The 121,896-nt window shown below is 44.2% G+C and overlaps 6 protein-coding genes and 2 pseudogenes across 16 annotated transcripts in view; 4 read left to right on the top strand and 4 right to left on the bottom strand.

Annotated features, from left to right (window-relative positions):
• The first annotated feature begins 271 nt into the window (after positions 1 to 271).
• Positions 272 to 17,900, top strand: NOXRED1 (NADP dependent oxidoreductase domain containing 1). The gene is made up of 6 exons (XM_036084313.2): positions 272 to 426; positions 2,125 to 2,321; positions 4,375 to 4,555; positions 5,170 to 5,321; positions 6,201 to 6,423; positions 17,397 to 17,900. The coding sequence occupies exons 1-6, from the start codon at positions 272 to 274 to the stop codon at positions 17,572 to 17,574; spliced, it is 1,086 nt and encodes a 361-aa protein (XP_035940206.1). The 3' UTR covers positions 17,575 to 17,900.
• A 1,819-nt stretch (positions 17,901 to 19,719) lies between these two features.
• Positions 19,720 to 32,578, bottom strand: SAMD15 (sterile alpha motif domain containing 15). The gene is made up of 3 exons (XM_036084336.2): positions 30,477 to 32,578; positions 29,194 to 29,292; positions 19,720 to 20,707 (listed from the first exon to the last, which is right to left on the bottom strand). The coding sequence occupies exons 1-3, from the start codon at positions 32,496 to 32,498 to the stop codon at positions 20,471 to 20,473; spliced, it is 2,358 nt and encodes a 785-aa protein (XP_035940229.2). The 5' UTR covers positions 32,499 to 32,578; the 3' UTR covers positions 19,720 to 20,470.
• Positions 32,579 to 32,780: 202 nt separating this feature from the next.
• On the top strand, positions 32,781 to 74,787 carry TMED8 (transmembrane p24 trafficking protein family member 8). The gene is made up of 6 exons (XM_036084338.2): positions 32,781 to 32,947; positions 57,459 to 57,540; positions 62,511 to 62,640; positions 64,221 to 64,347; positions 64,782 to 65,087; positions 67,267 to 74,787. Exons 1-6 carry the CDS (start codon positions 32,863 to 32,865, stop codon positions 67,482 to 67,484), a joined length of 948 nt encoding a protein of 315 aa, XP_035940231.1. The 5' UTR covers positions 32,781 to 32,862; the 3' UTR covers positions 67,485 to 74,787.
• Positions 43,027 to 59,723, bottom strand: LOC118530721 (large ribosomal subunit protein eL37-like). 2 transcript variants are annotated; one of them, XM_036084339.2, is made up of 3 exons: positions 59,646 to 59,723; positions 44,316 to 44,534; positions 43,027 to 43,389 (listed from the first exon to the last, which is right to left on the bottom strand). In XM_036084339.2, exon 3 carries the CDS (start codon positions 43,366 to 43,368, stop codon positions 43,060 to 43,062), a length of 309 nt encoding a protein of 102 aa, XP_035940232.1. In that variant the 5' UTR covers positions 43,369 to 43,389; positions 44,316 to 44,534; positions 59,646 to 59,723; the 3' UTR covers positions 43,027 to 43,059. The 2 variants fall into 2 exon arrangements, with proteins under 2 accessions (XP_035940232.1, XP_077910141.1); XM_078054015.1 differs by lacking the exon at positions 59,646 to 59,723 and having other exon boundaries at positions 44,316 to 44,606.
• LOC118530718 (glyceraldehyde-3-phosphate dehydrogenase pseudogene) lies at positions 44,699 to 45,910 on the top strand (annotated as a pseudogene).
• A 4,954-nt stretch (positions 74,788 to 79,741) lies between the features above and the next one.
• On the bottom strand, positions 79,742 to 89,246 carry GSTZ1 (glutathione S-transferase zeta 1). 7 transcript variants are annotated; one of them, XM_078054014.1, is made up of 9 exons: positions 89,114 to 89,246; positions 86,324 to 86,375; positions 84,522 to 84,637; positions 83,931 to 84,011; positions 83,464 to 83,589; positions 82,212 to 82,290; positions 81,614 to 81,666; positions 81,101 to 81,150; positions 79,742 to 80,297 (listed from the first exon to the last, which is right to left on the bottom strand). In XM_078054014.1, the coding sequence occupies exons 1-9, from the start codon at positions 89,126 to 89,128 to the stop codon at positions 80,171 to 80,173; spliced, it is 699 nt and encodes a 232-aa protein (XP_077910140.1). In that variant the 5' UTR covers positions 89,129 to 89,246; the 3' UTR covers positions 79,742 to 80,170. The 7 variants fall into 7 exon arrangements, with proteins under 7 accessions (XP_077910140.1, XP_035940250.1, XP_077910137.1 ...); XM_036084357.2 differs by having other exon boundaries at positions 84,522 to 84,589; XM_078054011.1 differs by lacking the exon at positions 89,114 to 89,246 and adding an exon at positions 86,630 to 86,757 and having other exon boundaries at positions 83,512 to 83,589.
• Positions 89,247 to 89,398: 152 nt separating this feature from the next.
• The window catches only part of POMT2 (protein O-mannosyltransferase 2), a 43,833-nt gene continuing 11,335 nt past the window's right edge, over positions 89,399 to 121,896 (top strand). For all 4 annotated transcript variants that reach the window (XR_013440791.1, XM_036084352.2, XM_078054008.1 and 1 more), the window contains exons 1-11: positions 89,399 to 89,856; positions 96,190 to 96,274; positions 102,022 to 102,126; positions 104,116 to 104,224; positions 105,939 to 106,047; positions 107,614 to 107,773; positions 109,117 to 109,223; positions 109,895 to 109,977; positions 112,467 to 112,576; positions 117,271 to 117,337; positions 120,358 to 120,427. Coding sequence is in view for 3 of the 4 variants with exons in the window: in XM_036084352.2 (XP_035940245.2) it covers positions 89,399 to 89,856; positions 96,190 to 96,274; positions 102,022 to 102,126; positions 104,116 to 104,224; positions 105,939 to 106,047; positions 107,614 to 107,773; positions 109,117 to 109,223; positions 109,895 to 109,977; positions 112,467 to 112,576; positions 117,271 to 117,337; positions 120,358 to 120,427 (1,463 nt within the window). In the remaining variant the exon portion in view is untranslated. The remainder of the gene's footprint in view (positions 89,857 to 96,189; positions 96,275 to 102,021; positions 102,127 to 104,115; positions 104,225 to 105,938; positions 106,048 to 107,613; positions 107,774 to 109,116; positions 109,224 to 109,894; positions 109,978 to 112,466; positions 112,577 to 117,270; positions 117,338 to 120,357; positions 120,428 to 121,896) is intronic.
• On the bottom strand, positions 98,233 to 98,715 carry LOC118530730 (large ribosomal subunit protein eL31 pseudogene; annotated as a pseudogene).

The raw sequence follows: 121,896 nt of genomic DNA, 5'->3' as shown, positions 1-121,896 counted from the left end.
ATCTCTTGAAAAAAGTGCATGTAGCCTATGTGGAGGAGCGTTACTTTGGATTTTTGTTCAGGTTTTTTGTGAATCCAGGTATTCCTGATCCTTGGGCAGTCAGTGCATAGGAATCCTCCAGGACTCACACTGCAAGTACAGAATGTGGGAGGAGAGAGGTGCTGAAGCCCACCATCACAAGAGCCTGTGACTTGAACACACACTCCCTGTCTTCCAAGACAGGGAGCCAAACTGATTGGCATCTGTCACTGCAGGAGATGGTGGCTTGGAAATGGACATGCTAGGGGACCTTGAATCCCTGCAGTTTGAGTATGGGATTCAAGAGGAAGATCGCAGCTGGCTGTATTTGCAGGGCCGTTCTCGAGGGCTGATGATCAAGGCCTGTGCCCATGCAACCTTCTTCTGCAAGCTACTCTGTAATTTGAGGTAAGCTAGGTCTCCAAGGTAGGGCAGATGGAGAAGAATCTCACTGTGGAGTATCCAAATGACTTAAACTTTCTATATTGGAGGATACCTTTGGCAGGGGGAGTGTCTTCCTACCTTTTCCAACCCACAGTCAATCACTGTGGTCTGAAGGCACTGGGAAATGCATACCAGAGTCCGTTGGCTGTGGTTGCATAACAAAGCACAGCTTGTGGTGATTTCCTTTTGGTGGGTGGATTGATTAAATGATCATTCATTCACCCATTCACTCACTCACTGGGACCACCAGCTTGTCTTCCACAGCTACCAATGACTAGCTATCCTGTGGCTGTTGGCTGAAAATGAGGTTGGTTCTTCCTTTCTGGGCTAAGCTAATAGTGGAATTCTCCGTAACAGGAAAGCCACCTGAAACTCTGGGGGTCCTTTTGGTCAGGTGACTTGCATGAAACCCAAGGATACTGATTTGCAAAGAAGCTCAGTCTAGTCCTGACCTCTGGTGTCTTTGTACAATATGGCTTCGGACACTTAAACAGGTAGTGTGTGAGAGCCAGGTACCTAAGCCCAGGCTCCTGCATTCTATAAGCTACTCCTGGAACATTGGTAATGCCCCCCACCCCCAGACTACTTTTTTCTGAAATTAGATCAACTCCTGGATGGTGGGACCAGATCTGAATTGAACATGTTACGGATATAGCAGATACACAAAGAGGCAGGCTGCTTTATGAGTCTGCTGATTGGTTGACTGATAAGAATACATAAACCTTCTGGTTGCATCCCAGATGAGTGGTGAGAAACCAAAATGTGAAATTTCTGGGAGGCATTTTATATTTGGGAGGATCAGGCACAGAGTAAATGCTTTCCTTTCAACCTAGAGAGAAGCCTTAAATAGAATGTGGCTTGTGATGTTTATATGGAAACTCCAGAGCTTAAGTCTAATTTTAACAGAAAGAGAACAAATATAAGATTGTCATATAACAACAGAAAACAATGCCTTATGTATTCAGAGGTCAGACTTTGTTCACCTTGGGCCAAGGAAACACATCCAGAACCAACAGTTAAGTGAGCCTCTGGAAAGAGTGGCCTCAAACCTTTGATCCTCAATTTCTCAGGTTTGTTTTCCCCTATATACCACTTATTTTTATAAATCATATGTTTGAAAAAAGCTAAGTTACCTGGTTACCCAGATGTATGCAAAACCAAAATAGCAAAGCAGAAAGAGTAGGTATGTGGTAGGAGAGGGATATGCTTATCATGATGGCAATGAAAACTGACAACCGTCTACACAGGAAGCAAGGAAGGAACTGGCCCACAGTGTTCCAGGGTGCTGCATAAGCAGCAGTTCACAATGATAGTTCTGAGTCAAACAGTTAAATATTCAGACCTTGTGTTTAAGAAGGCAGGGAAATTCACGGTACATGTAACAACAACAAAATATGTTCATTTAAAAATGTTTTAAACAAGTTTCGGTCCTTTGAAGTGGGATGCTTTACTTTGTGGAAAATTTGCTCAGGGGGAACATTTCATTCCCCAGCAATGCTGGGTAAGTGGCGCCTAATTGGAATGCCTTATCTCTGGAGTACTTCAGGGGCCACCAGGCTGCCACATGAGGAACTTAAAGCAGAGAACATCAGAGGTTGACAGTTAAGAAGAGCTACAGGGTTCATGTGTATTTATTTATGTGTCTGTGTGTTCATTCTCCAGAGAATCATTCCATGAGAAGCAGACTTCCAGCTGTCCCTTGACTGGATTGCTTACTGGCATTCCCGATGATGATGAGTTAAAGGTGGGCATCATTGGAGGTGGCCACCTTGGGAAGCAGCTGGCTCGTGTACTGCTTCAGCTTGTCCCCATCCCTGCTGAGAACCTGAGGATCTCCACTCGGAGGCCAGAGGCCCTGGGTGAGGAACAGTGTGTGGCCGAGAGGGACTTGGGTGTTGACGAGGCCATTTTGAAAGCGTCCCTTGGATAAGGAATCCCTGCACACAGCATACTGAGTTCTCTGCTTGCTAGCCCTGAAGGAAGCTAGAAAGATGTTTATGTGTGTGTTTAAAGATTTATTTATTTATTTATTTATTTGTATATTTATTTGAGAGAGATCACGTGTGTGCGAGTTGGGGAGGGGCAGAGGGCGAGGGAGAGAGAGAGAATCTCAGGCAGACTTCCCGCTGAGCACGGAGCCTGAAGCAGGGCTCCATCTCCTAATCCTGAGATCATGACCTGAGCCGAAATCAAGAGTCAGACGCTCAACCTACTGAGCCACCCAGGTGCCCCTTAATCACCATTTTAATATACCTTTTAAATTTTTCTTGTTTTAATATATTCTTTACTGATCACTAGAAGAACTGAATATGTTTTATAGCTTTATTACTAGTTCCTTTTTTTGAGTTCTTTTTGTCCAGTTCTTCTGTTGGAGTGCCTGACTGATTTTTTCTTATTAATTTGCAAGCATTCTTTCTATATTAAACTTAAAAAAAATCTTACCATGTGGGGCACCTGGGTGGCTTAGTCGTTAGGCATCTGCCTTTGGCTCAGTTCACGGTCCCGGGGTCCTGGGATCAAGCCCCGCATCGGGCTTCCTGCTCCACAGGAAGCCTGCTTCTCCCTCTCCCACTCCCCCTGCTTGTGTTCCCTCTCTCACTGTGTCTCTCTCTGTCAAATAAATAAATAAAATCTTAAAAAAAAAAAATCCTATCACATAAAACAAATTTCTCTGATTTCATCAATAGGACTAGTATATATGTTTCAATAAGGTGTATATATTCTTTGGAAAGCACTATATTTATTAATAATAAAATTACAGTTTTAGAACATCCCTGCATGTTGTGTAAGGAAGAAAGAATTCAAAATGCTTAGCATCAGATTTTTTTTTTTTTTAAGATTTTGTTTATTTATTTGACAGAGAGAGAGAGAAGAGAGCATGAGCTGGGGTGGGGGAGGGAGAGGGAGAAGCAGATTGCCTAGTCAGCAGGGAGCCCAAAGCAGGGATCATGACCAGAGCCAAAGGCAGAGGCTTAACCGACTGAGCACCCAGGCGTCCCTTAGCATCAGATTCTGTACACTTTCGAGAACAACCTGTGAAAGAAGTATGGACGTGCATGTTTTCTAAACTTCCTCTTGGTCCCATCCGTCTTCCAGGTTTACGGTGCCCAGATAACATCAGCGTCAAGTGTTATCATATACCCTTGGTGGTTAAGATAAGAACTCACTTCTCCAATGTCTGTAATATTCTGTTTTCCAACAACCCTTAAAACATACTACCTTATGTGAGTTTACATTTTTACTTTTGAAATCCATATCGAATAAGTACAAGTGATTAACTGCCGGTGACTGAATGCAAATACATGAGTCATCACATTTCTCTCAATGTTTAAAACTATCTTGTTAAAACAACAGTAAGTTGCATATACTTTACTGAAACTGTAAGTATATCTTTCCAAACTCCTCCCAGCCTCTGCCCTATGTTCTTCCACTCTCTTAGCCTTTCCCACCAGCTCAAGCCAAGTGATTTCTCTAAACCTCAGTTTCCTCATCTATAATATAGGAATAATACTAGTCTCAGAAGGTCCTGTGGGGACTGACTTAGATAATGTATGTAGAGTACTTTGTACGCTACCTGGCACATGATAAATCATCATTAAATTAGAGCAAGGAGGCTTCTTCCAGATTTTTTTCTTCCTAACAAACCAACCAACCAACCTGAAAAATTCTAGCATTTGGTCTAAAAGTAAGAGAGGATGAATTATAATCTCCAGCACGGCTGCAGTGACACTAGCTTTTTTGATGATGGGGTTGGGGCATGGCCCATGTCTTTTAGAAGACGTGTGGAGGGGGTCTCTCTGATTCACATGGAGAGAGGACTTGAGAAAAAGTCATTGTCATCCTCTCCCCACAGTTGATGTTTAGGTCAAACTCCTTTGTAATGTGATCTCTTTCTTCCTTTATCCCTCCCAGATGAGTTCCAGAAACTGGGAATCCAGTGTTTTTACCATAACCCTTATCTGGTAGACTGGGCCAACGTGCTGTTCCTCTGCTGCCTGCCCTCTCAGCTGCCTAATATCTGCCTAGAAATTCAAACCCGCCTGGAGAAAGGTTGCATCGTGTACAGCTTCGTGGCTGCCGTCCCAATAGCCAGGTAGCCTGTTAGAGTGAGCGGGAAGCTGGCAGAACTGCTCCATCTGCTCCTATCTGGCTCCTCCCCCCACCTCCACCCCAGCCCCCTGCTTCCCCCTTGGGGTAGGTCATTCCCAGTAATAAGGTAGAAGAGCAGCTTCATCTGCAACACCCAGCCAGCCTTTCTAATTGTGTCTTCCCCACTTCTCCATAAACAGCCCTTGTGGGTGGACTGTTTCCTTTGGTGGGCAAACGGTTAGAACTGCAATGGAGCATTGCTTCCCACCACTTGAACCTGACTCGTGTTCCCCTTGTGCATCAGTGGGAAGGGAAACTGTCAGTCAACACCATGAAAAGTGATTGACAGCATGTGTCAAATATTATTTTTGTACCCCTGCTGTCTAGCCTAGTGCCTGGCAAGAGACCACATTCACTAAGCGTCAGGTAGGCTGCTGAACAATCCAACGGATAAGTAGTGCCCCAGTGCTGCCTGCACCCTGGCTGCCTCTGAGCGGCGCTGTGCAGGGCAGGAAGTCGGGGGTGGGGGGGGTTGGATGCGATCCAACGCAGTGGGTCATGGGTTGGTTTATGGGAGTACTGACTCTGCACTCCCTGTCTTGGGGGCTTTCCTTTCAGGTTGAAACTCCTACTGAACCACACCAATATCTTGCGGCCTCAGTATCAATGTGTTGAAGATTTTGTCAACATCTGGGGGGCCGACAAGGACATCACAGCTGCCCTCCAAGATCCTGTGATTCTTCAGGCTACCTGCCCCTACAGTCCTGCTGGTAATGGCTTGCCATGTTTTTGGCACTCTTTTGAAAGTTACTTCCCTCTTGGCCTGGTGCTATTTTATAATCCCAGTGTGTGTGTGTGTGTGTGTGTGTGTGTGTGTGTGTGTGTATGTGTGTGTGTGTTGTGTCTTGGGTATGTGTGCAGGGGGCGTACAGGCTAGACACACTCTCAGCTATTTAGGTTTTTTGTTTTGTTTTTAAAGATCTTATTTATTTATTTAAGAGAGAGAGCGCACACACGAGCAGGGGGAGCAGCTGAGGGAGAGGGAGAAGCAGGCTCCCTACCAAGCAGGGAACCCGAGTGGGGGTTTGATCCCAGGACCCCGGGATCATGACCTGAGCCAAAGGCAGACACTCAACCAACTGACTCACCCAGGCACCCCTAGCTATTTAGGTTTTGAATGGGAGCCGTTTTGGTGGCAAAAAGCCAGCCTTCTTTAGGGAAAGCAGAGAAGTCTGAGCGCTCAGACCTGTTAAGGCTGAACTAGAAACAGCCAGAGGTAAGAGCCTATTTAAACAGGAGGATGTGATATCTCGCACTACATGGTGTTTCCCTGCTCTAATCTTATATTTTTCCCTAGTCTCTTCTCCTTATTGGAAGGATCATTCTAGAGATTTCTAGGATGCTTTTGCCATTAGCAATGTCTACATTAGTCATACCTGTCCTTCTAGGGTAGGGTAACACACAATTTGTTATAAAGGGCACAATTAGGGCTCTTGGCTTACGAAGAGGAGTGTTTGTTTATCTTCAGGTTCTTACGACCAACCTATCTTGGAAAAAAGGTGGCTGTTCACTGTCTGGGGTTTGTCCTATATTCTAGGCAAACCCTTTTGGTGGTGCTAACTGGTATTTCCCTCCCCATTAATGTGTAGGGGGAATAATCCTCAATATCAAGTGGTTGGAGGGAGTGTTATACGCAGTCCTAAACATCTGCACCGCAAGGGACATGCCTCACTTACAAGCGCTGCAGCTTCTGAATGAACTGTTACTCTCTGTGCACTTTGAAGACTGTGAGAAAGATGGAGCATCTTGCCCCAAATTTCAGTTACATGATTTTGTCAGCCAAATCTATAGCAAGAACCTATCTCAGCAAAGGTAAGGCATCAGACAGCTGGCTATTCTAATTTCTCCCACACTGTTGTTTTAGCAGGTGCTTTTTCTCTCTTTTTTTCCTTTCATGTAATCTTAAAATTTTATAAAAATAATACATTCTTGGTTTTTTTTTTTAAAGATTTTATTTATTTCTTTGACAGAGAGAGACATAGCGAGAGAGGGAACACAAGCGGGGAGAGCAGGAGAAGGAGAAGCAGGCTTCCCGTGGAGTAGGGAGCCCTGACGCAGGGCTCGATCCCAGGACTCTGGGATCATGACCTGAGCCGAAGGCAGACGCCTAATGACTGAACCACCCAGGTGCCCCACATTCTTGGTTTTTTAAAAAGATTTTATTGATTTGAGGGAGAAAGAGAGCGAGAGGGGGAGAGAGAGAGAGTGCGCATGAGCAGGGGGGAGGGTAGAGGGAGAGGGAGAAGCAGGCTCCCCGCAGAGCAGGGAACCCGATGTGGGGCTTGATCCCAGGACCCTGAGATCATGACTTGAGCCAAAGGCAGTTGCTTAACCAACTGAGCCACCCAGGTGCCCCCAAAATAATACATTCTTGTAAAACATCCAACTAGTGGAAAAGTGAAAGCCCTCCTTTGTCCCCCAAACACCATTTCATATGGTTTTTATATTTTATCTTTTTATCTATGCATTTGCAAACATATATTTATATAGTTATGGTATGTAATGTGTATGCCTATCTATACCTATACATTTTAGAAACATGCAGACTATGTATACTGATTTTTCACTTGTTATGTTATAGACACCGTTCTAAGTCAGTACATTCATATCTACTTCATTTATGAGCAACTGCATAGGTGTCTGTTGGATACATTCATTATTTCATTAAATTTATTCATCTTATTTCTTCTTGATGGTGTTGTAGTTCTCCCATGCCCCAAATTCTGAATACGGGGCTGCAACTGAACATTCTCGTACTTACTTTGCACACTGTACCAATATTTCTGTCGGATGAACATCTAGAAGAATATTCTAGAAGAATATTTCTGGGTCAGGGGTTATATATATTTTGTGTTTGATAGGTATTCCCAAATTGCTTATCGAAAACGTGGTGCTCATTTACATTTCCACCAGTAGTGCATGAGTGCACCATTTCTCTATAGCTTGATTACTTGATCAATCTTTTTAACCTTTGGTGATCTAATAGGGAAAAATCGTTGCCCTTGTTACCATGTTACCAGTGATTTCCATGCCACAAAATTCACTGGACACATTTTATTTTATTCTATTTATTTTAAGATTTTATTTTATTTTATTTTGAGAGAGCGCGCACCAGTGAGGGAAGGAGCAAAGGGACAGGGACAGAGAGAATCCCAAGCAGACTCCCCACTGAGTGTGGAGCCCGATGTGGGGCTCAATCTCAGGACCCTGGGATCATGACCTGAGCCGAAATCAAGAGTTGGACGTTCAACTGACAGAGGCCCCCAGGTGCCCCCACTGGATACTTTTTAATCCTTTTCTTCCTTGGCTATTGAACATTCCATCCTTCTTGAAGCAATCTCTTCTCTTCACTTTCCTGATACTCTCACATTCTCCTCATTTTATTCCTGTCTCTCTAGCCCCTCCTTTGCCAGCAGCTTTTCTTTGCCTCATCCGATGTCTGGGAGTTTTCAGGGCTCTGTCCTAGGCCTTCTTTGCTTGCCGCTCTACACTGTGTTCATGGCTGTGCTTTTCCACTTTGGGGACTTTGGTTGCTATCATTACACCAACAGTGCATGACTCTGTATCTCTAGTCCAGATGTCAGCTTGAAACCCAGGGAAGTTGTGGTCACCATCTCCCCTCAAACTCAACCAGTCCAGAAGCATACCTGCTCTCCTACCTGCTCTGCTGGTGTTTCTGACCTAATTACATGCTCTTCTGCCAAGTTGTCAAGCCAGAACTAGGGAAGTAATCCTTGATTCTCTCTTACCTTTTGTATTCTAATTAATCACCCATGGCCTGTGAAGCACTTTCTGTTTGGGGATTTTCCTTCCCCCTTAGCCTGCGATTCCTTTCTCTCTCGAATGTTGGATCTCTTTTTCCTGGCTCCCTCTTCCTCTGGCATGGTTTTTTCTTTCATACTGGTGGATCATATCCTCCTCCAGTAGCTTCCTTAGGAAAGAATGCATAGGAAGTAACTTAAAGAGACTATGTCTGAAAATGTTTTTATTTTAACCTAATATTTTATTGAGAACATAGCCAGGTATAGAATTCTAGGTTAGAAGTGATTTTCCCTCAGAATTTTAAAGGCATTGCTTCATTGTCTTACAGACAGAGTTGCTATTGAGAGGTACAGTGCCATTCTAACTCTTGAATTCATCCTTTGAAATCTGTTTCTTTTCTCTCTGGAAGCTTATAGGATCTTTTGACCTTAGTCAAAATTTTATGATATGTCATGATGTGTGTCTATTTTATTTTATTTTATATTATTTTATTTATTTTTCATGTGGGTCTGTTTTAACTCACTGTGTTGGGCACAGGGTGAGCCTTTCCTTCCCCCCCCTTAATTTAAAAAATTTTGTGAAATATAACACATACACAGAAAAGTACATATCTCATAAATACATAAATATCCAGTTTAATAAACTATTGTAAAGGAAATACCCATGTAACTGATATCCATAAAAGAAACAGAACATTCAGTAGTCCTTTTTAATCTGAATGTCAAGTTCTCCAATTTTCTCCAATTATGTCTTTGATAATTTTGTCTCCTTGCCTGTTTTCTTTCTTCTTTTTCTAAATATTTTATTAGTCCAGTGTTGGACCTCCTGGACTGGTACTCTGATTTTCTTTATCTTTCCTACTTTTTAAAAAAAGGTTTTATTTATTTGAGAGAGAGAGCACAAGCGATGGGGAGGGGCAAAGGAAGAGGGAGAAGCAAACTCCCCACTGAGCAGGGAGCCAACACAGGGCTCAGTCCCACAACCCCAAGACTATGACCCAAGCTGAAACCAAGAGTCAGATGCCCAACTGACTGAGCCACCCAGGTGCCCCTATTTTGAATATTTTCTTTTCTTTTTTTTTAAAGATTTTATTTATTTATTTGAGAGAGAGCAAAAGTGTGAGAGGTCACAGAGGAAGAGGGAGAACTTGCCGCTGAGCGCGAGATTCCGGGCTCTAGGACCCTGAGATCATGACCTGAGCCGAAGGCAGACGCTTAAGCGTTTACTGGACTGAGCCACCCAGGGGCCCCTATTTTGAATATTTTCAAAGATTTTTTAAGAGTCTCCAAATATTCCTTTTTTATGTAGCATCCTGTTGTCATTTCATTGTGCAATACCATCTCTTATCCCTTTGAGAATGTAAATGAGAGAATTTTTTTTCTTCTTTGAGAAGTCTGTTTCCTTCAGGTTGTTTTCTGATCATTTGTTTTGGTCTCTATCATTCATTTGAGAAGCTTTATTCAAGTATATGGACTTTGCTCATATTTAAGATCCCAGTACTAGAAAGTTGCTTGGAAACTCTGCAGTCAAATGTTCTCCGCCTGAGGTATACCCCCTTTTGGAAACTCTGTTTGCGCTACTGTGGTCTTCGCTACAGAGTGATTTGATCGGCTGTTTCCTTGGAAAACCTTGAATATTGATATCTTTAAGTCTTTGGGACCCAACTTGGGGAAAGAAAGCTGTGTATGTATGTAAGAGGAGGGGTGGGTCTTATCACTAGGTTTTTTTTTTTTTTTTTTTTACTTTCTTCCCCCTCTATTCAACAAATCCTTTCCTTCAACAGTGCCTGTTGTTCCCCTGTCCAGAGACCCCCTGTTTAACCCTTCCAGAGAATAAATAAATGGGGAGGAGGAGGGACAGTGTCCTGACTGTACAGCATTGGGTAGGGTGCTGTGAGGGTCTCTCTCCCTTTTAAGATTTTCAACCCATCATCCTATTTTTAGTCCCATCAGGCTTCCACTTCCTGATGTGCTTCCTGAGTCTTTTGCAGGTTCTATGATGTAAATGGACTGTGTCTTGGTTTTCCCTATTGCTGACTTCAGATTCAGCTCAGTGTTATCATTTGTCCATATTTTTTCCAGCTTCCAACTTGTTGCTCTTGTGTTCTCTCTTATTCTCATTTTAAATTATTTGCCTATTTTTCTTTTGGATTGTTTGCTTTTATTTATTGTTTTATAAAAGGTTTTTAGGGGCACCTGGGTGGCTCAGTTGTTAAGCATCTGCCTTCGGCTCAGGTCCTGATCCCAGGGTCCTGGGATCGAGCCCCACATCAGGCTCCCTGCTCCGCGGGAAGCCTGCTTCTCACTCTCCCACTCCCCCTGCTTGTGTTCCCTCTCTCGCTGTGTCTCTCTCTGTCAAATAAATAAAATCTTTAAAAAAAAAAGAAAAAGAAAAAAGTTTTTAGTATGAATATGTTATGTATATTGGAAATAATGTTTATTTCTCTTTTTGATAACTTTTGCTGTTCAGGGATTCTAATTTTTGTAGTCAAAATTGTCAAATTACTTCTCTATGGCTTTAGGGTTTCAAGTCATACTTATTTAGAACCTCTTCATCTGGGGCGCCTGGGTGGCGCCTGGGATCTAGCCCCACATCTAGCCCCACATCGAGCCCCGCATTGAGCCCTGCATCGGGCTCCAGGAAGCTTGCTTCTCTCTCTCCCACTCCCCCTGCTTGTGTTCCCTCTCTCTCTGTGTCTCTCTCTGTCAAATAAATAAAAATAAGATCTTAAAAAAAAAGAACCTCTTCATCTTAAGATATTCTGTATTTTCTTCTAGTAATTTATTTTTTAAATATTTAAATCTTTAATCAGTTTGGGATTTTTAATTGTTTTTAATTTAATTAAATTTAATTAAAATTTAAATTTTTAATTTTAAAAGATATAATTTAATTATATCTTCTATTCATTTTGGAAAGCCAGTTGTCCTAACATTTATAGAGTAGCCATTTCTTTTCCTACCAATTTGAAATAAGATTTTTACCATTTGCTAAACTGCAAGATATTCATGGGTATATTTTTGGACTGTATTCTGAACTGTGGACCTATTTTTCTATTCCCATACTATGGTTAATTACTATAATGTGTATCTATATTTTGGTATCTGGTAGACCGAGTCCTCTTTAATATTATTTTCCAGAATCTTAATCATTCTTACACATTTATTCTTCATGTGAATTTTTTTAAAAAGATTTTATTTAAAATCCAGAGCATGGGGGGGAGGGGCAGAGGGAGAGGGACAAGCAGGCTCCCCACTGAGCATGGAGCCTGACTTGGGGCTAGATCCCAGGACCCCAAGATCATGACCTGAGCCGAAGTCAGACACTTAACTGACTGAGTCACCCAGCTGCCCCCTTCATGTGAATTTTTTAAAAAATGACCTGAAAAATTAGAAAAGTAACAAATGTTTGTAGTAAATAGGGTATCAGCTAAAATGTACCAAACAGAAAATGAAGGTACCGCCCTCCAATCCCCTTCTCCAGAGGTAACTACTATTAATATATGCTGTGACAAATGAACTTGAAAATAGGCTATGTTTTTAATGTTAAATCACTGAGTAGGATGTTTGCTCTTGGCTTCTGGCGCTATTTATCAAGTTGAAAATGAAGAAGGAGTGATAGAATATCATCATTTTGTGACCTCTAATGAAATAATGAATCTAGGCAACATTAGGTGAAAAGTTGATGGGGGAACTTCATAATGAATAGATCAGACTGAATCTATTAATCAGTCTTAACACTGAAGAAGGAGAGACAATGTGTTTCTGGATAAAAATAGACACAAATTAAAAAAAATAGAAACAGATGAGATATTCCTATAGAAAAAAAGTCAAACCTGAATTTGATCAAATCTATAGATATAAATTCAAGAGACAGGAAAGTGTTAAATGACCATGAGATATAATCAGCAAAATCCAGAATATGGGAAAGTTTAGAGGATAAACAACGCAATTTCTTCAACAAATAAACTGCAAGAGAAAAAAAAGAGGAAGGGGAACTTACAGATTAAAAAAAAGACTTTAAGGGGAGCCTGGGTGGCTCAGTCTTTAAGCGTCTGCCTTCGGCTCAGGTCATGATTCCAGGGTCCTGGGATTGAGCCCCACATTGGGCTCCCTGCTTGGCAGGAAGCCTGCTTCTCCCTCTCCCACTCCCCCTGCTTGTGTTCCCTCTCTCGCTGTGTCTCTCTCTGTCAAATAAATAAATAAAATCTTAAAAAAAAAAAAGACTTAAAAGTCACATTAACCAGGTGCCTGGGTGGCTCAGTTGGTTAAGCGTCTGCCTTTGGCTCAGGTCATGGTCTCGGGGTCCTTGGATCTAGCCCCGCATTGGGCTTCCTGCTCAGCAGAGAGTCTGCTTCTTCCTCTGCCTCTCCCCGCACTCCCCCTGCTTGTGTACGCATGCTCTCTCTCTCTCAAATAAATAAATAAAATCTTTAAAAAAGAAAAGTCACATTAAGCAAAATGTATGTGTAGACTGGGTTTCATATCTCTCTCTTCCTTTAATTAATGTTGTAAACAACATAGATTTCCTAATATTAAGCTTTCATTGCATTCTTAAACTCTACTTAATAATACACTTCCAGATCTGTTTTGCTTGTATTTTATTTATGACATGTACATCATACTCAAAATTGGTCTGTAGTTTTCAAATTTGGTATCAATATTGTGTTAATGTTATAGAATTAGGAAGTCTTTGTGTTCTGGAACAGAACAGAGGAATTATAGATTTCTTGAAGATCTGACAGAACTTTACTGTAGATCTCTCTGGTCCAAATATCTTGCAGGGGAAGTTGCAATTTGACTCTCTTTTCAGTTTTTCCAGTTTATGATCTGTTCAGGTTTACTACTTCTTGAGTCAACTTTGGTAACTGGTATTTTTCTAGCAAAAGTATTTCATTTTTATCTGGATTTCAAATTTGATGGCCTATGATTATACTTGTATTTTAAAAATCTCATCAGATTATATCTCATTTTGCATTTCTAAGAATGTATATGTGTTTTAATTTTTTTTCTTGGTTAAATTTGATAGCAGCTTGTCTATTTTATCGATCTTTTAAAAATAATCATTTTATAGTTTTATTAATTCTACTGGCCAACTTTTTAATTCAAGTATTTCTACTTTTTAATAATTAGTTCCTTCCTCTTTTCTTTTGCATTATTTTGTAGCTCTTTTTCTTAGCTTCTTGAATTGAATATTTATGGCTCATTTAATTTCAATCACATTATTAACATAAAAATAGTAAGAGCTAAGAATGCTCATCTAACCTCTTTAGCTATGTGCTATTGGTCTTTAAAATAACGATTACCTTGTTGGGCACAAAGTTCCTGTGTTATTCAAATCCACTATATCCTTGCTACTCAGACTCGCTGGGATCCTTGCCATCATCTGGGAATTTGTTTAGAAACACAGAATCTGGGGCCTCACTGCAGTTATATGGAATCAGGATCTGCATTTTTACAAAAGCCCAAGTGATAACCACATTAAAGTTGGAAAAGTGCTGTTCTACATTCTTTTTCATCAGATCATTTGTTAGAGTGAGAGGCATGACATATTAGTATTTCCACTCTGATTGTAGTTTCTCACATTCTCTTTATATTTTTAATAATCTTTGCAAAGTTTGAAGCCATATCATCAGCCCCATCCCCACTCTTTTAAAAAAACAACTTTTAAAAAAAGATTTATTTATTGCGGTGCCTGGGTAGTTCAGTCAGTTAAGCCTCTGCCTTCAGATCCCAGGGTCCTGGGATTGAGCCCTGCATTGGGTTCCCTGCTCAGCAGGGAGTCTGCTTCTCCCTCTCTCTCTGATGTTCCTCCTGCTTGTGCTCTCTGGCTCTCTCTCTCTCTCTCTCAAACAAACAAATAAATAAATAAAATCTTTAAAAAATAAATAAGTAAAAGATTTATTCATTTATTTTAGAGAGCAGGGGAAGGGGCAGAAGGAGAGGGAGAGAGAGAATCCTCATGCAGACTCTGCACTGAATGCAGAGCCCGACTCAGGGCTCCATCCCAGGACCCAGAAATCATGACCTGAGCAGAAAGCAAGAGTCGACTGCTCAACTGACTGAGCCATCCAGGCACTCCCCAAAAAACTTATATTTTGAGATAATTGTAGATTCACATGCAGTTTTTTTTTTATTAGTTTAAGAGGTAGAATTTAGTGATTCATCAGTTGCATATAACACCCAGTGCTCATTACATCAAGTGCCCTCCTTAATGCCCATCACCTAATTATCCCTTCCCCCCACCCACCACCCCTCCAGCAATCCTGTTTGTTTCCTAGAGTTTATTGTCTCTTATGGTTTGCCTCCCTCTCAATTTTCATCTTATTTTATTTTTCGCTTTCCCTATATTCATTTTGTTTCTTAAATTCCACATATGAGTGAAATCATTCACATGCAGTTTTTAAAAATAATACAAAGAAATTCCATGTACCCATTTATCTACTTTCCTCCAATGGTACAAATTTTAGTACAAATATCTCTACATGGATATGATAAAACTATAATAGAATACTACAACCAGGATAATGCCACTGATATAGTCAAGATCTAGAACGGACCTATCACTGAGTGATCCTTCATATTGGCCATCTCCTCAACTTGGCAATTGTTAATCTGTTTTCCATTTCCATATTTTGTCATTTCCAGAATGTTATATAAATGGAATTATAGAGTATGTAACCTTTTGGGATTAGCTTTTTTCATTCAGCATAATTCTCTGGAGATTCATCCAAGTTGCTGTGTATATTAATAGTTTATCCCTTCTTATTGCTGAGTAGTATTCGTAGCATGGATGTACCATACTTTAATTATTCATCTGTTGAAGGACTCCTGAGTGGTTTCCAGTTTTTGGCTGTTTTGTTTTTGTTTTTGTTTTTCAGTTTTTGGCTATTATGAACAGAGTGCTATGAACATTCATGTACAGGTTTTTTGTGAACATAAATTTTCATTTCTCTGGGACAAATGCTCATGATTACAATTCCTAGGTCATTTGGTAGTTGTATGCTTTTTGTTTTGTTTTGTTTTTTTAAGACATTGACAAAGTGTTTTTCAGAGTGGTTGTACTGTTATACATTATCACTAGCAATGTATAATCCAGTTTCTCTGCATCCTCACCAGCATTTGGTGTTGTAATTAATTTTTATCTTACCATTACATCTGTAGATCAATTTGTGGAGAATTGACATCGTTATTATGTTGAGTTTTCCCATCCATGAACACAGTATGTCTCTCCATTTATTTAGATCTTCTTTATTTCATCAGCATTTTGTAGTTTTCAGTCTATAAGTCTTTTTTTTTTTTTGTGGTAAAGGTTCATTTATTTATTTGAGAAAGAGAGCATGAGCATGAGCTGGAGGGGTAAGGGGAAGGGAGAGAGAATCTCAAGCAGACTCTGTCTTGAGCACAGAGCTGGATGCCAGGCTCAATCTCACGACCCCCAGGTCATGACCTGAGCCAAAACCAAGAGTTGGTCACTTAACCAACTGTGCCACCCAGGTGCCCCAGTATGCAAGTCTTATACATGTTTTGTTAGATTTACATCCAAGTATTCCTTTTGTATGTGTGTGAATGCAATTGCATTTTTAATTTTAGTGCCCAAGAGTTCATTGCCTATATATATATATATATATATATATATATAAATAGAATTGGTTTTTGTATTGTTTCCTGTGACTTTGCTGAACTCATTAGTTCTGGGACATTCTTTTTGTAGATTCCTTGGGATTTTCTACATAAACAATCATGTCATGTATAAATAGGGACAGATTCATTTTGTCTTTCCAATCTGTATGCTTTTATTCCCCTTTCTTGCATTATTGCATTGTCTACAACTTCCAGGACTATGTTAAATAAGGAGGGTGAGAACAGATATCCTTGCTTTTACTCTGATCTTTTTAACACTGTAACAATCCTATGTCTTAATACTTTTTAACTTGAATCGACTTGAGTAATACTTAACATTGCTCTGTTTTTATTTGCATATTAACTTCTACTTCTTTCCCTATACAACTGAAGAGGATATCTTAAAAGAAATGAGATCTTTTCTTTTTTTTTTTTAAGTTTTATTTATTTATTTGACAGAGAGAGAGATAGAGAGTGCAGGAACACAAGCAGGGGGAGTGGGAAAGGGAGAAGCAGGCTTCCCACCGAGCAGGGAGCTCAATGTGGGGCTCAATCCCAGGGTTCTGGGATCATGACCTGAGCCAAAGGCAGAAGCTTAATGACTGAGCCACCCAGGAGCCCCAGATCTTTTCTATTTTTTTTTTTTAAGATTTATTTATTTTAGAGAGAGAGCACGCACTGGGGGAGGGGCAGAGGGAGAGGAAGAGAATCCCAGTCAGACTCCCCACTGGGCATGGAGCCCGATATAGGGCTCAATCTCATGACCCTGAGATCACAACCTGAGCGGAAACCAAGAGTCAGACACTTAACTGACTGCGCCACTCAGGCTTTCCAGATCTTTTCTATTCCTAATGTCCATGATCCTCTTATGTATGCTATTTTCTTTCTTTTCTTTTTTTTTTTTTTAAAGAGAGAGAGTCCGCACACAAGCAGGGGGGAGGGGCAGAGGGAGAGAAAGAATCTTAAGCAGGCTCCACACCCAGCACAGTGCCCGACAGAGGGCTTGAGCTCATGACCCTTAGATCATGACCTGAGCCGAAATCAAGAGTCCATTGCTTAACCTGCTGAGCCATCCAGGTGCCCCTATGTATTCTATTTCTAAATTCAAGGGAAATATACTGAAAAGGATGTCAATGTCATTATTATAATCATTCTTTAATTATGAATTCCCTCCCAAATGCACTTAGAAAAATGCACATTTGTGCAAAACGCATCACAAGTACAATTAAATCTGCATAGTGAATAGTTGTAGCTGAATGTTGATGAATTTTAATTAGTTTGATATAGAAAATACCCTTATTTCCAAGTGTTGGAAAACTTTCTTTAAAGGAAATGTTCAACAGCCAAATCAGATGTATTAGACAGACATAAAAAAGTAACAGAATTTTTTTTTCCCCACCCCAGGCCTTTCCCCTGGTTTGATCTGACTGCTGTGCAACTCAAGGAAACACCCTTTAGTCAGCATCTCTCAGCCAGTACTGCTCTCCAGGACCACCTTACCTATCGATACTGTGATTCATTTGGTATCTCCCTACCCCAAGAACAGCAGCCAGGGGTTTCCACAGGCTCTGCCACTCAATAAGAGAAGAGACCTCAGGAATCAGGATTTTTTTCCCTCCACAATGCTTGTACCCTGATTATCACAATTGACACTGGGTATCATGTGAGTGTACTGTGTTTGCCACATGTTTGGGCATTAAGGAATTAGAAAATTGTACTGTCTTTAACATATAGAATAAAACAAGAGGTCTTTTACATCAGTGTATTTGGGTATGTCTGGCTTTTTGGAAATAACCAAATGAAACTGTATAACCTGACACACTTAAGTAAGCTGCTTCCCGAGGAAAGCCATGTTAATATAAATTATCTTTCTTCTAAAAGCTAAATTCAAGAAGTTATGTCATTATTAGACAGTACATACTGCAGCTTGTTTTCCTATAGCAGTGTGTAGCTGACAAATGATACAGCTTGATTTTCCTACCATTTTGGATAAAGAAATAAAATGTAAACAATGTTAATTATGACTCATTTCATGTTTATTTCAGCTATATATGACTGTCCTGGAACTATCTTATTTAAAGCTGTTCCCATTTAAACCATTTTTATTTTTATTTTAAATAGGTAAGAAAGTATTTCTTGACAAAGAAAAAAATAGCTCATCTCAAATTGTTGGACACTTGGAGAGTCAGGATCCTTTCTTCTGAGGTCTCTTTAAGCAATTTACATAGAAATGCTTCCCAATGGTACCCTAGCTGCCCCTCACCCATTTAAACCATTTTATTTTATTTTATTTTAAGATTTTAGTTATTTGACAGAGAGAGAGACAGCGAGAGAGGGAACACAAGCATGGGGAGTGGGAGAGGGAGAAGCAGGCTTCCCGCTGAGCAGGGAGCCCGATGCGGGGCTCAATCCCAGGACCCTGGGATCATGACCTGAGCCAAAGGCAGATGCTTAACAACTGAGCCACCCAGGCGCCCCCATTTAAACCATTTTAAACCATAAAACCATTTTTACAAATAGCTGGCATTTGTATTAAATGGCTAAAAATAATTTTGCAAAATATGGATCTTCCTACACTGCAAAGTTCTTTCCTTTATGTTTTGCAAATACTTTATGTCAGTGATATAGAGTAGAAAACAACAGAAGGGAAGAGACCATCAGGTTGAGGAGGAGGACACTGACTATGCTCTGTCATTGCACTAAATGTTTGCTAAATGTGAAGTGCTTTTGAACAAAACCATTCACTATACATGTAAACCACCATGGTGTTAGGTTAATCATTTACATTTTTCTTTTTTGCATAATTGTGAGCCAGGCAAACTCAATGGTATGGTGTAGAATGGTCTGAGATGAAATTTCATTGGTCCAATTTGGGAAAAAAGTAGGTTCATCATCAGATACTAACGTTTGGTATGAATGCTAATTTGAGGTACTGTTCCTTTTCTCAGAAAAAAAAAGAATTGGGATTCCTTTGACTATTCATTTGGTGTAGGGAACTGGGCAGGGTACATCATTGTCCTTCTGGATTATGGTAGTCCTTTAGTGGCTCTTAGGGTTAAGAAGTGAGGCTGGGAAGAGAAAGAGCAGTTAAGTCTATAAAACTAGAGGGGAACTGGAGTCATTCAAGCAAGAAGTATTTTGTCATTTCTTTTGAGCAGTCCAGTCATGGGTAGACTCTAGCCTAAATTTCTTTCTTTCTTCCTTCTTTCCTCCCTCCCTCCCTCCCTCCCTCCCTCCCTCCTCCCTCCCTCCCTCCCTTCCTCCCTTCCCTTGTAAACCCTACTCCCAATGTGGGGCTCAAACTCACAACCCCAAGATCAAGAGCGCATTCTCTACTGACAGAGCCAGCCAGGCACCCCCTGAATTTCATTTTATAAAGGTCTGGAAGGTACCACATAAAAGAGTCATGTAAACAAACCCCAGTCTCTATTCCATAGTCAGTGGCACTTCTATAAGCCACATTGTTTGTAAGGATAAATATAAATTTTTAAAAATACTAAAATTTTTTGGGGGGGCACCTGGGTGGCTCAGTCATTAAGCGTCTGCCTTCGTTCGGCTCAGGTCATGATCCCGGGGTCCTGGGATCGAGCCCTGCATTGGGCTCCCTGCTCCGCGGGGAAGCCTGCTTCTCCCTCTCCACTCCCCCTGCTTGTGTTCCCTCTCACGCTGTCTCTCTGTGTCAAATAAATAAATAAAATCTTTAAAAAAAATAATTTTTTTTCTCTGATGTAAAAAAAGAACTCCCCTCCTCCCTTTTCTTAAAACATTTCCTTTAGAAAACATGTAATTTAAATCCTTTTTCTGTTTTTGAAATGTATGTAAATCCTCTAACAAGTTGAAGAAGTCACCTGCCAGTTTTACAGCCCAAGACTGTCTGTTTGAAATGGGAGCAATGAGGAGGATGGCACCCTCTCTCCCTGGCCTAAGTGCCTGGCTCCACATAGTAACTTCCTGTTTATCATAAAGATATGAGAAGTTTCATTTTTCCTTTGGATACAGACAGTTAACATGTAAGTAATGGGTTCTATCTGCCTGGTTATCTAAAAGGGTGGGATTTCCTTGACTTCGTAATCTTTAGCAGCTTGCCTGTGATGTCCATCACTGTCTGATTTAGTGCTGATTCAATAATACAACTGTTTCTTTTTCTGCATTTGTGGAGAACCTCATTTGGGTTGGCAGGAGATTTTACTTTTAATTCCATTTCCTTAACATGTTCCTACTACCAGATGCATTACTAGAATTTATCAGGAATCCTTACAGTTACCCAGAAAGAGAACTATTGCTCTGTTTAAACACGGGGCTAAATTGCAACACAAATGAAGGGAAGATGCTTAGAGGTGGTGATAGAACTAGGAGTGGAGCCAGCAGTTCTAATTCCAATCCTTAATGAAGAAGAGAAGAAGAGAACCTAAAAGAACACACTTCTTTCCCCCAAGTAGTTTAGTTTGATCTTTCAAGGTAAGTGAAACAGCTTTTCCCTATGGTTCAGTGTAATGCAATGCTTCATTCTCTTCAGGGGCGGTTGTTTTTGGAGCATAATCCTGTAATCCTGCCGCTTGCACAAATTCAGAGAAGGTCAAGGAATCAGATTTTACCCCACTATGACCTTTTTGCTCTAAAAATAAACCAATATTGTCCCTGTAGGGCAGGGCGATGGTGCGACTGAACAATGGCTCTTCAATTCCCAGGAGCACCCGTGTATGCCGAGAAATTGCCTGCAATACAAGGATAATTTTTTAATGAAAAATTTACTGAAAATATAACTAAATCAAAGTATTTTCCTAGGTCTCTTGAATGCTAACTCAAGTGCTCAATTTTCTATGGGAAAATAAAATAATGAAATAACACATGGAAAGTCTTAGTAGCCAGGTCCTTACCAAAATAAAGTTCTAAAGAAAAACACCAAGTAATTTATTATCTTTTTATAAGTTCCATTTAAAGATGTTTCTAGGCCCTTGCATCAGCTTCCCACAGATGGGTTCATTTCTTTCTTTGGGCTGAGCAATCTGATCAACCATATGAGCAGATAACATGTTTAGATTAAGAGCCATGACTATCTCTGGGAAGGTTAATAAATAAGTGGTCTATAAGGGGCTCTGATAACTTGCAATTAAGAAAAAAAGGTCATTACTCAAATGGTTATTCAATTTGTTTGACTAAAAACAAATCTCAATGACTAAAAAGCAGATATTAAAGTTCCAGCTGTTTTATTAGTACCTATACTTGTATATTCTTTACAGTATTCTTTGCCACAGTGTTCAGTGTCTCTAAAACATATTTTGTATTCATTGAGCACCATGCCACTTGATATCCTAGATTAAACTGTCATTGCGTTTTCAAATTCTAGCTTTAGTCATAGGCCTGCTATAACACTGCTATCTGAATTCACATTCTGCATCTGGATGAGAATGTAGTCCATGAAATTTCTGCTAGAACACCGCCAAAAGGGTGAGTGGAGTTTTTTCCTTTTCTTTCCTTTCCTTTTCTTTTTTTTAGTTTAAAACTACTGGCCATAGTTACAAGGTTGTAAAATGCATTCATGCTACAGTTCTTAACCTGATGCAAAACTGTCCATTAGTAATGCATTTTAGATAGCTAAGATACAGGGCACCTGGGTCGCTCAGTTGGTTAAGTGTCCAACTCTTGGTTTTGGCTTGGGTCATGACCTTGTGGTAGTGAGATCGAGCCCTGTGTTGGGCTCCATGCTGAGTGTGGAGCCTGCTTAAGATTTAAGATTCTCTCTTTCTCTCCCTCTGCTTCCTCCCTGCTCCCTCCCTGCTCATGAGTGTGAGTGTTCTCTCTCTAAAAAAACAAAAATCCAAAACTATTTAAAAAAATAGATAGGGGCGCCTGGGTGGCACAGCCGTTAAGCATCTGCCTTCAGTTCAGCTCATGATCCCAGGGTCATGGGATCATGCCCTGCATCGGGCTCCCTGCTCAGTGGGAAGCCTGCTTCTCCCTCTCCCACTCCCCCTGCTTGTGTTCCCTCTCTCGCTGTGTCTCTCTCTGTCAAATAAATAAATAAAATCTTTAAAAAAAATAAAAAAATAAAAAAATAGACAAGGGATACCTGGGGGGCTCAGCCAGTTAAGTGGCTGACTTCGGCTCAGGTCATGGATTCTAAGGTCCTGGAATCAAGTCCTGCATTGGGCTCCATGCTCAGCGGGGAGCCTGCTTCTCTCTCTGCCTGCCACTCCTCCTGCTTGTGCTCACTCTCTCTCTCTCTGATTAAAAAATAAATAAATAAAAAATAGGTAGACAAGATACCTTTTTCTCAAATCTTACTTGAATTGGTTTTATTTAGAGTCTAGAGATGATTTGTGGGTAAGAGAGTCTACACAGTTGCCTTGTACCCAGTGGGAATACAATTGAACTTTTAGATCCAAATTACCACCCCTTAAGAATTCTCATTTGTAATTGATGCTGCTACACTGAGCACCTTCTTTGGTCAGGAACTCACCCTGAATGCCCCTTACCAGAGCAGATTATTTCACAAATTCACTGAGGTTTACAGATGGTGTCCCCAGGAGGGACCCTGTAGTCATAAACAAATGTATTCACAATTAACTAAAAGAGCTATATGCCTACTGTAGGCTGAGAAAGTCCAGTACTGTTTAATATTCTAATGCAGAAATTAAAAGTGTTACAAAGCTACTGGTTACATGTGGAATCAGGAAATATAATCTGACCATCTCTTGCAAAGGACTAAGAGGGTCCTTTGATGGGCTATAAATTAATCTAAAACTGTGAGTTCTTTCTTTAGTTCTGATGAATAACAAGCAACAGATTTTATTTTTGCCTAAGACTTAGAGCAACTTACTAGTAACTTGAGTTAGTAAGGATTATTAAATATAGGTATTCATGAAGACTATTAGGATTTCCTAAGGATTCTTAATTCCACATTCTAAGATGGTGGCCCATGCTCAATGCCTGACATCACTGCAGAGCACCTACTTCACATGGTCTTAAGCAGATATTTTAACGCCTATAGTTTTCAAGAGGATTCTATTATTACTATATCATCATTGTATCTTGTGTTGATTAAGGTTTTTAAAGGCTGCTATTCTTTTTTTTTTTTTAAGTTGGCTCCACACCCAGTGTGGAGCCCAGTATGGGCCTTGAACTCAGGGCCCTGAGATCAAGACCTAAGCTGAGATCAAGAATTGGATGCTTAACTGAGTGAGCCAACCAGGCGCCCCCAAAGGCTGCTATTCTTTTATTTGTAAGCTACTGATGGTTTTGCTTCATCATTACCGATTTAGTTATTCTGTTTGGTTACCTTATAATGTAACTATGCACATTTGCATAATTGGAAGCTATAATTTAATTAAACCTAAAGATATCTTGTTATGGTTCAAATATGAATCATCTACACCACCATTATTAAAGCAGATGTATAGTCTCCTTAAAATCTGCCTGTCAATTCATATAGCAATGTGGATTAATCTTAAATGCATTTTGCTAAGGGAAAGAAGCCTGACTCAAAGGCTACATATTATTTGATTCCATTTATGTGACATTCTGGAAAAGGCAAAACTATAGCGACAAGAAACAGATTAGTGGTTGTCAGGGCTTGGGGTGGAGTGATAGGCTGACTACCAAGGGGACACAAGGAAAATTTTAGGGTGACAGAATTGTTCTGTATGGTTCTATGTGGTGGATACCTGATCCTGTGCGTCTGCCAAAACTCACAGAACTGTCCACTGCAAAGAGTGACTTTACTGTATGCAAATTTTTAAAAAGCCAGGATGTCTCAGGAACCCATGATAGAATATAGGCTGTGGACAATGAATCTAATTGTATTACAAAGTAAGACATAATCTCACTGAAGGGGTAGGGAAGAAAGGAGCTGACCTAAATAACTAACTTTGAAAAACAGTGTTTTGTCTAGGTAGTGTAAGCCTGAAGACAAAAAGAACGGTAGACAAACACTATACTCTATTGGTAAATTTGTTTTTCATAGGCATACATATTTATAGATAAGGAGAGCCAGGTTTCTCCTGTCAGAGAAGGAAATTATCAAGAAGCCAGGTGGGTAGGGAATAGGAAGGATGGGAAGGCTAGAATGAAGCCAGTGCTGGGCTAGAGGCAGAGATAACAGTAGGAACTCATGCTAACAGAAAGAAGAAATCTGTGTATACATGGGATTTGTATCTATACATATATTTCCTACATCTTTCTGCTCAGAGTGCCTAGAAGCCGTGACACCCCCACAGCAACAAGCACAACTAGTGCCACACCTTGGTTTCTAAGAATCCGATAAAAGCAACCAGGGCTCCTTGGAGATGGTCTGAAGTAACATGTAATGCTCTGGCTGGAGTACTAGTACTAGAAAAAAATAAGGGGAGCATGTTAGGAGGACACAGGGGCCAAACTGAAAGTGTTCCCAAATGGTGGAGAAGGGACAATTAAACACAGAATTCCTTACAAAGGGTTCCAATTAAACATGGAAGAAATGAGGAAAATAGAAAATCCCCATTAGAACACCACAGTAATAACTGCTGCAGGCAAGATCCACTGATGGATGCTAAGATTAGTAGGCCAAATTTTAAGGAGAAACTGGATATTTGCATAGCCTCAAACTATCTTCTCCAATATATTTATTACTGTGATAGTTTTACTATATGTCCATAAACTCTGGTACTCCTCCCTCCAGGAGGTGGATCTTAATTCCCCTCTCTCTGAGTGTGGGCTGGACCTACTAACTCACTTCTAATAAACAGAATCTGAAAAGGGAACATAGTAACTTTATAGTGAAGAAACCTGGCAGACACCACTTTAACCAGGTGATCGATCAAGGTTCACATCTCCAGTAAAAAATCACATTGATATCATGTACTCCCTGATGAGATGAGATGAAAAGGGCTCATCACCTCTGTGATAGTCTCCCCCAAAATGCGTATCTTCATGGGAAACATGAGACAAACTAAAATTGAGGGAAATCTTCAAAAAAACTTGACTACTGCTTTTCAAAGTGTCATGAAAGACAAAGATCAGGAAACTGTCACATATTGGAGGAGACCAAGAAAACAATGACAGCTAAAGGCAAAGTAGTATCCCTGATTGGATTCTGGAATAAAAAAAGGACATCAGTTGAAAAATTGCAGAAATCTGAATAAAGTCTGTAATTTGCTTAATGGTATTGTACCAATGTTAATTTTTTTTTTTTTTTTTAAGGGCAGGAGAGAGGGGTGGAGGGGCAGAGGGAGAGGGAGAGAGAGAATCTTAATCAGACCATGCCCAGCGCAGAGCCTGAGGTGGTGCTCAATCTCACGACCCTGAGATTAAGACCTGAGCCAAAATGAAGAGTCACACACTTAACTGACTGAGCCACCCAGGCACCCCAATTTGTTTTGATAAATGTCCCATGGTTACATAGGATGTTAACATTAGGGGATGCTGGGTTAAGAGTATATAGGAACTTTGTACTATCTTTGTAACTCTTCTGTAAAACTAAAATAATTCGGAAATTTAAAGTTGAAAAAAGAAAAATATTTTTGTCTAGTGATAATTTGCTCACATGTTATGAATCTGTGCTATTCAAATAGTTTGCATCAAGGCAAGTGTAGTAAAATTGCTGGGATATAAAGCTTATGAGGCTACATTTTGTAATAGAAAATCATGCATACAAAAGGAATAAGCAATTCACCTATATTATTCTTCAAATATTTATCACAGAATTCTTTTCTTCACTTGATGGAGTTAACAGTTAAAAATATTTTAAGAATTATTTTTCTAAGAGACAAAGCTGAAGCAGGTATAATGCTATTTTGTCTGGCTTATCCCTAGAATAACTAAGATTGACTTCCTCTCCCCTTTTTACCAAGCTAATGCATCTCTACAAATTGGAATAACAGGATAGTAGCTTCAAGAGCTCCCTTGGCCAGGTTCAAAGAATTAGTGTTTCTTTCCTTCTATACTCCCCATCAGTCTCACCCACACAGTTAGCTCTCCTCTTGTCTTCTCAGTATATTGGAGGAAGGGCAAAGGGAATAGTAAGTTCTTTCTGCAGGGTAAGCATGGATAATTGCAAAATTAAGGAAGTAAAAGGAAGCTGAAAGGAACAGAAACTGGCCATACATTAACTGCAAAGCTTGTAAATGGGATGCGCAGTCCAAATGTGGTTCAGTTTCTTAGCAGCATGCCTGGAATTCTGAACTCTCAAGCCACCTGCTCTTTCCCCAGTCCTGCCACTCTGCCAAAGCCCATGAATGATGATGCAGGACAGGTTTTTGTTTTTGTTTTTTTAAGATTTATTTATTTGATAGAGTGAGTGAGCAAGTGAGGGGAGGGGCAGAGGGAGAGAATCTTAAAGCAGACTCCCCTCTGAGCACAGAGCCTAATGTGGGGCTTGATCTCACGACCCATGAGATCATGACCCATGAGATCATGACCTGAGCCGAAACCAAGAGTTGGACACTTGACTGAGGCACCCAAGCATCCCAGATGATGTGGGAGAGTTAGCATGAAAAAGAGTACTACACTGTGTAAGTGTTGTTATGGGATAAATTGTGGATATACTAGTTGCTGTAATTACAATGGTGGGATTAAAAATGCTTATATATCAGTAAGAAAGGGAACTACAGCATACTCAAGTGTTGGGGAATGTGATAAAAAAGATATGACTGCCGATTGACCCATGAGCTGGACCCAGGCACTCAGAGGTTCCTCACCCCCTCCCCTGTCCTTGGAATGTGGGTTCCACTTGCCTTTCCCATTCCCAGAGGCTGCTTTAAGGACATGGCCTTGAGAGGGTGATATGGTGTTGAAAACACTTGCACAGTATATGTTACTGAACCAGTTAGAGCCTCTTTATAAACTTTTGAGATTTAAAGGCCAGGTGTGGAGATCCATTCATCTTGCTGCCATCCAAGACAAACCTCGTATGTAAATTCCCTTTGTTATTATTAAAACTGCCACCTACCAACCTGGAGTGGCCTGCCTCTTTCTTCAGTCTCTCCCTGCCCTCTGAGCACAGGGGCCAGTTTCAGACTACACAAGGAAAGCTCCCAAGAGAACTACGAACCGACATTAAGCTCATGTATGATCTCTAAAAAGTTACCTCTGTCACTGTGTATAATTAGCTTTCTTATGTGGACCTAAGTGTCAAGCAAACTTTTCTAAGATACCTTTAAACGTCTTGATCTTTATTACTCTAGTGACTTCAAGGAGAGGCCACATTTGTCTGGTGACTTTGATAAGTATTCCCAAGTTTGCTTATTCAAAGTTCTTGGGGTATAAGGATAGACCACTGGATACATCATTTACTCATGAGGATTTCAGAAGAGTTTTAAGACCTCTTATTTCTTGCAAGGCCTGAAAAAGCATAATTACAATTTTTCTTATTGCATTGTTGATATTGTATTTTTAGAATCAGAATGTCAAAGAAACAAAATGAATTGGCAGACTCTGAAAAATGCTTTCTCATAAGCAGCTAAAATTGTTGGTACTTAAAACATTTCAGGAATTTGTATTACAGGTTACTATTTTGCTAATTCTATTCCTTATTTTTATTTAGAAAATCCAAAACACTATAAACATAAGTAGAAATTAGAGCTCATAAACACAGTCATATCATCTTTGAACATAAAAAGAGTTAAGATATTTTATCTGGTGGTACTTGGTAGCTATGTGAAGGTATGGTTGGAAATACCAATTTGTAATGAGTGGTCCTTTTCCACATTACGTATGTAGTGGTTCATGGTTACAAAATTGTTCATTTAGAGAGGCAATAAGTATAGTGGTTTAAATAGAGCATGGAAGTCATACAGAATGGATCTGAATTCTGGCTCTTAAACTTACTCTCTGAATAATCTTGTGTAAGTTGCTTCATCTTTCTGGGCCTCAGTTTTCTCTTCTATAAAATGGGGATTAAGTGAAATAATATATGTATGGTGCCCAACACATGGTAAGCACTCAGAAGATGGCTATAGTAGAGTTCAAAAGATTAAATGTTCACTTAGGACTACGTTTAATAATTTAAAGGATTTCTTTATATCTTGTTGCCAGGAAAAGGACTTAGGTATTAACAAGTATAACTTTATTTTCTAAATCATATGACTTATGGAATTACATGGTTTTAATGCCTGATCAAGAGTCACGTAGGGAGCAAATTCCAGGGCCTACCCCAGACCTAATGAATCAAAATCTCTGGAGCATGAATCCTAGGAATTAAAAAAAAAAATCTCATCTGATTCCGAAGACTATTCAAATTTGAGAACCACTGAGGCAGAGCTTATGTTCAAGAGTGTACTGAATGAACACTGATATGTTGGAGTGGGGGGTATTAAAGGCAAGGTTATAAATGTGATTATGTGTGTGAAGCTTTGTCAACTATAAAGCACTATAAATGAAGGGTAGTGTTATACAAAGAAGCATAATCATAGACTGCTGGTGCTGGAGAGATCTTAGGAAATTGAGGTCCAGTGAGGTTAATGTAACTTGCTGCAAAGTTGGGCAGCAAAGCAGCCAAACACATATGGCGTTATAAAAGTACCAAATGGGTGTTAGAGACATACAATATCTGAGAGCTCGGGGGGAGAGCTTATTGGGGTTGGGGAGGTCAGGAAAGATTTCATGGGGAGATGAGAACTGAGCTGGGTCGTGAAGGATGATTAAGGTTCATGTTAGTCATACAGGGGGAGGGGGACTGAGCAGAGATGCAGAGGGAGGAATGTACAAGGCAGGAGTTCAAGGGTGTGAATCAGACCGCGTGAGATTGAGCAGGAAACTCCTGTAGAGACGTAGGGGAAAGAGTGGTGGCTGGAGAAAACTTGTGGAGTGCCTCAAGTCCTAAGCTAAAGAACTGAAACTCTCTTGCAAGCACAGGGGATCCAAAGGTTTCTGACTGGTCTAAATACTTGGATGGTGAAAGTCTAATAGCTGGGCTTTGGATCCAAAGGGCCTATGGACAGAGACTAAAAGCAGGAGGCTACTGGAATATTCTAGGAATGAGGCAAGAGAGGTCTGAACAAATGAGAATGGAAAAAGCCAGATGCTATATAGGGAACTGACAGTTCTTGGGATCTTTGTGGGGATCAAAGGAGACAGAGGAAGAAACCACTGTGTGTGGGAGGGTGGGGATAGGGGGGATGGGACTGGGATTATGGTCACATCACTGACAGAAATAGGAGGCCAGGTTGAAAGAAAAGGAGGTTGGTCTGAGACAGTGCTCTGTAGGGAAACATTAAACACAACTCACCTTCATATCCTCAAAATCAGTTATCCCCATCTGAGGGAGGTTTGAACAGTTTACGTAAATGAGCTTTCGACCACAGATGAAGTTTGTGGTAAAACATTCCTGTTAGAACAACAAGAATATCATTCAAATGATTATGGTAAATAGAAGGAAGAAAAGAAAGAAAAGAAAGGAAGAAAGAAAGGAGGGATGGAGGGAAGGAGAAGAAAGGGTTGGGGGAAGAGAAGGGAGGGAGAGATAAATCAGGTTTGTTTCTGGTTCTGTATAGGGAAAATTTTTTAATTCAGTTTTAAATTAAATTCAAATTTAAAGTAATCCTAATAATCCCACATATTTTCCATCTAAGCTTTCCATTAAATTTCATACTGTTACTTAATGTTTTTTTTTCTGGCATGATACACCTAGTGCTCCTTTCATGCCTCAATTACATTTTTAAGTAGTACAAAAGATTTCAGACCTTGTGTTTTTTTTTGTGGTAGCCTAAGAACATAGTTGGCATCAATGAAATAAGAGGATTCACCCTATCTTTTTTTTCGGTTTCCTCTGTTTTTTATTGACATATAGTTGACATTCACTCTACCTTTTTTTTATTTTTTTAAAACTTTAAAAAAAAATTATTTATTTATTTGACAGAGAGAGAGATAGCGAGAGCAGGAACACAAGCAGGGGGCGTGGGAGAGGGAGAAGCAGGCTTCCCGTGGAGCAGGGAGCCCAATGCGGGGCTCGATCCCAGGACCCTGGGATCAGGACCTGAGCCAAAGGCAGACGGCCAACAACTGAGCCACCCAGGCGCCCCTTACTCTGTCTTTTTAATAAAACTACTCTTGGTGAGTTGGCTATTTAAATTAATACTGTTAGGTGCTCATGATACACATGACATATTTGGGGCAGACAATTAATTAATAGTACAAGTTAAGGCAGCTGCCACTAAAACAACTTGACAAAGTACCAAAAAGTCTACCTTGGTCATAATCTGTTAAAAAAAAAAAAAGTTTCCTGTGAAAAGAGGCCTATATAAATTTCTTAGTCTTTACTCAAGAGTTGCAGAGAAGTATACTTATTGTGATAAATAATGAAAACAAACAACTGTGACCCTCCCTTCCTCTATCAAAACACAAAATACATCAGTGGAAAGGACAAACTTTAAATCCAAGTTACCTCTATAATAGTCCAGGACTTCCCTATACTCCTTATAGTGAAGAAGAGGCAAGAGCTCAGGTAAGGGTAAGAAGATTAAGAGGTAGAATAACAGAATGTGATTTTTAAAAATGTTAACTTTTGTATACCTTGTATTGAGGGAATCCTAGCTCACTAATCCACTCTGCAACTTTCTCTGGGCTCCATTTAAGATACTCAAATTGTAGCTCAGCACTTTCTTTTGGCTGGGTTTCTTCATCTTTGTGTACCTGTTTCAACTCTGGGGACAAATCTACAACTTTTTCACTAAAAGACTCTCTCAAATCCCTCTGAGAGTCTGAGAGGTAAGGGTATAAATCATCATTGATATCGGTAACCTCAAACAGTCCTTTAAAATCCTTAGGAAACTCATAACTTACACTCATTGAGTCTACTTCACTTATTGTGAGAGACCCGAACATAGACTCTCTTTTAGCTTTCTTGGTTTCTTTTACTGACCACTTTCTCGTTTGATAGTCAGAGTGTTCTAGCTCATCCTTGTCTAGGGAATACTTAAATTTGACTGGTTTTGGCCTATCTTCCTTGAAAAATTCTGTATGTGACACTATTCTTAGTGGTAGTTGGGCTTTATCTGGTAATTCTAGATCTTTCTCTTTAGTTTCCTCTATTTGTGTCTTCTCTTGGACCTCTGGTTTGGTCTTCTGTGGTGGCATTTGACCTGTTTCCTCAGTTGTTTTTCTTGGTTCTTTCTTTGGAAACTTTGGCTCTAGACCTTTCTCTTCTGTTGAGTCTCTTACTGTCTCCTCTGATTTGGACTTCTGTGGTGGTGCCAGTCCTGTCTCCTCAGTTGATTTTCTTTGCTTATCTTTTTGCTCTGATGATCGAGTGTCCTCTAGTGGTTCTAAAACTTTCTTCACAGTTGACTCTTTGTGGGTCTCCTCTTCAACTTCTGGTTTGGTCTTTTCTGATGGCTCTAGACCTGTTTCCTCAATTGATTTTCTTGATTTTTCCTCAGGAAATTCTGATTTAGTTTCTTCGAGTGGCTCTGGAACTTTCTCCTCAGTTGACTTTCTTCCTGTCTCTTCACTAGACTTAGTTGGTTTCTGATCTGGAAACTCTGATTTGGTCTGCTGAGGTGGCTCTGTCTCTTTCTTCTCAGTTGATTTTCTTTGGTCCTCCTCTGGATTCTCTGGTTTAGTCTCTTCTGGTGGTTCTACACCTGCCTCCTCAGTAGACTTACTTTGTTTCTCCTTTGGAAACTCCGGTTTAGTCCGTTCAGGTGGCTCTGTCTCTTTCTCCTCAGTTGATTTTCTTTGTATCTCCTGTGGAACCTCTGGTTTAGTTTCTTCTGGAGGTTCTAGACCTGCCTCTTCAGTTTCTCTTGGTTTCCCTTCTGGAAACTCTGGTTTGGCCTGCTCAGATGGCTCCGTCCCTTTCTCCTCGGGTGATTTTCTTTGTGCTTCCTTTGGAATGGTCATCTTTGGCGGCTGTAGATCTGCCTCTTCAATTGATTTTCTTGGTTTCTCACTTGGAAATTCAGGTTTGGTCTGCTCCGGAGGTTCTGGACCTCTTTCTTCATATTGCTCTTTCAATGAATCCTCCAGAACCTCCAGTATGGTCTGTTCTGGCAACTCTAATCTTTTCTCACTGATTGAGGCCCCTGAAACTTCAGTCTCTGTCTCCTCTGGTAGCTCCGGATCTGTTTCCTTATCTGACTCTATGAGTACATCCTCTGTAACATCTAATTTGGCCTCCTCCGGTGGCTCTAAATCTCGCTCCTCCTTATCATCCATAAGGACCTCCAAATCCTTGAAAAGCTCTCCTCCCATCTCTCTCAATGTCTCTGACTTTGCCTTCTGCGGCATCCCTCGATCAGTCTCACTAGGAAGGTCTCTCTCAGACTCCTTGGGAATCTCCTCCTTGGACGTGCCGGTTGGTTTTACGTGTAGGTGTACATTTTCTGGCGCCCCCACTTCTTCGAGGTCTTTTTCCTCCGTCTCTGGCTGGGGTTCCTGGTCAATCTCTACAGGTAGCTCCGGGCCTACCTCTGCCATGGTGTCAGCTTCGGCATCTTGAGCCACTTTAAGAGACGTTGGTAGGTCGACTACCTCATACCCCAGATCTTCTCCTTCAACTGGGCCGGAATCGTAACACTCTGGGACTTCAGCCATGACGCACGTTAGCCGACGCGCCCAGGCCTCCTAGCAACCCCAACTTCCGATAGCGTCGCTATGGATACCATGAGTTCCGGCCGAGTCTTCCTGAATCTTCCCCAGGTTTTGTTTGTTCTGTCAAACCCTGACTAAAAACCTGCGATCAAAAGCACGCAGTCACCCTCCCCGCGTCCGCGTCGCCAGCCTCGGCTGCCCCAAGCCCCTACGGCCGCTCTGGGGCTGGCGCGCCGCCTCTTCCGGCCCGCGGGCCCCGCTCGGCTCCTCCCGGCGCGCCGCCGCCGCCGCCGTGCTCGCTCGGCCTTCGGCTGTTTCCGGAGCCACTCGCTGTAGGCCGCCGAAGCGCTAGCGGAGCGGGCTGCAAATGTCGGAGCGGCAGGCAGCCGGGGGGCCGGCTGGCCGCGGCGGGGACGGCCCGGGAGTGGAGGGGAGCCAGGCGGCCGCCTCAGGTACGCAAGCCGGGGGCCGGCGGGTGAGTCCGCCCGGCCTCGGGGCCCCGCTCGTCGCGCGAGGCTCGGCCGCGCCCTGTCCCACTCTGCCCCGCGCCCGTCGGCGGAGCGGACCCACCCGGGCATCCCCTTCGCGCGCAGAGCCTACGCCTTGGCTCCTCCGGGCCGCGCCCGGGCCCTCGGCCCCCGCCTCCCCCGCCGGCCCGGGACTGCGCTCGAGCTTGCTCGCTACTCCTGTTTCGAAATGCCGTGGTTCTTGCCCCGCTTCCTTTCTCCGATCGGCCCAGATGGCAGTGCCCCCGGCGCCTCTTGAGCCTGAGCTCGCCCGCGGGTCTCTCCTTGGCCGCGGACCCCAGCCCCGCCAGCCTCGCTGCTCCCTGCTCGTGGCTCCGCACCCCGCTGCCCACCTCTGTCCTGGCCCAGCCTTTCCGCGCGCTCTCTGCCCGGGTCCGGCAGGGCAGCCTCGCCTGCCGCTGGCCTGAGCCCCGCTTGGCCCTGCACCCCGCCCCAGCACACAGGCCCCCGCGCCTCGCCGCCGCCTCTCGGTCGCTCAGAGTGGGGGAGACAAGAAGCAGAGCGGGAGCCGGGAGGTTCTGGGGTCTTCTGAGTGAGCATCGTGGCCGGAGCAAAGGCAGGACCTAGGGGCTGAAATAGGGACTTTGGCGACCCTCCCTCATTCGTTTCTACCCACGCGAGTTCCTGCGCGGGGGTTACTTCAGCAGCCAGAGGCGAAGGGTGGTGCATCCATCGCACTTTGACCTCTCGGGCCTCCTTATGCTCACCACACATGGAGATTCAAAGGGTAGGGGGAGAGAACTGGTTTCACTAAGTGGCAAGTAGAAATTAATTTTCCAAGTCTGAAATGAAAATAGACACCATCAGCTATAGTGGTAGAGGTGGTGCGGGGCGCCTGGGTTGGAGTCTGCATCTTCAGCGTACTGATTAAGTGACCTTGGGCCAGTCACATCTCCCTGTCTCAGTTTCCTCATCTGTAAAAATGTGGGTACTAACAGTACCCGCCTAATAAGATTGCCGGGAGGGTTACATGAGCCACTGTCTGAAGTTTCAGTGCCTAGCCCCCCGGGACACACTATAACTGGTGTTGTTATTCATTGTTCTGAGAATAAGATCTGTTTTTGCTCACCTCAACTCTGTGTGCTCTCAGAGGTGTTCCTGGATGTGTGTCTTCCTGCATGGTGGTGATTCGTCTCATCTTTTACTTCTATCCCAAATATCTCCCATCCTCTAATGCTGCTTCAGCCACACACACACACACACACACACACACACACAAATCTCTCTCTCTCTCTCACACACACACACCCCTTTGAATCACCCAGCTTTCCCCCGTGATTTTATGTTCTCTTACTTTAAAATATATGACAAATTTTGTCCTTTTTTCCTTTGTATGAACTTTTATGCTTTGTAGTATTTTCAGAATTGATGGCATGTATTTAACATTACAGCAATAGAAATTTTAAGCATAATTTCTAAAAAGATTCAGCAAACGAACACTCAAGAGTCTCATAAACATCTGTCCCTTGCATATGTCAGTATTTATGAGTGTTGTGTTTTGTTTTGTTTTTTTTTTTTTTACTTCCCCTTAAGCTCCTTGTGTGCTTATGGCAAACAAACCCAAACATTTTAAATTTTGACTAAGAATAGTCAAATATATTGGAGGATGGTGGGTTTGTCTCTGAGACTGTGAATTCCTCCCCCCCCCCCCCCCTTTTAATTGGGTCCTGCATTCACTTTTTTCTTCCCAGGACATTGATAAAAATACTTCTGGTTACTTTCTTCCTCTTGCCCTTAGGGTGACTGTTGGTTTCTTTTTCTGTCATGTAGGGGCTTGTTACTGTAGCCCAGAGCACACTCTTCCCCTTGAGGTAGGATTTGTTGCTAATAAAATAATAGTAATGATGACTTACATTAATTGAATGCTTCTTTGTGCCAGAAAGTGGACAAAGATTTTCTTGTTATCTGACTTAATCCTGTCACCAGTCATTTTCTCCCCATTTTATTTTGTTTTTAAAAGATTTTATTTGAGAGAGAGCACGAGCAGTTGGGAGGGGGGTGGAGGGAGAGGGAGAAGCAGACTCCCCACTGAGTCCTACGTGAGGCAGAGCTGGACCCCAGGACCCCCGAGATCACAACATGAGTCGAAGGCAGATCAACTGACTGAGCCACCCAGGTGCCCCTTTCCCCCCATTTTATAGAAGAACAAACTACAGCTAAGAGAGGTTAACTTATCTGCCCAAGTTAGTGTGGTGATTTTGCTATCTGTATGAAACTGTCACCTTGTTGTCATGAAGCTTACAATCGTTTGTTTTTATTGGCTATTGGTCCAGTATTGGTATTCCAGGGCAGGTTATGGTCTTTGCCCTCAAGGTGTTTTTAGTGTGGTAAGATGAGAGTACCCCAGGAACAAACATCAGCAACTCAAAACATTATATAATTGAGTATCTGTTATTACAGTTCTTTATGTACTTACCCCCAAGAAATCTGCTTGAGGGGAGGGACAGAATCTGTCTCCTCTGTTTATCTCCTAGAGCCCTTAATGTTGTGTCCTAGAGGTCCTATAAATATTTGCTGGATTGAGAAACAAAGTCTCAACACAGAGATTTGGAGGAGCACCAAATGCATATGAAGAATTGGGGTTGAGATAATTAAGAATGTTCCTTGGGTTAAAGCAGTGGTTCTCAAGCAGGAGCGATTTTGCCTGGGGATGCTCAGGGGATGGTTTGGTTGTCACTGCTGGGGCTGGGGAGGTGGGGGAGGGCTGTCAGGGTATGTAGTGGGTAGAGGTCAGGGATGCCGCTCAATGCCCTGCAATGCACAGGGCAGCCCCCACAACGAAGAATGTTCTGGCCCCCAGTGTCAGCAGTGCTGCTGTTGAGAAATGTGGGGTTAGCATGAAGCTGGATTTCCAAAGCAGTGCGAAAATCATGCATCTGGCTTGATTTTTATAACCTGGGGAATAAACTTAAAAAACTGCTTCAAATTAGGAGTCTGATTGGATTCTTCTGCCACCTTCCTCTAGAAAATGATCCAGTAAGTAAACAGTAGAGGCCTGAGATAGAATGAAATTGAAGGAGGTTTCTGCCATTCCTCTCCTAGAGGGAAAACAGCAATAAGAAATGAGTTTGGGGGCGCCTGGGTGGCTCAGTCGTTAAGGGTCTGCCTTCGGCTCAGGTCATGATCCCAAGGTCCTGGAATTGAGCCCCACATCGGGCTCCCTGCTCAGTGGGAAGCCTGCTTCTCCCTCTCCCACTCCCCTTGCTTGTGTTCCTGCTCTCACTCTCGCTCTCTCTGTCAAATAAATAAATAAAATCTTAAAAAAAAAAAAAAAGAAATGAGTTTGGACATTCTGTTGTTATTGAATTGAAGGTTTTGATTAAAAAAAAAAGTTTTAATCTTTCAGTGTATCTTATTCCTTCAAAGCAGGAATTTATAATTATCCAGAAATCATAACTTGTTTTTTTTTAACAATATTCTCTGCGGAGAGTACCTTTTGAGTGTCTTCATGTTTGTTAGCTGAAGTTTTAGTGATGAAGTGAGGAAACTTCTTTATGTTCTTCTGAACTCAGCTTTACAGTGACCACAGTGCTCTTATTGTTTTGTGAACTGTAATTGTTTCTAATAGTCTCTTATTTGGGGCACCTGGGTCCTTCAGTCCCCAAGAGGAGAGAGATGTCACTCTTTATATAGTGAAACTCCTTTAGGCATACATGTTGCATCACTTAAGAACAGACTTTTTTTTTTTTAAGTTTAGGGAGCTTTGTGGAAAATAAAGGGCAAAGTCTGTTATGACCTTGAAGTTAGCATTAGAAATTAGTTTGGTATAAATGACTGTGAGAGCTATCAAGGCACTTAGACGCTAAGGATTGGAAACAAGTCAGGTTAACTTGTCATGATTCTTATGTAGGTCTTAGAGCAGTGTGGTTAGTCTTTCTGCAGTGATGGAAATGTTGCATATTGTAGGTATTTCAATTTAAATTGAAATTTAACAATTGGTGGCTATCATAGTGGATGGAGCAAAAGCGTGGGAATTTATGCCAACGAGCCCTTATGGTTTTTTGCTTTTCTATTGTAGTTTTATATCAAAATGGTATAAATTTGTCTGCCTGTGGTAATTTTTTTTTCTGATAGTGGTTGTGTTTTTGTGGTGTTGAGATAGCCAGTTAGTCCTGTCATCATTCATTCCATGACATTATAACGCAAGGTTTGTAATCTGAATGACCACTGAAGAGCTGGTTTCACTCAGAAGGACTGATGAGAAATTGGATCATGTGGTTTTGGGATTTGGTTGGAATATAAACTCAGCCAGTTTCTTTTTGTTTAAGCCTCTTGAGTCTATAACCACATAACCTGCTTTTGGTTCCTCTGCCCTTGAATCTAAAAGCCCAGGCTAATTATCTCTGCGGCCTGTTTAGTGAAGGGGAAGTCCTATGAGACCTGTTCTAAAGAACTCTGACCTGATATTCAAATGTTTTTTGGTTCTCTTTGTAGAGAAAGTACAAAGTACACAATAAATTTAAATCTGTAGCATGATCAGAATGCTGGTAACATAGAAAGAAAACTAATATTTTAAATATTGTCAAATATAAAATAAATCATTATAGGAAAGTCTGTTTCCTCTTCACCTTGCTTTAGAGGCTATAATCTATAAATTTAGTTATTCTTGAGCTTCCATTTTCCTTTCTCTGTTCATTGTTTCTAAGACTTTGGCCATGCCGGTAACAGGTCATGGTTTTTGCCACGTTAGAGAATACATTCCAAAATTATTTGGTTACTATTTTTTCTTTAAATTGACATTTAAAATTTTGTTTCATTCTGAATGATATCTGTGCTATTACTATTTTGATGTATCAACTTTTCCTAATACATGTTAAAATAAATACATACCCATTAAAATAAAAAAAAACATTTTCCCATATACCATCTAAATTTGCAAAACTAGTCCTGGTTTCTCTGGTCTCTTCTCGGAATACTTGTAGAATTGGTCTATATTTGGCTGACATATTAAAGGCTCTCTATAGAAAAATTGGCTTTTTCTTCTTTATAGTGGTCTAAATGTCACTAAATAAATTTAGGAAACCGAACAAGCTGTTTGTAATGGTTTTCTCTCTCTACAAGAGGACTGCATCTTCCACACTTGATACTGCCGGAAATAAACTTAAGTATTTCTTTCTCCTTTTCTTACTTCCTGCCTCTCTGAATCCTGTTACAAGTTGTTTTACCAGTAGTTCTTACATAATTTAGCATACACCTTTAATCCTAAAAATCAAGAGCACTATCTCTTTTCACTCTTTTCCTCCTATATTAAGCTGTTAAGGTTTAGGAGAAGTGGCTCCTAGCATATGAAAAATGCTCAACCTAATTTTTGTTAAGGGACGTGGAAATGATATATACGCTGGGCAGTTTGATCTCTCACTATGTTGGTAGGGGTGTGCAGGAACAAGCACTTCCATGCATTGCTGTTAGGAGTGTAAATTAATACAAATGCTGTGGAGGGCAATTTGTCAATATCCATCACAATTACAGTATATGCTCTCATTGATCATTCCTTCTAGGAATTTATCCTCTAGATTTATTCCTGTGCCTATTTATTTATTTATTTTTTAAAAAATATTTATTCATTTGAGACATAGAGAGAGAGCAAGAGTGGGGGCGAGGCAGAGGGAGAAGCAGGCTCCCTGCTGAGCCAGAAGCCCGATATGGGGCTCAATCCCAGGACCCTGGGATCATAACCTGAGCCGAGGGCAGACGCTTAACCATCTGAGCCACCCAGGCCCCTATTCTTGTGCCTATTTAGACACAAAGTTTTTATAGCATGGTTTATAATGGTAAAAGATTAGGAAGGTCATAAATGTCCATCAATAGGGAACTGGTTAAATAAATTATGGAATATCCAGCCAATGAAATATTAATCAGCTGTAGAAAAAAAATGACAAAACTTTTCACATATAGTTATGGAAAGATCTCTGAGATATAAATGGGAAAAAAGTGTGTTTAATATGCTTATTATTTGTATAAAAAAGAATATATATGCACACACACACACTTATGTGCATAAAGTAACTCTGGGAGACTACAAAACTGAATAACATTGGTTGCTTTTGGTGGTGGGGACTGAGGTGGGTGGAAGTTTTCACTGTATACTCTTATACTTCTTGAATTTTGAATAATATGGATATATTATCTGTTCAGAAAAAAAAAACACACAGTTGTATCATGAGATTCTTCACTATGCTTATATTGTAAGAGACATTCTATACATCTCTTTTGCCTTTCTGCTCATCAGGAACTGACCCTTTCTGGGCTTTTTTCTCTCAGATGAAATTTTTTTTTATGAAGTATAGGTTGTAAATCTCTTTAGGGATCAATTTTATGTTATTCTTTAAATCCACTACGGTTTTTCATTATTTTTGTGCTAATTTCATTTCTGTCTAAAGATAAATCAAAGGGGGATAGAACCACCACTTAGATGAACTGATACTGTTAGCCAGTGACAGAAAGAAGGCAGACTTTTTTTTTTTTAAGATTTTATTTATTTATTTGACAGAGAGAGACAGCGAGAGAGGGAACACAAGCAACAGGCAGAGGGAGAGGGGGAAGCAGTCTTCCCCCTGAGCAGGGAGTCTGATGTGGGACTTGATCCCAGAACCCTGGGATCATGACCTGAGCCGTAGGCAGACACTTAAAGACTGAGCCACCCAGGTGCTCCAAGAAGGCAGACTTTTAAAAGTTCTATTTTGTTTCCATTTTATTCAGTAAGGTATTTTCAAACTGAAAAAGGTAAAGCGGCGGTGTTGGTTTCTGTTTTGAGTAATGGCAGGCTAGGTAATCGGATCAGTTCTCCCACTGGGGACAATTAGAAAATAATTTTCAACATATGAATATTTGCTTGAAGATCCTGGAGAGCTAGCCAGATAATGAAGAATTACCAGGCTATAATCAATGTGAGGGCCGAAGTATAAAGATAGAAGTCCAACGATGAGAGTCCATTTTGAGGGCTCCTTTCTCCTCTGATGGCATATGCTGGATTCTTGAGTGAGGAAGCTTGTCAAGGCTGTGAATGTGCCTCTCTGGACTAAAGCAACAAGGAATGTTCAGAACCAGTCAAATAGGGGGAACCCTGGTGAACTCCTTTTTCTCTGGGTTGGAACTATGAAGGGCCATGTTCTGGAAGTAAGGGTAAATTAGAAATAGGCCATTGCAGGGAGTACAGCTCAGTTTCAGAAAAATCTAAGTTCATGAAATTGGGTTAAGGTGCTCCCAGGCTGCTAGAGTCCCCAGGTATGTGGAAGAAGCAAGGGCAAACCTCTGGAGGTTTATTTAGATTAGGCTTCAGATTGTTTCTACAAACAATTTTATGAGAACAGTTTCTGGTACATTTGATTAATAACCAGATTCCTGGAAGAGAACATGAACAAAAATCAAACAATAGAATGAATGGATCCAAAGGGGCAACAGACTGAAACATAATTATATTTATTATGTTCAAGATAAAAGACAAGTTTGATAAATTTGGCAAAGAATTGAAATTTATAAAAATAGAACCAAATAGGATGCCTGGATGGCTCAGTTGGTTAAGCGAATATCTTCGGCTCAGGTTGTGATCCTGGGGTCCTGGGATTGAGTCCCGTATTGGGCTCCCTCTGCTCTGCAGGGAGTCTGCATCTCCCTCTGCTTCTGCCTGCCGCTCTGCCTACTTGTGCTCTCTCTCTCTCTGTCAAATAAATAAATAAAATCGTAAAAAAAAAAAAATAGAACCAAATAGAAATTCTGTAATTAAACAGGTGAAAATTTAGAACTCAGTTGATAGGCTTAGCAAAAAGTTACTATGTCTGAAGAGAGAATAGTGACCTGGTCAGAAGAAAAGTCAGAAGAAAATATCCAGAAGAAAATATTTAAAAATGCAACAATGGGAAATTCAGGAAAGAGGTAAGAGACATAGAAGGTATGGTGAAAAGGTCTAACATTTATATAATTGGAGTCCTAGAAGGTGAGGAGAGCAAGAATGGACAGAAGCAATGCTTGATGAGATAATAGCTGTGAATTTTCCAAAGCTAATGGAATGCACAGATTTAAGAAGCCCTATGTATCCCAAGCAGGATAAGTACAGTGAAATATACAGTAGATTCACATTAAGTTAAAACTGCTATAAAACTGGGGTGCATGGGTGAGTCAGTAAGTTAAGCGTCTGACTCATGGTTTCTACTCAGGTCACGATCTCATGGGTTGTGAGGTGGAGCCCAGTCGTGTCAGGCTCTGCACTCAGCAGGGAGTCTGCTTGAGACTGTCTCACTCTCCCTCTGCCCCTCCCCCAGCTCTCACTCATGTGCTCTGTCTCTGTCTCTTTCAAAAAAAATATTTTAAAAAAATTGCTATAGGGGCGCCTGGGTGGCTCATTCGTTAAGCGTCTGCCTTTGGCTCAGGGCATGATCCCAGGGTCCTGGGATCGAGCCCCACATCAGGCTCCCTGCTCCATAGGAAGCCTGCTTCTCCTCTCCCACTCCCTCTGCTTGTGTTCCCTCTCTCGCTGTGTCTCTGTCACATAAATAAATAAAATCTTTTTTAAAAAATTGCTATAAAAGCAAAGTAAAGAGAAAAGTAGCCAGAGAAAAATTACAGTTTGTCTTCAGAGAAATAGTAATTGGACTGACAGCTGACTTCTGCACAGAGCAGTACAAGCGAGATCGTCTTTAGAATACTGAAAGAAATACCAATATAGAATTCTTTTTTCAGGAAAACAGTCTTTAAGAATGAAGGTTAAAGATATTTTCAGACAGTCAAAAGCAGGATTTGTCACCTGAAGACTGGCACTTAAGGAATAAATTCTTCAGGTAGAATCAAAATGATCTCAGATGAAAGGAAAATCAGTTTCATCTCACTCATTAACATAGATGCAAAAAGTCATGAACAGAATGTTAGCAGACTAAATCCAGGAATATATATGACCAAGTTGGGTTTTTTCAGGAATGCAAGGTGGTTTTAACATTCTTTAAAAGTCAGTGTAAATCACCATTTTAATATACTAGTGGATAAAAATGATCAGTTTAATAGATGCAGAGAAAGTGCTTGATAAAATTCAACCTCCATTTATGATTCAAAACTCATAGCAAAGTAGGAATAAAAGAAAACTTCCTTAATTAGAAAAAGCATATCTACAAAAAACCTATAACCAGCATCAAACTTAACGGTGAGATTTGAAAGTTTTCTTCTTGAGATCGGGAATAAGACAAGGGAGCCCACTCTCACCACTTAATATTCATCATTTTATTGGATATTCTAGCTAATACAGTCAGGCAAGAAAAAGAATATATGAAAATTAGAAAAGAATCCTGTTAAATCTATTGTTTGCCGATGATGACTATATACATGGAAAATCCAGAAGAATCTATAGATCAGTTATTAGAACTAATAAGTTTGGCCACATTGCTGGGTACAGAGCCAATATGCAAAATTTCATTATGTTTATATACAAGCTTACCTTAGAGATATTGCAGGTTCAGTTCTAGACCACTGCAATAAAGCAAATACTGCAATAAAGCAAGTGAAGTGAAATTCTTTGGTTTCTCAGTGCATATAAAAGTGATGTTTACACTATATTGTAGTCTTTTAAATGTGCAATGGCAGTATGTCTAAAAAAAGTATAATACCTTAAAAAATATTGCTAAAAAATGTTAACCGTCATTTGGGCTTTCAGCAGAGGTGTGTTCACTGATGATAGATCACTATAACAAATGTAATAATAATAATGAAAAAGTTTGAAATATTGCAAGAATTATCAAGTGTGACACAGACATGAAGTGAGCAAATGCTGTTGGAAAAGTGGCGCTGACAGACTTGCTTGATGCAGGGTTGGCACAGACCTTCAGTTTGTCAAAAATGCAATACCTGCAAAGGGCAACAGAGTGAAGCACAATAAAATGAAGTGCGCCTATACCAGCAATGAAGTTAAAAGATATATGAAAATATTATTTACCATAGAGTAAAGAAAGTTCAAATACCTAGGAATAAATCCCACAAAATATATGCAAAGTCTTTGTGCAGAAGATTATAATACATTATTATTATTTTTAAAAACCAGAACATTTATTGTGTGATTAATTGTTGAAATCCTTAGGAAGAACTGGGTGCTGAACAGCTGCCCTCTTGGGTTTAGGTGATGTTCCTTCATGGAATCCAGGCCTGAATCTGGGGTATACAATTTTTAGCTTCCTCATTTGACCAGCCCCAGTGGTATTTTGTCTTTTAGCCTTGGCACTCCAGTTATACTTTCTCTTCCTCTTGGCAGGATAGCACATTTGCCCACAGGTCGACTTCCAAAGGTGGTAGGCCTTAGAACCACAGTGGTGGCACAATGTGCACGTCTTATTGCAACACTTTCCAGATGATGCTGTCCCCTTTGTCATCTTGTTTCTGTGGCCAAAACCCTATAGTTATTGAAAGAAATGAAAGAATAAATAAATGGAAAGATATATTCTTAGATTGAAAGACTCAATATTGTAAAGTGTCAGTTCTCCCCAACTTGATATATAAATAAAATAATCCCAGTAATAATCCCAGCAGGGTTTTGCTGGAGTTTTTGCATGGAAATTTGACAAGCTGGTTCTAAAAAATATGTAGAGGAATGAAAGGCCATAAATAGCATATATAAAAATACTTGAGTGAATAAAAACAAGTTGGAAACATTTGCTCTATTAGGTGTCAAGATTTAGTCTAAAGCTTTTATGGAATAGTCTAATAGGCCCTAGGAATAGAATAAAATCCTAGAAACAAAATCTTTGATTTGCAATAAAGATTGTACTGTAGAGCAGTGAGGAAAGAATGGTAAATATTGCTGGGACTACTGAATAGCCCAAGAGAAAGGAAAGAAGGGGAAGAAAAGAAACTTGATCCTTACCTCACACACCATACACACAAAAAATCAATTCTAGTTGGATTGCATACCAACATGTTAAAGGCAATACAATAAGCTCCTAAAAGATAATCTAGGAGAATATATTGACCTCAGTGTAGGGGAAGACATCTCAAATAGGACATACAAATGGCTAAAAAGGAAAAGAGTGATAAATTTTGACAAATTAAAATGAAGAACTTTGCATCACCAAAGGACACCATTAAAAGAGTGAAAAGGTAGGTCACAGAGTAGAAGCAGGTATTTGTAACACATGTAATTAACAAAAGGTTTGTATTTAGAACTGCTATAAGTAATAAAAATACAATCCAGCTTTCAGCTTTTGGCCCAGAGGTGGCCAAGGTGCAACTTTCTTTGGCTGTCCTTAACCCGGTTCATCTGACATCAGCTGCCTGCACCGTGCTGCCTAAATTCAACCCCAGTGAAATAAAAATCATTTACCTGAAGTGTACCAATGGGGAAGTTGGTGCTCTGTCTGCCCAGGCCCCCAAGATTGGCCTCTTGAGTCTTTCTTCCAAAAAGGGTAATGGTGACCTAGCCAAGCAACTGGTGATTGGAAAGGGTCTGAGGATTACAGTGAAGATGGCCATTCAGGACAGACAGGTCCAAATTGAGGTGGTACTTTCTGCCTCTGCCCTCATTATCAAAGCCCTCAAGGAACTGCCAAGATACAGAAAGAAGCAGAAAAATATTAAGTACAATGGAAATACCAGTTTTGATGAGATTGTTGACATTGCTGGGCAGATGGGACACCCATCTTTAGTTAGAGAACTCTCTGGAACCGTTAAAGAGACCCTAGGGACTGGCTCTCTGCTCCTCCCCATTCGACAGACAGCCGCATATTCTGGTGCAGTGCCAGCTGCGTCCCCGAGACACGATGGTGAAGGTTGGAGTGAACGGATTTGGCCGTATTGGGCACCTGGTCACCAGGGCTGCTTTTAACTCTGGCAAGGTGGATATTGTCGCCATCAATGACCCCTTCATTGACCTCAACTACATGGTCTACATGTTCCAGTATGATTCCACCCATGGCAAATTCCACGGCACAGTCAAGGCTGAGAACGGGAAGCTTGTCATCAATGGAAAGTCCATCTCCATCTTCCAGGAGCGAGATCCCGCCAACATCAAATGGGGTGATGCTGGTGCTGAGTATGTTGTGGAGTCCACTGGGGTCTTTACCACCATGGAGAAGGCTGGGGCTCACTTGAAGGGCGGGGCCAAGAGGGTCATCATCTCTGCTCCCTCTGCCAATACCCCCATGTTCGTGATAGGTGTGAACCATGAGAAGTATGACAACTCTCTCAAGATTGTCAGCAATGCCTCCTGTACCACCAACTGCTTGGCTCCTGTGGCCAAGGTCATCCATGACAACTTCGGCATCGTGGAGGGACTCATGACCACTGTCCATGCCATCACTGCCACCCAGAAGACTGTGGACGGCCCCTCTGGGAAGCTGTGGCGCGACGGCCAAGGGGCTGCCCAGAACATCATCCCTGCTTCCACTGGCGCTGCCAAGGCTGTGGGCAAGGTCATCCCTGAGCTGAATGGGAAGCTCACTGGCATGGCCTTCCGTGTCCCCACCCCCAATGTGTCCATCATGGATCTGACATGCTGCCTGGAGAAAGCTGCCAAATACAACATCAAGAAGGTGGTGAAGCAGGCGTCAGAGGGCCCCCTCAAGGGCATCCTGGGGTACACTGAGGACCGGGTTGTCTCCTGCGACTTTAACAGTGACACCCACTCCTCCACTTTCCATGCCGGGGCTGGCATTGCTCTCAACGACCACTTTGTCAAGCTCATTTCCTGGTATGACAATGAATTTGGCTACAGCAACCGGGTGGTGGACCTTATGGTCCACATGGCCTCCAAGGAGTAAGAGCCCCCTGGACCACCAGCCCCAGGGAGAGCAAAAGGAAGAGAGAGGCCCTCAGCTGCTGGGGAGTCCCTGCCCCAACTTATCCCCCAAAACACTGAGAATCTCCCAACCTCCACCATTTCCATCCCAGACCCCCTGAAGAAGGGGAGGGGCTTGGGGAGCCCTACCTTGTCATGTGCCATCAATAAAGTATACTGTACCCAGTCAAAAAAAAAAAAAAAAAGAGAGACCCTAGGGACTGCCATACTGTGGGCTGTGATGTTGAAGGCTGCCACCCTCATGACATCATAGATGACATCAACAGTGGTACAGTGGAATGCCCAGCTATTGAGGGCTACAAAGGAAAATACTTCAATAAAGGATCATTTGATTTAAAAAAAAAAAAGACACTCCAACCGTAAAATAGGCAAGAGACTTGAATAGGTATTTTATAAAAGGATTTCCAAATGGTCAAGAAACATTAAGTCATCAGTGATATGCAAACCAAAAGCATACACCAGTCAGAATGGCCCAAATAAAAACTAATATGACCAAGTATTGGAAAGGGTACAGAGTAATAGGAATGTTCCTCAATACCAGCAGGAGTGCATATTTGGTACAACCCCTTTGGAAAATAGTTTGGCATTGTCTACCAATGTTTATCATTTCTATGACTCAACCATTCCATTCCTAGGTTTATATACAAAATAAATGCGTGCGCATGTGTACCAAGAGACATGAACAAAAATACTCATAGCAGCATCATTCATAATAGCCAAAAACTAGAAAGAACCCAAATTTCATCAATGGTATATTGATAAATTATGGTATATTCATGGAATATTATATAGCAATGAAAACGAATAAGCTTACCTACAACAACATAGTTGAGTCTTTCAAACATAATGTTGAGTGAAAGAAGCTAGTCTTAAAATATTCTGCATTATTTCTCTTTATATAGAATTCAGGCAGAATAAAGCAACACTATTTAGGAATGCATATTTAGGTGGCCCAAGTATAAAGAAAAGCAAGAAAATTATTCCCTAAGTTAGGACAATGGTTATGGAGGAAGGGAACAAGTAATGATTGGGAGGGTCATTAATGGGGCTTGTAAAGTGCTGGGAATGATCTGTTTCTTGGCCTAGGTAGTAGTTTATATAGGTGTTTGCTTTGTGATAATTTATTGAGCTGCACATTTTTGTGTACTTTTCTGTGTGTTATATTTCACAATAAAGATTTGAAGAGGAGTCAGTGTGTAATATAGTTATTAAGAGAGCTAACTTTGGACTTGGACTGCCTGTTTGTTGGCCATCTTGGGCAAGTTACTTGATTTTGCTGAGCTTCAATTTCTTGAATGATAAAAAAGTAATGGTAGTATCAACCTCAATGGTTATGCAATTCAGGGAGATTCAGTGAGGAATCAAAAAGATGATGCTTACAAAATGCTTAGAAAGTAATTGACATGTACAGTAAGGATCACTAAGGAACACTGGGTCTTGGCTGTAATAATAAAGATGATCAGAACAAAGATAGGATATCTAACTATTTTAAGTTCAGATTTTTGGATCCAAGCAAATGCTATCCAGGTCTTTTGCTCAGAGTTCTTGATTACAAGCAATAGAAATTAATTTTGGCTGCCTTAAGCAGAAAATGGATTATTGGAAGAATATAGGAGGCTCACCACATTGTTGGAAAGCTGAAGAGTAGGCTGGTCCAGAGGCTAAGCAGCAAGAACAATTTGGTGAGGGCTCTCTGGCTGCCGCTAGATGCATTCTCTCCCTCCTTTGTGCCACTGCTATTTCCAGTTCTTGGTGGGGATCCCTAACTTCCTGTATTTGGAAAAAGAAGGGTCTTCCATTCTGACTTCTTGTGTACTGTTTACAAAGTCAGTCCCCTCCAGGAGAAGGTTGAGTATTTGAAAGCCAAAAGATCCACAGGTGACTACTACATCCAGGGTCCTGAAAGAACCTGCGATTATAATTGTGTGCTATCTTTGAGGACTGTCAGGGACTAGAAATGAACCTCTGTATCAATTTCCAAAGGGGAAAAGAGGTTAGAATCCAGAATCTGTAGACCATTAAACTTGAAGCAGCTTCTCAGCAAAGTTCTAGAATATGTCACAAATGGTTTGTGAACATTTAGTAAGGAAATAAGCGTGGCCAGCATGGGCATCCTAAAAACAAATTTGACCACCTAATGATTTTCTAATCAAGTCCTCTCTACTCTGTCTCAGATATCACTACTAGGTCCTCATTATCTCTCATGTGAACTTTGCCAAGGTCTCCTGTCTGATCCGGTGAGATCCACCTTACCATCAGCTGCTATAGAATCCTACCCAAAAATACAAATTTGACCATGTCATTTCCTAGCTTAAACTTAAGCTTAAAATTCTTGATCACCTGTGGGATAGAGGTCCTTCTCAGTCTTCCCTGCTGGACTGAAAGCTTCATGAGGGCCAGAACTGTGTCTGCTTTAGTGCATCATCTCCAGAATCTAGTGTGGAGCCAGGCACTTGTTAGGGATTCGTGAAGTATTGAGTTGAATTGATGGGATTTGTGTCTCTTGGCTCAGGTCTCTGCACACACTGAACTTGCTATACACACTGAACAGCCGTGGTGTTTTGTTTATTTTACTAATGTTTATTCTTTTTATTTCTGTGAAGCGCTTCTAAATATTTCCTTTAAATTTTTTTGTGTACAATACAGTATTGTTAATTATTGGCACAATATTGTACGGCACATCTCTAGAACTTACTCATCCTATATAATTTAGACTTTATACCCATTGATTAGCAACTCTACATTTTCCTCTCCCTGTAGGCCCTGACAAACATCATTCTATTCTCTGATTTTATGGGTTTGACTATTTTAGATACCTCCATAAGTGGAATTGTGCAGTATTTGTCCTTCTGTGACTGGCTTATTTCACTTGGAATAATGTTCTCAAGGTTCATCCATGTTACCACATGTTGCAGGATTTCCTTCTCTTAAAAAATATAATATTCCATTGTATGTATCTACCACATTTTCTTTATCCATTCATCTGTCAGTGGACAGTTAGGTTGTTATCACATCTTGGCTATTGTGACTCGTGCTACGCTGAAATATTGGAGTGCTAATATCTCTTTGAGATCCTGATTTAAATTCTTTTGGATTAATACCTGGAAATGGGATTGGTAGATGATATGGTAATTCTATTTTTAATTTTTTGAGGAATCTTTATACCGTTTTCCATAGTGGCTACACCATTTTGCATTCTCATGTAGGTGCAAGGGTTCCAATTTCTACACATCCTCTGTAATACTTATCTGTTGTTGTTGTTTTGATAATAGCCATCCTAACAGTGTAAGATGATATCTCATTTTTGTGGTTTTGATTTGCATTTCCTGATGACTAGTAATGTTGAACATATTTTCGTATACTTCTTGGCCATTTGGATGTCTTCTTTGGAGAAATGGATATTCCAGTCTTAAGCCCATTTTTAAATCGGGTTATTGGATTGTTTTGCTATTGAGTTATAGGAGTTTTAAATTTATTTTGGAAATTAACCTCTTTTCAGATAAATGGCAAATATTTTTTCTCACTTCACAGGTTGTCTTTTCCTCTGTTGATTGTTTCCTTTGCTATGCAGAAGCTTTTCTGTTTGATGTAGTCCCACTTGTCTATTTTTGTTTTTGTTACATGTGCTTTTGGTGTCATATCCATAAAATCATGAAGCTTTGTTGTGAGACCAATGTCATGAAGCTTTTCCCCTACATTTTTTTCTAGGAGCTTTATAGTTTAAGTCTCATGTTTTTAATCCATTTTGAGTTTATTTTTGTATGGTGTGAAATAAGGGTCCAATTTCATTCTTTTGCATGTGGATATCCAGTTTTTCCAACACAGTTTGTTGAAGAGACTATCCTTTCCCCATTGTGTATTGTTGGTACCCTTTTCGAAGATCAGTTGATCATATATGTATAGATAGATTTCTAGACTCTTACTCTGTTTCATTGGTCTATAGGTCTGTCTTTATGCCATACTCTTAATTTTTGTAACTTTGTAATATATTTTGAAACCAGGAGGTATGATATCTCCAGTTTTGTTTATCTTTCTTTCCTTTTTTTTTTTTTTTAAAGATTTTATTTATTTGAGAGAGAGGGAGAGGGAGAGAGCACAAGTGGGGGGTGGGTGCAGAGAGAGAAGCAGCCTCCCCGCTGAGCAGAGAGCCCACATGGAGCTCAATTCCAGGACCCTGAGATCATGACCTGAGCTGAAGGCAGACACTTAACCGATTGAGCCACCCAGGCACCCCTAATATGGACATTTTAACAGTCTGAAGCTCCAGTCTATGAACATGGGATGTCATTCCATTTTTTTGTGTCTTCATTAATTTTTTCATCATTGTTCTATAGTTATGCCATGGTGTTTTTTTGTGTGTGTTCTTTTGCTCATTGAATCCTCTCTACCTACAATGCCCTTTTTCAATGCCCTTGCCTGTGGGCAAGTCCTACTTGTTCTTTAAGATAGCATAATTGCCATATCTTTCAGGAAAAGTCCTTTGATCACCTTTCTTCCCTAAATTAAATACCCCCTATGTTCCTGTGATATCAAGGGCATAATTCTTTTCTAAATAATAACACATTTGTATTACAATTGTCTGTTTATGAGTTTCTCTTCCTCTGTAGATTGAGCTCTTTAAGGGCACAAGTCATGTCTAATTTAACTGTATTCCCAGGATGGAATATGGTGCTTGGCACGTAGCAGGGACCTAGTAAAGGTCTGTTGAATGTATTAGGCAAAGCCATTAACTCATGGTTCCCGTTTTAAAATTTAGTTTAATGTAATTTATTTGAGAGAGAGAGAGAGAACGAGTGTGGAGTGGGAGGGGCGGAGGGAGAATGAGAAGCAGATTCCCCGTTTAAGCAGGATGCCTGATGTGGAGCTCAGTCTCAGGACCCTGAGATTATGACCTGAGCCGAAGGTAGACACTTAACCCGTTGAGCCACCCAGGCACCTCTCATGGTTCCCTTTTTGATGTGGTTGCTGTGTATACCTTTTCTCATCAGAAAGAACCGGGACTCCTTAGAGAAATGGCTGGGGCAGAGCATTTATAAGATGAGCTTGGAACTTTTGCTATAAGCCAGACTACTCGGACACAGGAGCCAACTCTGAAGAGCTCCCAATGGCCAAAACTAGGAAAACTTGAAACACATAAAATATGTTAAAAACTGCTTGTTTCTAACAATACTTTACAAAACCTCCAAATCATTATATGGAGATTGCTATGATTCTAACTTAGTATTCTGACAATTAGGGAAGACTCAATTTTTTATCCTGCCTTTCTTTTATGAGTAATACTTCAGAGTAACCAAATGGTTGATGGGAAGGAGATTTTTTTTTTAATAGAAGAATTCTAACTCATAAATGTAGAAGGTGCTAGAATTATGAAAATCTTTTTCTAGTCTCTAATGAAATGATGGATCTATTTTAGACAGTGATCATGAATGGCTACTAAAGCCATTAGGTGAAATAAGGCTGAAAACATGAACCCACTCACCAATCTTTATGTCATTAAAGTTGTGACAAGCATATATTTTGTGCTTCCTGATGTGATGCAATGGGAACTTCATGTGCCATGTCTGGAGTAGTCCTGTGAGATCAAAACTGAACCTGAATCTAAATCTCTAGGTCAACACCATCCAAAATAATTTTCTTTGATGATGAAAATGTTTCTGTGCTGTCCAGTACCCACTAGCAACCTGTGGCTATTGCGTGCTTGAAATGTGGCTAATAAGACCAGGAGACTGAATTTTAATTTTTATTTAATTTTAATTAATTTAAATTGAGCTACAGGCTAATGGCTACTGTATTAGCACAGCTCTAGATCTAAGATCAATTTACAGGTAATTACAGTGAATAGAAGAATCATGAAATCATGAAAATTCAGTCAGCCAAATTCAGAATGTGGGAAAATCTGCAGGTCATATGACTTTTCATTTCAACAGATATATTTTATGAAAAACAATGGGGTGAGGAATGATATAGATTAAGAGACCTAAGACACACATAAACTAAATCTAGTGTGTGAACCTTATTTGGATCCTGATTTCAAACAAACTGGCTGTTAGAAAAAAATCTGAGACAATTGGAGGCATTTGAATGTGGATTGCGTATTAAATGATGTTAAGGAATTGCCAATTTTGTAGGAACGATAATGGTACCATACCTATGTTGAAAGTCTTTTTCTTTAGAGATGTGTTCTAAATGAATATAATGATGTCTTCGCTTTGCTTTAAATAATCCACTGTGTGTGTGGTGGTGGGGCAGGAAGGTAGGGGACAAAAGAAACAAGATGTAGAATGTTGTTGAGAAGATAATGAGTACATGAATCTCTGTTCCACTGTTCTCTAATTTTGTGCGTATTTAAATTTTTCTAAAATAAAGTTTTAACTAACTAGAATTTAAATAAAAATTTGAAAAAGAAAATAGAGAAGTTTTTACAAAGCAGTAATTAATATACCTAAAATATATAAAGAATGACAAGGGAATAATTTACTCAGAATTCAGAATATGGGGAGATATGATTGGGAAGGGGCATTAGAGAGGACTTCTAATGTATGAATACTTACCTCATTACTGACTAAGTAGGGATTGGTATTAACATTTTTAGCTTTGTGTCTCCTTTTCATGCCATCTTTTATATGTATGATATATTTTACAATAAAAAGTAGAAAGAAAGAAAGCTTACTGTTAGGACATAAAGAAATCTTACAGAATCCAATTGCAGGAAGCACGGACGTTATGGGAATTAGAAAGTGGTCAGGTAGATTTTCTGTGTCTCTTTTCCTCTTGGACCCCAAAGTCCCTTGTTTCTACTTCTCTTTCATGAATGATCATTTTCCTATCTCTAACAGTTGTCTTCAATGCTTAGTCATCTGCTTCTACTTGGCCTGTGAAGGTTTTTCCCAAATGGCATTTCCGTCCCTTACCTGAGGCTCTTCACAGTCTGTTTTGGCCTGTGGTACCAACCCCAGATTTTGGGGGGAAGAGAATTGGACTGACTTTTGGGCATATGTTCACTCAAAACCAATAAGCATGGCTAGCATAGTAGACATTGGTCACAGGGACTGCCCCTTCAAGGCTGTGGACAGGGGAGGTTCTTAAGAAAGGGTTGTAGATCAGGGAAATACAAATCAAAACCACAATGAGATACCACCTCACACCAGTCAGAATGGCTAAAATTAACAAGTCCGGAAACAACAGATGTTGGCGAAGATGCAGAGAATGGGGAACCCTCTTACACTGTTGATGGGAATGCGAGCTGGTGCAGCCACTCTGGAAAACAGTATGGAGGTTCCTCAAAAAGTTGAAAATAGAGCTACCCTACGACCCAGCAATTGCACTACTGGGTATTTACCCCAAAGATAACAAATGTAGTGATCCGAAGGGACATGTGCACCCCAATGTTTATAGCAGCAATGTCCACAATAGCCAAACTATGGAAAGAGCCTAGATGTTCATTGACAGATGAATGGATAAAGAAGATGTGGTACATATATATATATATACACAATGGAATATCATGCAGCCATCAAAAAAAATGAAATCTTGCCATTTGCAACGACGTGGATGGAACTAGAGGGTATTATGCTAAGCAAAATAAGTCAATCAGAGAAAGACAATTATCATATGATCTCACTGATATGCAGAATTTGAGAAACAAATTCAGAGGAAGAGAGGAAAAAATGAAACAAGATGAAACCAGAGAGGAAGAAAAGCCATGAGAGATTCTTAATCTCAGGAAACAAACTGAGGGTTGCTGGAGTGGTGGGGGGTGGGAAGGATGGGGTGGTTGTGTGATAGACATTGGGGAGGGTATGTGCTATGGTGAGTGCTGTGAATTGTGTAAGACTGTTGAATCACAGACCTGTGCCCCTGAAACAAATCATACATTATATGTTAATAAAAAAAAGAAAGGGTATAGACATCTCTAATACAATATCATCATCTCTGACAGTGAAAGATTTGAAACAAACTCCAGCTCTAACAATAGAGACTTGAGGATTGGTTAAAGAAATTTTAGTATAGATTATTGGATAATATACAGTCATTTAAAATTATGATATAGTACCATTTCTATTGACTCTGAAAAATGAATAATGTTCAGTAACATTTCGTGCATGTCCTTTCAGAAATATAAACACAAAATATATATATATGGGGACTCCTGGTGGCTCAGTCGTTAAGCGTCTGCCTTCGGCTCAGGTCATGATCCCAGGGTCCTGGGTTCAAGCCCCGCATCGGGCTCCCTGCTCCGCGGGAAGCCTGCTTCTCCCTCTCCTACTCCCCCACTTGTGTTCCCTCTCTCGCTATGTCTCTCTCTGTCAAATAAATAAATAAAATCTTCATTAAAAAAAAGAAATATATATGTGTGTGTTTGTGTGTGTATAGATTTGAGCCCTAGAATGAGTGGAAACTCTGAAACATTAATGGAATAATTAATGAAAAGCTGTATGTTAGAGAAGCTTGAGCTAGTGGGTATTATAGTCCCAACTGGTCAACTCATGTTACAGTATTTTCCAGTAGAACCTATGGTCTTCGTGCTCCACACAAAATTAATGACTGGAGATAGGGGGCAAAATATATAAACATATAGATGTATATACATCTGTCTCCCTCTCTCTCTCTCTCTCTCTCTATATATATATATACACACATACGTATGTATGTGTATATTTATAAAATATAAATATATTTCTGAAAGGATATGCACCAAAATGTTAACAAAGATTATCTTTGGCTAATGGGATTGTGGTTGGTTATATTGTTTTTTGTTTCTTTTTGCTCATTTTTCTACATTGAATAATGGATTATTTGTATATTAAAGTCTGGAAGGGTAAACGTAAATGTTTTCTTATCTGTATTTAATTTGTTCTACAGTGAGTAAAGCATGCATTAGTATAATTTTAAAAAGTTAATTTGAAATAAATAATATAGATATGCAAAGCCCTGCATTAAAGTTAAAAAGTCAATTATTTTCCAAAAATGTTTCAAAAATAGAGCACAGGTGAGACTGGGCTTAGAGTAAGTTTATTTTTATATGCCCTGGAGATCTTGATTCACTTATTTAGGCTAACAGGGTAAATCTGCAGTTAAAAAAATCTAGTGCCAAACCAAGAAACCAAGAAACAGTCTCTTAACTATAGAGAACAAACTGATGGTTACCAGAGGGGAGGTGGGCGGGTAGGGGATGGGTTAAATAGGTGATGGGGATTAAGGAGCGCGCTTGTGATGAGCACTGGGTGATTTGTGGAAGTGTTGAATCACTATATTGTACACCTGAAACTAATATTACATTGTATGTTAACTAACTAGAATTTAAATAAAAACTTAAGAAAAAAGAAAATATAAGGAAACAAACACAAAATCTAGTGCTCAGAGTATTATATCAAGAAATATTGTGTCCTTTTAAGAGTTTATAGTCTCATGTACTCTGCGTGGATTAGAACACATCTGAAGAAGTTGTCCATTTTAGCTCCTTACTTCAAATGGAACAAAGAGGGACAACAAAAGGAGGCCAGAGGTCAGAGGTCACCTGAGGGATGATTGAGAGAACTGGAGATGGTCAGCCTGTGGAGGAACTTGCAGGAAAGTTGATAGCAGGCTATAAATATTTGAAAGGATATTGTGGGGAGGGATTGAAGAGCAGAGGTTATTAGGAAGCAGATTCTACTTAGGTCAACATAGGGAAGAACTTCGTGTTTTCATTATCTCTTGGTGAAAGGGCCTCTTCACCAAGTAGCAGAGACTGGGGGAACATCTCACAATTGTCTGAGACTCAGTTCCTTTGTTGGGAGGTGTAAAGAAAGCTTAGTCCTGAGTTTCTCCTTCACTCTCACACGACTCCCACTCACAGCACTTCTGACAGCAGATCTGGGTTTCTCCCCCTCACACCAAGCAATTCTGTGACACCGCCTGGGTGTCCTACAATTTAACTGAATTATGGAGATAGTGTCAGACCCCACAGGTTAAGGGCTTCATCCCATGAGACTGTCAGCCCCCTTCCCCCCCGCGCAACTTCAGATGCCAGTCTCAAGTAGTAGGTCCCGGGTTACCCACAACTGCTGTCTGACTTGACTATAAATTGAAGTTTCCCATGACCTCCCCCTTCCTTGGATTTGATGATTTGCTAGAGCAGCTCAGAGAACTCAGGGAAATACTTATATTTACCAGTTTATTAAAGGATATGAGAAAGGATACAGATGAATAGTCAGATGAAAAGACACAGAGGGAAAGGTCTGGGAGGGTCCTAAAGTGCCGGAGTTTCTGTCCCCTTGGAGTTGGGGTACATCCCCCTCCCAGTATATGGATGTGTTCACCAACCTAGAAGCTCTCCAAACCCTGTACTTTGGGGATTTTTATGGAGGTTTTATCACATCAGTGTGATCAATCATTAACTTCATTTCCAGCCCCACTCCCCTCTCTGGAGAATGGGGGTTGGGGCTAACAATTCCAAGCCTCTGAGCATGGCTTGGTCTTTCTGGTGAGCAGCCCCCATCCAGGAGCCCACTCAGAGTCACCTCTTTGGAACAAAAGACACTTCTATCACCAGAGAAGATCCAAGGGATTTAGGAACTCTGTGTCAGGAACCAGAGTCAAAGAATAAAACATGCTCATAGTGCTCTTTTCACTTAGGAAATCATCAGGATTTTCAGAATTCTGTGCCAGGAACTGGGGGCAGAGACTAATGTATATATTTTCTATTATGTCACAAGAGGAAAATTGGGTGGCATAAGCTCTAAGGTCTTTCTACTTATGAGAGTGTGAGTTGATAAAAAATAATCTTTTCACATATAAAAGAAGTGAGACTAGATTTAAGTTGGATCACAAATATTTGCCCATCATTTGCACTTTTATGTTGCTACCAAACTCTGACATTTGCAGTATTTGCGGTTTACTTCATTTAGATTGTATTTTGTACTGAGAAGTGGACTTTGGGCTTCAGTTTCTTGTGGTCTTAACTAGAGGAGGTTAAGCCAGGGCCTGTCTAAATACACTAAACCATATGCTTTTCTGAATGCTCAAGGAAAGGCTATATCAATAAACCATAAAACTTAGTAGCACCTGAGGGTTAGGAGCATGACTGCCTGGGTTTGAATCCTGTCTCTGTGCCTTAGTGTCTTTACCTGCCAAATGGCAAAAATACCAGCCATAGGCTTGTTGTGAGCTTGGGAACATGGCCTTCATTATGCATTTCACCTATATACTCTGTGAAGCTACCTACCAGTTCTCCAATAAGTCACTGGTGAATGAGTGAGTGAAAGAAATTACAAAAATCCTTTCCCCTAGCTACAGTGACGTGAGCTTACTGAATGTAGAGGCGACACTCCATCCTGTGATGCTGAATTCCAGTGCATTTCATCCTAAATCTCACTCGGCCTTCTATGTTTTGCCTAATTTAACCATATGCTTCCTGAGAAATGTGATCCTTGAATTAGAATGAATTTTGTAGGGGCTTGTTTTGGAAAGGAACGTATTTTTTTCATGAATGGGGTATGCTGGTCTGAGAATACTTCGGTGTGAGGACTTGAATAATTAATGCACTAGACCTCTCAGAAGTGGATGCCCAGAATATTTTTGGAAAGAGAAAGTTGGTTGAAACTGCCAGATTGTTTTTTTTCAAGATACAAGATAATTATGATTGTGTTGCCTCTCAAACATTGAATTTTTCTTTCCATGATTTTCTAGAGAATGAAGATCTAGAAAACACCAACGTCACCTCTGCAGTGCCTTCGGCCTCTGATCCAGAACCCCATTCCTCACCTTACAGGTAGGGGCAGCAACTGGTTGGCTCCTAGACGCTTATCTTCTGAGATAAGGAATTGATGAAAAGCGTGGACAGCGACTTTAAGGGGGAGGACAAGTTGGAGTGAAGAGTATAGATGATTTGGTCATTAGCCCTTAAGTGTGCTTAGGGGCAATGTGAGATCTCTTTCAGGTGATGAAATTTTCTTTTCTCTCAGAGAACAAAACTGTAACAAATAGTGTAGTGTCTTCTTCTGAAGCCCAGGTTGAAATGTTAAAACATTAGACATGGATGGATCCCAGGTGGACTTTGAAGAGAATGTCTGTTTGCTTTTTACCCATAAGATGCACATACACACACACAAACACACTTTTGGAGGGTTTTTTTTTTTAAGTCTAATTTTTAGATTAAACCATTATGATGACCTTCAGATTGTTATTCTTAATTTCCTGCTCCATCCATTTCATCTACCTACTGTCATTGATACCATAGTGCAGAAAGGGAAGAGTTGTACTGAGCTCTGGAATAAGTGGAAACATGAAACATTAATGGAATAATTAACAAAAACCTGTATTTTGGAGTAATAGATAATAATGGAGTTAATAGATATTATAGTCCAACTGATCTTGTGGCACAATATTGTCCAGTAGAACTAGTGTGGTCTCCATGCCTCACACAAAGTTGGTGGCTGGGGGAAGAGAGGAATGTCAAGATATTTAAACAATATGTTATTTCTTTTAAAAAATTTTTTTAAATTTTATTTTAAATTCTATGCCCAATGTGGGCCTTGAACTCACGACACTGAGATTAAGAGTCGTATGCACTACTGACAGCCAGCCAGGTGCCCCCAATCTGTTATTTCTTCAGTAGAAGTTCTTTCTTCTTACCTTTATATATGGAATAAAACTTTTTTTCCCCCAGAATTCAGATGATGGAAGATAATGATTAATGTAATAATAATACAGTTGGTGATATATAGCCATACTTTATTGAATTTTTCTCCGTAATAATGATAATAAAATAGTTAACTTTTTACAGAATATTTCTATTTGCTCAATACTGTACTAGGTGTTAAAATGTATTATATCATGTAATCCTCCTAACAGCCCTACTGAAATAGGTTTCTTTTTTTTTTTTTACGATGAGGAAAACAAAACAGTGAATTGAAAAATTTCCCAAGTTTATGGAGCTTTAGGTTTGTTCTACTCTAAAGCTTGTTCCCATGAGTCACATTGGAAGGGTTTTGAGTTCCATGCTTAGACTTACTAGGTTATTTATATAACAGTCCTTTTAGAAGACAAAGCCTCCCCAAGGCTTTGATGATTTGAGACAATTCTTGTCCTCATCAAATCCCAGGAGAGGAGCTCCTTTCCGTCTTCCTGCCATCACCCTTTTTCTGTACATGGTGATTTGAAGGATATTTGGGAGATGGCTTTTGGCACAGAACTGATTTTTCCTCCTAAGAGTAAATAAAGTTTTTGAGCGAAGAATGTACAACATTCTTAGAAAAAAGGAGATTTAATGTTAAAGCTTTGTTTCTAAAATCTAGTGTGTGACGAAAGAAATCCAGCCCAGATGACACCTGAAGTGTAGTGTTTATGTTTTGTATATGTTAGAACTGGAAGGGCACAACTGTCTCTCTTTGCCAGTGAGGCTAGCCCGGCTGGCCAGGCTCTCCCCTCCCTTGGGATGCCCTCCCTACCCTGGGTCAGCACACACCAGAAGGCTTACAGTGGGAGTTTTTCCTTTTCGTGGTTTATCACTGGCATCAAGTGATTTGCAATTTGTCTTTCCCAAAACACCCTTCATTGATTCTTCAGAGCGTAAAATGCTAATGTGAATATTAAATTTATGTGGCTGTTGCGTGTCCTGTTTAGAATTGTTTTTTAATAAGCAGAACCATATTTGTGCAAAGTAGCATGCACAAAGGCAAAGAAGAGCTTTTAGATGCATACACAGTAAGGTCAGGCTAATGATCAGATTCACTGTTGTAGTCTCACATGCCAGTACTGCTCTTTTGCTCCCAAACAAAAATTAACTTACTCATTTGTTTATTCAACAAATATTTGGGGGCCATCTCCTGTTTATTCATTCAACAGTTATTTGTTGAGTGCCTGCTTGCTACTTACCTGGCGGTGTTCTAGGCAATGAAGATACCACAAATGAACAAGCAATCCAAGTTCCCGGTCTCATGGAGTTTACATTCTAGTGGGAGGGCAGACAGAAAGCAAGTATACATCCTATTTCATAGACTCTTAAGTTGCCATGAACTGTAAGAGGTACTGTTATTTTATGAACTACCAAGAAAGGGAAAATGCCCAAGGTAGAGAGTCTAATAAGAGACACCCCCCCCACACACACACACCATGGGGCTAGGATACCAAAAGCCTAAACCTTCAGTAAAAAGTTAAGAAAAAGTCCCTCCACACAGAAGGATTGCAAGGAACCTTGAATGTCTCCACCTTGGCACTGTGTAAGAGGTGGAAAAAATATCTCCCCTGAGAATATGAACCACGAGTCTGTAGATACCAGTTTGTGGTCTAAATTCACTCTGCCAGTGTGATCTAAACAAAACCCTCACACAGAACTTATTTCAGGTCATCTCAGTTGGAAGCCCTCGTGAGTACTGGCAGGAGCAAACGCAGATCTGGAGAAGGACTTCGTGTCAGTCCAGGCCCTAGGCAGTTGTAAGACACTACTAATTTTTAGGACATCCTCCATTTTGTTTGTATTAAAATCTGAAAACAAATCTACATCTTGAAATCAACAAAATATGGTACATAATATGTTGGGCAGTGGTGAGTGCAGTGAAGACGAGTGAACAGGGTAAGGGTGTAAAGACTGATGGGGCTAGGGTGGGGTGAGCGATTTCACCTACCGACCTCTGGGGAGCCTCTCTAGAAGGGACGGCTGAGCACAAGCCTGAAGGTAGGAAGCCCTCAGGGAACTGATGGAAGAATGTTAGGCTGAGGTGAGAGCAGGTGCGAAACCCTTGAGTGGGAGAGGGCTTGAGTGTTCGAGGATTCTCAGAGGTTCGAGAGGCCATTGTGGCTGCAGCAGACCAGGCGAGATGACATGACACCATTCTAGGGGATGAGGGTCCACGTGACAGGCCTGGCGTAGATGCTGCGCATACCGGGAGTGAGACCCGTCCCTGCCATCAGGCTCATCTTCTAATAGAGGAGACAGATCAGGATAAATGGTGTCAAGAAACAAAAGTGGACTGTAATTTCTGGGCCTAAGAGAATAAATAGGCTTATAGCCTAGACTAATCTGCATTTTACACAGGATTACCGAGCAAACGCATAAAGTCAACAGCATCCCACACCTCTGATTTTTATAGTGACTGCCTCTTGTTTGTTCTGAGGGAGGTTGGAGTGACTTGGATAGCCCAAAAGGTGGCTTTATTTTATCTGAAAAAGAGGTAATTTGTAAGCGAGGAGTGATTTTTCTTGTTTATGGTAAAAAAAGAAGAAAGAGAGAAAGAAGCTAATAAATACCAAAAGAAGTCCTCTGTTACCGCATGTTGTCTATGGTACTGTTTTCTTGTCATTTACTCAGCTTTCCTGGGGAAGCAATGCTTGAAAGCAGTGATTCTCAAACCTTTACACAATTCAAAGTTATTGAGAACCCCAAAGAATTTTTTCTGTGGGTTGTATCTATCAATGTTTACTATATTAGAAATTAAAACTGAAAAATTAAAAATTAGTTGTTGATTAATTTAAAAATGAAAATAGTGACTTCATGGCATGTTAATGTAAATAATATGTTTTTAATGGAAAACAACTATTTTCCAAAGCAGAAATAATTTAGTGAGGAGACAGATGTTGTAACTCTCTTTCATGTCTGGCTTCACAAAGTAGATTCTCACATCTGCTTCTGTGTTCATTCTGTTGTGAGATCACATGTCATGTACTGGAAAACTCTAATGTAGACTCTTGAGAAGATGAAAATGAAAAAAGGCGATCATATCTTAGAATTATTATACAAAAGTCTTCAGAGCCCCAGCGGTCCCTGCATCATACTCTGATAACTTCTCCTCTAAAGAATCCATGCCACCTGTTGTTGGCAACAGATTTCCAAGAGGCCTGGGGTATGGTGCTACCGCCCTGGCTCCTCACTCACTTGCTGGTCTCTCCAGAAGCCAGGGGAAAGGAAAGAGAGCAGCAAGGATTCCCTTGCTTTCTCAAAAGTAACTAGATACAATAGAATATTATGCAGCCATCAAAAAAAATGAAATCTTGCCATTTGCAAGGAGGTGGATGGAACTAGAGGGTATTATGCTAAGCAAAATAAGTCAATCAGAGAAAGACAATTATATGATCTCACTGGTATGAGGAATTTGAGAAACAAGACAGAGGATCTTAGGGGAAGGGAGGGAAAAATGAAACAAGACGAAACCAGAGAGGGAGACAAGCAATGAGAGACTCTTAATCTCGGGAAATAAACTGAGGGTTGCTGGAGTGGAGAGGGGGTGGGAGGAATGGGGGTGGCTGGGTGATGGACATTGGGGAGGGTATGTGCTATGGTGAGCACTGTGAATTGTGTAAGACTGATGAATCACAGACCTGTACCTCTGAAACAAGTAATACATTATATATTAATTTTAAAAACAGTGACTATTCAAATGCTTGCGTTTTAAGTCATTGGGATAATAGATTAGTGTGCTTTAAAAAGGGAAGAAAGCGTTGACCTTTTATTACCCAGTGACCTGGGTGTGGTGTTGGGGATGGTATGAAGTGGAGACCCTGAGAGGCTGCTCCCGCGGACCAGGATGACCGGAGGGGGACTGCTTTGCGAATCCACGTGCACTGCCTTTGTTTTAGTGATGAATTTCTGGCTTAGGCGAGGCCTAAGGGACAGTAGTCCTAAAGGCCAGAGGAAAGCAGAGGTTGGGAGGTGTCCCTTGAAGGATGTTCTGTTCCTAAGTTTCCCTAAGACGACTGTGCCTTTTAAAAGAGTCCTTGAATTGACATGCTCTCTTCCTCTGAGAGGCCACAGACGGTGTCTCCGGTGAGCGAGGATGCCCCAGAAGGTCTGCAGAAGACAGCTGGTGCGTTGGAGGCGCAGGCCTTGGTGGAACAGGAATTGCTGCCTGCAGACCAGGCCCAGGTCCTCAACAAGGTAGGGAGGACATTGGCGCCGTCTCTTCGGGAGGAGCAGTTGGTAGTACCAGAGTTTAGATGGATATGGATGGCTTGGAACTAGAAAGCACTGGGGCATCTAAGTTTTAATTATTTGGAGAATGGTCCTTTGTATGTGTCACCCTCAGGGCCCATCACTGAACTGGCAACTCTTCCAAAAAATGAAATGTTGGAATGAATGCTCACGTGTTGTCTAAAATCCTCTGGATGTCAGGGGCCTTGATCCATGGGATTGTGTTTTAGCTTCAGTTTTCTTGTGGTAGATCTATTCAGCATTTACGATCAAGTTTCCTTAGAAGTGGTATAGATAGATAGCAGCGGCCTCCCTGCCATGGAGGGATGGGTTGTTTGTATCATTATTAACACATCTATTATAATAACAAATGGTATTAGTGCCAATAAAGACAGTGTCAAACATTATAATTACATTTGTGTAATGCTTTGTAGTTGACAGAGCATTTTTATCCACAATACTTCATTTACTCCTGAGATCACACCTGTGAGGCAGGTACCATTATGTTCCCATTTTACAGATGAGGAACCTGAAGGGAAGACCTATCAGTGACTTTACTAATGCTGCGCTGCTAATATGTTGCAAACTAAATCCTTTGTTTAGCCTTCTGGAAAAGGAAAGACTCCCTTAAGTGGGTTAGCCAAAGTCTCATTTACCTCATTAAGCAATGCAGGTAAAGGACTTATTCTCCAGAAAGAGATATTATGAGAATATAGCCTGGGAGTAATTCAAAATTTCTTTCTTTCTTTCTCGTAAATCTCACTGGTGTGCTGTCCCATGTGGGCAGTGGGTATACGTGTCTTGAGTTGCCTGCCGACTGCTTGGAGAAGGAGCAGGAAATTATGGCATAAAAGCAAGAAACAGGAACACTGATCCGAGTGGCCTGACGTGAAATGCACAAGAGAGAGGTTGAAGCCTCCCGCCACGGGCTAGCGAGGGCTTTGAGTTGCAAGTGATGCTTGTATTCTCCATGCAGGTTAGATGTCTGGCAGCAAATATACTGTTAAATACATCGAAACAGGTGAAATGGCGCTTCTATACAGAACACTGTTAGTGGATGTGACAGCCGGTGGCATGGGACAGCCCGGGTGTGCCACGGAAGAGCCAGAGACAGAGGGAGAATATAAGACAGAGCCTCTGTCTTCAGTGCTCTGGTGACTCGGTGGACAGGGCTCAGGAGGTGCCCTGCGAGTGGGGATTGTAGCAGGAGGCTGTGTGGCAGAAGGGTAGTCGGGCTAAACCTGGAGACAAAGCGCTGCCACGAGAGGGGCCACCGGAAGGTGCTGTGCCGCCTGAGGCCAGATCAAGGCGCGGCAGAAAGGCTGTTGGTGCAGAAGTCAGGAGCGAGCGTGGAGGGTGTTCACGGACAAAGATTTTATGAAGGGTCTGGAGTGGGAGAGTGGCAAAAGGGAGGAGGGCACGTGGCCGGCAGGCTTCGAGCTGGGAGGGTGGAGGCAATAGGGCAGGGGTGGCCGGCGCCTTCGGGAAGGAGGCGGATTGGAATCTGTGCCTCTAGTAAGCGCTCTAATCAGAGTCCCGTTGTGCAGATGGCCAAGCACCACGTTCCACAAAGGTCCGGGGACATCGTTATGATCCAGTCTGAGCACACAGGAGCTATAGATATCCTTTCAGCTGATTTGGAATCTGCAGATCTCCTGGGGGATCATAGGAAAGGTGAGACCTCTGGGGGTATGGAAGGTGATTTCTTTGTTCCCAATGGGTGCTTAAAGAACGGCAGGCAGGGGGCGCCTGGGTGGCTCAGTTGGTTGCGCGTCTGCCTTTGGCTCAGGTCATGATCCCGGGGTCCTGGGATGGAGCCCTGTGTCAGGCTCCCTGCTCAGTGGGCAGCCTGCTTCTCCCTCTGCCTCTGCCCTGCGCCCCCCGGCTTGTGTGCTCTCTCTTTCTCTCTCAAATAAATAAAATCTTAAAAAAAAAAAAAAGGCACACCAACTGATGGAAGGAGAGTAAGAAGGTAACTTGTGAAAGGCAATCAAAGAAGCCAGGAAGTCGAAGGAAGGTCTTTGACTGTGACACCCTCCCTAAACCAAATGCCAGGTGTCTTTGCATTTCCTCTTGGTTTCTCAGTAGTGAGCTGCCTGTCCTTTCAGTGTCCCCCCCTCTGATGGCTCCTCCGTGCATCTGGACCTTTGCCAAGATGAAGGAATTCAAAAGCAAGCTGGGCAAAGAGAAGAACAGCCGTCTGGTGGTGAAGCGGGGTGAGGTGGTGACCATCCGGGTACCTACCCATCCAGAGGGGAAGCGTGTTTGCTGGGAATTTGCGACTGACGACTATGACATTGGCTTTGGAGTTTATTTTGACTGGACCCCTGTAACCAGCACTGACATAACTGTGCAGGTCAGTGATTCCAGTGAGGATGAGGATGAAGACGAGGAAGAGGAGGAAGAGATTGAAGGTAAATTTAATTTTAACATAATTTGCAAATTGCTTTTTCTGGCTCAACCCAATTTCTAGTGACCACTTCCTGTGTTATACCAGTCCTTCTCTTCCTTAGAATGCAAGTGAGGCATCCCTTTCAGCATTGTAAGCTAAATTGAGTGAAGCAGGCCAAAGTTAGACCCTCAAAGAACATTCTGGTGGGGATGGTATTGGTGCCTTGGTGGAAAGCTTCTTTTGCTTTTTAATCAGTACCTAGCTATTTCCCCAACATCTCCTTGGGGACAGGGATGGGGCGGGCAGGGAAAGGGGTGGGTCAGTGCTGCAGTATGCAGATCATGTATAAACCTGAGATTATTTTGTATTTCCCTCATAGTTTGGGATATTTACCATTTTTAGTCTGGAACCATACCGGATGATTACACTTTGTTAACTGTGCTCCCCTTCAAACTGTCACAGTTGGCCGACTACTGTTTACTTCTTTCTTCATGCCCAGAGCTGTTTTCTTTTTCTTTTTTTTTTTAAAGATTTTATTTATTTATTTGACAGAGAGAGAGAGAGAGCAAGAGAGGGGAACACAAGCAGGGGGAGTGGGAGAGGGAGAAGCAGGCTTCCTGCTGAGCAGGGAGCCCGATGTGGGGCTCAATCCCAGGACCCCGGGATCATGACCTGAGCCGAAGGCAGACGCTTAACCCACTGAGCCACCCAGGCGCCCAGAGCTGTTTTCTTTTTAAAGCTCTTTTTTTTTTAAGAGTTTATTTATTTATTAGAGAGAGAGCATGAGCTGGGGGAGGGGCAGAGGGAGAAGGAGAAGCAGGCTCCCTGTTGAACAGGGAGCCCCGACACAAGGTTTGATCCCAGGACCCAGAGATTATGACCTGAGCTGAAGGCAGACACTCAACTGACTGAGCCACTCAGGTACTCCCAGTTTTTTTTAATTAAAAAAAATTTTATTGAGATATAGTTGACATATAACATATTAGTTTGATGTGTACAATATAATGATTTAATATTTGTATATATTGCAAAATATGCCCAGAGCGCAGCACATGCCCAGAGTAGTTTTAAAAGTTGTTTCTATGCTCCATTCCAGTTAGTTGTAGTGCCTACTCAGGATGACCCCGAGGCTTTTTTTTGTTTTTGTTTTGTTTTGTAATATTAAGAGTAGGTCCTAATTAAGTTCCAAGCATCTTGATTTTTCTATATAATCTTAAAATCAGGCCCTTGCTTCTTTGTTGAAGAGCAAGTCTGCAGGGAAGTCTTCAGGTATTTAGGCAGGAGGAGAACCTCATGTCTTAATTTGCTATTCTGCAGGCGGCCAAGTAGAAGTTCTAGGTCGCTCTATACAGCGTGTTTGTATCTCCTACCTCTGCTAGCTATTTCTTCTTCCTGCTGAATGAAAAGATGTCAGAATCTTCCCTTTTAAATATCTTTTCTTAGGGTGCCTGGGTGGCTTAATTGGTTAAGTGTCAGACTCTTGATTTCGGCTCAGGTCATGATCTCAGGGTCCATAGTCAGCGGGGAGTCTGCTTGGGATTTTTTTCCCTCCCTCTCCCTCCCCCTCTGCTCCTCCCCACTGCTCACACTCTCTCCCTCTCTCTCTGAAATAAATAAATAAATAAAATCTTTAAAAAATAAAGTAGGGATGCCTGGGTGGCTCAGTCTACCGGTTAAGTGTCTGCCCTGGGGTCCTGGGATTGAGCCCCACATCAGGCTTCCTGCTCAGCAGGGAGTCTGCTTCTGCCCCCCCCCCCCTTGTGTGCTCTCTCTCATTCTGCTTTCTCTCTCTTTCAAATAAATAAATTTAAAAACAAATCTAAAATAAATAATAAAATAACGATCTTTTCTCCCCCTTGGAAATGTCCAGACACTTCTGGAACTAGGTAAGTGTAACTAAGGCTAAGTCACTGTTTCTCAGTGGAGACTTTACCGGCCTTTGGGGTGGAATGCTTCTTTGCTGGGCAGGTACTATCCTGATGTTAAGTGCTCCTGGACCCTTGGGCACCAAGTGCCAATATCACCTACTAGTTGCTGTGATGGTCAAAAGGCCAGCAGACATTTCCAAGCTCCTGTAGGAGGGCAAGAGCATCTCCTTGGCTAAAAGCCCCTAGGTCACCTGGTCCATTCTTTTACCCTGAGGTCGGACTTATTCTTTCTCTGAAGTCCTATCCAAACAGCGTGCCATTTTGCTCACACAGACCCTGTCCCAGTTGGTGATGTAGAGAGAGGCTCCCGGAGCTCCCTGCGAGGTCGTTATGGGGAGGTCATGCCTGTGTACCGGCGGGACAGCCACCGAGACGTGCAGGCCGGCAGCCACGACTACCCCGGTGAGGGCATCTACCTGCTCAAGTTTGACAACTCCTACTCCCTGCTCCGCAACAAGACTCTCTACTTCCACATCTACTACACTAGCTGAAGGCCCGTGGGGACAGAAGGCGGGCAGGCGCTCGCTGGCTGGGGCAGGCTGCTGGCTGGCGTCTCTTGTTCTGGATAGGCAAGAGCTAAAAGTTGAGCGTGAGGCTCCTGACCCTCACGTCCTGCCTGGCATGCCTGACTGTTGACCCCACGTAGCTTTTCCCCCTTCTTGGCTTCCGCAGGTGGTGGTGTAGTGCCCCTGACTGTGGTCCCTGACTCACACTCCTCTCGCTTCAGACTCCAGCCAAAGTCCCTCTGAAGGAGCCCGTCAGGCAAAAGCCTAGAGGAAGGTTGGGTGTTAAATTGTAAAATTAGGTCTGTTTGGGTCCAAGGGATTATTGCAGTTGCTGCTCTCTCCTCTCCCCGAGCCTTTATTGCAGATGTGTTCAGCGGTACCCACTCTTCACCTTTTGAAAGTGCTGGAGGAGGAAAAGCGCGTTGTCCGTGAAGGAGCCCAGCCTCTTGGATGGAGAAAGCTCTGTCCAGCCTCTCACCACTGCCATCTTCCCGCCTGCTGGTTCTTCGTGGTCTGTAGTGCAGGCCGGGAGCCCTCACTGCCTTTGGAGGGGTGGCAGTAGTCCCGATTGTTCGACTCTGCCTCTTGCCCTCCTCTTGCTTTCCCCACATCTGTGTCTGGGCCCTTACAGCAAGAACGTCCATGCCGTCTAAAGTGGTGATCACGTAGTCTACCGTCTGGGGGGATAAGCGCCTCCATCACTTTCTGCTTCAGGAGGTCGCAGCCCGTAGCCAGGGTGCTGGTGGGTGCAGTGGAAAGGGTGGGAAGTAGGTACTGGATTGATCTCAACATATCTTTGACAGTCAAGTGTTACTGCAGTACTTCTTTTGTATAATCAAAGAAGAAGGGGTATAATCTGAGCGAGAAGCTTAAAAAAATACAACACTCCCGATTCCCCACCACTCTTTTCTATCTTTAGGGTAGGAGTGTTATGTAGAAATTTGGCTTCAGAACCAATCAGATTTTCAGAGTTTCTGGATTTAGGTTTCTTGCATTGAGAGCTTAAAGCTTTTGGAGTTCAAAGTTTCTTAGAAAAGGAAATGAAGCTTCACTGTGGCTGCTGATTGGAGCTGTTCTTTAGCAGGCCAAAGCCGGCATTTCCCTGACTGCCTTTCCCACTGTATTAGCCCTGAGGCCCGGAGTGCCAGGGATGGGGGGCTATAATCGCTGGTCGCCAGAGCAGCAGGCCAGGGCCTCGGGCAGAGCAGGGACCACTGTGGTTGTCTGTGCCTCCTTGTTTCTTACTCCCTGTGTTGAGTCTGTTACTGCCATAGAATTTTGAGGAATAATTTGATTTATTTATTACTTTATTTATTTTTGTAGCACATTTCATTTTGCCTTTGAAACAGCTTCCATCTGTTTCTTAGAAGGCTTCTGTCTGCTCTGAGCCATTGAGACCACCTCTCCTGCGGAGTCAGATGACGATTTTAGGAAAAGTTGGGAAGTGACAATGTTCCCTTCCTGCGGTCAGTCCTGGGATGCTTTGGGGAGGAATCTGCCCTTCTGAGATGGATGATGCCATCTTACTCCAGCACTCTTTGTGGCGAATTCTAGGCTGTGAGGGACCCGGCCCAGTCGCCCAGGATGGAGTATGGAGGAACTGACTTCCCGATCAGGGATATGACATGATCCCGGGATTTCAGAGTCCTACTCTGAGGAGTCATCTTCTTCATGACGGTTCCTTTGGCTCATTCCTTCCTTGTCCAGGTGTCTCACGCCAAGCTTCTCCCCGCTACGGGGCAGGAACTCGAAGACCAGGGCCCCTCACGGTAGTTCTGTACCATTGCTGTCCCAGAGCAAAGGGCCAGACAGCCTGCATTTTCTGTTCCCCTGGGAGCAGAGCCCCAAGTAGGATAGGATGCTGTGGACTGAGCCGCATCTTACCTCCATTATTCTATATTTCAGTGCATTTTGTAGAGGATTACACTGGCCAAAATGCATCTACCTTGTAAGAAATTAGAAATTATTCTAGTGACTGTCTGGACTGCGGCAAGCAAACTCACTGTGCATGATGTCATCATCAGATAAGCTGAGTGAGCACTCTTTCGGCACCGAAGTTGAATCACGCCTTAGCTAAGTGAGGATAATCCTTATAAAATAATTTTCTACTGAGCTGTTCTCTAGTCAGCTCAAGCCTTGTTTATTGTTCCTGTTTATTATTAACTTCTGACTTTCTCTTAAAAGGGAGCTGTCAGGCCCTAGCAAGCTCCCTGGGACAACACTCTTTGTTTATTTTTGCCATGAGATGCTCTGTACTTATTTTCTTTGGCATCCTGATTCTGGTGCATCGGGGAAGTCGAAGGGGCCTATTCCCGTCACCTCTGTGTGCCTCTTACTGTCTGGGCACTTTTGAAGTCCTGGACGTGGTTACATTTCATCCTGCACTGGCGTGTCTTTGTCCCATTAGCACAAAATGGCTAAAAGAAGATATTGTCAATATCTGATTCATTCCCTCTTCTCCCTCTTTAAATTTCTGAAATCATCACACTTGAGGGACCAAATATTACTTGTGGAAGCACACGTAATTAGTGAGAATTTCACAGCGCAGCAAATCCTCAGAGGTAGTCCCTTCCCTAATCTCTCCCTATCCAAGTGTATAGAACCAAACAATGAAATCAAAGTCATCTGTCTCACCCTGTTCTCCAGAGCACAAATAAATACTAACCAATAGTCGGAAGAGAGTGCTTTGTAGTGGGAGAGAGATTGAAATTCTCTACACAGAGCGGCTGGCTTCTTAAAGTTCTTCAGTTTGTTTAGCTTCGCCACTCTGTTGGGGCTTTTAGAAAGGAAGACTATTTAAAGTGTTAATTTTTTCTAACATTTTAGCATGAAAAATGTCCAGCAAACAGAGAACCTAAAAGAAGTAGATAGTAAACACCCTTAGGTATACCCACCACATAGGTTTTAAAATGACAAATTGCTAATTAAAACAAAGATGATTCTCCCATTCTGTTCCTTTTGACAAGTGTCCAATTAAAGTGTGTTCCCTGCACAGACATCAGCTCTCATGTGTCACAGGGCCCCTGGTTTTTTAGCAGATTTGTGTCCTTCAGCATGAGTTACTTGGGAGGTGGTCCTCCCTCATTTAAAAAAAAAAGAAAATGTTTCTAGATCTCTAGCTTTCAAAAACTCATGCTGTATTTCCCCTTCCCTCAGGCCAGAGCTGCACTCTTCTCTTCTCTGACTGGCACGGTGGAGGGTGGGGAACCATGAGGCTGCACTGGAAGGACTTCAGTCTGTTGCTTTACAACAGGGCCTCAGGCCTCTGGAGTTAAAACTCGATCCTCAGACAATGAATAGCTTGATAATGGAAGTAGGTAACAACTTGAAATAAGGCCATTCTTCTTCTTCTTCTTCTTTTTTAATAATTCATGCACTTTAAAAAGATTTTTATTATTTAAGAAAGGAAATCTCATTTAAAAGTACATATTGCCCCTTATATGTATATGAAAGTGTTAAATCTGAGAGTTCTCTGTCTTATATTAACCAGTGGGATTAGATATTATTGTAAAACCAGTTATAGAAAATATCTGAGTTTAGATTTTTTTTTTTTTTTAAGATTTTATTTATTTGACACAGAGACAGCGAGAGAGGGAACACAAGCAGGGGGAGTGGGAGTGGGAGGAGCAGGGAGCCCGATGCGGGGCCCCGATCCCAGGACCCTGGGATCATGACCTGAGCCGAAGGCAGACACTCAACGACTGAGCCACCCAGGCGCCCCTGAGTTTAGATGTTTTTGATGAGCCCTACCCAGTTCCTCTTTGAAAGAATTGGGTGAAACCCAAATCCTAAAGTCTGTGTCTTTATATTTATTTTTTAAGACCATTTTTCTGCAAAAAGCTGCCTTTTAACCCCAAAGTATGTCATTCTAAGGTATGGAGTTGAGTGACCCTACCATTTACATAAAGGACTATTGTTTTAGTGGAGGGTGAGAGGGGGCAGGAATGAAATAGTTTGTGCAGCTTGAGGACTGCCTTTTAAAATTGATAGTAAGGAAAAAAAAAAACAGAATAAAATGAGGGGAAGAGAGATAAGCTGTCAAATGTGTCCCGGAATTTTGCTCCTATCCCAATTTTGTTTAGTTCTTTGGTCTGTATTTCATTAGTTGGAATTCTTCTTTAAGCCAGAAGCCTTGCTGGTTCTCATTGTGCTTCTTGGAGAAACCCAACCCCCTTTGCTGTCTCTTCCAAAAGGAGCGACTTCAGGAATCTTTTTGAGTAGGTCTCCTCTACTAAGTGTAATCCCCTGACCCGAGGCTGCATTTCACCTCTGTATTCTGGGGCTTAGAGTCTAGTGCCGTGCAAAAGGGGGTGAGGCTAGCACGAGGCTGGGAGGGGGTGCAGCTGTGGCCCTGCAGCCCCAGTTGGTTTTGACTGGGGCCAAGAAAGGGATGAAATCAGTTAATTTTTACCAAAATCACAGAAGGACCTCAAGCCGCAAGCTGTGCCCCTCTAGGCTGACCTCCCTGTGAGGTGTAGGACTCACCATCTTCTGTCATCTTTGTGGGATGGTCATACACACAGCAGTAAATGGAATAGTTTGTTCTCCCTTTTAAGAGCTTCCATTTAGAATTTCTCCTGAGCCTAAAGGGTCCACATCAACCTCTTTTAGTCTCTTTCCACCTGGCTAAAAGTGTAGAATTCCTGGAAACCTGAATTTGCTGGAAAAGGGAAGAGCACCATCCCTATAGAATCTCAGTGGTTGAAAAGAGTTGGAAGGTGAGTTTCTGTCTGAAGAAGGTCATTTCTTTTATTGTGAGCGGTAGCACTTTCAGGGATTTATGCTCTTTAGAGAGCAAGTCATTGTATTCATCGTGTGTTGGATTGTGCTTAGGGAGCCATGATGCATGATTCTTTGGGAAGTAAGTAGGGAATGGGTGTCTAAAACCAATCACAAGCCGGGTGCTTTTGTGCAACCCTGTCTGTGGTGAGTATCTTTATGGCCAAAGTCCCAGTCTTCATGCACATGGAATCCTGTCCCTGGGCCCTCATTCCCATACAACTGAGAGATAAAGAGGGACTAGGCTACCTCCCATTTCTCTCTGATGTCTTGATTATTTACCATATTGTTTAGCATTGGCAGCATGGTATCTAAGGCCTCTGTTTACCTGATTAATCAGAATTAAATAACAGTGTTTATTGAGAGGATAAGGCAATCAGCTTCGGTTGGAAGTAGGACTGGGGAGGGATTGTGACCTATAGTCCCATATTGGGATAGCTGGGTGACTTGTGTGGGACTGTCCAGTCATCAGTTGGAACTCTTGTGAACCTTACCAAGTGAATTAAGAGGATATGTCAGTGAGATACTGATGAAGACAGCAAATTATTATGAGTTGAGTAGTAAATAGAGCAAGCCCTCCATCTATGGGAACGATAGTCTCTCACAGGCTATAAAGGCAATTATAATGTGAGTTTGCAGCTCCTCAGTGTTCTCAGAAGTAGAAGAACCACCTGGAAGTTGGTTCTTGGTGTCCGCTTTCTGGGAAAAGGGGAGGCACCCCCCCAAAATGCTTTGGCTCAGTGGGTACCTGGTCATGGTCAGTGTCACCCCTTTGCTCTGTCTAACCCATCCAGCACCTGTGAGCACTCCTTTGACATCTACCCAGTTACTAAATTCTGAGGTTAGGGTAGGATTTGGGACTCACACCAAAGGGTGAGAGAAACTTTGCTAAGTATCGTGTGGCCAGATTTCAGAAATCACCGCTCCCTCTGAAGTGTTGCATTACCCCTGCTTGAACCAGAAGGCCACACAAAGCCCCTGCTGTTTGAATCTCTTGTCATTAAGCTAAGAAAACCCAGATGCCCAAAGCCTTGTGATGGGGTTCATTTACAAATAGTCATTCCCTCAAAAACTAAGTCCAAAAGTAAGTAAGATGCTGGCTTTGAAATTATTTGTGGTCCTGGTCACTGGTTTGAACCCATGATCTGATTACCATTATATGAACTTTGATTTCTTTTAGGCCCCAGGCATGTGGACCAGAGTTAATTTCATGGCTCTTCTTTACCCTGAGACTTGAGGAGAAGGTGTCCCAGAAATCTAGATATACAGGCTTTATTAAATTCCATAGTTTTCTGTCCTTTTAAGTACTTATCTAAGGGTCAAATAATACATGTGAAATGACTTTCAGGGGACAAAGTGCATTTTCTAAAAGTTCTGATATAGGGTCATGAACAAGTCTAGAGTTTAGGTTTGAAATATTCTAGCATATAGGGTTCCAGAAGAGCCCTTAGCTAACAGTCAGCTTTAGGAGTTCTCTTCCTGAACTCACTTCTTCACTCAGGTTTGATATCTCTCCGTCTAAAACGTTCCTTGTTGTTGTTGTTGTTGTTGTTGTTGATTTTTAGGTTCAGGCCAAGAATCGTGTGGAAAACATTATCTTAATTCCTTCTCTCATGTCCTAATTAGTACATTTTACTAAGAAATTCCATATTAAAAACTCTACTGACATCCATATCTGAGATTATTGTCCCATAGGTGAAGTTGTTTTTATTTAATCAAGTTGAATTATTTCCATTTAGCCATGTTCAAGAGCTAGTAAAGTCTAGAGAAAGCAATCCTGTAACCCATCACTCTGGCATACCCATTTTCCCTTAGTGATGGGAAGCGTTTTGAGATTCTCAGAAGAAAGTTGCTTTGTAGTGAAAGTGATGGATTATGAGAAAGCCAGACTTCGGGTAAGGATACTTGGAATAGAGGGAGGTGCTTGCAGATTTCCTAAACTACTTCATGCCATTTAGCTTGTATTTCTGAAAGGCCTGCTTTGCTGCCATGCACTGAGATCTATCAGCTGATTGAAAGATGATTATGCTTTCTTGGCAAATATCTAAGCAATTGGCAACCACAAAGGCATTCTTTCCTTATTGTTCTCTATCATGCATTGGCGCTGATGTTACAGAAAGGGATTTGGAAGGGAAACCGTCTCACCGTCTTTTCTTTAAAGTACAGAAATAGCCCAACAAGTCATTTATTGCAGTCATCTTGTGTTACGTGTCCCCTGAGAAATGCTGTCAACATTTCCTATGATTTCTAAGAGCTCTGTACCAAATTGTCATTCAATCATTTTGTCCTGCTGAGTGGTTTTTCCTTTAAAATACCTTCTCCTACCGCCCTGTGGCACTGATTGTGTTGCTGTGATACCCGGATGATTCCTGAGCTATGGCTCTTGAAATAGCTCAGTTCTTGAGTTTTTCTCTTATGTAAGTTTTGTGATGCTTTTGTGCATTTCTTTGTCTTCTCTTCCAGGTTTTGAAATCTGTCCTAAATAAACTTTTTCACTATGCACCTGAAATGTGAGTTCTATCTTAATGAACCTGATTTACATTTTATATTTTTTATTCATCTCTGCATTCCTCCTAGAGGAAAGGTATGCTGTCAATCTATATGAATTATTCTATAATCTATTGATTATAAAAATTGAAGAAAAATTAACAATTAAGAAAAAAATTGAGACAGATTAATGACAGATCTTTCAACTGTGTTTAAATTCATGGCAGAGTATTACGAACTGGGAACTGGGTTTGGCCTAAGGGCAGAAAAAGTGGGTTTAGAGCGATGATCGCTAAATAGAACATTATAGAGTTTAATCAGTATCTAGTTTCCAGTGATGTTCATTTTCCAATGAACTTCCTGTGTTCAAATTTGGAACTGGTACAGTGGACACCAGGGTAATCATGTACACAGTCTGGGTGATATTAATTCAGTCTATTTCCATTTCAAAAATGACACCCTAAGATGTCTTAGACATATCTTAAAATGATGCCTGTGCACATCTCTGGCATTTATTACAAAATGAGAAAGACTCCTAATCTGAGCAGGAAGGGTACCATTAAAATCTTTTCTTCAGATATCTGTGGTTCTACAACAAGCCTGTTGGATCTTTCTCTGCCTTCCTTTGCAACGTAGTTTAGAGGCTGTTGTATAAAGGAGGAAGGGGTTGGAAGTAATTGTGAGTTAAATAAATATAATCTGCCCACCAAACTACAGCACAACCAGTAAAGAGCCCAGGCAGACTACATGGAGCTAGGGGTCTTTAATGAGTTATGTTTGGGTATGCTGAATGTAATATGTCACCGCTAACACTTAACATATTGAAAGTCACTTTATTTATTTTTAAAGAATTTAAGTACTCTCAAGGCACCTGGGTGGCTCTGTCGTTAAGCGTCTGCCTTCGGCTCGGGTCATGATTCCAGGGTGCTGGGATCGAGTCCCGCGTCGGGCTCCCTGCTCTGCGGGAAGCCTGCTTCTCCCTCTCCCTCTTCCCCGCTTGTGTTCCCTCTCTCGCTATATCTGTCAAATAAATAAATAAAATCTTAAAAAAAAAAAAGAATTTCTCTGCATCTAATGTGGGGCTTGAACTCACAACCCCAAGATCAAGAGTTGCACGCTCCACTGACTGAGCCAGCCAGGTGCCCCATATTGAAGGTTATTTTCTAACTTTTAAAGGTACTACTCTCAGGGCGCCTCGGTGGCTCAGTTGGTTAAGTGTCCAACTCTTGATTTTGGCTCAGGTCATGATCTCAGGGTCGTGAGCGTGAGTCCTGCTTCAGGCTCCATGCTGGGCCCAGAGGCTGTTTGAGATTCTCTGCCTCTCCCTTTCCCTCTGCCCCTCCCCCTGTTCTCTCTCTCAATTAAATAAAATCTTAAAAAAAAAAAGAAGGGCACTCCTGTCATTTCATTGACCCTGACATAGCTCGGGATTACATTCAGTCTGATGTGCTTTAACCTATGAGGTTCTGGCTAAACTCAACAGCCATGTTAGTTCACATATTCTCCCAAAGTGGAATGATGCCTGCTGGTGACTTTGGAATCAAGAACTAAATAAGTTATGTTTAAAAGTTAGGAGGAGCCGATACAATGAGTCGTTATGAGTATGTGTATCCACTGGCATGTTCAGTAAGCTTACTACTTTCCTTAATGGATATGTAATTTTTTAAGATTTTATTTATTCATTTGAGACACACAGAGCATGAGAAGGGGGAGGGGCAGAGGGAGAGGGAGAAGCAGGCTCCCCGCTGAGCAGGGAGCCTGACGTGGGGCTCGATCCCAGGACCCCGAGATCACGACCCGAGCTGAAAGCAGACGCTCAACCATCTGAGCCACCCAGGCGCCCCTAATGGATATGTATTTTGCTTTGGAACAAAATCCTGTATGTTTTGCTTTGTCCTCAAGTATTTCCTGGCAGCTTCTCTTTGCGGTTTTCATCCTTCTAAAGTATTTGCCAGGACTTCCTACCTCTATAGCGGTGAAAGACCCTTTGCACCTAATTAGCAGTATTAGGCCACTGCAGCATCTGCCCGTCATCCCCTGTGGCCGCTCCCCCCGTGGCTGCAGATCAGGTCTCCCTGTGGCCTCCGACATCCAGAGTCAGGGATCTGACAACAGGTGGGAATGAAGGACTTGACTCTTACCGCCCACTCAGCCTGTAGAGAGAAGCCCCTGCTGGAAAATGTCCCCGAAATAGGTGATGTTTTGAACTGAGAGATACCTCTGACCCCTGAAAACAAGAACTTAGTTGCAGACGTAAGGAAGTCACAGAAGAGGTAGTTTTCAAAGCCCTTTAGAGAAGCCTAATTATTGCTAAGCCTCGGAGCCATTCAGTCTGACCAGTCTCAGCACTTAGGGAAATATTTGCTCCTTCATGATCTTCTAGGGCCCCCAAAGAGGAGAGACATTCCGGGGGGGGGGGGTGCCAGCCATGGCTGTACAGGGATGGATTTCTATCTAACAAGCGCTTAAGGAGCAAGGCTAGTCCCCTTGAATGGCACAGGGGGAACGGGGGGTCGGGAGTGCAGCCCTAGAGGTGCTCGAGGGAACTCTGCTCTCATGCAGGGAAGATGGTTTCGAAATGCGTTCTCTTACTCCCTAGAGCGCAGCTGAGTTCCTCTAGGAATAAAGGGGGTTCTCCTGTCTCCCATGTATCCAGCCACAGGTCCCCAGAGGAGGGTTCCCAATGCGGACGGCTGAAGCTAGCAAAGTCTTGGGTCTCCACACTCCTCAAGAGCAGGTCAGCTAAGCATGCTGGTGACCCGGACTTCACGGAGGGCCCAGGGCTGGAACACAGAGTGACAGCCTCACTCTGACTCAAAACTGCAAGCCCCGAAATCAGACCACTCTCCTTTCTCATAAACTCTGGTCCTCTGCGCATCCAACGCCCCTCTCCACACACTCCTTTTCCACCCCTCAGTTTACCCTGAGCTGGTGGCTCCCCGGGCCTGCCTTGCAGCCCCCCAGTTCCATCACTTCCTCACAGGCCTGGTCCGCCGAAGGCCGCGGGAGACACCCAGAGTCGTTGTAGGCCCTGGAGAGCCCAGGCACTCTTCCTCAGGTCCAGGTGAAGAAGGTGGCAAGGGTGGTCCCCAGCCCTGGTCCTGAGACCAGCTTGTGGTGCTACCAGCTGTGTGGAGAGCTCCCGAGGTTTAAGTTCTAGCTTTAAAATACAAAAATCTCCTTTACAAAAACATCATGAGGTAAGATGGATGGACCACTGTCCTCCTAAAGCCAGTGCAGCTGAGAGCCACAAAGGTTTAGTCACTTCCTGAGTAGTGCAGATAATCGATGTGCGATGCTTGCAGGAACCCAGCACGTTCCAGGTGAGTCACCTCAGAAGAGCCCGGGATGAGTTTCTCTGGCTTGGACACATTTCTGTTTTTGTGGGGTAAGGTCAGGTTTGTCTGAGTTTGGGGGTGGGGTGGGGTCCGGGGGAAGTCAGCTAGAAAGGAGAGCCTCAGAAATGGGACTCCAAGGATCTCTGCTGAGCCCAGAGGAAACCCCCCAACATGTGTTCTCTCTCCTCCCATCCACCCACAGCTGATTTTCAATTTACATCTGACATATACCAGAAAAGTCCTGTTGAACTAGAGGACCGGAACTATGGAGAAAAATATGTGAAGCTAGTTTTGTGCAACAGATGAGGGATGGTTTCTAGAATGTTTTGACAACAGGCTGAATCACCTCTTTACCTGATTTAGATTTCCTTACAATCCATTAGGCTTTTGCCACCAGTTTTAGGATGGCTGATAAGAGTCCCAGGTTAAAGGAGTTAATACTCTGACAGTATCCAGGAGAAGACCTGAGCCGAAATACGGCAACTCTTAGAAGTCATTTTGGATCAGACAGACAAGCAGGTAGGTAACAGACTAACCACGCTGAGTGGGAGAGTTCCAAGTGGCCAAGGAAATTTCCCAGGGTAAGTGAGGGACAGGAGTTCAAGAAGAGCAAGGGCCATGTCTGCCACATTCCCAGTCACAAGGCCACACGTTCCGCTCCAGGTGGGGAAGTCACCGGGGAAGGCTCACTGCAAGCTGGTGTCTTTAAAATCTACAGGGACTTTAATCACCTTCAACTCCAAATGTCCAAATCAGGTGCGAGTCCTGATCCCTGGGCTGAGGAGATCAGTCTCTTGAGTCAAGGTTTCCTGGAGAGAGCCCAGGGGCAAGTTTTACCCAGCCGGGCAGGCCTGGAGTAAGCGGACGGAAAGATGGCGGCAGGGCAGGAGGAACCACCGAGTCTCCCTCAACACTCCTGTATCTCACGGAACGCCCTGTGCTTTTTTCTGGCTCTGCCAGGACCAGTGTGTCTCAGGAACAAGAGTGGCCCATTTTGGTCATTCTGAAGCCTGGAACCCAAGTTCAGGAAAGAAAGGCCACAAAGGAGCCCGGGAGGATGGGAGAACTAGGTGCCCTGGGGTCGGGGCTGAAGAAAAGGGACTCATGTCCGCTGAGAGCGGTGGCTTCCATGTGAACCAGACACATCTACCTGAACTCACTGTTGAAGCCTTAGCCATGCAGGGGAAATGAAATCTCAGGTACAGGACATAAAGTCATCTTGTTCCACTCCCAGAAGGGATCTCAAGGCAAGCTGCTAGCTGCATGGGGTCCGGAGCCAGCCTGGGCAGTGGCGGGTCATGCTGCCCATGGAGGAGCCTGCCTCCGGTTCCCAGGGCCCTTCATGACTGGATTTATTCCAAGTGCCTACTCCTAGGACTGTTCTGGCTTGAGAGGGCCAGCTTCCCCCTCCGTGCTCCAGTGGGCCACTTCCTGGTACCCTTCTAGCCCTGGAAACTCAGCCGGTCACAAAATGCTTTCTTTCCTGCCGCTTCTATCTATTCTCTTCTGGATCTGGCCTGCTTCTCTCTGGCAGGCTTTCAGACTTTTTTCTCTCCTGGCCCAGATGCAGGGGGATTCCAGCTAGGAAGAGTGTTCATCTTCTGGAACGCAGCTCAGCCTTAACTGAACAACCTGGAGGCCTGGGCTTCAGTTTAATGATCAAATTTCAGTGTGGGCCTTCCCTGGAGTCAGGTACAGCTGCAGGCATGGGAAGAGCGTGCAGGCTCCCTTACGTCTCCTTGCCGAACCCACCAAGCATTTTAGGCTACATTCTCACCTCATCTTCACGACTGCCCCACGACATAGATGACCGGTGATGTTCCTGCCTCCCTCCCTCCCAGCATCCTCTCCCCCACACTACCCGCACTGGACAGATGAGGGGACTGAGACACAAGGATTTTCAGTGGGAAGGCAGATCCAGGGCTAGAGTCCAAGTTCAAGGAGTTCAGGTCGCCTGCTTCTCCAGTAGGGCTTGCTTGTTGCCAGGCCTGTTCAGCACCCCCTCCCCCCAGCTTCTGCTCCTGCACCTTCTCCCTGTCCCCTCACCCATGGGGCACAGCTGGGGAGCTAGGCCCGCAGCTCAGGCGGTGTGTCTGGCTGCCGGCAGGGGTGAGACACTTGGAAAGCCTCCAAGGCCAGCAGCGTCTTGTTGATGCGGCTGATGGTAGGGTAGGGAGTGAGATCCACCTTGAACCTGTGGCAGAGAAACACCTGTCTAACACCATCTCAACACCAGGTCTGCTGGGGCACAGGGAGACTGCCCTGGGGGCGGCGAGGGCCGCACAGAGGCGGGCTGGATGAGGCCCCGGGGGCTGGCCAGGGAAGGGCCAGGAAGTTGTCCAGCCACATGGGGGCCCGATTCACAGGCGGCCTTGGGGATGGGCAGGTCTCATGCAGGACGGCCTAGCATCTCTGTTGCTACTGCTCGTATTCCAAGTGATGGCGATTCATCGAGAACCTACTCCGTGTAAGGCACAGCGCTCGCCATTTACATACACAGATAATCTCTCCACCCATGTCATAAGCTTCTCAGGGGCAGCGAATGTGTCATAACATCTCCGTGTCCCAACGGTGCGCGGTGTGATGCCTTCCAGAGAGGTACTCTCTCATGCCTCACCGAAGGGCTGATGGAGGACCGCAGAGGAGAGCTCCCTGCCAGGCACGGCCACAGCCCGTCGGGGGGAGCAGGCTCTTGGGGTGGTTTCTTCTAGGGGTGTCCACCGGGCGAGCCACCGCCTCTTAGGGGCAGACGCTAGACAGCGTCAGACGGACTGTGACGGGCACGGTAGGGGGCGTTCCACTGAGGTCCCCCGCTGGCTCTTCCAGGCCACAGGAGCCGGGGAGGCCTGGCCCAGGGGGGCTCCTTGGCCAGTCTGGGAGAGCCTCTGCGTGAGGGGCTTCCCCAGTAGCTGAAGTTAGGGCCTGACTGTGGGAGGAGGCTGGGCCTTCTGAGGGGAGGAACCAGGCGGAGGAGGGAGGGTGGTGGGGCTGTCTTACCTTTCAGCATTTGCCACCTGAGGCACTAAGCAGAGGTCGGCCACGGACACCTGAGACAGGGTTGGGGGGTCTGCCTCAGGATGCGCGCCCCGGACTCACAGGCTGGCCTCGCTGTGTCCACTGGGGCGCCAGCCCCTGGCATTCCTGTCTGCTTCTGGCTCCCCCACCCCATCCCCCCCGCCCCACCTCTCTCCTCTTCCCGCCCCCTGGGCCTGTCTGTGCTTCTCCCAGGCCAGGTTCCAGCTGTCCTGACAACCAAGTCTGTGGGTGGCCAGAGAAGGCTGGACTGTCTCAGTGGATCTTATCGCGCTTGTTAACCACCATCATAGGCACTTACTGAGGGCTCCCAGCAGGGAGGAGACACCTCAGGATGAGGTAGGGGGGCCCTGGAACCAGAATTATGACCTTGGCCCCTCTCCCCACCCCCACGCCTCCTCCAGAAGCTCTCTGACCTGCCCCTGCCCTGGGGGTGGAGGGAGAAGGCTCCTGTGGGAAGGCCTGGGGAGGGCTTACCTCGTCTCCCACACAGTACTTCCCTGCCGTGCTCCGCAGGATCTGCTCCAGAGCTGTGGGGAGGCCACGAGAATCATCTTACTCTGGGCACAGAATGGACCTCGGCCCCCATCGTTCTGAAATGGGCAGCTATCTGAGTGACCGGCTGGGGCATGTGGGCTCCAGGGAATGTGCCAACCACATCTGGAGAGAGTTCATGGGGATGTGGGGACAGATGATGTTTCCCTGGGCTCCTCAAGTCCAGCTGTCCTTCCCTCCCCGAGAAGGAACAAGGCCGGCCACTGGCCAAGGCAGCAGCTCTCCCACAGATGTTACTGGTCTTCGGTTCCTGGCTGGGGTGGACAGTGAGGCCAAGGGTGGACCATCCCGCTCCAAAGGGTTGTGGGCCTCGGGGGCTGAGGTTCCCAGAAGTGCCCGAGGTTGAGGCCAGGTCTGGATGCCATCCAGCCCTACTACCTCCTCAGCCCTGCGCCCCTACCCTCATCCATGCCACTGTCAGGAGCAAAGAGCCTGGGAGGCTGAGTCAGATGCCCAGGGCCCTAGGCACAAGGGCCATTTCTGAGTGGTCACGGGGCGGACTGCAGGGGGAAGGACTCACCGTTGAAGCCAGAGTGGATGACCTTCTGGGCCCACGTCAGCTGGTTCTCCTGTCCCACTTGCTTCAGGACAGACAGGTTCTATGCAACCAAGGATAAGTTGTGACTGGCTTTGGGAGCCAGGCTGGGCCTGACCCCCAGCCAAGCCCCCTCAGGGCAGCTCAGTTCCCACCCACCCCTGGCTGTCCATCTGTCCTTTCCTGGGCTCCATGAGCCCCCTCTCCCCATCAGGGCACTGGGAGGGGGTGAGTGATCCCAGCAGCCACCTTCTCAGGTTGCTTGAGTGGTCCCTGTGGTCTGGAACCTTGTGGCCTGGCAGAGATGTGCAAGGGTCAGGGCACAGGACGCTGCCGTGGCTTTAAGGTGTGTGGCCATGACCTGAGGCCCATCTCCCCTGCATCCAATGTGTCTTCCTTACATGGCTCCTCGTGAGGAGAGCGGGTGTGTGTGTGTGTGTGTGTGCACGTGCACAGCACAGGGCTGGGGCTTGGATGGAGGAGGAGCATAGGACTGGGTTTCAGGAGATCTGGACTCTGATTCCATCCTTACAACCCTGGAGCCATTTCACTTCTGAGCTTCGGCTTCCTCATCTGTAAAATGGGGCTGTCCGTCTGCTCCAACCTCCTTTGTTAAACAGGACAAGGTAACTCGGGGACGGGGGCCCAGTGCACAGTCAGGGGGCCCGGGCTCTGGTACTTACTCTGCCATACTTAGGGGAATGACTCTGCAAAGTCCTTCCACCTTTGTGGGGCGATTTCCTCATTTGCAAAGTCAGGGGTTAACACAGATGAACTGCTTGAATACTTATTATTATTATTACTATTATTATTATTTTACCAGTAAAAACTTTAAAAAATAAAATCTTTTGAGACTCCCAATCTAGAACACAGAAGAAATGAGAGGGAGGCTGTTCTGGTTAAAGGCGGGGGTGGGCCTGGGCCTATGCTGTTCCGCCTCCCCCCTGCCACCTGGCCCCACCCCTCTCCAAGCACTTCTGGACGAGTCCTTGGAAAACCTGGGGCTTCTCAGAATGCGGCTGGGGACCCAGCAGGGCAGATACTTTCTGGGATCCCTTACCCCTCTGCCACGTGGTCTAGGTCTAAGCCACTGAGAATCCCTCCTGTGCTCCCGCCACCCCCACTCCCAAGCTGGGTGCCCCACTGTGGCACCTCACACTCCGCGTGTGTCTAAAGGTAAGAGCGCGTGGGGGGAGGCATGTGAGAGGTGTGCAGGGGTGCAAGTCCAGAGCCACACCTGCAGGGGCTGGATGCCACTGGCAATGACATCGGAAATCATGCGCACCTGGGCCCTCCTCTTCGGGTCCTGCGGCAGGAGGCGTGGAGTGGGCCGAGTTTCCTCCAGGTACTCAATGATGGCCAGCTGTTTGGAGGGGAGCAGTGAGGCATGGGGAGGGCATGTGGACCCCTGGACCAGAGTGACAGGGCCAGCAAGCTCCTCCTCGCCCTCCTCAGCTGGAGCCCATGAAGCCAAAACTCCCCCAGGGAGGAGCTCTTCTTGGACCCCCATCCTGCAGAACTTGGTTCCCCAGAGGCTAGAGTCTCCCCTCACTTCCCCAAACCACCTGGCAAACCTCCTCCATCTGGCAAGAACTTATCATGTCCCTACTAAGGGCCAGGCGCTTGGCCACCCAAATAAGGGCTGTGAGGTCCTCTCGTTCAGGGCACCGCTCTCACCAGGGGCCTCCCAGACCCTGCACTCACTGACTGGCCAATGGTGATTCCGTCGATCTTCAGGGCCGGCACCTGCTGCATTGGATTCAGTGCCTGGAATTCTTCAGAGAACTGTGGAGACAAGGACCTGATGAGCGAGGTAGCCTGGCCCAAGGTGGCTAGAGCAGAACCAAGCCAGCAGGAAGACCCCAGGCCTGCGGCCCACCTGCACCTCCCTCCCCTGGGGAAGGCCCTGGCTCCAGAGAGATGCCTAGGGGATCCATGCCATATCCCCAAATCCAGTGGCTGCTGAGCTCCAGGATTCACCCCCATGGCCTGGCTATGTGTTTTTCCCTGTACCTCACACTGTGGCCATCAAGGCACGTCCAGAGGGCCCAGCATGAGGCAAGGACCCACTCGCTGCCCACTCTCCCGGGGTCAGGCACCGAGAGACCAGGCTGTGGCATGGGGCCCGGAACCTGGGCCCTTCCCATGGCTCCTCGTGCGGCACAGCCTGCCCCCTTACTCCCACTGCGAGGGCCAGCAGGTTCACCTTCTGGGGGGCAGAAATCTGCACCCTCTGCTGGGTCCCTCTCCAAGACTTCCAACTCCCACATTGCGGCCCACGGGCGGCCTCCTTACCTGCTGTCCCCCATCCTTTATGAGGTTGATAGGTACGGTCTCATAGTCGAGGCTTTTCAAGGCCAGAGCTGTGAGAGACAGCAGCGTCAGGGGACAGCTCCTGGCTCCACGTGAGGCTGCCAAGGGAGGCTTCTTTCTCCACGCTGCTAGGTGATCAAGGCCCAGCCTGGCCCTGTCCCCATCTCTCCAGCTTCCCGGGCCACCACCCATTCCCCCACCTCAGGTCTCTGACGCTCCTCCTCTCTTGCCCTTGAACTCTCAGAGCCTTACTCTCCACACCCCCTCGGGTCCCCGCGCCCCTGGGCGGTGCTGTCCAGGCGTGTGCCCGGGCAGCCCGGGAGCTCCTGGAGGGCAGCAGGGAAGTGTCCTGATTACCTCTGCCCCCTCCAGGGCCGTAAACAGTGGCGAGCAGGGCTTATTTGTTGGAGACTTGCAATTATTCCCTCATGAAGGTGTCCAGGGGCCAAGGAAAGGTGCTCAGGTGACCACAAAGTGCATACACAAGCAGGTGACACCTGCTAGAGAAGGATCCCATTCTCATCTGTTTTCTCTGTCCTCAGAGTTGTTGACTACCGATTCCAAGCAGAGCATCAGGGCTCTTTGGTGGTCTCACAGCATCTGCTGTCACTCCCAGTGACCAGATTTCCTCTCTGTGCCCTTCGATCATTTTCCCTGGTCAACTGAGTAAGACTCTGTGTGTGTATGCATGCAGACAGGCACTTAAACGTGGGGATGGCTGGTCTCAGGTGAAGGCAAAGGAGTGAGGGGAGGAGGAGGAGACGTGTTGCAGGCTGAAGAGAGCCTGGGAGACACGGGGCCCTTCCTCAGCACTGGTCAGCCCCACTGTGGACAAGTGGCCGGGCCCACACGGGCCCTGCAGAGACAGCACTCCCGTGGCTCCCGTCTGGCCAGCTAGGGCAGAGGCCCTGGGCCCAGGGGAGGTGTCTTCTTGGAGAAACGTGTCCTCTGGCACCCCAGTGCGCTTGCCTACTGATTCCAGCAAATACCAAGTGACGGTGGGGTGGGGGAGGGTCACGGCGGATGGCTTCCCGGTGAGGGCCAGACTCCCGGAGGCAGACTGTTTGGGTTCAGATTCCATCACATTTGCTAGCTGTGCGGCCTTGGGCAAGGAGCTTAATGAATTAATGAGCCCCTGTGCCTCAGTCTCCTCATCCGACAGGCAGCATAGCGCAGTAGTTAAGAACATGGACTCTGGAGTCAGACTAGCTGTTCGAATTCCATCTCGGCCTCTTGCTAGCTCCATAGACTTGGGCAAGTCATTTAACATCCCCGTGCCTCAGTTTCCTCACTTGTACAATGGGGACAATAAGGATCCCTCCCTCCTAGGGTTGCCGAGGTTTCAATGGAATGATGTACATAAAAACACTCAGCACGGTTTTCCCTCGGTATGAGCGATGCCTATGATCTTTGCCAAGCGCTGTGTCAAGCTAGGGCTACACCGGAGGGCCCCACGTTCTGCTTCCTCGAAGCCTCTGGGGTTGACTCGGGCCAGTTCTGTTTAATGTGCCGGATGAAATAAGATCAGAACTGCGCAAGGCCAGCTGTTCCCTGCCAGTTACCAAGCACCTCTGGGTTTTGTGAGCCTGCTTTCCGTGTGGTTGCCAAGTGGCTTTGGAGAGCAGTGGGGGAGACCTTCCTGCCACCCCCCCCTTGTTGGACTTCCTCGGTGGAGGTGCCCTGTCTGACAGAAGACCCCTGCGTCCCTGGCCAGCTTGTCACTCAGGGCTCTTTCTACCCCCATTCCCTCCCACCGAGGCTCTTGGTGGAGGCCCAGCTCTTACCGATTCGAACTCTCCATGAGCAGGAGCTCCGGAAATAGGAGTAGAGGATGGGCTGAGGAGAGACAGGATAAGGATGCCCGTTAACCCATGCTCGTGGGGTTCTCTGCCCCTGGAGCCCACTGGCCTCAGCCAGGGGGCTTCCCATCCTGCCAGGCCTCCTTCCGTACCTCAGGCTGACTCAGAGCTCTCTGGGTCAGAGGCCTTGGGAGTTATGTGGGGTCCCTCATCTCCAAACTGTGCCGTCACGCATCCCTGAGGTCCAAGGGGCCCCCAAAGGGGCAGCCAGCCTGCAAGTGCCCTCCTTACCTTGCCAGACTCAGTCATGGTGTTGTGTGACCCTTGTCCTCTCAGGGAATGTCCCCTCTCCCAGAACTTGCAGAGTAGGGGGAGGATCCCTGAAGGGGGTGGATCCCATGAGCCAATGAGGAAGCTGGGCGAGACAAGCTTCAGGGAAACTTTGACTCTGGTCAGAAAGGGCATCTCTTTCCAACTTGGGGGAAGCCTTTTCTGTTCTGGTGGAGCCAGGTTTGGTGTCCTGGTTTTGAAGCAGTAGTTCACGTGGTTCAGTGGGCTGAGAGCTGGCATACCTAGGGTCTGGTCCCAGGGCAGGAACCAGCTCTGCATGACCTTGGGCAGATCCCTGCCTTCTCTATTCTCTAGTCTTTTCTCCCTCATTTGTAAAACAAAGGGTTGCCTTAAAATGATAGCTGAATTCCTCCCAGCAGTGACAGAAAGACCAGGAATTCTAGTTTTTCGATGCTTTGGTGCCCATCTCTTTCAGCCCACCACCCACCAGTCCTCCAGGTTCTCAGCTGGTCTCATAAAAATAGCTGGGGGATATGCCCATTGACTCCAAAGCTGAGGTCACAAGAGGACAGCCCACAGTGTTCTGTTTTGGTCTACTTGTACTTAAAAATGTTTCAATTGGTTGCCAACATTAAAAAATCAGGATGTTTCATATACAAATCCTATTGTCTGTTTTTTCTTAAAAAGATCTAGAGACAGTAGTCTTGGGTTCCTGAGTAGGAACAACTGATAGGAGACAATTAACAGCCCCCTTCAGTCAGGGCGCACCCTCTGATCTTCCATGTGCCCTACCCGGCCCTCTTCTCTCATCTCTGTTATTGAGGCACTGAAGGAGGCTGAGTGTGTGACCTCTAATCTAAAGTTTAAGACACTCAAAGTTAACCTCCCCCGTGCTTCTTGAGTGATCAGCATTTCAAAGCAGGGCCCAGGATGGAGTTGTCAGTAATTAGCTCTCATGAATCTTTGGGAAGACATATATGTATCCATATGATTAGGGAGAGAGAACACAACAGAATTTCTAGATCATCCCAGTCTACCATCCCTCTGACTACAGACATTTCACACAAGTGCCCTCTGCCTTCTGCACCCCTCAGCACACCAAACTGCTCTGTGACCCTGCCTTCACCATCCCTGAACTACCAATTCTGTCTTCTAGATGGGCAAAGGCACAGTGGAACCTAGGCCCTCCCAGGTTGGTTTCCAGGCCTGACAGTTCCAGCCTGTACTGAAGGCACCTTTTGTGGGGAAAGTAAAGATGGTCCAGGTACGGAGGGCAGGTGATGGACAGCAGGTGTCTTTGGAAGGGGAGGAGTTAGGAGGCCAAAATTAGATGTGCCCTATTCAGAGGTACATCCCTGTCCTCACCAGGTCAGGGCCGTCAGGCAGGTACTGCTGGTGAGGGATGGGACCACTAGAGAGCCTCAGACATTAGCTTAGAATCCCTGGAGAAATGCCTTACCGAATTACTATATGTTCCATCTTGACCTGTACTGAGGGTGACCAGAGTCACTGTGAATGCCACTGTTCTCCAGTGTCCCACTCATGGGCCATCAGGAAAAATAACAGAGAGCAGTCCCTGCTCTTCCTCCTACCAGTGATAACTACGTAAACTACCCCGTGCTCCTTTTTGCTCTTGTAGAGCCAAGTTTTAAGCCCAAATAAAGTATTCATCTCATCACCACTCCTGGAGGAACTGTTTCCAATTCAAATATGGATTCTGACCACTCTAGCAGATTTTATTTTAAAACCATTTCTCACGAATCGTTTTGAAAGACTCCTAAAATGCCATTTGGGAGGGGAGGGCTATACCGTATTAAGGTGATGCTATATTCCACCCGACGTGCCTGACACCTTCCTCGGTGGTTCTCAAACTTGAATAAGACCTTAAAAGGCTCACGGGGCGCTTATTAAGCATGCAGATTCTTGGGCCCCTTCCCCCACAGATGACCCCGGGGCTCTGGGCCGGGCCGGGGAGTGCAGACTGAACCCGGGAAGCTCCCCTGGTGATGGTGATGACTTAAAGTGCTAATGGCTCCCCTCGCCCCAGGAGCTCTCAAAGTGCAAACCACCCGGGAAGGCCCTAGCTAACAGGACCCGTCGGGCCGACTGGCCGGGAAAGAGCATGTGGGGCTGTACGGAAGAGGGAGGCAAGGGACGTCTGGAAAGCCTAGCAGAAAGGACTGTGAAAGACAGGTGAAGCGCGAGGGTACAGCGACTCCACAGCGCCCTGCACACCCCACGAGCGCTAGCCGCCTGCGGCCCAAACCTCCGCGGACTACAAGCCCCAGCGGGCAGCGGGCAGCGGGCAGCGGGCAGCGGGCAGCGCGCAGGCGCAGAGAGGGATCCGCGAGGCGCTCTGCATGCCGGGAGTTGTGCGTTGTGGAAGCCACGGGACGGGGCGAGCGGCGCACCTTTGACCCCCCCGCCCCCCGGGTTTCTCAGTGTTTCTCAGTAGCGCCCCCTCGCCGGATGTGTGGCACAGACCTTCCCCGCTTGCATCTCGCACCTCCGGCCACCCCTCTTCCAGGGCCGGAGACTTCGCGCCTGGGACTCTCCGATTCGTCGCGGGCTGAGGCCCAGTGAGGCCCAACACGTCAGAACCAGCGCTTCCGTCGTGGTAAAGCGAGGGGTTGGACTAGAATGATCTTTAAGGTCTCGTCTGGCTCGCCCCGCCCTGCCGCCACGCCCCTCCTCCCGAAGCTGCTGGGAGTTGCAGTTCTTTGAGCCCGTTTTCTCCCCGGCTGGCCCGCCGGGCCCGGGCGATCCGTCATGCTCTGCGCCACCAGCCGCCTCCTAGCGGCCCGGACGGCGACCGCGCTCCCCGCCCAGCCCAGAGGCCGGGGCCCCGGGGCCCGCTGCCGGCGAAGGGAACTACATTTCCCAGGGCACCCCGAGCTGCCCCTGGGTGACTTCTTGGCGGGGCGGCTCGCAAGATCGAGCGTGTCGGCGGGGCGGAGGGCGATCCTGAGGAGGGGCAGGATGCCGCCGGCGGTGGGCAGAGGCCCGGCAGGGTCCGAGCTGCGCCCCCGGCGGGGCCGCTGTGGGCCCCAGCTTACTAGGGCTGTGGGCCCGGACGTGGCCGCCGAGCCTACAGCGCGGAGCCCCAAACGGCCTGCTCGGGGCTCGCGGCGCTTCGAGGCAGCCGGCCGGTGGGCCCTGCTGGCCCTGGTGACGCTGCTGTCCTTCGCCACCCGCTTCCACCGTCTCGACGAGCCGCCACACATCTGGTGAGTGACAGGAGGGACTCGGCGGGTCCCATGGCAACCGGGTGGGAGTGATGCGCTCTCTGATTGGCCCGGGGGCACGGAGCGGGGCGGGAATCACAGGAGGAGGAGCGGGACTGCGCTGGAGGGGAAACAGGTTGCTAGAGGTAGCTTTGGGCCAGGTGCAGTTTCTGTGAGAGGAGTCATTTTTGCTCCGGTGGGTGGCAGTGGGGTTCCTTAGGATCGGAGGAAGCAGTCTCTCAGATTATGGCCTTGACCTTCCAAGGAGAGTTGGAAATTCTTAGTACAGAATTTCCTAAGGCCTGAGTTCCTAATCTGTAGGATTTCCAGGCATCAGGGGAGGTGAAAATCATCCTTGGGAGCAGGGACAATTTGTGTGTCCAGAGAAGGTGACAGGGGTCTCAGGAAGCAGGTCTGGGGTCATCTTGTGAAGAGAGACTTGTTTTCTTAAAGGTTTTATTTTGTAGGACTCAGATTTCACGAGATAAGCGTAAAAAGTCAACAGCTTGAAGGAGGAAAAGTTTTGCACAATCTGAAAATGGTTAATTTGTTTAGCCAACAAGTGATACCATGTTTTGTCAGTATCCCTGACCAGAAAGTTAGTGTAGGGGATGTTAAAAATGGAACTCCTTGACCAAAAAGCAAGCCAGCTAACAAACTGGGCTATCCTACTTGGAAGTGAATAAATTAGCTTGTTATTGTTTCATGAGTGCTGGCAGAAGACATGAGACTTCTGGGTCAGAGACAAAGGACTCATTACTCACAGGGCAGGAAGCAGGATGAATATCAGTATACTGGAATAAGTTTGAATCTCCCCTCCCTCCCCCACCCCACTGATGTGGAGTTGTTAGGGGGAAAGAAAGACAAATCATGTCCAGGAAGAGTCCAGGAAGAATCTAAAATTTTCAAAATATAGGTTTATATAACCCTCCACCTCTTTTTGTCCTGATCATTACCCAGTTGGTGGCCAAGAGGAGATGAACCATTTCTGGTGATGACTGCATTAGGTGTGTGAACCAGGAGGAGGTGAGGGAAGTAGAGTCAGAAATCATTTTGAGAAAATTGTTCTGTGCTCAACAATATCAAATGCCTTTGGAGCGTAGGGAGTGTGGAATGTCATCAGATACCTCGACTGTTGGCTCATTATTATGTGGCCATTGCAAAAAAAAGGTGCGCTATCGTCAGACTGTAGATGGTTTGGAATGACATAGTTTAGTTTCAAGTGCTGCAATGACATATGTGGGGTCAGATGATTGGACTGGAACAGCATCATCAACACTTTAACCTGAAAAAGTGTCAGTAGCAGTGAGGTACCAGTGATAGCTTGGAGGGGGGAACAAATCCTAATACAGTCAGTTTCCTTGGAGCAGGCAGGGCCAGTGCCCCCTTGTGGCCTCCTTTATTGCAGGACAAATTGGCCAACTTTTGGCAGGAGTCACAAGTCACCACAATGTAGTAATGGCTTATGCTTCAGAAACATATAGTCCTTTACTTTGTGTCCAGTCCATGATGGTAGATGTGTTTCCACGTGTGGAGCATTGATGAATGCTGGTGGCATTGGCAGTAGCCTGTTTGGTACAAGCTTGATCTGCAGCTTGATTTCAGTCAGTCTTATCAGAATACTGGCCCTTACTGTGGACATCTATATGTGTGATCCAGATTGTCCCATTGACAGGCAGCCATGATTTTTTTGCCACAGTTCTTGGCTCTGAAGAGGGGTGATTTAAATTTCTCAGTATATAGTCCTCTAGGTGGCACACCAGAAGCTAGGCTAATGGCAAAAGCCCAAGAGCCAATAAAAATAGAACTTGTCTGTTTCTCAGGAATATTGTGTAAGGCAAGGGTGATGACTTTCAATTCAGCCCATTGTGCCCATTAACCCTTATTGCAGTTGGCCTTCCAGAGTTGTCACTGGGACTGGATGGTTGCTGCTGCCCAGTGGATGCTATCAGTAAACCAGGCATAAACCTTGAGAGGAACCTCTGTGAATCAAGCCTCCACTGACTGAGCCAGTGGTTTTGCTCTGGGTGGCAGAGTGGAAGATAGTTCCTCCCAAAGTGGATGCTCCCACCTCCTCTTATAAAGTCAAGATGACTCTAGGGCCAGGCCAGCTATATCACTTCCATTTGACGAGCAAGCCTGTTGAGCCTTTTTGTTAGCCTTATATTCCAAGTTGACTCACCCCAAAGTGGTATATCAAGCCAAAGAGTCCTAAGGCCTTCATCTGTCAGGCACTCAATTTCAATAAAAGCTTAGTAGTAGGTTGATAGCTGCCCTTTTAAAAAAGTGTGTGCTTGGTACCTGCGTCCAGCAGATGGCGCTGTTATTCTGGAGAATGGCCTCTCTTGGCTCCTGCTGCCATTATGTCTTCAAGGCTCTGATTTCCCTTTCTCTTCTTGGAATTTATATTATTTCTCCTGGAGCACATGGCAGTCCCTGAATGGATAATCCTCTTTGCCAGTATACATTTCACACTGGGAGCCACAACAGCAGTACAAGGGCCCTACCCACAAGGTCATTTTACCTTCCCTTCCCCACTGGGAGCTTGGCTCAAACCTGTCAGTTGCATTTGGGTGCTTACCCCCCTTGAACTTATGAGTCTACTAGGCCTGCATCAGTAACTACAGTGGCAGCCAGCCAGAGATTCTGCCATTCCCCAGTGGAGAGTGTGGAGTGCTGGATGCAAGGGGTGGGAGGAAGCTTTTTTCTTTCCTTTAGCCCCTCCATAGGCTCGGCACCCCTTCTTTCCAGTATACTTCCGTGTGTCAGTGTACTTCCGCGGTGAGCCCCTGGGCTTAAGGGCCCTTTTCTTTCCATCGCTGTACACACTGCACCTGTGGTAACCCCGTGCCTAGCAGATTGTCCCTGCTCCCCGCTGTGGGATTGAGTGAGCTGACGTGGGCCCCTGCCCTGAGTTTGAGTCCCTCTTTTCTCTGGAGTTCCCCAGCATACTAGCATGTGTGTGGCCTTCAATCCCATTTAGGGACAGGGAAACCTTGGCCCCACCTTTAATCATCTTACTCCTTTTAACGCAGCTGAGATTGTGGTAGAGGGGGAGGGATCATGGGACACAGAGGGAGAGGGTGGCTGTGAGCGACTGAGCAAGGCACATTTACTTTTGTCTTGAGCACACAGCTTACCCAAGGACTTTTCAATGTTTTCATTTTGCCCAAAGTTCTGTATTGAATAGCAAGGTCCTTACTACTGGCACCATTTATGTAAACTTTGGAGACTCCTTGATTTAGCAGCCACATCCATACTGCCTTTTGGCTGGGGCTGCTAGGCTTGCTGTCCCATTATCATGATTACATCTCTTTCTTATTTTGCCCAGAAGAGAGTGAGCAGTAACCAAGGCAACATTCAAACTGTTTCTTTCTCCATTCAGCCTCATTAATAGGTAGGACAGTGGGAGACTCTCGCTACCTTCCTTGCCCACCAGATTCCATCCCCAGCTCATTGTCCTTTCTCTTACAGAAAGGTATGTCTCAGCATCCTACGCTTGTGACCACAAACTGTCAGGGCCTGGGATTTTATTTTACCCAACTTGCAAACTAGTAAGTTAGCCTGTCGTTGTTTTATGGTGCTGGCAGATGACAAAGTACTGAGTCAGAGACAAAGGACTTTATTTCTCATATCACAGCAAGCAGGATGAGCATCAGCATGCTGGCATCAGTTCCTCTTGCCCCCGAAGTCCCATGTGATGCCGTGGGTCTGAATGAATGCCTGCACACGCAGGGGGTTGTATCATAGCTGAGGGATACTGAGCTTGGGGAATCCACTGTTTTATAATAAGCAGTCAACAAGAGTGCTCTCTTTCCCAGAGAGAGATGCTAACTCTTCCCTCAAGGTTGTTTTCTGGAAACATAACCCTGAGAAAGGGCCTGAGTAAAGAGTGGCCAGGACCTTGCATTGTTGGCATCCCCTGCAAGGTCTGTGGGAACAAGAGAGAGCCAGGGAGGGTTGTCTCTCCCAACGCAAACACAGTAGAAGCTGAGAAGAAATATGAATGTTACTACTAGTTTTACTTGGGATTTTTGAAATAAAAATCTCATGTTTCCAAACAGACCTCAGAACTAACCACAAGTGTTGGGACAGTTTAAATAATGCCCAGTGGGCATCCCACATATGTGTGGGACTTTATAGTCTACAGAGTTCTTTCACATATGTTTTTTGAATTGAGTCCTAATGCTTCCCTGTGAGGGGGACATGGCAGATATTTTTGTTGTTTTCATTGTGTAGACAAGAACAGAGATCCAGGGAGGGTGACTTTGCCAGGTTGTGCCTTCATTAGGAAGTGGTGGAGCTGAGACTGATCTCTCTTCTTTCTGCAAGTCTGTTTTGTCACACTGCTTGGAAGTTATTTCTCTCTTGACATCACCATACCACTGTCCTCACTTCGTGTCAAGCAGAGTGTTTAGCAAATAGCAGACGCAGAAGTAGATTTACTTTTCTGCTTATCTATTGGACCCACTGAGTTAAAGGAAAAAAAAAAGAACCCTACATTTTTGGGAAACACATGTTTAGCCCCTTACATTGAAGGTTGGTAATAATTGCTTATGAAGCTGGCCTTGGGGATGGCTGGTCCCTAGAAAGCAACTGCTCCTCTGAGCTGCAGGGAGGGACTGACAGACAAAAATGGCCAGGCTGTGCTAGATAACTGGGCTGCTGCCATCAAGTCTTTGTGTAGGATGTGAAAAGGTTTATGTGGTTGTATGGAAGAACAAGACTTTCACATGGTGTTTAAGAGCTAATGTATTAGAATCACTTATTTACTTGCAAAACAATTTGTGCAATGAGGATAGCTTCTAGATAGGCTCTTAACTAAATTTTTATATACTGGTTAGTTCATTCTAATAAGCTCATAGTCAGCAGGTTAATTATCACAAGGTTAATGAGCAAAATTAGACCCCTGTGACAACTGTAGTCTGTAGGCTCTTACTGCTCAGTAGCCCGTGGTGTAGTTTATAGTAGCAATAGTAGTCTACTTTCTAGTCGCAAAAGTAGTCTCAGGGTCAGAAGGTAACAAACTTGGAAGAGAACTCTTACTACAAACCTTTCTATATTATAGAAAAACTCTGCTCTTTTAAAATAAATAGCAGCTCAAGCTACAGAATAAGTATAGATTTCACTTAAATTTATAACTGGTTGGCAAATATTTGCTACCCTTTCTCATCTATCTAAATGAAGGTTAACAATCAGCCTGATGGGGACACCTGGGTGCCTTCAGCTCAGGTCGTGATCCCAGAGTCCTGGGATCAAGTCCCGCATCGGGCTCTTTGCTCAGCGGGGATCCTGCTTCTCCCTCTCCCTGCCACTCCCCCTGCTTGCGCTCTCTCTCCCTCTCACTCTCTCTACCAAATAAATAAATAAAATCTTTAAAAAAAATAAAAAACAATCAGCCTGATGTCTTGCTTCCTCAAATCACTTGTGTAAAAAAAAAATTTTTTTTTTAAGTAAACTCTACCCCCAGTGTAGGCTCAAACTCATGGCGCCTTGGGTGGCTCAGTTGGTCAAGCGTGGGACTCTTGGTTTTGTGATGTCAGAGTCGTGAAATCGAGCCACATGTGGGGTTCCACGCTCAGTGGGAGTCTGCTTGACGATTCTCTCTCTCCCTCTGCCTCTTCCTCTGTCCCTCCCCCAGCTCGAGTGCACACATGTGTGCTCTCTCTCTCAAACAAATAAATAAAATCTTAAAAAAAAAACAAACAAACCTCACGACCCAGGATCAAGAGTTGCATAATCTACCAACTGAGCCAGCCAGATGCCCCAATTTGTCAATGATTTTTTAATCCAAATTTTCTCATTAATTGCTTGAAACTTACAGTCTTTGGGTTTTTTAAAATAATGATTTTATTTGTTTATTTGAGAGAGAGAGAGCACAAGCAGGGGGAGGGGCAGAGGGAGACAGAGAAACAAACTCCCCACTGAGCACAGACCCTGACCCAGCACTGGATCCCAGGACTCTGAGATCATGACCTGAGCTAAAGGCAGACACTTAACCTTCGGAGCCACCCAGGTGCCCCATAGTCTTTGGCTTTAACTGTAATTTTAACCATGCTTTATTATGGCTATTTGGATTGTATGATAATTTATTTATATATTTTTAAGACTTTATTTATTTGAGACAGAGAGAGAGAGAGAGAGCACAAGCAGGGCAAAGGGCAGAGGGGGAGGAATAAGCAGACTCTAGCAGGGAGTCCGATGTGGGGCTCGATCCCAGGACCCTGGGATCATGACCTGCGCCGAAGGCAGACGCTTAATGGACTGAGCCACCCAGCCACCCCAGATTGTATGATAATTTAAAAATTCTCATTTCTCTTTCTGTTTTTCCTTTAGTTGGGATGAGACTCACTTTGGAAAAATGGGAAGCTATTATATCAACCGCACCTTTTTCTTCGATGTGCACCCACCTCTGGGAAAGGTGAGCAATGTAGTGACTGACAGCTCTCTTCAAAGGGTTGGAGCAAAGTCTCAATTTTGGATTTAAATCTTGGGCTTGTGGAAAGAAACCCTGACATTCCAGGCCAGCTGCTTATGTGGAAAATCTTTGATGTTTTGAGGAGTTCTCTGGGCCCAGAAATGGAGAGGGAGTCCATCAACCAATGGATGGATATACAAAATATGGTATATCTATATGATGGAATATTATTCAGCCATAAAAAAGGAATGAAGTGTTGATACATGCTACAACATGGATGAGTCTTGTAAACATTATGCTAAGTGAAAGATGTCAGACACAAAAGGCCATGATAGTGTATGATTCCATTTATATGAAATGTCCAGAATAGGCAAATCCATAGAAACAGATTAGTAGTAGCCAGGGTCTGGTGGGGAAGGAGGATCGGGGAGTGGTTGCAAATAGGTAGGGAATTTGTTTTGGGGTGATGAAATGTTCTGGAATTAGGTAGAGGTGATGGTGGCACAACCTTGTGAATATACTAAAAACCACTGAATTGTACACTTTAAAGTGGTGAATCTTATGGTGTATGAATTTTATCTCAATTCAAAAAAGTAAACAGTGGAGAGAAGGAATATGTTGCATAAAGCAGAGATTGCTGAGAGGAGCTGATTGTCTACAGGGGAGCAAAACTCCGTATCCCCCTTCCCACTCCCAGCAGGTACATTCTTTGACCTGTACCTCTCACATGTTTTACAATTAGAAATCCCACAGTGAGAATTCATTTTACTCCTCTAAAAACAACGACCTCTGAGAAGGCTAATGGATCAGCCCTTTCTTCCTAATGGAGGCTGAGATCTTTAGCACCAAAGGGACAAGAATTGGTCCGTTAGGAAGTGGAGGTGTGATCCTGGAGCATGGAGTAGTTGGGGATGAAGGCAGAGGTGATGGGAGACAGGGGTGGTGGTCTGTGACAGGTGGGCTTGGGGGCACGAGAGCATTAGATAGGGACCAGAGAGGGGTGGAGAGGGAGGTGGGATAGTGACCTATTTCAAAATTAGCTCTGAGCCCAGAGCTGGAGTAGAAAATATTATGCCTCTCCGGTCTCCTTTGTAAGATAACAGCAATAAAAATCAGAGCAATTGAAAACTTAGTCTGTTCTTGTCACTTTTGGTATATTATCTTATGTAATCCTCAGAATAACCTATGAAGTAGGTACTGTTGTATCCCCATTTTGCCAGTGGGGAAACTGGGGCACAGAGAGGAAAAGAAGTTTGCCGTAGGGAAGAAAGCTAGTTAAGTGGCAGAGTCAAGGTGCAGGTTGGTTTAACGTCTGCTCTCTTAACCCTTACATCACACTGCCTCATGATGCTTGCCTTGCCCCCCCACTTGGATGATATCTGTTAACCACCGTAGGAATAAGCAATAGAATGTGTTGAATGTTTGCACTAAGCTAGCCCGGGAACCAGGACTCCTGGTGGAGGAGATTTTTTTTTTCCTAGGAAAACCAGCCCAGTCTTTCAGCTGGGGACTGCCTGTCTATGTTTGGAGTCCCCTAGTGCTCAGCACAGTGAAGACATGCATGTGGAACACTGGCTGATGTGTTTTTACTTAAGCCTCCCCTGGCTCATATCTGGTCCCTGTGGGCAGGGAAAAATGTGAGGCTTCTTTCTAAGGCTGCCCCTGGGGAGTTCAGTCCATCTGCCCCCCTAATTTATCTCCTGATGGTCCTGTGCTTTACCTGATTGAAAGAGAGTGATGAACGCAGTAGCTTTCATAGGTTCTAAGGCCAAGCCAGTCAAAGAATCAGAAAGCCCCTTGAAGTTGTGAATGGGAGTTTTCTCCTGCAGTACTGAGGCTTCTAGCTGTCATTCCACGCTGGCCCCCAACCCTGGAGGGAATAGAATGCCTGCGCAGAGTGAAACATTTGATCAGCACAGAAGGAAGTCAAAGGTCAAGAGCTACCTCTCCCCACATTTCTATTAGTTTCTTATATATGTTTTCTTAGAAATTCTTTTTTTTTCTTTTTTTTCAGTTTTATACCTTTATTTGACAATCAGCGATTAGTTCTCATCCATATTAACTGTCTGTAGATTTTTGAAAGTGGTGACAGGTACATAGGTAACCAGTGTGTAGAGCTTGTTTGGTGAATCTTCATCCTCGTTACGTTTTCTGGACAACCACACACGGATATGGTATGGAACATTCCTTATTCCTTTGGCCCAGACAGCTTTATTGAGCCTGGTGTCAATGCGCACATCTGGAATTCCCATCTCCTTCCTGGCAAATTTCCAGATCTCTTTGAGTGCCTGAGGGGCACGCTTCTTGAAACCCACTCCATGGATGCGCTTGTGAATGTTGATGATGTATTCTCTGGTCACTACCTCGTTGATGGCAGAACAGCCCTTCTTCTTCTCGCCACCCTTCTTCGTGGGAGCCATTCTGCTGGGCCCTGGTTGGAAAGGAAGAGAAATTCTTTATACAGGGTGCCTGGGTGGCTCAGTCGGTTAAGTGTCTGCCTTTGGCTCAGGTCATGATCCCAGGGTCCTGGGATCGAGCCCGTGTCGGGCTCCCTGCTCAGCGGGGAGCCTGCTTCTCCATCTGCCTGCCACTCTGCCTGCTTGTACTCGTGCTTGCTCTCTATCTCTCTCTCTGTCAAATGAATAAATTAAATCTTAAAAAAAAAAAAATTCTCTCTACAGGGCGCCTGGGTGGCTAGTCGGTTAAGCATCTGCCTTTGGCTCAGGTCGTGATCCCAGGGTCCCGGGATCGAGTCCCAGATCGGGCTCTTTGCTCAGCACAGAGCCTGCTTCTTCCTCTGCCCCTCCCCCCACTCATGCTCTCTCTCTCTCTCTCTCTCTCTCTCTCTCTCTCTCTCTGTGCTCTCTCTCTCTCTGACAAATAAATAAATAAAATCTTAAAAAAAAAAGAAATTTTTTATACAGATATGTGAGTATATTTACAGACGTGCATATGAACAACTTATATATACAAATAGGACCAGACTAAAATTGTTCAGCTTATATTTTAAACATGATATATCTTAACTTCTTTCCACATTAGCACATAAAAGTGTACTCCATTTTTTTTTTAAGATTTTATTTATTTATTTGAAAGAGAGAGAATGAGAGAGAGAGAGAGCACATGAGAAGGAGGAGGGTCAGAGGGAGAAGCAGACTCCCCGCTGAGCAGGGAGCCCGATGTGGGACTCGATTCCGGGACTCCAGGATCATGACCTGAGCCGAAGGCAGCCGCTTAACCAACTGAGCCACACAGGTGCCCCAAAATGTACTCCATTTTTAAAAAATTTATTTTATTTTATTTATTACTTTTTTAATTTGCGTATTGTTGACACACGATGTTACATTAGTTTCAGGTGTACACCATGGTGATTTGGCTAGTTTCTATGTTATGCTGTGCTCACCGCAAGTGTAGCTGCCATCTGTCCTGTTCCATCGCTGCTCCAACGTCACTGACTGCAGTCCTTATGCTGTGCTTTCTATTTCCGTGACTTACTCATTCCATAAATGGAAGCCTGTATCTCCTACTCCCCTTCACCCATGCTGCCCATCCCCCACCCCTTTCCCTCTAGTGACTACAGTTTGTACTCAATATTTATCGTTCTGATTCTGTTTTTGTTTGCTTATTCATTTTTTTAAAGATTCCATTTATGAGTGGAATCATACGGTGTTTGCCTTCTCAGTCTAGCTTAGCATAATACCCTCTAGGTCCATCCATGCTGTCTCAGATGGCATGATCTCAGCCTTTTTTATGACTGTTGTGCTCCATGCATTTTAATGGCTATATATTATTCCATTATACAGATGTGCCATAAATTATTTTACGCATCTTTAATTGGTGGGCATTTATGTTAATTCCAATTTTCAGCCATTACAAAAGATTTTGCAATGAACATCCTTGCACATTTATCTTTTCATAGTTGTGCAGGTGTATCCAAAAGGTTCTTAGCAGCCAAACTAAAGAGTCTAAGGATATACACATTTAAATTTGTGGTAGATATTGCTATGTTTTTCTGCAAAAATATTGTAGTAATATATATTCCCACCGACAGTGTATGAGGGTTCTTGCTTCCCCCACACCATTGCCAGCACTGGTATGATAATACTTTCAAAACTTTGCCAATTTGAGAATAAAAATGGTGTGTCACTGTTTTCATTTGCATGTCTTTATGAGTTGGATTGAACATTTTTTCATATGTTTATTAGTCATTATTTTGTTTTCTATGAATTTGCCCAGTATTCTAGTAAGTTCCTTTTCTTATTGATTTGAATGAGTTAGGAAATTAGGGCTCAGGGCTACTTTTAATCTTAAGAGAACGGCGAGGGAACTGAATTTCAAGTGCCTGGTAAGGGCTTGGCATAGTGCCAGGTGTTTAACCTATTGTACTGTCTCTGATCCTCACAGCCCTCCCCCGCCACCGCAAGGGAGATTTTATTACTTGTAGCTCAGACATTAATAAGTATTGCTGGCAATCAGAGAGCTGAGATGCAAACCATCAGTGCATTTTTTCACTCTACCAGACCAGCCAAGCAGTCTGGGAATTTATACCAGCACCAGGCGAATTTGTTCTCTGAGATCCCAGGTGGGAAGGGGCGTGCATTTGTTTGTCACCTGTCAGTTTTTGTTCATCTAGGTGTTTGGATGGCTCTGTCTTTTCAGTACCTTCTCTTACTTTATGTTAAATTAGTTACATTAACTTCTGATCCCTAGGGTTTTTTTGTTTTTTTTTTTTAACAAGGCTTTATAATCATTTACTGTTGAATTTTGGCCTCTGTTCCTTGACGTGGAACTATAGAGAGTGACTTTGGTTAGAGCTACTTATAGTAAAAAGTGAGCTGGTTCGTGGTCCAAACCCAAGCCCCACAAGCAGTGTTGCAGGGAGGGGCTTTCTTAATACAGCCAGTATATTCTGTCCCTCCACACAGCTTAACTGGAGCACAGGGGTCTGGGCAGGGCAGCCTGGGGCTGTTAAAAATGCTTGGTATTTGCTGACAGTTTTTATGGCTTAGCAGCTTCTGATTGCTTGTGTGGAAAAGAGACTTTTACACTGTTGAAAGATGAAAAGATAGAAATGAAGAAGCTGATCTTGAACATTTTGAAGGATTCACAAATCTCAGTCTTAGTGTAATAGTTGATTTGTTCTGGTTTGGAATGTGCCAAGGCTGCCCTCCTTTGAAATATTGGAAATAGGAGAAACTGGTCTCTGGCCTTTTGGTGTTTTTTCCCCTGGGACTTTTCTCCTCTGGGGAAATGTGTCTGTCTTAGCATCCCCCCCCCTCCCCCACTTCTTCCCTTCTGCCTATTGCTGGTGTGGAACTCCTTGGCCATTTTTCCCCCTCCTCATTCTGACTTGGAACCTCATCTTCCTTTCAGAGGGTCAGTCTCCCAGGAATCAGTCCCTGCGCATGGCCTCCCCCATGGGCTGTCATGTTTTATTTCATAGCAAATGAAAGAAGGTTGAATGAGAGAGCCCTTCAAATTGTGGGATTTTTTCTTCCTAAGTATTCAATCTGCACTATTCCCAAGAACTTGGCGTTAACACAAGAGAGGATTTGTTTCAAGCAAAGAGCTCTGTAGACAAAAGATTCTTTGCTCTGCAACAGCTGCAGGAGAAAATGTCACATTGGCAACTCCTATGGACAGTTACCAAGGGAAGCCAAAGTCTGGGTGCAGCTGGAGGGAAGTTTAGGGGACAGAGGAATCTTAAAGGTCTCTCATCATCTTTTTGTTTGTTCTCCTTCTCTCCTCAGATGCTGATAGGTCTTGCTGGCTACCTGAGTGGGTATGACGGGACTTTTTTGTTCCAGAAGCCTGGGGACAAATATGAACATCACAACTACATGGGAATGAGAGGAGTAAGGCTTCCTGACTTACTCTAGACTGAACCCTGGGGCCACACTCAGTCAGAACTTATAATTGGAAGCCCTGGAGTGGTGGCAGGTGTAGACAAAGGGACTTTGGGTGGCAGTGGGAGGGGAGGATGATTGGACCCACATCCTGTAGTAGAGATTTAGGTGTAGAGATTCAGAACTGCGGTAGGTAAGAAGGGGAGGGGAGGCCACAGATAATACAGAGATCTCATGGGTAGGAGCAAGCACACACTGTCACCTATTGCCCAGCCCATGTGAGGCTTCAGACTTCAGGTTGGAGAGCAACCTAGGACCCGGGCAGCCAGGAGCCTCCTGCAGCCCCCTGACATTGGCCTCAGCACATTGGCAGGCCACACGTCATTCCTCTCCATGGCCACAACTGCTGGAAGATTGCCTACCTCTGAGGGCCCTTAAGATCTCAGCATCCCATACTCCTGACACCAGGTCCCTGCTTCTTTCCCCATGAAGGTTTCAGGCACCCAAAAGGGGTTTTCCAGTCTTGTAGAGGAGGCTATATATGTTTGCCCCGAGTTGCAGCACCAGCCTTGATAGAGCATCGCCAGGCCTAAGTACCCAACTCTGTGGGGACCCCTTATCTGTAGCTAAATGAAACCTGCAAAATCTGACTTTGGACATGGAGCTCTCAGAGCAGGTTGCATTTATTTATAATAAGCTCCTTTCCTTAAGGAGCTCAAAGCACTTTAGATAAATGCTGTGTGCTTATTTGAGCTAATCATTGAATAATTTGCATGGTCATATTAAACTGTATTAAATAAGGATTACCCCAACCCTCGAGTTCATATTCTAAAGTGGTTCTGTGTCTTCCTAATGACTTTTGAACATCACATAGCATATGTAATTGGATAGAGGCCTGACTCACTGTGGGCTTGCTGTGGAAATTGACAAGGCCAAATATAACAGCCTTGTTCTCTTTCACACTAGGATACATTGCTTTCTTTTTTTTTTTTTATTATTATTATGTTATGTTAATCACCATACATTACATCATTAGTTTTTGATGTAGTGTTCCATGATTCATTGTTTGTGTATAACACCCAGTGCTCCATGCAGAACATGCCCTCTTTAATACCCATCGCCAGGCTAACCCATCCACCCACCCCCCTCCCCTCTAGAACCCTCAGTTTGTTTCTCAGAGTCCATCGGAGACACATTGCTTTCAATTGACAAAAAGTGACAACCCAAATGTGAGAATTTCCATTTCCCTGGGCTTGTCTATTTACTTGTGATGGACAGGGTAGGGAGGTAGAGAGAGAGCTGGTGGTTCCAAACAAAACAAAACAAAAAACAACTCTCCAGATACTTAAGTGTCAGATAATTTTTTTTTTCCAGAATTAAAATGCAACCTGTAGATTAAAGAGTGATTTCTGTTGTGATTGAAGGAAAGAGCCAAGGGAGAAATAACAGAAATAATAATAGAATTCTCTAGAATATTAAAACACCATAGAGAGGTCTCTCTCTACTTGTACCCACAGTTTTGTAGTAGAAGCTAATGTTTATTGAGTACTTGGTGTGTGCTAATAAAACTAGCCCATTTAATCTCCAGAGAAAACTCTCTGAGGCAGGAACTCTAATTTTTCATATGACACAGACGGGGAGGCTGAGATTCAGAGATGTACTGTTTTAGTCACAGCTAGCAGTTGATGGGGCAGTCCAACCTCAGAGTCCCCTACTTGAAACCATGTGCCATCCTGCACACACCTCCTTGGCTGAATTTTGCTGATTTCGTGTCAGTGTTCGAGGTGATGCTCAATGGGCACATATATGTTGCTTGATTTGATGATTCGCTGTCACACCATCCCTTTCTTGTTTATAGATATTCTAGGTGATTTCAGGTCACCAAGTCATGCCTGCACCAAGGGTCCTCCATTTTAAACATTAGTTTGTGCCAAGTCAGGTAGGTCTCTGATGCTCAGCTTAGCTGGCTGTTTGACTGCTTCTCTTTTCCTTCCATAGTTCTGTGCTTTCCTCGGTTCCTTGCTGGTTCCCTTTGCCTACCTCACTGTATTGGAGCTGTCCAAGTCCCTCCCGGCAGCACTGCTCACCGCTGCCCTCCTCACTTTTGGTAAGTTGTCTTATACCCATGTTTCTTAGGAAATTGCCACATTATGAGTGTAGTTGGAAATCAATACATTTAAGGATCCTATCCATGGGCCCAGTGGTTAAGTAACTTTAGGATTGGGTAAATGTATTACAAATCTTATTTTCTTCACCAGTGATATTACATATAAAAATAGTTCTGTGTAGCAAACCTTTATATTATTAGAGGGTAGTGCTCACGTATATAATCCCAAAGAATAGATTATCTCCAGGTTATCCACATTTGAGTTTGGTGTGGATAAGAAGATAAATTTGTGTGTGTGCATGTGTATATTTGAAGGAGGCTTATGATTCTAATTCTGCTTCTCTCAGGCTACTATCAAGGTCTCTCGAGTTACTATAAGTTTGCACTCCTTAAACTGATTTCAGCTGAATGCAAGGGCAGATGTCTCAGAAGTAGCTGGGTGGCAGGAAATAGCAAAATGGGAACTTTATTTTCTGTGGGTAATTCCCCGCTGGATAAATGAGAGTTGATCTGTAGAAATTGATTCTGTGCTATTCTGATTTTTATTAAAGTGAATTCAGACCTCATAGAACTTAACATTTAAAGAAGTCCAGGCCAAGTTAGGTGGGTATTTCACGTGTAATTCTGGCTTTGTTTTGACAAATATGTTGCAAGATTATAGGGCCTCTCTGTAGACGATTGGTGGCTTTTTCCTTGTGTCTTTAATTTCCCTTTTCAGTTATTAATCCTCTTCATTTATTCTTTTTTTTATTCCACAACTGTTTTTCAAGCATCTCCTCTGTGCCAGGCCACTTTTCTGGGCCTCAGAGGATATGCTGATGAGACACTGTGCTGTCATGGAGCTTACCTGCTAGTACGGCGGATGATAAATAAGCAAGTATTGTAAATCTGAAATGTAACAACATAAGCCATAGTGCAATGTAGAAAATAGAGTAGGGTAAGGGAGAGAGTAGCAGGGAGGGATTCTCTTGTGGGTAGGATGGCCTGAGTGAAGCAGAAGATTAAGCCATGCAGAGATCTGAGTGAAGCGTGTTCAGGCAGAGGGAACAGCATGTGCAGTGGTCCTGGTGCAAGGCAGCATTTGGTGGATTCAGGGAACAGCAAGGAGGCCAAGTGTCGCCAGAGTGGAGTGAGTGAGGCAGAGGGTGTTGGTGGAGGAGGTTGCTTAGGGAGGGAGACCATGCCGGCTTTGGCAGTCGTCATGAGGACTTGGTTAGTCTGAGTGAGATGGCAAGACATTGGAAGCTTCAAGCAGTGGCTTGATGTAATGAAATTTTGTTTGAAGAACGATCACTTGGGTGCCTTTGCAGAGAATCCGCTTCCAACAGAGACTTCACGTAAAATGCTAAGACTCTATCCTAGGTATGGGTAGTCTGTGGCTATATAAGCAGGTGGCAGAACTCCCATTTTGGTGGTGGAAATGAGGAAGAGCCCTCATCTCAGGACTGCTCTATCTGATTGAATGATATGGTCGTTTCTTGGGTCACTGGCCTGAAAGGAGTGTGAGATATAGTTTCCTATCCCTGGGCTTTGATGTACCCCAAAGCTATGGCCTTCCACCTCCCTGATGACTCAGTGGCTCATCTGGTCTTGACTGCATAAATGCTTACATGCAATTAAGTATAAGGGGCACTATTTCTTATTGTTGGGGTGTTTGGTTCTCAGGGGGCCCATCTCTGATTCCCTTTTTGACTGCTGAGCTCATGTTTTTCAGATACAGGATGCCTTACTCTGTCTCAGTATATCCTCCTTGACCCCATCTTGATGTTCTTCATCATGGCTGCCATGCTGAGCATGGTCAAGTACAACTCCTGCGCCGACAGGTCAGAAACACCATCTCTGCGGGCTGGGCGTTGGGGGTCAGAAGCTATGGCAACTCTGGAATTTCTGTAGCCGGGGACAGGGTGGGTGCCTATAAGACTTGTCTTGAAGCTGCACTTAAGGCAAGCATACTTTTTTTTTAAACTTAGATTGTCCATTTTAGATCATAAAAATAGATTTTAATATGTTTTCTAGACATACTTTTTTTTGTTTTGCGTAAGACTAAAAAAATGTCAATGATCTTTTTAAAGAATATTCTAATGGGTGGATTTGGGTAGGGGTTTGTGGATATTATGGAAGAGTCCTAATGCCTTCCCAGCCCACCATCTTCTAAGCTACCCCTTGGCACCAGTGCTGGTTAGGGATCCCAGGATAACTTTATCCTTCACATTCTCTGTCCTAGAGGGGAGGGAACCAGGACAGAAACTGCCTGGGAGCTATTTGTCTCCCTGCCCTCAGTGGTTGCATCCAGTCCTGACCTGTTGACGGGAATAATTTATATAAAAGGTTGGCTTAAGCAGTCCATGCCAGTCAAGAGGATCTCTGCAGGCCCGGGTCAGTTCTAAAGCTGTTCTGGAGGGCCTGGTCTTCTTCCAGAATGGTCTTTTGCAGATCCTCCTTTTGCCTCTGAGAGAGTAGAGTAGGTCATTCTATTCAAACCAAAAGAGCTGGCTCCGCCTAGGCTTTTCTAGGAGTCAGCTTGGTTTCACCATGGCCAGGCTCATTAAATTGCATTATGCCAATAAAGCCGGATCCAGTGACTACCATCTCTCCCTGGCTTTGGGTGGTCATCTCCCCCTACCACGCGCACCTCCACCTGCCATTTCTTGAATACATACTATGTGCCAGATCCTGTGCTAGGAGCCGGAGGCATGGAGGTACGCAAGTCTCGCAGTTCAGGGGCCTTCACTCCGCCAGAGGAGGCAGCCAGCTAATGGGGAAATTGCAGCACTGAGCACTGGGTGCTGTAAGGGGAGCAAACCTCGGAACCGACTGCCAGGGTTAGGACTGTGCTCTCCCGCATGCTAGCTGTACTGCTTGCCCTCTCTGTACCTCGATTTCCTCCTGTGGGAGAAGGGGATAATAATAGGACCTACCTCCGTGGGGTTGTAGTGAAGGTTAAAGCGTTTAAACAAATCAAGTGCTCAGAACAGCGCCTGACACATAGTAAGCACTCAATAATTGCCGGCTTCCCAAGGGCCACAGGCGACCCCCAGGAGAGAGAGGGCTGACTTAATCCGGTAGGCTGCTCTGGATTTGCCTTTTCCTTCCACCTGAACAATAAGCCTCTTGCTTAATTTGAGCCCTGTACTTAGCCAGGAAAGCTATGGCCCCTCTCCCAGAAAAATATCCTACTCACTCTCACACTGCTTCCAGCGGTTTCGGGAGTTCCATAACCACATGCTCCTTGGAGCCACGCCATGGTCTCCTGAGGTTAGGAGCCCTCAAGAAAGAGGGCAGGCATGGCCTCTCAGGGTCACAGAACCTCTGCCCTTCCCCACTGCTGCTCTCGTTTTTGAGTTTGGTTCCAGCTGCCAAACTGAACTCTGTGTCTTGTTGGTTTTCAGGCCCTTCTCTGCCCCCTGGTGGTTCTGGCTCAGCCTGACTGGCATTAATCTGGCTGGTGCTTTAGGGGTCAAGTTTGTTGGCCTCTTTATCATCCTGCAAGTGGGGTGGAACACCATTTCAGACCTTTGGCACCTGTTTGGAGACCTCAGTCTTTCAGTGGTGAGAACCCAAGTGCTTGTAGAAATGTCTTTGCTCCTTGGTATTGCTCAGCAGAGCCAGTGGCCTTTCTCCGCCTCTGCTGCAGGTGGAGGCGTGGCTGTATTCCGGCCTGAGGGGGGCTGGCTCCGGCCCTTGTCTGTGGGCAGCATGACAACAGGAAGGAGGCCATGCTTGGAGGCTAGAGGGGTTTAAAGGGAGAGGATGAACTAACATCCTTGGTATTTTCTTTTGGCATTTGTTTCTGCGATGTTTTTCAAATGCTCTACAAACTACCCAGTCACGTAGTCTGTCCAGCTGGGCTCAATGCCAAATATATGGCCGACACTAGCTGCATGGGATCTTCAGTAAAATGGGTAGGGTGACTTTCTGAACTCACCATTTTCTTTCTCTGACCCAGGGTCTCCAGATTTGGAGGCCAGGAAAGGCCTTTAGAGTTTATTAAAGTATTATTTACTAAGAGCTGATTCTGTGCTAGGCACTGTGCAAAGTGCTTCACCTTCACTGGCTCATTTACCTCTCCTAACAGTCCTGTGAGGTAGGTAGTTATTACCTTCTCTTTACAAATGAGGAAGTCCAGACCCAGAGAGGTAATAATGTGTCCCAGACCATACAAGTAAAAGGTAGATGTAGGATTCAGACTTAGAGGAGGCTGACTCCAGACCTGAACTACTTTGCCACAAGGCTTCACCATCACCTCTGAACCAAAGTCTCGATAAGTTCATTTATTCGCTCAGAAAATATAGACAGACTACCCTTCCAGTCTGAAACACGGAATATGCAGATGAATAAAACAAGGATTCCTGCCCTCCAGAGACAATGGAGAGAGAGAAATAAGTAAACAGGTGATTACAGTCCAGCCAAAAAGTGCTGTGAGGGCACAGTGGAGGGCACGAGCCCAGGTCAAGTGGTCTAGGAAGGTTTCTGGGCGGGGGGGGGGGGGGGGGGGCGAGGCCTGAGATGCAGGTCAGGAACACTTATGTGTGTGACGGATGGGGCTGGCACAGTACAGGAAGCGTGGGGACCATGCGCGGAGCTCAGTGTGACTGGGATATAGAAGGGACTGATGAGTGATGAGGCTGAAGATGCAGGGATGGTCTGGGGTCCTGGGTGAGGGCCTGCACAGGCAGCAGAGGGCTGGCCCATGTTCACTACCCTGCAGTGCTGGGGTGGTGGGGTGTCATGGAAAGGCTAGGGTTTCCATGTATTTTTTCTTGTTGGCTCTTAGTTTTTCAATTTTTTGTGATTTTGACTTACGCATAAAAAGTTACATGTAACGCGCATAGAAGGTATAAGGTAGAATAAAGCCCCATATGCCCAGCACCCCGAACTGGCTCTGTTTGCAGGTGACTGTGGGGAAACACCTGACCGCTCGCATCCTGTGCCTCATAGTGTTGCCGCTGACTCTCTACACGGCCACTTATGCTGTTCACTTCATGGTGCTGAACAAAAGGTACAGCAGAGCCTTTCCAGCCTCTTGCTTCCCGTCTTCCTCTTGCCTCTCAGCCTGTAGGTGGGGTGTGTGATTTCCTGGGTCTGTGGTTGGGATGTTCGAGGGACCTGGTGGGTTTTATCTGTTCGTTTCCTCCTGTGTTCTGTCTTTTGGGTATCCAAAGGGCTCAGAAAAGCCAGCACCCTGGCCTGAAGGAAGAGGAGAACTTCCTAATAGCCAAACTGCCCCTTATCCCTAAGCAGAGTCCCTGTGCTTCAAGGGATGGGCAGAATAAGGTGTGCAGTTGGAGGAGGGTGACGATCGCAGCAACACTAGCCGAGGCTCACATTTAACGAGTAGCAACCAAGTGTCAGCATTTTGTACATATTATCTCACTTCATCATGATTGTTTTTGAGTTCTTTTGATTTTTTTTAAATCCCCAATTTATAAATGAGAACTGAGGCTAAGCAAAGTTAGGTACTTCTGAAGGTCACCACCTAGCTAGTAAGTGGCCGAGTTGAGATTTGGACCCCTGTTTCTCCAACTCCGTCACCTGTGTCTGTCCCATGATACCACACTGCCCCTCTGGTTGTCTTCTTCTAAACTAGTTGCGCAAGGCTCTTCCTAGGGTTCCCAGGAAATTAGAATTTCTCTCCAGTACCTTGTCTGTCTTCTGCTCCTTTCCCCACAGTGGTCCTGGCGATGGCTTCTTCAGTTCTGCCTTCCAGGCCCGGCTTTCAGGCAACAACCTTCACAATGCTTCCATCCCCGAACGTGAGTATCTCCTGGCCTTTATGAAGGTAGAAGGGCAGAAGCCTTTCTGGGTGGGTAAATTGGAAAAGACAAGTATGATAGCCTGTAGATGGCAAACTGGGAGAAACATCCAGTTAGACCTGGTATGAGCCCTCAAAAGAGTGACTTGGGACACAGGACGTGCAGCCCTGAGCAGCAGGCTCTTTGACTGTAAAGAATAACTTCTCCCTTGTGCTGCGGAAGCATCTAAGTCAGCTCCATGGGAAGGCAACCAGAGGAAATCTGGTGAAAGGACAAGGCCCTCTGGTGCTAATGATCAGTTTCCACCATCGTATTCTGTGACTCACATCCCGTCCTTATTCACAGATTGTAATGGAGCGCATGTTAGCCATATTGAAGACTGTAAGTGGATCCCTTCCAGAGTAGAGGATCTGGTGACCGTGTGTGTTAAGTGTATAAAGAGGAAACACAGAGCTGTGGGATCAAAGGGTGCAAGAGATCACTTCTGCTAGGGAGTTGGAGGGCATCAGAGGTACACAGAGTGAGATGCCGTGGAGTCCAGCCCTGGAAGAATGGGTAGATTTGAACAGATGGAGAGGGAGGAGAGGGCATATAGGGCAGAGGGGACAGCAAGATCAAGGCCAAGAATAGGGCACAACGTAAGGTACAGATTATCCCCAGAAAAGTACTAGAAGATAAGGCTGAAAGGATAAGTTGGGCCCGGATTATGAGGGTTTGAAATGTTTGGGTGAGGTGTTTGACTTCATTAAACAGGCAGTGGAGACCCAGTGGAGGCCTCTGAGCAGGAAGGAGGACAGGAAGGCTGGGGCCGTAGGGAGGCGACACTGATGGCAAAGCGCAGGACGGCTAGGGAGGGGGTGGGGCTGGAGGCAGGGGCTCCCCTCTGGAAAGCTCTTCCGGGTACTTGAGCTGGGCATCATGGTAGCAGCCACAGGGGTGGTGCAGATGGGCAGGGACAAGGGAGATTAGACATGGAAAGAGAAGAGGAAAGATGTCACTGAGGACTTGAGCCCAGGTAATTGTTTCTGGGAGGCACAATGATGCCTTCTAGTCTCTCCAGTGCCTTGCACAGTGTGTAGGATACAGGGGGCCCGCCAAGACTGTGCATAGAATGAGAAATAGGAAAGCAGGTTAAAAAGTTGGTTTAGAAAGGCAGATACTGGTTCCACTGTAGAGAGGTTGACTTTGAGATGCTTGGGGAAATCCATGCAACGGGGCAGCTGATGTTTTCAGAGGAGGAATCAGTCAGCCAGCTAAAGGGGGAAGCGGTACCGTGGCAGTGGCTGTGACCTGTAAGGAACCTGGAGAGAGAGAATGAGAACTAGGCTGGCTGAAGTCAGGTCACTGGGAGTGCAGGAGGGAGGCGGTTAGGGAAGGAGGCTGCAGAGGACAGTCCATGAGGGAGTGTGGGTTGAGAAGGGGGAACAAAGCATTTCCAGAAGCAAAGGTGGTCAGCAGTGTGAGGGGCTGCATATGTTGGCCTGCGTGAGAACATAGAAGAATGGAGCTGTGGGGTTTTGCAAATGCCTACTTGTTATTTAAAAGGCCTAGCTCACTGTGATCTCTTCCGTCAAGCCAGCCTCTTCTTACTCTTTGCATGAGAATTCATCCTACTCTGCACTGGGCTCCCACCATGTCACACATTGTCACACCTTTGCTGGAGCATTTGCCCACTGTCCTGTGCTCATCGGTGTGTGCAGCCATCTTCCCTAAGACTGGGCTCTCCCAGGGCCACAGCCAGGCCCCCTCCAGCTTTGGATCCACTGTGTAATTGCTACGATCTGTTGACCAAATGAACAAACAAAGGAAGACCGGAGTAGCCTATCCATGATGGAGCGAGACAGGTTTCAGTGGACTCGAGAATGGCAGGGCAGCCAGATTACAGGGGACTGAGAAGAGGGACAGTAAGGAAGAAAGAGGCTTCTCAGTTACCCAGGGCCTGCAGGCAGAGGGGATGTTCTTGGGTAAACGGTTTACTCTTTTTTTTTTTTAATTCAGAATTAAACAAACCCAACCACCACTGAACAACTGCTTTATATAGTATTAGATTCAAAAGGCTCAAAAGGATTTCACAAAAATGAAAATTATCTTAACAGTCTGTCATAACATTATATCTATCTTGAAGAATATTCTAGGTAAGACATGAAATGCTTCTTTCTTTCTTTATTGTGTTTAATGTATGTATAGACTTTGAAGGATGGGCGGTTTCTAATCTTTTGCTATTACAAATAGTGCTTTGATAATACCACTGTTAATACCAGCGCTTCTTCTGAAGTCCTGAGGAGGGAAGGGAGGTGAGGGCACCAGTGAGACCCTGTAGTGAACTCCCACTTGAGCTGACGCCGTGGGAGTGAGAAGGTACCTGTGCGTCTCGCTTTAGGCGGTGCTGGGCCCAGTGCCGTCTGTTAGAGGCTTAGTGAGTCCTGTGGCTTCAGAGGCCCCTCCTAGTCACGGGCCAACTCACACCCTCCACCGTTCCTTCCTCCCAGATCTGGCCTATGGCTCCGTGATCACCGTGAAGAACCTGCGGATGGCCATCGGCTATCTCCACTCCCACAGGCACCTCTACCCCGAGGGCGTTGGCGCCCGCCAGCAGCAGGTCAGCGAGCTTCTTGTACTTTCTGTACTGCGGCAACACTGAGCTGTTGGCCGGGCCGGAAGCCGCGCTTCTCTTTCTTGCTCCCGCCCTTTACCTGCGCTGTCTTCCCTGCTTGAAACGGTCTTACTCCTGCACCCTGCTTCTCTTTCCTCTGGGTGACTCCAGCTTCTTTAGGCTTCAGTGCAAGTGTTCCCTCTGATTACCGTGACCCACCTCTACTCAATACTGGGTACGTGCCTCTCTCATGAGGGGCTTGCCTGGCACGATTTGTAAGCCTGTGCAGTTACCCTTTTCACATTGAATTGTGAGTGCTTCCTTCCTCCTGTCTCCTTGCTACTTGATTGCTAGCTCTTGGAAGGCTCAAGTGCCCGGCACAGTGCTTGGCTTGACATGGATGATGGTCAAGTGTTGTGGCTGTAAACACAGACCTGGAAACCAGACTCTGTTATCTGGGTCTGAATCCTGGTTCCACCAGAGTATGACTTTGAACAAGTTACTTGACCTTTCTCTGCTTCAGTATCTTCATCTTTAAATTAGGGAAAATAAATAGTGCCCTTCTCCACCATAGGGTAGTTGCAGATTAAAAGTATGAAGCGATACATGTGACGTGCACCCTGGGGGATTAGCCATGAGTATTCCCTGAATGAGTGAGCGACACTGTGTCTGTGTCCGTGTCCACGAGTGTCGGGTGTGGCTGTGGCGGGCAGTGCCTGAGAGGGAGAAGCAGGAGGTTGGAGAGGTTGGGGAGGCCAGGCTGTGCACAGGCCTTCCGTGTTACAGTAGATTTGACTTCGTTCTATGGGCATTGGTGAGGCGTTGAGATTTATGAAGGCATGATAAGACGTGATTAGATTTTTAGGTTAGAAAGAAATAGTGATAGATTGAAAGGAGGGGCAGATTGGAGTCAAGAAATGAGTTGGGAGGCAATAATCATGACAGAGGATGGTGAATAGAGGCAAAGACCATGAATAGAGGTGGGAATTGATTCAGGAAACACTTCACAGGTCAGTGTCAGGGCCCCATCACTGGTGGCTGTCAGGGCCTAGCTATATCTAGGTCTGTAGGTTGGAGATCAAGGTGTATGTGTGATAATGCTATTCCACCATAGTCAGAAATGGAGGAGGAAGAGTAGCTCTGGAGATGAGAGAGTTTCCTTTCTGTATTGTAGATTTGGGGCTTGTATCAGGAAGGAGATCTGAGTGTGTAGCATATGGGTGTCAATGACACAGTGGGATGGGTGGCATTGCCCAGGAAGGGTGTGCAGAGGGAGGAGAGCCAGTGAAGGAGCCCTGGGGGGCAGCAACACTTAGGCAGTGGCGAAGATGCTCCCAGGGGCGCCGGTAGAAGAGGCTGAGAAGGAGGGCATGAACAGGGAGGTGGGAGGAGAGCACAGGGCAGACAGCATCCCCAGGAGGATGGTGCTCAGCAGTTCAGGTGCTGCAAAAGCCTCAGAAAAGGTGGGGGCCTTTAAGAAAGAGGCCTTTAAACGACAGTAAATGGGGCCTCGTCGCTAAATGGGATTGCTTCTGAGGAGTGGTGAGGCCCCAGGTCTCAGCTGCTGTGACAGGGAGGAGAGGAGAGGGGAGGTGTGCAGGCTGCAGGGCAGGCTATTGTGCTGAGAGGCTTGGAGTGATGTTTCTCTTCTGGCAAAATGACCAGTATTTTTACTTGGCAAAAAAGTTTTGCTTCTCAAAATTTGTTATTATTATTTCCTTATTTACTAGTTCACCAGAAAGTTGACCCAGAGTGTTGGGTTTTAGTATCAGTTTCCCATTCTTGATTCTCCACTTGTCTCGAGCACTTTAGGACCCACTGGAGAGCTTTTAAAACATTCCAGTGCCTGGGCACTACACAGCAGCCCCGACTCCATTGATCCAGGGAGGAGGCCCATGCATTGTGCCTTTCTGCTTTGCTTTGAAATTCTCCAGAAAAGTCTAACGGATAGCCGGGGCAGAAAACCACAGCTAGCCCTTCCGTGGGGAGCGGCAGCTGTCGTGCAGAAGGTGAAGTTACAGATGTGGTGGCCAGGAGTGTTTACACTGTGCAAATGTAGAGAAGGACCATCTTACGCTAGTCCTTGTGTTACATACTTGAGCCCCTGCGTGGAGGTGTGAAGTCATGATAGTGGTGTAGAGAGAGCATGTGGGGTAAAGGCATGGAAGAGTCTGGTTCTGTCATGGCTGAATCACACTGAGCCTTTCTCAGCCAGTTTCTTCATCTGCCAACTGGGGGGTTGGACTAAACCACTTCTAGTGGCCCTCACTGCCCTGGAGTTTAGCGTCTTGTCAACAACTCTAAGTGTCCATTTTTAAATATTTTTAAAGTATAACATTTATAAAATAAAATTGGGAAATAGAGAAAAGTAAAAAAACCCAGAAAACAAAAAAAACCAAAAACCAAAAGCTACACATAATTCCAGAAGATCAGTGTTTACCCACATAGTTCGGTGTACAACATTCTATTGTTATAGGATACCGGTGTTTCTAGGAGACCTTGTGTTGTAAAAAAAAAATCCATTGTAAACACAAATGTTTCTATGGGAAAAAGAGGCCATGGACTATACTCATAATAAAGAAGTAATTTTTCTAATAAGTTTTGTTTAAAAAATACACAGAGTACACACACACGAGCACCACAAAATCTTAAGATCCTTAAGCAAATCTAAGCCAGTGGACTGTGTATACCTTTGTTTAGGAGTATGAACTTAATTTCTCTATGGCTGCCAAAATGTTTTAGTTCCTTTTATATTCTTTTTTTTTTTTAACATAGGCTCCACGCTGGGCTTGGAGCTGGGCTCCAGTGTGGGGCTTGAACTCATGACCCTGAGATTGAGACCTGAGCAGAGATCAAGAGTTTGACACTTAACCGACTGAGCCACCCAGGTGTCCCAGTTTCTTGTATATTCTTAATACCATCATTCCTGATTTTTTTCTGAGAAAGTAAAAGCCACTGAAACAAAGGAGCCATAATACATACATAATTTTTTCCCTAAATGTTGATTCCAAATCTCTTTGCAAGTAAATCAGTCATGTTTTGTCCAATTGGAGTCATAAAAACTCACTTTGTATGTATTTTTATTGTTTCCTGGTATTTGTGTTCTTGTTTATATAATTGGCATAATTGTATGTGTATAGTCTCTATCCTGGGAGCATTGGAGTTAGCTGCCTTGGTTTGAATCCTGTCTCTCCACTGATAGGCTGTGGTGACTTTGAGCAAATTACTCAACCTTAGTTTCCTTGTAAGTAAGGTGGGGACAACCATAGTACCTACAGCAGAGAGAGAAGACTTGCCCAGTGCTTAGAACAGTACCTGGTGATAAATGGCAGCCATTTTCAGCATCAGCATTTTATAAGCCTTTTCCTATGCTGGTAAAAAATGCTCAGAAACATTTTCTGTGGCTGTGTAATATTCTGTCCTGTGGACATATCATGTGAGCCGTTCCTTTATTATTGGACATTTATTCTGTTTCTAAATTTTTGCTATTAGATTCATCACAGCATGACATGCATGTTCACATGCATACACACACACATTTAATTTTTTAAAAATCAGTGTCTATGAAATGGCTATGGGCTAAAACCTCAAGTTTCTAGGACGAGATATTTATGGAGCTATTTAATTTCATTTGGCTACATTCTAGAGAATAAGGCATGAATTTTTCATTTAGAAAATTTGAGGCATGGTCTTAATTACTTTGTAAAATGCACTAAATCGGGGCGCCTGGGTGGCTCAGTTGGTTAAGAGTCTGATTCTTGGTTTCGGCTCAGGTCATGATCTCAGGTTCCTGAGATCGAGCCCCACATCAGCCTCCACAACTGGGCATAAAGCCTACTTGGGATTCATCCTCTCTCTCCTTCTCCCTGTGCCCCTGCCCCAGCTCGCGCTCTCTGTCTCTCTCTTAAATAAATAAATTAATTAATTAATTAAAAAAATTTTTTTAAAGATTTTATTTATTCATTTGACAGAGAGAGCGAGAGAGGGAACACAAGTAGGGGGAGTGGGAGAGGGAGAAGCAGGCTTCCTGCTGAGCAGGGAGCCCAGTGTGGGGCTCGATCCCAGGACCTGGGATCATGACCTGAGTCGAAGGCAGACGCTTAACCAACTAAATCACCCAGGCGCCCCAATAAATAAAAATTTTAAAAAATGCACTAAATCCTCTTTGTGTGCTGGAGACTATGTTGCGCAAGGTATCATGGTTCCTCCTCTAGGAGGCTGAAACTTTAAAGAGAAGATGCAGAAAGAGGGGCACCTGGGTGGCTCAGTCGTTAAGCGTCTGCCTTAGGCTTGGGTCAGGATCCCAGGGTCCTGGGATCGAACCCCGCATCGAGCCCCGCATCAGGCTTCGTGCTGGGCGGGAAGCTTGCTGCTCCCTCTCCCACTCCCCCTGCTTGTGTTCCCTCTATTGCTGTGTCTCTCTCTGTCAAATAAATAAATAAAATCTTAAAAAAAAAAAAAGATGCAGAAAGATATTAAGGAGACCAATCAAAAAGGCTCTTGTGGGAAAAACCTCTAAATGCAGATGGAAGGAGAGAATCTCACCAGTGCTACTTCTGAACCCCCCTGGGCAGCATGGCCCCTCGGGTTGGTGGCTGAGGATTCTGAAAGAGGCTTAAGCAATGTTGGTTTGCTGTTGATTGTCCTGTGGCTATGCTGATATTGATGGTATTCTCCCTCCCAACTCCTCCCCCACCCAGGTCACCACCTATCTGCACAAGGACTACAACAACCTGTGGATTATCAAGAAACATAACACAAACGCAGGTAATGTGGTAGGGAACTGATGTTTCTTGCATTATGGCTTACTCTGAGCCATTTTTAACATTTCTCATGCCTTCAAATGGTACAGAGATGGGCATTCCTGAGCATGGTTTAGCAATACCTTTACTGGTCTCAGTTATTCTTTCAACAGCTATTTATTGAGCACCTACTATGTTCCAAGCACTGTTGTCAACATAGGAGGTAAGCAGTGAGCAAGACACATAAGATCTCACTCTTAATAGCTGTCATGTTGAAGCCAGAGGGCCCGGCCAGGGCTCAGACTTAATTCAGACTGGTTACCTGGACATGCTGCCAGGGGCTGGTTGAGTAGCCCCAACTGAGGGCAAATGGTGACTACTCTCATTTCTAATGAGAGCACACTAAGCCTTTCAGACCCCAGCATATGGTGAAGCTCAAGTTGTCTTGCTATGATAGAGTATTGCTGCCCACTGGTCATCCCTGGACTGCACCAGTCAGTTGTAGATCTCAGAGCCTGTAGTTGGGCTTGTCTAGCCTGGTGCTTGGGCCCTCACTCAGTAGCTGCTGGCCAGCCCCCTGATTGGCCTGGGCAAAGCTGCTCTGAAGCACACCTGATGGGCTCTCGGGGCTTTATGACATGGGTTCTATCCAGATCTTTCTTTGGTCAGGGAGCTGGCTACCTGCAGGCTGTGCCTTCTGCTCTAGCTGAGAAGAGAACAGAGGGCATCTTCTGCTCACCTCTGAGCCCCTGCTGATTGTCCTATGTCACAGGCATTCTCTATGACTCCTCAGTAAACCCCACCTGGCTCTCCACCTTTCTTGAGTCAGCTGCTCCTGAGCTTTTGTGTGGCAGTGGGTGGCTGTTCACCTAAATTCACCTTCTTTGTTCCTCTCCCCACCTCTTCTTGCTGCGGTCTTGAGACTAGAAATGTGGTGTGCACAACCACTGTCTTTGCCTCAGTAATATACGTTAGGACGCCATTTGTCAGAGTCTGTTTTAGTACCTTTATAATACCGGTATTGATTGTTTTCATCCAATAGGACAAACATAAGTGGCCTAGCACAATGAGGGGATGAGGCAAGACTGCTTTACTTCTTTTTTTTTTAATTAAAAAAAATTTTTTTTTAAAGATTTTATTTATTTGTCAGAGAGAGAGAGCACAAGCAGGGAGAGCGGCAGGCAGAGCAGGCAGAGGGAGAAGCAGTCTCCCTGCTGAGCAGGGAGCCCGATGCAGGAATCGATCCCAGGACCCTGGGATCATGACCTGAGCCGAAGGCAGATGCTTAACTGACTGAGCCACCTAGGCGTCCTAACACTGCTTTACTTCTAAGGTTATGTGGGCATGGACCAAATCTTTGAACATCTCTGATCTGTTATTCGATGTGGCTTCTAGGTTAAGGTGGTTGCATTTCACCCAAGGAACTAAGGCTCTGTGTGAAGACGGAGAGCTATAAACACTTTGGGAGGAACCATACAGACTAAGGTCTTTGTTTGTATGTTTCTAGGAATTTATCCATTTCTTCTAGGTTGTCCACTTTGTTGGCATATAGTTTTTCATAATATTCTCTTATGATTGATTGTATTTCTGTGGTGTTGGTTGTTACTTCTCCTCTCTCATTTGTGATTTTATTTATTTAGGTCTTTGTGTTCTTGATGGCTAAAAACGCCCCTCCCCGTCACATCCATGTAAAATGAAACTTCCCTCCCATCGACTTACTTGATTTGTCACCTTCGCTGATTAATCTTTTTCAGAGACCTTAAGGTCCACATAGGAATGGGCATGTCTGCACTTGAGTTCTCTAATTCCCTTAAAAACTAGTGATTTGGGGGCGCCTGGGTGGCTCAGTCGTTAAGCGCCTGCCTTCGGCCCAGGTCATGATCCCAGGGTCCTGGGATCGAGCCCCACATCGGGCTGCCTGCTCAGTGGGAAGCCTGCTTCTCCTTCTCCCACTCCCCCTGCTTGTGTTCCCTCTCTTGCTGTGTCTCTCTCTGTCAAATAAATAAATAAAATCTTTAAAAAATAAAAAATAAAAAATAAAGGGGTGCCTGGGTGGCTCAGTCGTTAAGTGTCTGCCTTCGGCTCAGGTCATGATCCCAGGTCCTGGGATCGAGCCCCACATCGGGCTCCCTGCTCGACAGGAAGCCTGCTTCTCCCTCTCCCACTCCCCCTGCTTGTGTTCCTGCTCTCGCTATCTCTCTCTCTGTCAAATAAATAAATAAAATCTTTAAAAAAAAAAAAAAAAACTAGTGATTTGTTCTGGCACATTTCTCTTTCCTGACCTTGAGTGTTAATGTCTCAATGGGAAGAAGTTTGCTAGGATCTTTTTGTGTTGCTGATTACTGCCAGCTCCTTTTCCATTGTCATTGCCTTGCTAGACCTGATCTGACTTGGTTTCTAGATGATGTGGTCCCTTTCTTTTGTCACTTCATCATTTTCTTCGCCTCACACTTAGCAAGTGTGTTGCCAGAGACAAGATAATGACTGACAAAACTTGCAGGGTTTAACACTGGACTCTGAGGAGGGCGCATATGGTCATTTACATGGCATTAGTTTTTGGAAGACTATGTTTTTACTAGAAAGGAAAATCTTATTATTTGACTTCCCAGCTTAAAAACCCTTCTGTGGAGCCTTCGGGGCCTGTCAGATAAAGACCACCTTTCCTAGCCTGGCATGCACCGTCTGGCCCTACTTGTTCACACACTCATCTATTCCCACAGTCTTTCCCGTTCCCCTCCCCACCACACCCTACCCTCTCATATGAAACCATTTGCTATCGGTCAAATGCGTTTTGTTCTTTCATACATCTGGCCCCACTTGTTGACCTGACAAAATTCTCCCCTCCTTGTAGGGTCTTTTCAAGCATATCTCTGAGACACCCTTCCTTGAGACAGTGAAGGGCCCTTTCTCTTTGTCCTCCCAGCACTCTGTCTGTACCTCTAGCACCTACCGTATTATACTGTAACTCTTTACCTGTAGACCCTCCATTCATACTAGCCTAATGAGTGAATAATTTAGATACCAGTGCTTGTTTCTTCTTGGCAGATCCCCTGGACCCTTCATTCCCAGTAGAGTTTGTAAGACATGGAGACATCATTCGGCTAGAACACAAAGAGTAAGTAAATTTGCTGTCTGGGATAAGGGAGTGGTATGGGCACCAAAGGTAAGGAGTTCTTCTAAACTGGAAATAAACAGGACTCAGATTTGGATGCGGCTCTAGTAAATGGAGCAAGACTGCTGTGCTAGAATGGGAAAGCCATTTTATGAAGTCTTGTGAAATAAGCAAGCCACTTTTGTTTGCCTGTTTTGGCTTTGGGGAGCTTTGAACTTTGAAGGTACTGTTCAATTTCCCTTTTTCCAGAGGAAAAAAATCTTTGAGTTACCCAACGCTTCTTCTCAAGTGGCTGCCTTTAGGAAGATATAAAAGTGTGTTTCTGAGAATATGGCAAGCTGGTTTATTTAAGCAATGTTCTCACTGAAAATGACTACAAATGCTGGAATAATATGAAAACATCTTAAAGCATCAAATTGCTGACAAGGCAGTAGTGAGTTACCAGGCCAAAAATCTAAGTAAAAGGGGGGGTGAGGGGAAATCCAGAGAAATAAGTGGGATGCTGCAGCCACTTCTGCCTTGATCCCACAATCTTGAGTTTCGATCTTTGGTTTTGACTGCCCCTTGAGAGAAAGAGTTGTAAATTCAAAGCTCTAGGCTCACCCAAAGTGGTAAATTTATTAAGTGATCCTTCCCCCAAACTTGAAACCCCAAAGGGCTTGAGAAGGGGGAGTGGGGGTGAGGAGGGGCTATTTCTGGTTCCTGAAAATTGTAACTACCAATTGATCCTCACATGGATTTGTGGCCCAAATTAATTTCATCTGGATGGTCTCAAAATCTTTAGGCCATGAATTTAAATGAACATAATCCTAGACTGGTAATATTTCCTAAGTACCTGGCTAAAAGCAGATGTAAATCCTTTTTTGGGAAAGAGATTGCCATCCATTCCCATAAATAGTTTTTCAGTGACAGTGAGTAGTACATAGTAAAAAATAACTAAGCACACAAGGAAATAGGGCACCATGTGCAAGAGTGAACAGGAACAATAGCAGAAGCAGCTCTGCAAAAATTTTGTATAGTGGAATCATCAGGTGTGGAGTTTTTTAAAAATCAGGGATTATATATAGAGAAAAGCTATAAGCAGTGTTTTTTTCCTAGTATAATCATGGATACTTTTTAATTTAATTTAAATTTATTTTAATTTAATTTAAATTTATTATTTACTACTTATTTAATAAATTTCATTTTGTTTTATTGACAAATTAAAAGTTATTTATTATTTATTGTTAAGTTTTATTTTTGGAAATTTCCAGAATTTTTATAAAGAACACTTATTTCTTATTGTGGATAAAAGTAAGAATTATTATAAAAGGCACAAAGTAAATAAAAGCCAAATTAATCCCTCCCTTCCCCTACAGATCCCCACATTATAAAACTGGTGATGAGGGCAGGAAGAGTAAATGGGAGGGAGGAGGCTTACCTGGCTCAGGCGTGCGTAGATTACAAATTTTAATTTCTTCTCCCCAAAGCTG

Source organism: Halichoerus grypus, chromosome 8 (assembly GCF_964656455.1).
Source record: "Halichoerus grypus chromosome 8, mHalGry1.hap1.1, whole genome shotgun sequence".
In the NCBI taxonomy this organism is placed as follows: Eukaryota; Metazoa; Chordata; class Mammalia; order Carnivora; family Phocidae; genus Halichoerus; species Halichoerus grypus.
The sequence above is the reverse complement of the archived record's forward strand: the minus strand, read 5'-3'. Positions and strand labels throughout refer to the sequence as shown.

Excerpts from the sequence above, each read along its gene's own strand:
- NOXRED1 (XM_036084313.2), top strand. The coding sequence starts at position 272 with ATGGACATGCTAGGGGACCTTGAATCCCTGCAGTTTGAGTATGGGATT. Across the intron at positions 5,322-6,200 it reads CTGCCCCTACAGTCCTGCTG|GGGGAATAATCCTCAATATC; the intron begins GTAATGGCTTGC and ends ATTAATGTGTAG. Across the intron at positions 6,424-17,396 it reads AAGAACCTATCTCAGCAAAG|GCCTTTCCCCTGGTTTGATC; the intron begins GTAAGGCATCAG and ends TCCCCACCCCAG.
- SAMD15 (XM_036084336.2), bottom strand. The coding sequence starts at position 32,498 with ATGGCTGAAGTCCCAGAGTGTTACGATTCCGGCCCAGTTGAAGGAGAA. Across the intron at positions 29,293-30,476 it reads TAGGATTCCCTCAATACAAG|GAATGTTTTACCACAAACTT; the intron begins GTATACAAAAGT and ends TTGTTCTAACAG. Across the intron at positions 20,708-29,193 it reads CTGATTTTGAGGATATGAAG|GCAATTTCTCGGCATACACG; the intron begins GTGAGTTGTGTT and ends CTTGTATTGCAG.
- TMED8 (XM_036084338.2), top strand. The coding sequence starts at position 32,863 with ATGTCGGAGCGGCAGGCAGCCGGGGGGCCGGCTGGCCGCGGCGGGGAC. Across the intron at positions 57,541-62,510 it reads CCCCATTCCTCACCTTACAG|GCCACAGACGGTGTCTCCGG; the intron begins GTAGGGGCAGCA and ends TTCCTCTGAGAG. Across the intron at positions 62,641-64,220 it reads AGGCCCAGGTCCTCAACAAG|ATGGCCAAGCACCACGTTCC; the intron begins GTAGGGAGGACA and ends CCCGTTGTGCAG.
- LOC118530721 (XM_036084339.2), bottom strand. The coding sequence starts at position 43,368 with ATGACAAAGGGGACAGCATCATCTGGAAAGTGTTGCAATAAGACGTGC.
- GSTZ1 (XM_078054010.1), bottom strand. Across the intron at positions 83,590-83,930 it reads GAATCACCATTGGCCAGTCA|CTGGCCATCATTGAGTACCT; the intron begins GTGAGTGCAGGG and ends CCCTCCAAACAG. Across the intron at positions 81,151-81,613 it reads AGTACTGTGTGGGAGACGAG|GTGTCCGTGGCCGACCTCTG; the intron begins GTAAGCCCTCCC and ends ACCCTGTCTCAG.